This window comes from Asterias rubens, chromosome 15 (assembly GCF_902459465.1).
Source record: "Asterias rubens chromosome 15, eAstRub1.3, whole genome shotgun sequence".
NCBI lineage: Eukaryota > Metazoa > Echinodermata > Asteroidea > Forcipulatida > Asteriidae > Asterias > Asterias rubens.
In genome coordinates this window covers 3,875,679-3,997,574 of record NC_047076.1, presented here as the reverse complement: position 1 = coordinate 3,997,574, position 121,896 = coordinate 3,875,679, and the positions used below count along the sequence as shown (strand labels likewise).

The 121,896-nt window shown below is 38.6% G+C and overlaps 2 protein-coding genes, 1 long non-coding RNA gene and 1 pseudogene across 6 annotated transcripts; 2 read left to right on the top strand and 2 right to left on the bottom strand.

Annotated features, from left to right (window-relative positions):
• The first annotated feature begins 5,456 nt into the window (after window positions 1-5,456).
• On the top strand, window positions 5,457-28,428 carry LOC117300185 (autophagy-related protein 9A-like). 2 transcript variants are annotated; one of them, XM_033783908.1, is made up of 23 exons: window positions 5,457-5,517; window positions 7,674-7,848; window positions 8,208-8,251; window positions 8,845-8,909; window positions 9,952-10,095; window positions 10,327-10,462; window positions 11,046-11,148; window positions 11,442-11,541; window positions 12,225-12,274; window positions 13,024-13,108; window positions 13,404-13,544; window positions 13,795-13,857; window positions 15,217-15,291; window positions 16,159-16,268; window positions 17,199-17,239; window positions 17,544-17,678; window positions 19,838-20,014; window positions 22,381-22,464; window positions 23,584-23,650; window positions 25,136-25,227; window positions 26,323-26,519; window positions 26,907-27,051; window positions 27,350-28,428. In XM_033783908.1, the coding sequence occupies exons 2-23, from the start codon at window positions 7,746-7,748 to the stop codon at window positions 27,593-27,595; spliced, it is 2,403 nt and encodes an 800-aa protein (XP_033639799.1). In that variant the 5' UTR covers window positions 5,457-5,517; window positions 7,674-7,745; the 3' UTR covers window positions 27,596-28,428. The 2 variants fall into 2 exon arrangements, with proteins under 2 accessions (XP_033639799.1, XP_033639798.1); XM_033783907.1 differs by having other exon boundaries at window positions 7,671-7,848.
• On the top strand, window positions 14,867-14,966 carry LOC117300424 (annotated as a pseudogene).
• Window positions 28,429-34,758: 6,330 nt separating the features above from the next.
• Window positions 34,759-40,574, bottom strand: LOC117300416. The gene is made up of 3 exons (XR_004520173.1): window positions 40,435-40,574; window positions 38,404-38,478; window positions 34,759-35,081 (listed from the first exon to the last, which is right to left on the bottom strand). It is a non-coding gene; the product is annotated as an uncharacterized LOC117300416 (long non-coding RNA).
• A 1,738-nt stretch (window positions 40,575-42,312) lies between these two features.
• LOC117300368 (PDF receptor-like) lies at window positions 42,313-73,547 on the bottom strand. Of its 3 annotated transcripts, none has more exons than XM_033784142.1 (11): window positions 73,444-73,547; window positions 70,369-70,493; window positions 69,830-69,933; window positions 65,084-65,234; window positions 62,487-62,640; window positions 59,920-59,983; window positions 59,289-59,361; window positions 47,235-47,320; window positions 46,295-46,481; window positions 45,580-45,713; window positions 42,313-43,951 (listed from the first exon to the last, which is right to left on the bottom strand). In XM_033784142.1, the coding sequence occupies exons 1-10, from the start codon at window positions 73,520-73,522 to the stop codon at window positions 45,585-45,587; spliced, it is 1,152 nt and encodes a 383-aa protein (XP_033640033.1). In that variant the 5' UTR covers window positions 73,523-73,547; the 3' UTR covers window positions 42,313-43,951; window positions 45,580-45,584. The 3 variants fall into 3 exon arrangements, with proteins under 3 accessions (XP_033640033.1, XP_033640034.1, XP_033640032.1); XM_033784143.1 differs by having other exon boundaries at window positions 45,614-45,713; XM_033784141.1 differs by having other exon boundaries at window positions 45,618-45,713.
• Window positions 73,548-121,896: the final 48,349 nt, after the last annotated feature.

Here is a 121,896-nt window from a genome sequence, read left to right as displayed (position 1 = left end):
TGTGCAAGTTTTCCTGATACCCGAGCTGTGATCTGTGTGTATGAAAGCTGTGCTTACAACTAATAAAATTATTATCATAAATCTGACGATGCCTTGAGTTAGTTTTATTGATATTAATCCTTGATGGGTTGTTTGTCAAACAAAAACAAAAACTACTCCTTATGTATCACCCGGGAACCTAATAATATAGCAATTTACAGATGCATTGCCAGATTTTTAAAGACCATTTGAAGGCCAAAATATGTAACATTGCAATTTTCCAAGGATTATAGAGAGTTGTTGGCTTTTACTTTATCAAAAAATATTTCAACGATTAAAAGTTAAAAAAATATATAGTGATTGGCTGGATCAGCCTTTTCATTTTCATGTAGTATGACGTAAATTTCAATGAATGTCACAGCAGTCTGGTGCTTTAATAATTATGTACTTCTGTACACAAAGTGACAGCTAACACTTTCGTAGTGTGTGCACGAAATTAACAGTCATGAATACTCATTAAGTTGCACATTCTCTCCTGATTGACCGCAGTTTAACCAATCGGAATGAAACGGTCTGAATAAAAATCGTTGTACCTAAAGTTCCTGGTGTTAAAAATATGTAAAATATGTAAAAATCGGGACCCCTTACACTTAAACTTTACCACAACTCCGACAGACAACTCACAACTACGACGGACAACTCACAACTCCGACAGAAAACCCGCAACTCCGACGGCCCAACTCACAACTCCGACGGCCCAACTCACAACTCCGACGGACAATCCATAACTCAAATGGCCCAACTCACAACTCCGACGGACAACCCAAAACTCCGACGGCCCAACTCACAACTCCGACGGACAACCCACAACTCCGACGGCCCAACTCACAACTCCGACGGACAACCCACAACTCCGACGGCCCAACTCACAACTCCGACGGACAACCCAAAACTCCGACGGCCCAACTCACAACTCCGACGGACAACCCACAACTCCGACGTCCCAACTCACAACTCCGACGGACAACCCACAACTCCGACGGCCCAACCCACAACTCCGACGTCCCAACTCACAACTCCGACGGACAACCCACAACTCCGACGGCCCAACTCACAACTCCGACGGACAACCCAAAACTCCGACGGCCCAACTCACAACTCCGACGGACAACCCACAACTCCGACGTCCCAACTCACAACTCCGACGGAAAACCCACAACTCCGACGGCCCAACGCACAACTCCGACGGCCCAACTCATAACTCCGACGGCCCAACTCACAACTCCAACGGAGGCTGTCCTCTATGGAACACCATAGTCCTCTATGGGACATCATAACAACTAGTTAGTGAACAAATTTTTCAAGGTTCGTTATTTGAAGTGCCTATGGTATCAGTCTTCAAGATTCTGGTCTTAAAAATTAATTTTTTATCATAACGAAGGGTACAAATTCTTTTCAAATAGTTTTAAAGTCAACCGCTATGCATTGAATTGTGCGCATTTTCATTGAATAAAATAGCATACATTACTTAGGTTAATTAACAACTAATTAGTGGACAAATTTTTCACGCTTCGCTATTTTAAGTGCCTATGGTATCAGTCTTCAAGATTCTGGTCTAAAAAATGAATTTGTTTTCATAACGAAGGGTACAAATTCTTTTGAAATAAAGTCAACCGCTATGCGCATTTTTACTGAAAATAGCAAATATTACTGTGATTAATTAACAACTAATTAGTGCACCAATTTTTCACGCTTCGTTATTTTGAGTGCCTATGGTATCAGTATTCAAGATTCTGGTCTTAAAAATTAATTTGTTTTCATAACGAAGGGTACAAATTCTTTTGAAATAGTTTTAAAGTCAACCGCTATGCGCATTTTTACTGAAAATAGCAAATATTACTGTGATTAATTAACAACTAATTAGTGCACCAATTTTTCACGCTTCGTTATTTTGAGTGCCTATGGTATCAGTATTCAAGATTCTGGTCTTAAAAATTAATTTTTTATCATAACGAAGGGTACAAATTCTTTTCAAATAGTTTTAAAGTCAACCGTTGTGCGCATTTTCATTGAAAATAGCATATGCTAGTGTGGTTAATTAACAATCAATTAGTGGACCAATTTTTCACGCTTCGTTATTTTGAGTGCCTATGGTATCAGTCTTCAAGATTCTGGTCTAAAAAATTAATTTGTTTTCATAACGAAGGGTACAAATTCTTTTGAAATAGTTTTAAAGTCAACCGCTATGCGCATTTTTACTGAAAATAGCAAATATTACTGTGATTAATTAACAACTAATTAGTGCACCAATTTTTCACGCTTCGTTATTTTGAGTGCCTATGGTATCAGTATTCAAGATTCTGGTCTAAAAAATGAATTTGTTTTCATAACGAAGGGTACAAATTCTTTTGAAATAGTTTTAAAGTCAACCGCTATGCGCATTTTTACTGAAAATAGCAAATATTACTGTGATTAATTAACAACTAATTAGTGGACCAATTTTTGACGCTTCGTTATTTTGAGTGCCTATGGTATCAGTCTTTAAGATTCTGGTCTTTAAAATTAATTTTATATCATAACGAAGGGTACAAATTCTTTTCAAATAGTTTTAAAGTCAACCATTGTGCGCATTTTCATTGAAAGTAGCATATATTCCTGTGGTTAATTAACAACTAATTAGTGGACCAATTTTTGACGCTTCGTTATTTTGAGTGCCTTTGGTATCCGTCTTAAAGATTCTGGTTAAAAAAAATTATTTTATATCATAACGAAGGGTACAAATTCTTTTCAAATAGTTTTTAAGTCAACCGTTGTGCGCATTTTCATTGAAAATAGCATATAATACTGTGGTTAATTAACAATTAATTAGTGGACCAATTTTTCACGCTTCGTTATTTTGAGTGCCTTTGGTATCAGTCTTAAAGATTCTGGTTAAAAAAATTAAATTTATATCATAATGAAGGGTACAAATTCTTTTCAAATAGTTTTAAAGTCAACCATTGTGCGCATTTTCATTGAAAGTAGCATATATTCCTGTGGTTAATTAACAACTAATTAGTGGACCAATTTTTGACGCTTCGTTATTTTGAGTGCCTATGGTATCAGTCTTTAAGATTCTGGTCTTAAAAATAAATTTTATATCTTAACGAAGGGTACAAATTCTTTTCAAATAGTTTTTAAGTCAACCGTTATGCATTATATTGTGCGCATTTTCATTGAAAATAGCATATATTCCTGTGGTTAATTCACAACTAATTAGTGGACCAATTTTTGACGCTTCGTTATTTTGAGTGCCTATGGTATCAGTCTTTAAGATTCTGGTCTTAACAATTAATTTTATATCTTAACGAAGGGTACAAATTCTTTTCAAATAGTTTTAAAGTCAACCACTATGCATTATATTGTGCGCATTTTCATTGAAAATAGCATATATTACTGTGGTTAATTAACAATTAATTAGTGGACCAATTTTTGACGCTTCGTTATTTTGAGTGCCTATGGTATCAGTCTTTAAGATTCTGGTCTTTAAAATTAATTTTATATCATAACGAAGGGTACAAATTCTTTTCAAATAGTTTTAAAGTCAACCATTGTGCGCATTTTCATTGAAAGTAGCATATATTCCTGTGGTTAATTAACAACTAATTAGTGGACCAATTTTTGACGCTTCGTTATTTTGAGTGCCTTTGGTATCCGTCTTAAAGATTCTGGTTAAAAAAAATTATTTTATATCATAACGAAGGGTACAAATTCTTTTCAAATAGTTTTTAAGTCAACCGTTGTGCGCATTTTCATTGAAAATAGCATATAATACTGTGGTTAATTAACAATTAATTAGTGGACCAATTTTTCACGCTTCGTTATTTTTAGTGCCTTTGGTATCAGTCTTAAAGATTCTGGTTACAAAAATTAAATTTATATCATAATGAAGGGTACAAATTCTTTTCAAATAGTTTTAAAGTCAACCATTGTGCGCATTTTCATTGAAAGTAGCATATATTCCTGTGGTTAATTAACAACTAATTAGTGGACCAATTTTTGACGCTTCGTTATTTTGAGTGCCTATGGTATCAGTCTTTAAGATTCTGGTCTTAAAAATAAATTTTATATCTTAACGAAGGGTACAAATTCTTTTTAAATAGTTTTTAAGTCAACCGTTATGCATTATATTGTGCGCATTTTCATTGAAAATAGCATATATTCCTGTGGTTAATTCACAACTAATTAGTGGACCAATTTTTGACGCTTCGTTATTTTGAGTGCCTATGGTATCAGTCTTTAAGATTCTGGTCTTAACAATTAATTTTATATCTTAACGAAGGGTACAAATTCTTTTCAAATAGTTTTAAAGTCAACCACTATGCATTATATTGTGCGCATTTTCATTGAAAATAGCATATATTACTGTGGTTAATTAACAATTAATTAGTGGACCAATTTTTGACGCTTCGTTATTTTGAGTGCCTATGGTATCAGTCTTTAAGATTCTGGTCTTAAAAATTAATTTTATATCTTAACGAAGGGTACAAATTCTTTTCAAATAGTTTTATAAAAGTCAACCACTATGCATTATATTGTGCGCATTTTCATTGAAAATAGCATATATTACTGTGGTTAATTAACAATTAATTAGTGGACCAATTTTTGACGCTTCGTTATTTTGAGTGCCTATGGTATCAGTCTTTAAGATTCTGGTCTTAAAAATTAATTTTATATCTTTAACGAAGGGTACAAATTCTTTTCAAATAGTTTTTAAGTCAACCGTTGTTCGCATTTTCATTGAAAATAGCATACATTACTGTGGTTAATTAACAACTAATTAGTGGACCAATTTTTCATGCTTTGTTATTTTGAGTGCCTATGGAATCAGTCTTCAAGATTCTGGTCTTAAAAATTAATTTTATATTTTAACGAAGGGTACAAATTCTTTTCAAATAGTTTTTAAGTCAACCGTTGTGCGCATTTTCATTGAAAATAGCATACATTACTGTGGTTAATTAACAACTAATTAGTGAACCAATTTTTGACGCTTCGTTATTTTGAGTGCCTATGGTATCAGTCTTTAAGATTCTGGTCTAAAAAATTAATTTTATATCATAACGAAGGGTACAAATTCTTTTCAATCTATGATTTTGTACAAAACAGACGTAATGCAAACAAACTGACTCGGATTTGGCTCGATTGTTTGCGGCCCATTTTTTCATTTATTTTTCAATTGGTTAAATATAATGTTTTGCCTCAAAATAATTTATAGTTAATAAATAAAAATATTATCTATTAAAAAATTGTGTTGTATTGCTTGTACTGCAAAATTCGTTCGATTAAAATAACGGATTACAGTTTTGAATCGAGCAAAATGCGAAATCTTGTCACCTCCCTGTACTGTATGTGTTCTATTTCCCGAATACGCGGCTGGTTTTTCCGGGAATACGCGGCTGGCTATTTCGGGCCCAATAGTGTGCTAGCTTCCGTTCGGTAGAAATTGAGTTGATGTTTACTTCGCAATAATTCGTCATTTAATGGATTCAAGAAAGTCTTGTGAGTATAAAATTACTGTTTACGTGCTATAGGGTGTTTCGTGAATGTAAAATATATATTTTTTGCTGCCATATGACATCTGAAAGAGTGTTTAATTTTCATTTTTTTTAACGACTGTCAGACATTTCAGAAAAACAACAACCTTCATTGATTCATTGACATTTTTTGCATTGATTGCGCGGTCATTAGCACGAAATAGCAGTAGATGTATCTTTTTCAATTCAATTCAAAAATGGTTTATTAAAACATGACTCGCAGTCATATCTATCTGTTCCTTGATCTATGGTGTTACTTAGCTACTGTACAAACTCAATCTGTCCGTGAATTGTAGTGTAGATAGCACAGACAAAGTTAGTTGCGATAATCGTAACCCTCCATCCTCCCGACGGTCGGAGACCGGAGGGTTACGACACAAGACTGATATTATCGGTGTAACTAGCAGTTTTGACCAGTTTTTGCCAGACTCGTGATCAGATTCGTCCTTTTTTTTCCACTTTCCAAAATCATGACAGACATTCTAAACACATGGAGTTGATCTGTATTGTATGACAACGTCATCTGGAACCCTTAAAACAACATCATGAAAATATTTGGCAGAAAAAATGACAAAAACTTACCAAAAGACTGACCGAATATATCCATAATCCATAGCGGGACCAACTAGTGATTTTGAACGTCGCACTTGCTTGGCAACAACCAATCAGCGTGACCCAACGATCGATGTCGTATGCGTATCGGCCATTCCAGCTTGCAAACTCACCGCCTGTGTGTGTAAGCACCGATCCCCCGCACCGAGTGCGCAGCATGCAGGCATGTACATGTACATGTACTGTATGAACATCGTGCGTGCACAAACTATACAGCTCGTAAGTACCGTGTGCTGCTCCATACCCCCACATGGCCAAACACACCCTGACGTTGTGTGTGTGTGTGCAAGTGTACACAATACATGTACATGTACATGCCTGCATGCTGCGCACTCGGTGCGGGGGATCGGTGCTTACACACACAGTGCGGTGAGTTTGCAAGCTGGAATGGCCGATACGCATACGACATCGATGGTTGGGTCACGCTGATTGGTTGTTGCCAAGCAAGTGCGACATCAAAATCACTAGTTGGTCCCGCTATGGATTATGGATATATTCGGTCAGTCTTTTGGTAAGTTTTTGTCGTTTTTTCTGCCAAATATTTTCATGATGTAGTTTTAAGGGTTCCAGATGACGTTGTCATACAATAAAGATCAACTCCATGTGTTTAGAATGTCTGTCATGATTTTGGAAAGTGGAAAAAAAGGACGAATCTGATCACGAGTCTGGCAAAAACTGGTCAAAACTGCTAGTTACACCGATAATATCAGTCTTGTGTCGTAACCCTCCGGTCTCCGACCGTCGGGAGGATGGAGGGTTACGATTATCGCAACTAAGACAAAGTGCAGTACAAAACTACGAGTTTTTACTCGGTTTTTACAAACTATAAGTGTAAGTGTAACTGTTTGGTTGGAAAGTTTCGGTATCATGATGATCATGTACCACTTTTTCGTTCATTTTATCTTATTTTTATAATATGCGCATGCACCAATAAATAAAGTATGATTTGGAATAGAAAGTAAGTTGCAGGAATGACTTTTAATTTGATATGTAGCAAAAGCCGGTCCAAAAATGTTGTTGACGGCACAAAATTTGCGCAAGGCTTGACGTTTGCATGGAATGTCTGGTGAGCAGGCTTAAACTCGTGTGCACTTGTAAAATGTAAGATTAATTTGGGCCATAAAGATTGCACGCTCAGTTGAGGCTTAAGTTTGCAGAGGATTGAAATTTGCACCCAACAGGCATATTTGCAATTGACAATTTGTATCGCCACAAACTGACACAAAGGTATCTTATTACCAAATTGCAGCAAATGATGTGCACCAACATGACCACCCTGATCAAAAATGACCTCAACTTGACCTTTTTGTCTCAGTGAGACATTGACTCTTTGATTTCTCAAAACTTTGTGATTTATTGAAGCTGAAACTTCTACAGGTAAATTATATTACATGTACAACTTCATTCACAGTGAGTGGGGATTCATGGCACGGCCGAAAACTTGATCTACAAAAGATATATCAAAATCCTTAAAAAGATGCTTATAAATTAATTTTTTATTTTCAGCAGGAGGAACAATGATAGCTCAAAGAAACTGATATAGCAAAGGGAGACTTGGTGAGAGACATTGAAGCGGGAAAGATGGAAGGAATACAGACAGAGTACCAGCGACTGGAGTCGACAGATGATGTGGACCATGATGAGCGGAATGTGATGCTGCATGTTACCGACGATACTGGGAAAGGTGATGGATCATTTTCTATAATAAAGGCCTACTTGTAATAGGTCCAAAATTGCAAAATTTGTACTTAAACAAAAAAATTGAGGCACAGATTGTACCTCAGGCATTAAATTTCATCTTTTAGAGGGCACAGCAATTTTCATCTTGCAAAAGGCACTTAAAGCAATGGACCTCTTTCAGCCTGGTAGTTTTACATCACGGTCGCTGTAAGTTTACAAGGAGGTCAGTTCACAATGCATCCCCATTGGATCATGGTCATTTTCTTGAAACAAACCGGGGCGGTCATTGGCGATTGCCTGCACTGTCAACCAAGAGTTAATGTGTGAGAAAAATGACAATGTTTGTGTTCTCTTCTTTTACAGCTCGCTGGAATCACATTGAGAATCTAGATGAGTTCTTTGCAAGAATATCCTTTTAAAATAATAACAATTATAAAAACAACTAGTTGTTGTATAGCGCATTTTACAATAACAATTAGTGCCCTGTGGCCTAATAAAGTGCCTTTAATCTTCATTGCAATGAACAAGTTACTAACTTCTCTTTTTCCAAGGACCTAGTTAAATTGCCCTAATTAAAGTTTCTGTGAAGGAAAATTAACAACAAAGTTTAGATTTATGCATTGAATGTCAAGATTCAGGCGGTATTTTCTATGCAAGAACCTCCACTTCCGTTACAATTGTCGGACTGAGATTGTTTTTCGGACTATGTCCGTTTCTCTTAAAATACTTCAGTTCAAAATGCTCCCTTACTTGAAAAAAATTATTTCCTTTGTATAATACATGCAAAGTTTACAAAGATGTGTCACCTACAATTTAAGGTACTGCAGAGGAAGTCGTTTCTCACTATATTTTATACTATCAACAGCTCTCCATTGATCGTACCGAGTAAGTTTTTATGCTAACAACTATTTTGAGTAGTTACCACTAACAGCCAGTGCCTTTAAGGACTTGTTTTAATTTGTATTTAGTGTTAAACAAGTTCTCCTTAGCGTTTGTGCACATCTATCACTATCATCAGAAACACGGATACCTATGTATGATGGCAGCCCAAATTTTTGAACTAGTGTAAGTAGATTTTCTTTTAACTATTTTTTTAAATGTAGACAATTTTAACTTCCAATTTGGTGACAAGTTGTTAGTCAGTGCCCAGGCCTATTTGTCTGATGCCCAGTGCTGCCTAAACAAGCGCCACACAACTCCTAAACACACCTCCTGCCGTTCATGCAATCCAGTCAATGTGCGATTATACAAACATTCATTGCCTAAACAAGCGCCACACATCTCCTAAGAAAAACCTCCTGCCGTTCATGCAATCCAGTCAATGTGCGATTATACAAACATTCATTGCCTAAACAAGCGCCACACATCTCCTAAACACACCTCCTGCCCTTCATGCAATCCAGTCAATGTGCGATTATACAAACATTCATTGCCTAAACAAGCGCCACACATCTCCTAAACACACCTCCTGCCCTTCATGCAATCCAGTCAATGTGCGATTATACAAACATTCATTGCATAAACAAGCGCCACACATCTCCTAAACACACCTCCTGCCCTTCATGCAATCCAGTCAATGTGCGATTATACAAACATTCATTGCCTAAACAAGCGCTACACATCTCCTAAACACACCTCCTGCCCTTCATGCAATCCAGTCAATGTGCGATTATACAAACATTCATTGCCTAAACAAGCGCCACACATCTCCTAAACACACCTCCTGCCGTTCATGCAATCCAGTCAATGTGCGATTATACAAACATTCATTGCCTAAACAAGCGCCACACATCTCCTAAACACACCTTCTGCCCTTCATGCAATCCAGTCAATGTGCGATTATACAAACACTCATAAAACCATTGTAGGTAGCGCTCCAATTGCGACTGACCCCCCCCCCCCCCACACATATCGGGATCGAGGATGTGTGTACCGTCCCCGCAACTACAGTTACAGCGGCACAACAATTACTGACTTGATTTTAAGACTCGATTTTATGTTTGCACTTTTTGTAATCACAATAATCTAGTACATTTGACCATCTGAGCATTGTTTTTACAGTTTGCTTTTCATATATACTCACTATTTGATAATTTTCTTTCTGCAGGCAATTTATATTCATAGTTTTGTTCTCGATGTTCCTTCTTCGATGTGTGGACTACAGCTTGCTGTTTGGCGACACTAGGCCACCAGGAGTGACCAAGGTTTCTCTGTCGGACGCTTTCATGCCGTTAAACGAGTGCTCCAGAAAGTAAGGACTAAATTTGTTCACCCCTTGTTGCAAAATTTCATCTGTTTTCTTTCCTGTTCATACTTTGAAAGTGTCTTAATTATTGTATCTAGCAGGCCTGTATGCTTCAGTTTAGAAAGGGCAAGGGCACCAAGGCATTCTTCTGGTTAAAGGGCACTCTATGGGGAAATTGTAGTAGTGTGTGACAGTCTGTGAGTGTTTTTTCTTTTCTCATTCCAAATGACACTACAGTCCTCCGACAGTGCTGGTGGTCTGTGTAATTATAGCTGGTGTATTCTGGATCCATCGAGTCGTCAGAGTCATCTACAACGCTCTTCACTACTGGGAGATAAGATCCTTCTATAGGCTTGCCCTCAAGATCTCGTCGGTGAGTAACCATAGGAAAATAAATCAGTTGTTGTTTATTTTTAAATTATGTATAATAACTAGTTCTTATATAGTGCATTTCACAATAACTGTCTCAATGCACTTATTATTAGTGCCCTGTGTATTGGGCCAAAGGCATTCTTTTAATCTTTCTCAGCTACTTCCCTGGGATGTATACAAACTGGGCATTCGTAGCTCTCCGAAGGCTTTTCCATACACAATATTAACCTCTACCCTCGCAGGTATCCATTTATACTCCTAGGTGAAGAGAAGCAATTATAGTAAATTATCTTGCTCAAGGGCACAAGTGTCACGGCCGGGATTCGAACCCACACTCCGATGACGTTACCACCAGAGCTCCAATGCTCAAATTATACTACTCCCCAGGGAACTGAGAAAGATTAAAGGAATGTTATTGGCCCAATGACCAGGGCACTAATGTAAAGCACATTGATACCGTTATTGTGATTTGCGCTTTAAAAACAACTAGCTATGATTACTGTTTAAACAGCTTGCCTTATCTGATGCTTGACTCAAATGAAACCGAGTACTGAATGTTTCTCGTTTGACTTTCATTTGTGAAGGAGGACTTGCTGAACCTGACTTGGCACGATGTCTTGAAGAGATTGCAAGAAGTCCAGAAAGACCAGAGGATGTGTATACACAAAGCAGAGCTCACCGAGCTTGGTAAGAACATGTTGGTTTGCTCATTAGCAGAAGGAAAATGGAGCATAGCAACTGTTTCTGCTGAGCACAAATTGGCATGGAACCAGCTACAATTAATATACATTACTAGGTATTTTGGCTGGTAACCTGTTTATAAACGAATTATCTACAAGTATATGCTTAGTACTTGCAAGAAAAAACAATTATAAAATATTGTCCTTTTTAGATGATTCTTGTTTTTTTGTTCAGAAACAGATACAAAAATAAATGTAACAGCTGAAATTAGTTTTATTTTTTGTGTCTTTTTTTCGTAGACATCTACCATCGTATCCTGAGATTTAAGAACTATTCCATCGCCATGGTAAACAAATCACTAATACCGCTACATCACAGAGTGCCACTTCTTGGGGACATGTAAGTTTTCTCTCTATTTATATGAAGATTTGTATTTTGATTGCGTTGAAAAAATGAACTGGCATGTTTTTCAAAGATCAGAACTTTATACCCAAAATGATTGCATTTTGTAATTTAAAGCATCTATTTAAAGAAACATTACAGAATTGGTAAGAAAAAAACTTGTCTAAGATCACAGATTTACATAAAAAACGGACACAGGCTAATGCTGATGATAGTAGAAAACATCCCTTGAAATATTTCTGTCTGAAATGTTATATTTGATGAGAAATTAGTACAACAAAACTTTGGTTTTGCTCAGTGATTTATTCATTATTTTTGCCTTGATGTCATGCAAAAATGTGTAATTTGTTTTTCCACTATTTTCTCGTGACCCAGATGGCTGAACGATCCCAAACTTTTACAGGTTTGACAGTTTATGTAAATGGTGGATTACAAAAAGTGCTTACACTGCCAGCAACTGTTTTCTTAGCAAAAGCCAATTTTTAAATGTTCCTTTGAATGTTCTTACTTAGATAATTTCATTCTGTTTAGTTTTTCTCAATTTAGAAAATGTTTTGGACTTTTAATACTTGAATGATGGCTGTCTTTGAAAGAATAACCTTTTTCCCCTTCACTTTATTATATTTTTGATTACTTTAATTTATATTTTGATTATTGTCTGTTTCTCGATTTGGTTGCAGAGTTATTTTAACAAATGGACTGAAATACAACTTAGAAATGATTTTGTTCTGTAAGTATACGTCCTGATTTGTTTTTAATTTTCGAACTATTAACCCTCCTACTATGTGACCAATCAATATCATCAACTGGTCTTGACTGACAGCCTTCAATAGGAGACTTTCTGGGACGATAGGTGGCAGCAAACTTACCAGGTAAATCCATTGTTCTCATCAGAATTGTGTGCAGATTCAGAACTTCGTAAACAATGGAAATTTACCGGGTAAGTTTGCTGCCACCTAGCGTTGGAAAGTCTCCCACATGGTATGCTGAATGCATTTTCACAGTATAAAATTGCTGCCCTGTTTTTCGTAAAACAATTAAAGAAATTCTTCTGATATTTTGAGATAAAGCCATTTCCAAGTAAGTGAGTTTTTTTCTTCTTTTTTTCTGAAAAACTCAACATCAGTCGATGGAAGATACACTCTATTTACACTTAACCACATTACTTCGAAGTGAAATGTTGCTCAAAAGCTGCTGTACGCTGCTTCAAACCAACGTTTTTTTTATTGCCTTTTGTTTTAAAGATTGAGTGATAGATTACCAAGCGCATACATTCCCTTTAAGAATGAGTGAAAATTTCAACGCTTATACCTAATACCAAAAGCCTTTGGAGCGCTACAGTTGCCGAGGTTGTTTACGCCTCGGGGAGCTGAGAAAGATTAAAGGAATGTTATTGGCCCAATGACTAGGGTACTTATGTAAAGCGCATTGTGAAAAGAACTATTTATTATTAAACCATCTCCTTGTTTTTTTGTTCAGGGGGTCCTTGGGCTCCATTCCAGAATTATTGGCATCTCAAGGAGGAATATAAACGTGCCTCAAACAGAGAAGAACTAGCTAGACAGTAAGTCATCTCAAAGAGTTAGATTTAGAATAACATGTAGTGCTTTCTGTTATACCAGCCAGGCTTCGGACTGATGATACCCAAGCCTACTTCCGTATGGACTGTAAAAGGGGCAACCCTGTTTAAGCCCTAGGAGTAGGTGGCAACGGCCTCTGGAAAAAAATGATTGTAGCCCACACCTTGAAGTGGCCTTTAGGCCTTGTGTGTCTGGCGACGTGCATAAAAAAAACATGTAGCTCTTACAAACTGCCTACCTGTTTTTGTGTAATTTGTTAGTCGTCTTTTGTTTTTACAGACTTTCCAAGCACATAGCCTGGATAGCTCTTGCCAACATCCTGCTTTGTCCATTCATCCTCCTATGGCAGCTACTCTACACATTCTTCAACTACATGGATCTCATCAAACGCGATCCTTCAACATTAGGAACACGTAGATGGTGAGAATTACCTTTTAAATTTCTGTTGAGATAAGGCTTGCGGTGACACAATGTTCTATACTATCAAAAGCTCTCCATTGCTCATTACCAAGTAAGTTTCTATGCAAACAATCATTTTGAGTAATTACCAGTAATGCCTTTAAGGTAAAGGTTGTAACTTTGTGTTTTTGTGGTTGGTTAGAATTGAGCATGTGATGAAGATTGCCTGTGCTGATTGGCTGTAATTTGAGGTGTTTACCCTTGTTCTCAGGTCACTGTATGCTCGGCTTTATCTGAGGCACTTCAATGAGATGGATCATGAGTTTCAAGCCAGGTAAAGTTTTGTTTTATAACACACCTCTTGCTTGTTCTGTATTCTGGTTGGCTGAAACACGGTCACGTGGGGTGAACTAATATACACATTGACTTGCAATGAGGTAACTAGTGTACGTCTATTCCCCCGAGGGACTTTGTGTGACCAGAAGAGCGAGCTATTTCACGAGGCCCAAGGACGAGGGAAATAGGCCCCTCTTCTGGTCGTTCACAGGCCCGAGGGGAATAGACATACACTAGTTACCGAATTATGCCAGTCAATAATTTGTTTTATTACACAGCTCGGTCTTAAATGTGAAATAAGAGCAGAAATCTGGAAAAGAAAGGAAGTTTTGTAGTTGCTGTTCACGATTCAAGTCAAGAGAGGGCGCTGTAAACGGGCACTATTTTCAAAGACTAGTGCCCGCTCAGGAACTAGTTCCTGCAAACACGCACATGCGATCACTAGACTATATTAGTTCATCCCACGTGACCGTGTTTCAGCCAACCAGAATACAGATCAAGCAAGAGGTGTGTTATAATATACTCTAGTGATCGCGTGCGCGCGTTTTGTGGGAATAGTGCCAGGCAGGTATTACCGCATGTTAGAATATGAGGTCCTTCCTAAAGTGCCCTCACTTGACGTGAACTGTAAACTGCAACTAAAAAACTTCTGTTCTTTTCCAAGTTTCTTTTCTTATTTCACATTTAAGACGGAGGTGTGTTTTTAAACGCATATTAACTGGCGTCATGCGGTAACTAGTGCACGTCTATTTCCCCTCAGGCCTACGAGTAACCAGTAGAGGGACCTATTTCCTTCGTCCTCGGGGAAATAGGTCCCTCTTCTGGTCACTCAAATCCCTTGGGGGAATAGACGGACACTAGTTACCTCATTGCCAGTCAATATGTGTATATTATTTTACAGTGTAGTTTTGCAAGAAATCCTTTGTTGGTGGCATTCGATTAGCTTCCCCGGGTCGCCTGAGGTGTACATAATACACAGTTTACGATCCTACTGTCTGACATTCAGTAAGATCGTACTTTTAGGGATCATTTCTATAGTATGTTTCTTCTCTCACGGATGCACATTTGACCATCATTCATGAGATTAACTACTTAGTTTTGAATGATTTGAAAATAATGCAAGTCTGCAATATGATATCATGTTGTGAATGTGAACGCAATGTACACAGTTAGTTGTATTAATTTTTGTTTGACCAATATACATGTAGACTGATATGTGTTAGCACAACCCTGCCAATGAATGGTTTCAACTGGTTGGGCAACTCCCTTGAAAAGGGTTACCATGAGCATACAGGCCGATCCAATCTAATAGATTGTAAACTTTTGCCAGTGTCACTTTTTTGTTTCCTCTCCATAGATTAAACAGAGGCTACCGTCCAGCTAAGAAATACATGAATTCCTTCACTTCCAACATACTTGCCATAATTTGCCAGTAAGTATTCACACATTTTGGGATGTATTTTATTAATTTGTGATTTTTCCGTTTTTAACCGGAAATTGGTCTTTTAACCCCCCCCCCCACAAAAAAAGGAAATAAATAAATTATGTTACATTTTTTTTAAAACTATATATAACTAAGATCAAATTCATAAGAAAATGAAGATAAAACATATGGAAAACCCTTGATTGCAGTGCAGTTCTTTCAAAACAAAAGATAAATATATGTACACATGTGTAGCACCCTTCAGACTCTCAAGCTTTCGCGCTCACAAACTTTCACGTTTTTCGCTCGCAAGCTTTCACACCTTTCACTCGTACATGTAGTTCATTTTTTTCCTTCTTTTTTTCAACAGCCTATCACATCCCTGTACCATTCTTTTGAGGTGTCCTTCTTCCCCCATGGGCTAGAAACCCCCCTAGACACGGATCTTCCAACAAAGAGCAAGTTTTGAGTGCGCGCATTTAGCCGACTACTGACCATCATTGTACATGCGCAGTGACATACTCACTCGCACGACTCGTTTGGAAGCCTAGTCAACCATGGTATTTAACACTCCATTGCCTACCGCGTTTTTGCTATACTGTCCCCCTCTGTGCTTCACACATGTTAGCATGGAAAAGGCTATTGGGACCATGGAAGAAACCATGGGCTCGAGGGTAATTCCAAATGGTCGACCACAGTAGTCAACCAACAGTCGACCAACCTTGGGTTCAAGTCAAAATAGTCAACCTTTAGTTAACCATGGTGCGCACTCCGGCTTGCTCAAAGTGTTCCTCTCTAGAAATTGTTTTGTAAAGATATTTTTGATCGATGGGTTTTTGATGTACATGTATTCATCTGTTTTGACAACTTTTTTAGGAACATAGCATTCTTTGCTGGATCCATTCTCGCCGTGCTGGTCATCCTAGTGGTGTATGATGAAGACGTGCTGACGGTTGAACACGTCCTGACAACCACCACCATCCTTGGTAAATATTGACTTATTTTTTTCATTTTAAAGGCAGTGGACACTATTGGTAATTGCTCAAAATAATTATTAGCATAAAACCTTACTTGGTATCGAGTAATGGGGAGAGGTTGATAGTACAAAACATTGTGAGAAACGGCTCCCCTGAAGTAACGTAGTTTTCGAGAAAGAAGTAATTTTCCACGAATTTAATTTCTTGACCTCAGATTTGGAATTTGAGGTCTTGAAATCAAGCATCTGAAAGCACACAACTTCGTGTGACAAGGGTGTATTTTTCTTTCATTTTTATCTCGCAACTTCGATGACCGATTGAGCTCAAATTTTCACAGGTTTATTATTTCATGCATATGATGAGATACAGCAAGTGAGAAGACTGGTCTTTGAAAATGACCAATAGTGTCTACTGTCTTTAAATCTTTGGACAGATAATACACATTTAAAATTGTATGGGTCAATAAATCCTCTACTATCAAGATTTCCCAAACTACCAAAATGCAGTTTGTATTATACTGCATGTATTTAACATTGTAACCAACTGACTAGAAAAAGTTAGATTAAACTAGACTCGTCCAAAAATCCAAAAATGAGTTGTGACAGATTCAGCAAGAAAATTATGTGAAACTTTCAGAGATGAGAAATTTCAGTGCAAAACGCTTGATGCGCAGAATTCCTTGCTTCCACAGGCACCTATTCTTTGCTCATGGCTAGCAGAGCCATGTAATTGGGTCCTGCAGTCTTTGATTGGGTATTTAAATCTCTCAAAGGGCATTTCTGTATAAAACTTTAACATCATAAGAAGCATTGGAGGGGCACCATGGCGAAGATCAGGATGCAATGGCCTCCCTGGCAGCCTTTAAATTTTAAGCTGATCTGGATTAACATGTAAGTGGACGGAAACAAAATTAACTTTTTTCAAACTTTTTTTTGACAGGTGTCATTATCACCATCTGCAGGACTTTTATTCCGGACGAGGTAATTAAGATTTTTCCTTCGGTGCACCCCCCCACGCCATGCTTTGAAGATTCAATGAGATTTTTTTTTTGCGCCTGGTACAAAAATATACAAATAAAAGGATAAAGGATAAAGTATTTGGAAAACAACTTCAGAGGAAAATCGATATCAAAGAAAAAAGAGATGGTTTCTAAGTATGAACTTCATAATCAGTAAGCTCTCTGACTATAAAAAATAAACCACAGTCCTGAATACTACCTCTAACTTTTGAAATGTCCCAGTACACCTGTCTCACCAATTAGTTATCTCCCTCTCTCTCCACTAGAATCTGATCTTCTGTCCAGAGACGTTGATGCAGAGTATCCTAGCCCAGATCCACTATATCCCAGATTCATGGAAGGGATGCGCTCATTCCTACAGGGTCAGAGATGAGTTCTCACAAATCTTCCAGTTCAAGGCGGTGAGTGGTCAACCTTTTGCAACTTCTGAGTCTGCCTTTAATCAATTAATGTTTGTGGTGTGTTGTGGTCGATTAAAATACTTTATATAACACCCAAGCAGATCCTTGCCATTTGATTGGAGAATTGTCCGCCACGTGATAGCAAATAAAAGTACTATTGCACGCTACGTCACTCACCGTGCATCTTCGTTCCAATCACCGTGCATTTTTCAATCCATCTGAAAAGTACTATTGCACGCTAAGTATAAACATCACTGCGTGCGCATGTCTTTGGTAACACAGTAGTGTTACTGCAAGGCACATACTACATTCTCCAATCAAAATGACAAAGAGCTAATTGGATGTTATATAAAACAGATAATGAATGTTTTTCATTCGTGCAATAGTGCAAATCTTTTTCATTCGTTGAAAGATGGAATGTTCCATTCAACTTGGCTCCGCCTCGTTGAATAGAACATTCCATCTTTCAACTCATGTAAATATTCGCACCATTGCAATCATAAACATTCATTATTTGTATATTATCCTTACTGCTTTGTCCTTCGGATAGGACATTAAGCTGTGTAAAAGAAATACCTGCACAGCACCACTACGCGTCACTGCTCACCAAGACGCACAACTATTCACCGGTTTCGTTGCTGCGCGTCCTGCTTCAACCATGTACAAGTAAGAAGCAGAGTCAACACGGCCCCGTTCCGGATAAGTTTCTACATGGATCGACAGTCAAAAGTGTGAAAAGGTCTCAAGTGGTAACTTTTGTACGCATTGAAAACAAAAGTCAGGCATGAGAATCTTCCGGTTTAAACCGGAATTCCGTTTTTTTTCCTTTCAAAATTGTGGTCTCCGAGTTCGATGTGAATTTGCTATAAAATTCGGGGGGTAGGTTTTTGGGGGTATACATTTGGATTTCTCTAATCCCTCTTCTCTAGTCAGACAATGTAAGTTTACCTTTATATTGTTATTATCGCGGATCCCCACACGTCGTTCATGAAATACCGGCACCTAAACAATAAATTGCCGTCCAGCAGCTGGCCCAATTTACGGCTTGTTGTCTTCCTGGCATCGCGCATGCATGCAGCAGCAGCGACAGATGTATAAACTTGCCTCATTCCTTGCTTCGTTTATAGTGGTACGGTTCAATAATTTTTGCGTGTAATGCGCTTGCTGGTGCAGCAAAGATAACACGTGTGGAGACTTTTGAAAGTCTACTGAAAAAACAATGCACGTGTTTGCACCATGTGTACTGTGTACTGTGTACTGTGTACTGTGTACTGTGTACGTGCAGGTTTGCACACGAACCAATGAGCGGCGCGGCACGAATCTGAGATCGCCGGCAGGCCATGGTAAACTGGTACCTGTTATTGCCTCACAACCAGCGAAAGATATATTGGGAACCAGCGAACACACTGTACGTCCGGACGACGTGCTTTCTTCATTGGTTCTATTTCTATGTTGGGGTCTAATCTCAACCTCGTTCCAGTTATACCCTATGCTGAATAACAACCTCTTTCACAAAAACACATCGCTCTCGCCAAATATATAGGCCTATATATATTTTAAAATGTGCGTCGCCGACGGATCGTTAAAATCACAAACATTTAATTGCAAAAGAATTTCTTTTACACAACCGAATTTCAAATCAAGAACCTATAAAAATGGTTTTTGGTGAGAAAAAAAAGCATTTTCAAGGGCAGAAATAAGGGATAAGATCGTCAAAAAAATAAATAAAAATATTATTACTATTATTTTTTCCCCCTTTCTTTTTCCGTAACTGTAACAAAATCGCAGGCGAACCTAAAATTGTTTGAGCTTTACATTCCTTATTTTCCCTTAAACCTATTATAAAAAAAAAAGAAGGAAAAATCACACAAAAGTAGCTCACTTCTACCTGGAAACATAGGTGTCAGAAATGCATCAGAGACTACCACAGAGCTTCTAAAGTACCCAGAGCTCCCAGGGCCCTGAAGCGGGCCCTGGACCCCGGCCATAAGGGACTTCGCGCTGCGCGCTCGTATTGTGTGCTTCGCACACAAAAATGATGGAATATTGACATTTCCAATCAACTGAATTTTTTCCTGTTTTTTTATCATCACCCATTCTCATGCCTGAAAAGTACAAAATATAAATTTAATGCGCCTTTTTCCTTTTTCATTTGACAGACCTATTTCTTAGAGGAGCTACTGAGCCCTCTCATCACTCCCATTGTCCTACTTATGCTACGAGGCAAGGCGCTAGACATCGTTGACTTCTATCGTAACTTCTCCGTGGATGTCGTAGGAGTCGGTGACGTGTGCTCATTCGCGCAGATGAACATCCGGAATCACGGCAATCCAAAGGTAAACTATTGCCAGAATTTCACTCTCCACTCTAAGGGCCCGACAGCCGATTTCACGAAACGCTAGGATTAATCCTGTCTCGATAGGATGGGTTCAATGCGTGATAACGGCTATGCATACAGAACCTCATCTGTTTTAAGTCCTAAGATTAATCCTAAGTTAGGAAGAGTTTGGTGAAATCGACGGCTGACACACGGGGCAATTTACAGGCAACCAGTTACAGGCAATCTCAAAGAAGACAATCCATTCGGGCAATTCCATTGTCAGCCGCATTACACTTTTCTGTGTCATTTCTTGATCTTGGTGCTAGAAGTTCTATGTGAGATATTCTTTCCACTAAGTTTATAGACTGATTTGTTCTTGACACCCAAGGCTTTGAATTGATGATATTAGAAATGTTGTAGGCTTTGTGCTCTGGATGTTATAATGTTGTAAAAAGCGGTCAGTCGCATTACACAAAAAGGACATGGTAAAAAACACATTTTTAATAATTCAAAAATGTCCTCGACCTATATGGAGCCCAAGCCGTGTTCTTGTTTGGGAATATTGGGTTCATTCCTTGTCAACAACTAAAAATAAATTGGTTTCAAATGTTAGCTATAACTTCTAAGTGGAAAGAAAGTTGTGACAAAAACAAGATTTTTTGGTGTGATGTCCATGTTTGCTTGAAATTGCCCGCTTTCATAATTTTATTTGGAATCATTAGACATAATGTTTTAAAATATTACTCATCTACCAAAGTGGTCCTGTAGCATTCACTGCAGTTGGTTGCCTCCAATTGCCTGTAAAAGTTGCCTCATGTGTCAAGGCCTTATCAATCAATGTGCCACCCAAAAATCCTTCTCAAGCACTTGTCTGATTTTGAAGGATTTAGTCCAGTAGGTCTACCTCCAAGGGATCTAACCTTTGCCTGTGGGTTTTAGTGATGGATGCACCTTAGCACCTTGTAAACCCTTATAAGGTGCGACATAATTGGGTCTCAGAATTCATCATTGCAATAACCTATCTTTCTAAAAGTTTGTATATACTCGACGCATTGAGTGCCTTGTTTGGTAGATACGTGTGCTATATGAGACTTACATGATATATACCTCTAAAATTTTGAATCAAATTATCCCCTTTACAACATATTTATAAACGATCAGCCCTTAAAGGAATACGTTGCCTTAGATCGGTCGAGTTGGTCTTTGAAAAGCGTTTGTAACTGTTTTTAATAAAATGCATATGGGTAGAAAGATGTTGTAAAAGAAGAATACAATGATCCACACAAACACGCCTGGAAATTGCACGGTTTTCCTTTTACCTCGTCGACTAACACGATCGGCCATTTATGGGAGTCAAGTTTTTGACTCCCATAAATTGCGTGTTAGTTCGCAAAGTAAAAGGAAAACCACTCAATTTCGAGGCAAATTTGTGTGGATCATAGTATTCTACTTTTACAACATCTTTTGAACCATATGCATTTTATAACAAACGGGTTATAAACACTTTTTATAGACCAACTCGTCTGATCCAAGGCAACGTGTTCCTTTAACTTGTTGCTCATTTCTTTTTCGGCAGCTAAAAATGTCACACAGAGTTAGAAATCAGTGATAAAAATTTTTTTTCTAAAAGCTTTCTTCTGTAATGTTCCTTTAAAAGCACTGGACACCTGGGTGTATTCTCAACATATGCATAAATTAACAAACCTGTGAAAATTTGAACTCAATTGGTCTTCGAAGTTGTGAGAAAATAATGGAAGAAAAAACACCCTTGAAGCACAAGGTGTGTGCTTTTGGATGCTTGAATTTGGGACCTCAGCTGAGTTCTCAAATTCAATTCAAATATTTTAGTGAGAAATTTCTTCTTTCGCAAAAACGTCATTCCTTCAGAGGGAGCTGTTTCTCACAATGTTTTATTTTATCTATCAGCTCTCCACTACTCGAATACCAAGAAAGTTTTTATTCCAACAATTATTTTTGAGTAATTACCATTAGTGTCCAGTGCCTTTAATATTCGGATCTTGACAAATTAATTAATATGAAAGCGTATATCATGTAATTTGTGCCTATTTTGAACTTGGTAAGGGCTCCGGCTTTGGCTCGTTATCAAGAATCCTTGGTAATAAGTAAACTTGCTTTTATGTTTACAATTATTTTGAGTAATTACCAATAGTGAACAGCCCTTTACACATTTGGATTTTGACAAATTTAATTAATATGAAAGCATATAATATGTAAACTTGAGCCTATTTTAAACTTGGTAAGGGCTCCGGCTTGTGTTCGTTATCAAGTTTATTTTTATGCTTAACAATTATTTTGAGTATTTACCAATAGTGTCCTGTGGCTTTAAACAACCTTGCTCTCTCTTTTCCTCTCTTGGCACAGTGGATGACAGAAGGTAAATCAGACGCCACTCAGTACCAGCAGGCTGAAGACGGCAAAACGGAGTTATCCCTCGTGCATTTCACGGTAAGCTGATCCCCTAGCCATTTTATTTTAATTAACCTAGATTCGGGTGGCAATCTCATTACCTGTAACTCGGTCGTCCGACCTACAACACCCCTCGATCTTCACTTTAGAGGAGACTAATTAAATAATTCAAGCTATTTATAGCCAGGAAATGTTGGTTTTTGCAAAAGAGCGAAAGTCAAGAGAAAATGAAGTACATTCAACAGCTCGTGTAGTTCATCGGACCCAAGCTCTGGTGTTTTTAAGCAGCAGAGTTTTGATTTGATACCCGGTCATGACACTTGTGCTCTTCAGTTAGGCCCTATGCCATAATTGCTTGTGGCCGAGCAATGTAGTTTACCGGACCCAAGCTCTGGTGTTGTTAGCAGCAGAGTGTGGGTTCAATACCTAGTCATGACACTTCCCGCCCTTGAGCAAGGCCCTTAACCATAATTGCTTCGTAAGAAAGTAGGGTTCAAAATTAACACTCGACCTCTTCTGGTGCTGGGTATTTGCCATTTATTGAATTAACATCCACAGTCGGGGAATTTTACCATCACCCCTAGAGTCATTGTGAAGTCTCATGTGAACTAAACGCACTGTCAGGATGACTGTACAGTACGGATTTGTTGTAATATCAACAGTGATTCTAACAGAGTCAACATTGAGCTTGTGGGGTTTTGTCCTCCCCTGCGCTTAGTTCACATGAGAGCGACCAGGGTTAATTATGTAAGATGTGCTTTCAGATTCCCTTCGGGTGTATAAAAGTGCTACATAGAAAAACGTTCATTATTAGTGTTCGGAGGATTTCCTACTGGAACATTCCCTTTTCAAATCCGTCTCTCACTGACACTTTTGGCGTTTAAGCATTCTTATGATCTAGCCTGCAAGGGATGTTGAGCTTTGTTTTGAAGTATGATCTATTCTGCCTTTACATAGTTTAAAATATGGAAAAATTGACATACACCCTCTTGCCCCCCCCCCGCCAAAAAAAAAATGAAATGATCTGCTTTGAATTGAAATTACTGTACTTTTGACAAAGCAAGAACAACATGACATTTAAATGTTCATTTAATCTACTTTATCCCCAACTAAAAAATAGAAAAATAACCAGTTACTGTGTTTCTTTTTACCATCCAGATGACCAATCCAAAATGGAAACCCCCACAGGAGAGTAAAGTATTCATCAATGCTCTTAAAGAACAAGGTAATTATGTCACAAACTAAAACTCCCCCCCCTCCTCAAAATCTGTGCGAGGATTCCCTACCCTTTATCCTCTCTGGAAGTAACGTTCCTGCCTCAGAGCTGATTAACTTTCTGGGTCACAAGCTTCCTAAACACGTCGTTAGAGACTATTGTTTACACCATCAGACGCCTAGACACATGCGGCAGAGAAGGCGTCGCACCAATTTCAAAGCCCGGGGGAAAGTTGTTCATTAGCTGATAACGGCTCGGAGTGTTGAAAAACGTTATAAAGACCCGGGTCAAGATGAAGATGGGTTCATTACGAGAGAAGTAATTTCCCCGAAGGAGGAGATGACCTGTAAGTGGTAGTTTTAACACCTGGGAAGCAATTAGGCAGCCATAGGAAGAAACTATATAAATATATAGTAACCTTGCGGGTACAACTATTTGTATTTCTGTTTTGTGCGAGTGTTGGCCCTGAGAAGAGCCAGTTAGGCTCAATTATGTAGCTTATGTTCCCACAAGCTCGTTAGTGGCTAACACCATTATGGTTTGAGCAGGTGGCTTATGCACCGATAGGGATTATTGTTATGCGGTTAATGATGATCTGTCTCTTAGAGAGTCTTTTGTCTTGATGATGTCATTGACTTGGTCACTTAAAACACCTGCCTTAAAGGGTTTGGGTACTTTTTGTACCACACAAAACATAATGTGATTCCCCGACTAATAACTCTTTCAAAAATAGATTGAAAATAACCTTGGCTACATGTATGTAACTCCACTTAGTTATTATAGTAACCGCTTTGCTTTTGTTGTTCAGGTATACGCAACAATTCAGCTAATTGGCAGATTTTCTCTCTCTTTTGTTTACTTTGAAAATATTACCGCAGAAATTTTGAAAGAACACTCAGTGTTGATGGAAATGGAGCATTCTATGCCTGTGGTTTTCTATACAACTTTCAAAAACCCTAACTCCAAAAACAGAACAGCTCAAGTAGCTGCTGGTCCCTTTGCGCTTACTTGCAACGGCGATAGCTGTTCTCCATCTGTGGCCCCAAACACTGGAACAATCACCCCAACCTCATAGCGTGATTCCCCGTCTCTGATTATTTTCAAACTACCGGTAGATATTAACCTACTTAACACAAACACGAGTACCACTCCACTTCATTACCATGAGTACCCTTGTTTATGCTAATTCATGATTTTGTAATTATTTCCAAGCGCTTAGAAACACTACGTATAAAGCTCTTGATTGTTATGATTATTTTGTGATATTTAATATTTTATTTATGCTGATTGGTTTATTTATTTCAGTTTTGCCCATAAACACTGATGTGTGTTAGCACTGTATACTCAGTATTTTCCCCAAGCTCTTGAAAAGTACGGAGTATACTGTGCTAACACATATCGGTATTTATTGGTAAAATCAAAATTAATATTATTTGTCCCCGATGCAAATTTCCATCTAGCTGATTGTTTTGTTGTTTCTGGTTTGATCTTTAGCACACAAGGACGCACATCTGTTGAACACGGTAGAGGCCGAGAACACAGCCCTGATGACATCTCTAAGGTCGCTGTCGTCTCTGGAGGGCGGAGTAAGTCCAATTTAATTGAGATGAAAATTATTCCCTGATCATCACTTGACATTTGAAATAAAAAAAAAGGTCAAATCCCGTGAAGGGTGACCCTTCTCCTGCTGCTTGTATCATAAGCGTCGGCGTGATCCTGGGCTAGAGACCTTTATCACGGTGTGGCCATCTTGATTTGACTTCATTAATTCCAACTCATTGTAACCAAACTGAGGCTGGACGAAATAATAATCTGGTGCCATGTTTGTGCAATGAATGTTAGCATTCATTACTGTTACGGAAACAGGGAACATGACTGAGATGGTGACCGCATGATAAAGGTCTATACAGCAGTTACTGGTAATAGGTTGTATGGCCTCTGACGCACCATTGAATAAAGATATTGACAAAATAGGGAGACTGACAGCATTAGGGCAAGATAGCTCAGTTTGAAGAGAGCCGGCACATTAATCTCTGTCACTCTCACAGGTTCAAATTGTATACAATGTAGATGTATACAGTGTAGATAATAATAAAAACTAGTTCTTGTTGACCTCTTGCACGCACGTCACATGCGGCGACTGTGCCACACTCACCACTTTGGTGGTCAATAGGTTAACGTGTAAACGCCAGGTTGCCTAAAATGCGCACTTCAATGAATAACGCACAGTGACACTGCCCACCAGTATGGCGGTTCCAAGACTATTCTGATGATGGCGTCAGGTCAATAGAATATTTGTATAATAACCTGGTCATTAGGTTAATACCATTCCTTCTCAGCTCCTTGGGGGGTATATATGAAATAACATCATATTACAGGCTGGCATCGTTATCTATCAAGCGAAACGGAAGTAGATGATATTAAATGGTCAGACAGAAGAAGGGTTGACTGTGTACTGTGTAGATGCATTCGCCATGATACAGGCTGGTATAGTCTATAGTTATATATTTACAAACCATATTGGAAGATATTAAAATTTAGTCAACTAAGATGGGTCATTGTAGGGTTTAAATGGCATTGTAAAACACTGCTTCATTGAAGGTTAATTTAAATTTCATTTAAACTTAAATACTTGTTAACATCCTGATAATTACCAAGTACTTTTCCTTTGTGTTGTACAGTACAGCAGCATTATGGGCAGTCTGGCTGTCCAGCACGGTATGAACAGCTTACCCCTGTCCTTCATGCCACCCTTGGGTACCCCTAGAGGTATGGAGAGCATGATGGGGAAGGTTTCCACCCCGGGCTCTAAGGTCCGAGGGGCTATCTGCAGCACGGAGGGGCCGTTGCAGGGAGAGGCCTCTGGGCTACTTGGAAGGTAAGGAATGATAGACGTTTCTTGTTGTTTGACTTGGGGCCGTTTTCACAAAGAAATAAGACTAGTCTTATCTGAAGTTAGAACCAGTAATCTCTTGGCATTGCCTAGGACTAGTTCTAAGTTAGGAAGAGTTTTGTGAAATCTACTCCAGGAATAACCCCAAATCTAATAAAAAAATGTACTTTAACTCTGATTGTTTTGACCTTGACAAATTCCAAAAAACTAAACAGCCTGAAAGTCTAATAAAACCTAGACCAAGTGCTCAAGTAGGTCAGCTCTTAGGTTTAAAAGCCTATGGGATTGTGTATTTGTGCCCAAAACATGCCCAACTTTTGAGACGCTCCCTTAGTAGTCCCATTGTGAAGCCACTTGTCTTTCCCGTTTCAGCGTAACAAGTTCTGGTCCACTTCAGACGAGTCTAGGGCCGCTGACTGAGGAAAACACTGAACTATCGATGGTTTCAACGGTCGTAACGCCATCGACTGTGGACAGCACCAACGATATGAACTTTAGTGCACTCTACATGCATCAGGTAAGGGTGTAGTCTTTGTTCAATACTCTCCTGTCATTATTATATCACTCTATGATCTCAAGTCTTTCTAGCCCAATTGGCTGCATTAAGTTTTCGCTTTAGCACCTTGTAAATCAATGTATAAAAATACATGTGAAAATGAGGTTTATAATTCCCAAAATAGCTCAGCACAACTAAATAGCCTCCCTAAAAGGTTATTGCGCATTAATCAAAGGTGTGTTCCGCATTGTGTAGGAGGTCATTTCATGTGGAGTTTCAACCTAGCTAATATAGCAATCCCCGTTTTATAATTCCGTAGCTTCATGATCGTGGGGTCCTCCTCCAGGAGATGCCATCAGCTTCTCAACACACTCCTGACGATGACAACAACGAGGACATAGCGAGGGGTCACTGGGCTCTATCAGACGATCAACAGCCACTCTCAAGCCTCTCCGGTCCTAGGGGTACCCCTGAGGAATTCCACTCTTTACCTGGACTCTCAAGTCTACCGGTAGTACAAGAGGGTAGCCTTGTGGATACTGGAGGCACGGATGTTAATGTTTAATCAGAAGGGTAGACTCGTCCAGGCTTAACCCTCCTACACCCTGGACTCTCAAGGCTATCCGTCGTACAAGAGCCTTGTGGACACTGGAGGCATCATGGAGGACATCAATGTTTAGTCACAAGGGTACACTCGTCCAGGCTTAACCCTCCTTCACCCTGGACTCTCGAGCCTGCCGGTCGTCGTACAAGAGCCTTGTGGATACTGGAGGCACGGATGTCAATGTTTAGTCGGAGAAGTATGCTCGTCCAGGCTTAACCCTGCTACACTCTCAGTAAGTTGGCCAACCATTTGAACTTTTTCAACTGATATGGGTTGTCATCTAGCAACTGTGCACAGAACTGTGTTGATGCATTCGTTATATATGATGTCTTATTGCAGGTATGCAAAATTGATCCATTATTCAAGACTAGCGTGGCAATATTGAATGGTCAGAGAGTAGGAGGGTTGACCGTGTACTGTGTAGATGCATTCAACATTCATGATATATTGTAGGCTGCGGTGGTTTTATCTCTCATGACGTTTATGGTGTATGCGTTCACTACATTATATCATATTGTACATGTAGGTTGGCATAGTGCTTCTATAATTCAAAGAAAAGAGTCTTTTCTTTGGATGATACTGAAAGGTCAGACAGTAAGAGGGTTGACCGTGTGTTGCTTTAACCACATATTGCAAGCTGGCATAGTATAACTAACATTCAAAATAAAATTGGCGATATCGAATGGTCGGACAGTATGAGTTGATCCTAAGATTCTTTGAACTTAAAGGCAGTGGACACTATTGGTAATTACTCTAAATAATTATTAGCATGAAACCTGACTTGATTACGAGTAATGGGGAGAGGTTGGTAGTATACAAGATTGTGAGAAACGGCTCCCTCTGAAGTATCGTAGTTTTTGAGAAAGAAGTAATTTTCCGCGAATTTGATTTTGAGACCTCAGATTTAGAATTTGAGGTCTCGAAATCAACCATCTAAACGCACACAACTTCGCCTGACAAGGTTTTTTTTCTTCTTTTTTCTTTCATTATTATCTCGCAACTTCGACGACCAATTGAGCTCAAATTTTCACAGGTTTGTTATTTTATGCATATTGTTGAGAAGGCTGGTCTTTGACAATAACCAATAGTGTCAAGACCATAGGTCAAAATATTGAAGCCAACACTACTGAACAGAAAGGTACATGCACCTCTGATTCAAGCACACTTTGTTGTTAATTTCGTTATTTTGGGAGGTATTCCAGTGAGTTGTGTTGAGGTAAACACATTTTTAGCAAGCAAGAATTATTCAAGAAAAAATGCACATGGTTAAATGTATGTAACCATGTAGAGTAACCATGTAGAGTGTTATAGTCTCTGGCAAAATTTACTTAAAGTTTAGTATTTAAAGTGGCTGTAATCGTTCGGCAAATGACTGTGAAAAATTAATGGCAATAAAAAATTAACTGGCAAGAAGTACAGCAGCTTTGAATTAGCATATTTTGAGAAACTTTTCACTTTGGTTATGGAAAGGAAAACCACTTTCATCCTCCCCCAAATATTGAATCTGAGAAGTAATCCGACAGTAATGTTTCTCGGGCTGTGTTCCTATTGCAGATTACTCTTCCTGCATGGACATGTAACCCATATCCGAACTTTGCCAATATCTCAAACACTATAACACCCTTTGAAATGAAAATTTCCAAGGTTATTTTGGTTGTATACATGTAGTTTCTATAAAGTAGGATTAAAACAATCACATGGTTCGAAAACCTAAGGTGTACGGTCCCTTTCAACTAATATTCTATGTACATGTAAATTACTAAAAGGTAAAACGCTACAAAGTATTACTCAGTATTTTACTCTTGATCAAAATATACTTTGAAGTTTTAGTATTAAAGCTTCATTATTTTTAAGACATTGAACGATGAACGACTTAGTATATAATGCAAACTTACAATGCAGTGTGTAAATATGTTGGAACAAGTTGCAGCAAACCTTGGCAGTGTACATATCATCGCATAATTTTTTAGCTAATGTTAAAGCTTCTAATTTATTGGTGTACATGTGTGCTTTATAACAAAAGTCATTGCTAGCTCCAAGACCTCTGGTCTTGGCATTTGGCACACCTTCAAAAGTTCCACATAGACTGTACATTCAAATGGTAGTGCCCGCTGCCGCATGAAAATGGCCTTGCCACCCTGAAAGATGAAATTCCAAGTGTAATATAAATACATAACAATGTACGTGTACGTAGTTGCAAGCATTTTAGGAACAGATTCACAAGGAACATACAGTTTTAACGCAACTCCTTTTGTCAATATTCTTACAGTATTATGGAACTCTCTTCCCAACAATCTCAAAGACTGTGCGCCACTAGAACAATTTAAATCACGACTTAAAACCCATCTCTTCAATCACAGAAGCGCTTAGAGACTTTATTCTGTATTATGCGCTATATAAGAACTGTTTATTATTATTATTATTATTAATAACACCTAGGATGGCTGAACAGTCAACTACATGTAAATCACTGGAGGCCACATGCTTTTATGACACCTGTAAACAAGAATGCTTGCTATGTGAACTAGAAACACTAGGGTTAAATACTCTTCCACTATAAGTGTTCTGGGGTGGATTTCACAAAGGTAGTCCTATCTTAGGACTAGTCCTAGGCAATGCTAAGAGATAGGACCGGTCCTAAGTTCGGATGAGTAACTACTCCTAACTTAGGACCAGTCCTATCTCTTAGCATTGCTTAGGACTAGTCCTAAGTTAGGACTACCTGTGTGAAATCGACCCCAGGGTTCTTTGCTGTGCTCTACCAATCCTAGGACACCGGACCAAAGTGCTATGACCGCCACTAAACTGTGCCCAACTTCATGCATGGCGCTGCTTACCGCCGAGTTCTCCGTTTACGATCTCCTCTCTCCAATGGCACGAAAAGTGTTGAGTTTCTGCGCTAGCTGTGTAAGCTTAGAATGTCTACATATGTATTAGTGTGGAGTACGCATGTGCACAAGTGAAAAGTTCCTGCTTACTGTACCTGTGAAATCGCATGAGATACAATGTAAGCGCAGAATTCCCTGCCTCTGCAAGCGCTGACCATTTCTTTATGGTAAGCATAGCCATGGAGTTTGGGCCCTGCTTGGCCAGAGCACGTCATGTTTGTCAATAATACTTTGTTAATAAATGGTGCTATATATTCGCTGATTGTTAGTTAAGGTATTCCTGCTCTCTTCCTCTCTTGTACAATGTGTAGTTTGGAATTAGCGGACATGTACATTTTCAAAGCAACTCATTTAATTTCTTGCTATTATAATTCAGAAGATTTGAAATGTTATTGATTTACTAAACGTTGTTCTGTAATCTTGAAGGCAGAAATGAGTAAGTATTTATTATTCAAGATTCACCAACTATTCTTAACTGTATTGCTAAACTTTTTATCAAAATTCACTGTAACTTGGTTGCCTTGCAGTGTCTGTGTAAAAATTAGAGCTTTAAATGTGAAAATGGAGATGTAAAAATTGCATGATTTTATGTAGGTTGTTGAGACATTACCTTACATCACGTGAACAGTGTATTGGAAGAAGGTGATCAGAGCTGACCTGTGTTCTCCAAGTTCACGACCTTTGAACTGTGGGGTCATGACTCTTACTGTACATTATTATACAGGTTATTTATGCATTATTACTAACTCAAGTTTGGAAAATGTAAATTTGGTTTGTAAAACAGGGTGCGTTCGTTTAGCTTCCCAGGGTCGTCCCCGTTGTGTGGCTGGGTTTTTTCTCAGGACGAACGTGTGCAGATAATAACCAACGTTTGTCCTGAAAAAATAAACTGCCACACACCGGGGTCGACCCAGGGAAGCTAAACGAACGCACCCACAGTTTCATTGGAAATTTATTTGCTGAAATTTTGTTTTTATTTCTGTGATATAAAGATGGGTGATTAACTGGTACATGTGTAATCTATTTGTTAAAATACTAATTAAATCTTAATATGTGTTGGGTTTAATGAGTCTCAGTGCAAAACTACTACAAAACATTTTGTATTTCAAATATATATTATACATGTACAATGGTAGGGTCATCAGGTGGTTTTTGTCATTAGTCCGCATTTTTGTCAAATTTTTGCCAAAATTTAAAAAAATGCTTGACTTACCCCTTGTGATTTTTTTCAATTTTAGTCCCAAATTGAACAAAAATGCTGGACTTACCCCTTGTGATTTTTTTTAATTTTATGCCAGAATTGGACAAAAATGCTGCAGCATTTTCGTTGAATTTTGGCCTTAAATTAAAAAAATCACAAGAGGTTAAGTCCAGCATTTTTATCCATTTTGGGCCTAAAATTGAAAAAATCACAAGGGATAAGTCCAGCATTTTTATTCATTTTGGGCCTAAAATTGAAAAAATCACAAGGGGTAAGTCCAGCATTTTTATCCGTTTTGGGCTTAAAATTGAAAAAAATCACAAGGGGTAAGTCCAGCATTTTTAACTCATTTGGGCCTAATATTTAAAAAATCACAAGGGGTAAGTCCAGCATTTTTATCCGTTTTGGGCTTAAAATTGAAAAAATCACAAGGGGTAAGTCCAGCATTTTTAACTAATTTGGGCCTAATATTTAAAAAATCACAAGGGGTAAGTCCAGCATTTTTATCAATTTTGGGCCTAAATTTGAAAAAATCACAAGGGGTAAGTCCAGCATTTTTATTCATTTTGGGCTTAAAATTGAAAAAATCACAAGGGGTAAGTCCAGCATTTTTAACTAATTTGGGCCTAATATTTAAAAAATCACAAGGGGTAAGTCCAGCATTTTTATCAATTTTGGGCCTAAATTTGAAAAAATCACAAGGGGTAAGTCCAGCATTTTCGTTGAATTTTGGCCTTAAATTAAAAAAATCACAAGGGGTAAGTCCAGCATTTTTATCCGTTTTGGGCTTAAAATTGAAAAAATCACAAGGGGCAAGTCCAGCATTTTCATTGAATTTTGGCCTAAAATTGAAAAGATCACAAGGGGTAAGTCCAGCATTTTTAACTAATTTGGGCCTAATATTTAAAAAATCACAAGGGGTAAGTCCAGCATTTTTATCAATTTTGGGCCTAAATTTGAAAAAATCACAAGGGGTAAGTCCAGCATTTTCGTTGAATTTTGGCCTTAAATTAAAAAAATCACAAGGGGTAAGTCCAGCATTTTTATTCATTTTGGGCCTAAAATTGAAAAAATCACAAGGGGTAAGTCCAGCATTTTTATCCGTTTTGGGCTTAAAATTGAAAAAAATCACAAGGGGAAAGTCCAGCATTTTCATTGAATTTTGGCCTTAAATTTAAAAAATCACAAGAGATTAAGTCCAGCATTTTTATCCATTTTGGGCCTAAAATTGAAAAAATCACAAGGGGTAAGTCCAACATTTTCGTTGAATTTTGGCCTAAAATTAAAAAAATCACAAGGGGTAAGTCCAGCATTTTTATTAATTTTGGGCCTTAAATTAAAAAAATCACAAGGGGTAAGTCCAGCATTTTTATTCATTTTGGGCTTAAAATTGAAAAAATCACAAGGGGTAAGTCCAGCATTTTTAACTTATTTGGGCCTAATATTTAAAAAATCACAAGAGGTAAGTCCAGCATTTTTATCAATTTTGGGCCTAAATTTGAAAAAATCACAAGGGGTAAGTCCAGCATTTTCGTTGAATTTTGGCCTTAAATTAAAAAAATCACAAGGGGTAAGTCCAGCATTTTTATCCGTTTTGGGCTTAAAATTGAAAAAATCACAAGGGGCAAGTCCAGCATTTTCATTGAATTTTGGCCTAAAATTGAAAAGATCACAAGGGGTAAGTCCAGCATTTTTAACTAATTTGGGCCTAATATTTAAAAAATCACAAGGGGTAAGTCCAGCATTTTTATCAAATTTGGGCCTAAATTTGAAAAAATCACAAGGGGTAAGTCCAGCATTTTCGTTGAATTTTGGCCTTAAATTAAAAAAATCACAAGGGGTAAGTCCAGCATTTTTATTCATTTTGGGCCTAAAATTGAAAAAATCACAAGGGGTAAGTCCAGCATTTTTATCCGTTTTGGGCTTAAAATTGAAAAAATCACAAGGGGAAAGTCCAGCATTTTCATTGAATTTTGGCCTTAAATTTAAAAAATCACAAGAGATTAAGTCCAGCATTTTTATCCATTTTGGGCCTAAAATTGAAAAAATCACAAGGGGCAAGTCCAGCATTTTCGTTGAATTTTGGCCTAAAATTAAAAAAATCACAAGGGGTAAGTCCAGCATTTTTATTAATTTTGGGCCTAAAATTGAAAAAATCACAAGGGTTTTGTAAGTCAAGCATTTCTATCAATTTTGGGCCTAAAATTGAAAAAATCACAAGGGGTAAGTCCAGCATTTTCGTTGAATTTTGGCCTTAAATTAAAAAAATCACAAGGGGTAAGTCCAGCATTTTCGATGAATTTTGGCCTAAAATTAAAAAATCACAAGGGGTAAGTCCAGCATTTTTTATCTATTTTGGGCGTAAAATTGAAAAAATCACAAGGGTTTTGTAAGTCAAGCATTTCTATCAATTTTGGGCCTAAAATTGAAAAAATCACAAGGGGTAAGTCCAGCATTTTAGTTGAATTTTGGCCTTAAATTAAAAAAATCACAAGGGGTAAGTCCAGCATTTTCGATGAATTTTGGCCTAAAATTGAAAAATCACAAGGGGTAAGTCCAGCATTTTTATAAATTTTGGGCCTAAAATTGAAAAAATCACAAGGGGTTAGTCCAGCATTTTTATCCATTTTGGGCCTAATATTGAAAAATCACAAGGGGTAAGTCCAGCATTTTCGATGAGTTTTGGCCTAAAATTGCAAAAAATCACAAGGGGCAAGTCCAGCATTTTCATCCATTTTGGGCCTAAAACTGACAAAAATCACGAGGGGTAAGTCCAACATTTTTATCCATCTTGGGCCTAAATTTTAAAAAATCACAAGGGGTAAGACTAGCATTTTTATCCATTTTGGGCCTAAAATTGAAAAAATCACAAGAGCGTTCTATCCATTTTGGGCCTAAAATTGAAAAAATCACAAGGGGTAAGTCCAGCATTTTTGTCCATCTTGGGCCTAAAATTGAAAAAAAAAACAGAAGGGGTAAGTCCAGCATTTTTATCCATTTTGGGTCAAAATTGAAAAAATCACAAGGGGGTAAGTCCAGCATTTTTTTTCAAAATTGGGCCTCGAATTGAAAAAACCCGATAAGCCCTTTCTCACTAATTCCTGTCCACCACTATTGTTTGTAAAAATCTTGCCGGTATACCTCTGTTAAGTGAGAATACTACATGGCTTTACCTGAAGACACTGGGAGCATACTGATCAAACGGTAGAGTCTTTATGCTAACGGGTCTTTTAGGAACCATAATAAATCTCATTGGAAGAAGAGAAACCATGTAGCTGTAGATGTTGTCATGGCACCCACACCACAGAGAAGTTTCACATCCTGACCGCAAGTCTTCTTTACATTTTTGTACAGTTGTCTGTGAATAGATAGAGATAAGACTCATTGATTTATTATTCATGTCATGAGATATACAACAAATATTGCTTCTGTTGGCTTATAAATTCTCTAGGTATGCAAAATACTGAAAGAAAAAACACCCTTGTCACACAATTTTGTGTTGCTTTCAGATGCCAAAATAAAAGGCTTCAGGCCTGAAGTATTCTATTATTTGAGTGAGAAATTAGCCCCTTTCTCAAAAACTATGTCACTTCAGAGGGCTAGCAACTTCTTACAATGTTTAACACCAGCAACAGCTCTCCACTGCTCATTACCAAGTAACTTTTTATGCTTTCAACAATTTTGTATAAACACTCAACTGCCTTTAAAGACACTGGACACTATTGGTTATTGTCAAAGAGTAGTCTTCCCACTTGATGTATCTCAACATATGCATAAAATAACAAACCTGTGAAAATTTGAGCTCAATTGGTTGTCAAAGTTGCGAGATAATAATGAAAGAAAAAACACCATTGTCACACGAATTTGTGTGCTTCCAGATGCTTGATTTTGACGCCTCAAATTCTTAATCTGATTTCTCGAAATCAAATTCGTGGAAAATTACTTCTTTCTCGAAAACTACATTACTTCAGAGAGAGCCGTTTTTCACAATGTTTTATACTATCAACCTCTCCCCATTACTCGTAGCCGAGTAAGGTTTTATGCTAACAAATATTTTGAGTAATTACCACTACAGCCAACGGCCTTTAACTAAGTACAATAGTCTAAAATGGTCAAACAATAATTCAAGTTCTGTGTGTTACAATCAGTGAATCCATGTTTGTAAAGCAACACAACCATTTCACCTTTCAGATTCTAATACTGTATTTAAATGAGCTGAATGTTGAGCAGGTGTGTGTGGTTGGGATTGGAAGGAGGGGGGGGGCACATGACCATTGACAGAAGCAGGAGAGAGCAATCGGATGTATCCAGCCTGTCCGTTTGACTCATCCGCTGCTCAAGGGAGTTAGTCGGGAATTAATATTCACAGGGTCTGAATGCACAGTTGGGTGAGAGGGTAATCGTGCCCCCCTTAAGCGCCAAAAGAAACCCTCCTTGCATTGCAGCTGCTCAGTGTAGCAGGCAAAGCATATCGTATTTTACATTTTAATTGCGACTATTTGATCTGTTGATGCATAGGCTCTGGCATTGGGGATGAGCCTGAATATTTTAGCATACTTTTACTTTCTTGAAGGGGGATTCGTCATTTTTCAAAAAGTTAAATGTTTCTTTTTAAGAGTGACCATAGGGTCGTCGATAGGCCTGGGCCCAATTTCATAAAGCAGTTAAAAAGCAGCAAATCAGGCATGCAACTGCCCGATGAAAAAAAAAGAGGAAACTTTTCGAGACCCACAATGGTACCCTAAAAAGTGTTGAGCTTTTTTATGCTCTTAGGATCAATCTTAGCATGTATGACAAAGACAAAGTGAAGTGTTTTATACAACTAAAATAACATGGAAAAACACTTTGCCTATGTATGCACCGTAATTCTAAGGTGGCAAAGCATCGGGAGTTGATTAAGTTGAGGAAAACTAACTATTGTTTCCCAGGTAATTATGAAATTTGCATAAAATTATTATTCCCCCCCCCCAAAAAAAAAAAAAAAAAAAAAATCAGATTTTTTTTTTCTTTTTTTTTTTTTTTTGGGGGGGGGGGAATAATAATTTTATGCAAATTTCATAACTACCTGGGAAACAATAGTTAGTTTTCCTCAACTTAATCAACTCCCGATGCTTTGCCGCCTTACAATGTTCGGTGAGAGCCACTTGTTCCCGCTTGCCGTCTTGCACATCACACAATATGCCATTCCTGGCTTGTCCACTTTCCGGACGGTTTCGGAGAGCAGTTTACCGTCTACGTCTTATTTTTCCAACCAGAACCACTTCCAGGTATTTTTTACTCTTTTATCTATGGCTTTAATTTGGCCAGGTACCACTCGGTCCCGCCCTAAATATCTTTTCTTTTGGATGTCATTTTGACGGACGTTTGAAGATGCTACTGTTTCGTAGCGCAATGTGAGACTCGCACACAGCAGCAGTACACATGTATGTTTGGTAACTAACTCACACACACATACATACATGTACAATACGTGTATACTATTGCAAAATAGCGGGACCAGACGAAGACATGACCTTAGACTCATTTCAAGGCTGTATAATAACTTGGTTTAGCACACAACTCGCCTGCGCCACGGGGTGCGTTCCACTGTTCCAGATTTTTCGACCGTACACACGGCTATTAATGACCGCACGCAGTGTGTAAACGTATGCATTGCTTACTGTGGGCTTTAGATTGACCATGCAGTAGAATGGATTGCGTGCCGCGGCAGAGGCCAGACCATGCGTTACTATGCATTGTTGTAAATTGTCTTAAGATCGCGCTAACCGCGGAATGTTTTTCTTAGCGCTAATCAGTTTTTTAAAAACGCGGAATTCCGCGGAAACGCGGAAGAGTTGCATGCCTGGCAAATACTGCTCGAGAAATTTCTATGATAAGCAAAATATTGGTGGGGAACCTGTCACAACAATGCAAACTTAATGTAATTTTGGCTGGTACCTGATTCTGTTGAGCAATAATTTTCTGTGCTTAGCAAGTTTTTGGCTACAGGCTTATGAAACTAGGCCCTGGTACTTTCGAAATATGCAAAAGCAAGCTTCTTTATGTCCCCAAGTTAATCCCCCCCCCCCCCCCCCCCCCGGTGCTTCTTATGTTCCTGTACAATTTCAAATTCCCTTCTCGTTTCTGGGCAGAGACTGCCCTGCCCTGCCCTCACCAGAGTTAAGTATCAAGCCTGGGGTTTCTTGTCACAGGCATCCATGGTATTCTTCCCATACTTTATTCTGAAGTTTGGGAAATCTGTGAAAAATCCTGACAAACCTTAAGTCACTACCGGGCTTCGAACCTCAAATTTGATGACTCAGCCTTCAGAATCTGCGTTTAAAGCTCTCTCCACTGTTAAGTCATTGTAAACACAAGTGTTACTACCAGGATTCGAACCTACAATTTGATGAATCAGCCTTCAGAACTCGAACTCAAAGCTCTCAACTGCTCAGCCGTAAACACGAGTGTCACCACCGAGATTCAAACCCATAATCCGATGACTCAGCCATCTGACCTTGGGTTGGAATATCTCGACTGCTCGCCCGTAAACACAAGTGATACTACCAGGATTCGAACCCACAGTCTGTTGACCTACCCTTGAGAACTTGAGTTTGTAGCTCTTGACTGCTCGGCATGACATAGTTGGATTTGTAAACAAAGATTTTCAGTTAATTTGAAGGAATCAAATATTGACTAACTTGAACTGTAGATAGTTCTCCTCTCTTTGAGATATCCCTCCTTGAGATGACAGCTGGAATAGAACCAAGGACCCCCTGAAGAAAAAAAGTAAGACATTATACAAAATGGAGAAGGTCCAAATGATACAAAATTTGCTCATGAATATAGGCCTATAATAACAGTTTCAATTGTTGTTACATTTGTTTACTAGATTGGAACTTCATATATAAAACTGGCATACAATAGTCGCTCATCTTTTTTCAACCCAAGTGCAATTCAAACCCTAACCCTGTCATATCTAGCAAAATGCACCAATTTGGGTGAAATCTGTTGAAAGACAAACTTCAGCAGCCATCTCAACTCCCCACTCTGTTGCACCATGGAGGAATCAGACCACCTTTTCTTATTCCTCCATGGTTGCACTTTGCTTAAACTAGCAGGATTCCACATGACCTTGACGTTCTCCTGGCATTAAGTCTCGTTTCACAATGCAACAGAAACCTGTGCTGCACTTTACTTCATTTTTATGATTCATTTTTTTGGACTTTGGTGCATTTTGCAAGATGCCCAACAATTGTGTCATAATTGGCTACCTTGACTAAAAAACAGGCATAGTTAACACAAATCTGGTATGGCTTTTCTTTTAGCCACTAAAGTCAAGCGCTTTGTACAATCTATAGGCTAAAGTCCAGAGTGGCACTTAAATCACTTTGCAATTTTAGACCACCAGATCACAAAAGTACAGATACTTTTGAGCAACTCACTCTTAAAAGCATGCGTTGCCAAGTGCTTCCAACGTAGCATCCAGTAGACCAATCAAAAGAACCATCTTGTCTGCACCCACAGGTAGCCCAACCTGTGTACTTCTGGCTGATGTACAGTCACTGTTTGATCCCACTGTACTTTTATGCTTAGCCAATTCCTTTTCTTATGAAACACAGCCAATACTGTATCAACTAGTATCACCAGTCATCTTCAGAACGAGGCACCACCAGTCGGTTGGTGGCGCTGTTTCCTGCTGCGGCCACTGGATGCTGGTTTGGCCGATTGTGTCCTCCCCCGGGGTGGAACTAAGGGTATGTGGGGGGTCCCATGTGTGTCTTTTGAAGATTATGCCACCAGAACTTGAGTCTATGCTGTAGAGCTAAACATATGTCACAAATTCGTTTGAACAAATCTGCTGAAAAAGAGATTTGTTTCACACCAAAGTGAAATGTTTGACTCAACAAAGATTGTTATCATTTTATATGGTGTATTTAAACCACTAGACTACCCTTTTCAGCATTTCTTGAGTGCTGGACTAGAGCACCTTCTTGTTTTTACCACAACACTCAACAGTAGAGCATACTATTTGTTTTTGTTCGTACAATACAATATTTTACCTACTGCACCCCAACAGTATGGCTCCCTTCTCTATATTTCTTTTAAATCAATCTGTCTGTTTTGTAGATAATAATTTGTGCTTTTGTCTAACTGTACTGTATGAATTTAAGGCCAGTTTTAATTGGCCAGGGTGTGACAATAAATTTGTTATCTTATCTTTTCAACTTCCAGTGCCAAACTGGAATTACACCCAGGTCACGGAGGCAATGGGGAAAAGTTTCCGTATGGCGCCACCACTTTTTCATTCGATATGAAATAATGTAGTATCTAATTTACCTCATTGAGATATCCTTTTTTGTAAAAATTAGTGAAAAAGTGGTGGCGCCATACGGAATGTTATCCAAAGATTGTCCAATTTGGAAGTGCCCTTATCAAAATAAATTGTCTTACCCTTTCAAAGATGAAATTCCAGACCGACAGTGCAGTGCCAAACATGCCCAATAATGTGAAAAATTGGGAAAACATGTGCACCTACTGAGCAAGGCACTCCCTGTTCCTCACCTCCGTGGAAAAATTATTTGTTACGCCGCTGATGATTGGACTAGCCCGATCTCGGTGCATCGAATATAATGCACTCCTTCGAAGCACTATCAATCAGTATCATAAAACATGTCAACAAGCTGGGCCGGCTGCGCAAACTAGGAAACAGAACAGCAAACACCACATACCTATAGAGCATTTGCCAATACTCAAACATTCGGTGACAAATTAGGTAAGCGTTGAATGATTTTGGAGGCGACACTCAGTGTATGAAGAAACTGGATGCAACTCTGATATAAAAAGCAGCAGTGTGTTAAGTTAACATGAAAACTCCCGGGTGCCATGTTGTTTCGAAACTGTCCTCAAAATGAACTAGAGAGGGCGCGCCAAATAATTATCGCTTCAATAATAAGGTGAATGGCATAGGGGAATGGCATTATTTGCCATAGGCATACAAGGTATTGGTATTTTGTTTAAACATCTCAACAGCCAATTTTGCCCTGCAATCCTATACCGACAAGCAGACACAGATAGATAAAGAACTTATTGGTTAAAAAAGGGGGCAGGGTGTAGAGCCCTACAGTGGGGGAATCATTAAACCGATCACGTATACAATAAAATAAGGATATCCATGACAAGTTTGTTTACTAAATCTCATACAATATAATTTTATTACATACACGCCAAAACCGAATCGGGTACTAGCTGTAAACTTTTGGGTGCTGAATCCTCGATGACATTGAGTGAAACCCAGTGGGGCTTATTGGGTATTGGGTTAAATTTGAAGTTGGTGAACACCCGCCGGCCCAGACTCAAGCTTTCTATAAAAGTTATAAAGCATTATGACCATTGATTTCAACAGCCTGAGTTTTTTGAAAACTATGGACAGCCAAAAAATGCACGAAAAACAACAACCAAAAAAACAAAAAAGTGACTGACAGTTTTTAACAATGTCCACCACAACTATTCAAAACTAATGTTATTTGTTGGAATGGGAGATATTTGACTCAATATTGAAAGTATAAAAGAAAATGTTGAACCTGGTCAGAACATCTGTTACCACATTAAATGGCATGGACGGCTGAATGTTTAGTAAAACACTCAATCGTATTAACAGATGTTTCAACCAAATTCACGATTTCTGCAAACTTTCAATCCACACAATAGTTATATATTGTTGTAGCTTTGTTACAAAGAGATAAACTTTTTCGACTGACATAACTGGCCCCCTGTGTGCGCATATGCAGTTTTTTTTTTATTTTATCGAAACTGACTTCTAGCTAACTGTCACAACCCTCTCAATACAGCTCTAGGAATGTTGTGTTACAGGCTTCTAACAGGGCAACTGGGGACGAGTTTTCTTTGGGTACGGGAAAGAAACTTGACAACCTCTTTCCCATTATCAAGCCTCAATCCAGAGGGAAATTACACAGTTTATTGATATAAAACCACTTCCACTGCAATTCTCTGGCGAGGATGTTGACATGTAATGTATATAATATAATCATATTATGTGTTATTACAATGATACATGCATATTCATTAGATACTATGAATATTCAGTGCAATAGTCAATGCGTCTTGCTATGATACATGTTGAACTCAAAATCAACGTTAAATGTGTACCTACATTCAGTTCAAAGGAAACAAAACCAACTGATCAAAAAGATTTTTTTTTTAAATTATAGTACTGTACAATATTGACACATTTTGGACAGAATCAATTTAAAAACGCTACTTGATTAAATAGTCATGCCTTTTATAAAACGCAATTTGGTCATCAAAAAGTGCAATGATTATCCTCGAAGAATAGTGGACGAAAGGTAATGCATGGTGAAATGTAATGCATAAACAAATAAATTAAAGAACAGTAATAAAATAAAAATAAAATAAAAATCAACTATCCAATAGTTGATTTTGAATTTCCCTTGTCATTAGGGAAGCGCGCGCGCGAAAAAATACATAAATAAAATAAAACACTATTAAAAAAAAAACCACGACCCCCCCCCCCCCCAAAAGACAAAAAAACCAACCTTAAATGCTATTTTTTGTTTTTACTTTTTCCATGGCTAAACAATTTAGGAACAAAATAATGCCAGTCTCACAACCGGTAAGATTGAACTTTAAACACGTTTCCCCTACAAAGGAAACAATCTCGACGTTGCGCACTGTGTAGGCCCCCCTAACACTCATCAGCCCCAGTTTCTTAGAACAAGCTGACAAGCGAATTATAAAAGAAAAATCACTCAGTTGTTTTTATAATATAACACAACACACGACGTCTGAAAATATTATGTACATGAGTTTAGGGTTTCAGCTTCACAAGTTGAACAGTAGACTACAATTATTTCAAACAGATTTTGGGCCCAAGCACAAACCCCCGTTGTTGATGAAGGGGTTTGATCCAAAGCACCGGTCTAAAATTAGTCAAAATTACAATTCACAAGACATTTCGAAAAAAGGGTCAATTATAACTTTAAATGGCGAGTTAAGATTCATGAACATAGATACAAATATCTGTTTTCATATGGACCAAAAGAAACTGGTCATTATTTGAGTCGCTTGAAGAACACAAGAAAATATGTCTGCTTTAAATTTCCTTTTATCGAAGTTACATGATCATTGATTTTCCGAAAAGTTGCAAATTCCACCTTAATATCGTGAACACGAAACACAAAACGGGCCAATTCACCCAATGGTAAAGGGAGAAAGGGAGGATTCCTTGTAAAAGTATATCCAAAGTCGGGTACCCCGTATACTACCGTGAAAACAATATCATTGGTACATCGTGGAGACTGACTATTTTGACCTCCAACCTCGGTTTGATCTACACTACGGTTAAAGTGCTATAGATAACACCATACCTTTGCATCCTCTATTTTTAAATAGCCACTTAACAACCATTACGCTATTTCGTTTTTCGTACGGAACTCTATTTCGTGCATGCTCAACATCTTGAGCGTGTAATTTTAGACTGCGACGATTGAAATAATCCATTCCAAATTTGCAGCTTCTTAAAAAAATTACCAGTATTTCAGATAAAAACATTTGCTATGCACTCTTAAAAACATAGTCACTGACATCCGGGTTCCGGGTTCTCAGGGGCCTGATCAATTTCTGGGTTTAGAATGACCCATAATCAATGTCCCAGAAATTAGTCAAACTGACGCATAATCTGAGTTACGATTCTTTTGGTAAAACCAGTTCCGGGTCAAACTGACACACGCATTGGTCAGGTCTACCATGGGACCCGGTCTCCGGGAAAGTTTGACCCGTGAGTTCTTAGAATGTAAAACATTAATACTGTTTAAATTTTACAATCAGTGAGTTAAGTTTGAGACATTATTCTCACTATTATTCCACTTACCATGGTTTCAGGATTAAGATTAGACTATCATTATAATACTATAATAGGTATCTACATTTGATTATAAGGCAAGTTTCATACTACACTTTGACAATAATATCATATTATACACATCTTTTTTCAATAAATAATTATTTTTGAACGAATTTCGTTTCAGGTATCATTCACTTTTACTCCAAAATATAAAACATTGGTAACAGCTATAACGTGAAAATGTTGCTAGTCTCACGTGACGCACTGGCAAACCGGAAGAGATGGGTCAGGGGGTTGATGGGAGGTCACGCTGAAAATCACGTTTCCGACTTGCAGTGTCCATCGTCAATAACTGTTAAGCGGATCTGAACAGACAACAACAACAATTAAAAATAAATGATAAAAATAAATTGTAGTACAAAAAGAAGAAGTCCTTAGTTTTTTTGGGCGTGATATTTTGGTGTGAAAAGATATTTTTTATAAACGTACTGTAATCGATCGATTAAGATAATGATCGAAAGTATATAACCATTTCTTTTGTTTGTTCATTTGTTTGTTTGTTTGTTTATTCGTTTGTTTGTTTACTTTGTTTGAAAGAGTTCTCGACTGGTATCATCCAGAGATGTAAAACTAAATAAAATGTATCTTCTGTGTGAAATTTCGTGTGTGAAATAATCCAACTTGTCCTGTACGTTATGACATCGCTTCTACAACGAAACTATGTGCCGATTCCCAGGAATACCGCAGGTTAGTGTCATGGTGAATATTTCTTTACAACCGGACGTCTCAATATTGATATTAAGTGCAGTTAAAAAGCTAGAGTGGACTGTTTCAAAAACGGTAAATGCCAATTAAAATCGTCAATCACAGCTATCTCTTTCCCCGTCAAACAACTATCAGCTACTTCTTCGATGAAAACATGATGCAAACACGATGAAGTGACGGACAGGGCGAATGTGAGTCTTGTGAAAGAGTTAGTTCTATGTCCACCGTCACTTGGTAGGATGTGTTTAATTTCCATATGAAACAGCCGATTTCTTTTTAAAACTGATCATGGAACAGTAGTTTGTTAGCTCAATAAATACGAGTTGATGATAAAATCAAATGAGTCAGATAAGTCGTGTGTTCTATTGATGTGGCTTGCAAGTTGATACACGTCTCTGAAAACAATTTTAGGTTGACAGCATTCATTTAAATAAAAAAACAAAAACAGATACGCAACTTTTATAATCAATTGCCAAGACTACCACAGACATACAACATTAGGACAGAAAACGGCGGTACGAACGGTAACGAAGCTACATGGAGACAAACAAGTCACTTTTTTTCTAGTTTGTTGGGAAAGGCGGGCGGTTCATCACAAGATAACTTTCACTTGCTGCCATTATAGTAGTACACTGCACTGACGCCATTGGCACCACTTCGTGCACTGACGTCATAATCGTCACACGCGGCAACTCTCTGCTTATCTGACTGCCATTTAGGAATTCATAATGCATGACAACATTATGGGGCTTATCTACGACATTAACCAAACACGTAGGCTTTCTTTCAGCGAACAAAATGGCGAACGTAGTATTTATTGTGTGTGACCTCAGGTGAATGAACCTTGTTCACTGACGTACATGTCACACATAACACCCACACATTTTTTCTTGGACGCAACTGCATGCAAATGGAACACTTATTGCAGTACAACTTTGTTGCCTGTAAATTGCCTTGCGTGACAAGGATTTAGATGTGATGCGATGATTGGTTAAACAACTGAAATCGCGCCAATCATCAACCTTAATTTTAACCTCTTGCCGAGGGAGGGCGCCCTATACGCAAATCGCAACGAAAAGTAACGAAAAACAGTATACCACATATAAATCAAAGACCAGTTAATACGTATAGAACATTGAACAGCCTGAGTTGGACCGAGGTCAGGGTGTCACATGCAACCACATAATGACAGGAGCATGCAGAAATGTAGGAAAGAAACTCAGCTAACTTGGGTTAAGAGAACTGAGCATGCTCTGTCGTACATACGTCCGTAGCCGTGGTAACTACCATGTTTTGTCCCCGACGATTGGGATTGTGGTACGTCCGCCATGTTGACCACTTGCGCCGGAGGACACTGCCAACCTGTGTTCAGTGATTGGACAGAAATGTGCTTGGTTATGAAAACACTGTGCAACGATTGGTTGATCACTATAATTTTGATCACCAGTTAACCCATTTGATACCTTTTGTAGATCAAGTTTTTTTGCCATGACATGAATCCCTATTCACTGTTAATGATATAATTTTGTAGGGCCTAATAGACTTTACCTGTAGAAGCTTCAGCTTCCTTAGTGGTCAAGTTTTCAACTACAAAAAGTGAAAATCACAGAGCATATTCTCAGTTGCGTAGTACCTTGTTCATGCTAAACAACGGTCTCCCATGAGACGAAAACTATTTTCGTGACATTGTTTTACCCCCGGGTTTCTCAAAAACTACGCACCTCAGCGAGTCAATATTTTGGAGGAAGCTTTCTACCATCATTGTCTTCAAACCGTGTAAGTTTGATGTAAATCGGTGGACGTTGTGTATTGTGTCATACAAAGAGTACCCAAATCCTTTAACTCGAAACGAATTTATATTTCATAAGGAGATGGGCTTCCACAACTAACCAATACCACCCCACGGTCTGAATGGATCGACCTGTAAACAATCAGCAACCCACCTCTGCATTCATAAAGCAATACAGGACTGCAACGAAGAATCCCTGGTAGGCGTCCAAGAACAAGATGCCGTAATAGTAGATGATTAACCAGGCACGACTGTCAGACGCCTCTGCTTGGGGTATCAGCCAAATTAAGTTGGCCACGCCCAGAAGAGGCAGCAGAACGAAAGTGGCCTTGATCGCTTTTCTAAAAAGTAGATCAAAAGCGCCGAAAAAAGGGTGATTATTTGTCTCTTTTGTTTGTTTACATTTGACGCATAAAATAATGAACAAGTGTACATGTTGTCCTTAACATAGAGCTGCTTAAAGGAACACGTTGCCTTGGATCGGTCGAGTTGGTCTTTGAAAAGTAGAATATAATGATCCACACAAGTATCACTCGAAATTGTGTGGTTTTCTTTTTACCTCGTCGACTAACACGATCGGCCATTAATTTTTGACTCCCATAACTGGCCGACCGTGTTAGTTCGCGACGTAAAAGGAAAACCGTGCATTTTTGAGTGATACTTGTGTGGATCATTATATTCTACTTTTAAAACATCTTTCTAACCATAATGCATTTCATAACAAACGGTTTGAATATTTATATACCAACTCGTCCGATCCCAGGTAACGTGTTCCTTTAAGCAAAAGAATTAGCTAAGCACAACAACATTATGCCTACCAGAATAAGATTACCAGCCAGAATAATGTCACAATATTTGGCTGGTTTCCTGCTTATTTCTGCTTAGCAGAGAGGTGCTAAGCATAATTCTCTACTTAAGCAGCTGGGCCTAGAGCTTGAGTCCGGCGCCCTTAAACCTTTCGGCAACAACACGCAAGCTGTGAGGGACTACCTTCTAAACTTGTACCCATGTTTGTTATCTTATCCCAAATTCTGTATTTCCCTTGCCTACTCAAAAGACTGTTTATTCACACTTCAGTCCCCCTTCATCCATACCTGACTTGTTTTGTTTCACTCGTGTTGCTCTCTCGCAGTTTCGTGACCAAGACCCTCAAGATGTTTATAAGGAAAAGCAAATTCATCTACAAGATACAAAGAAAAAAGAAAGCACAAACAAAAGATGGTAAAGCTGACATAAAATACCCAGTCCGAAGGGAGGAAAGGAAACGAATTCACATCAGTATAATGACACTCATCCCCCTCGCGAGATTGCAATTTATTAGCCAGAGTGTAGGTAGAAGCACCAACTTCGTTGACAGAGAAGTGGAATTTTCATTGGAGATGTTAAAGGCACGGTACACTAGTGGTAACTACCCAAACACTTTCGATCTTGGCTGTGCTCCGTGGTTATAATGGGTTGATGTGGCTTGCAGCCAAAGTCGCCCTTGCTTCTCGAACACGTTGTAGCCGCGTCCTTCGCAATTCAGCTCTAGCTGCGAGTAAGGACGATTAGGCCCCCCCCCCAAAAAAAAAAAAACAAAAAAAAAAAACGTTAGCATATCACTTACTTGGTAACGAGTAATGGAGAGCTGTTGATAGTATAAATCTTTGTGAGAAACGGCTCCCTCTGAAGGAATGTAGTTTTTTAGAGAGAGGTAATTTCTCACTCTAAATAATAAAGACTTCAGCTGAAGCCTTTGATCAAGTATGGAAGAGTACAAAGTATTGCAAAAAGGGCGTTTTTGCTTTCATTATTCTTTTGAAAATTTGAAGACCAATTAAGTCAAACTTTTCACAGATTTGTTTTTGTATGCATAATTATGTTAGGGCACAAGTGAGAAAAGTTGTCTGTCTTTGATAATTACCGAAGATGTCCAGCGCCTTTAACGAATGATGGCGGGGGGGGGGGGGGTGAATATCTCCAACCATGCAAAACATTTTCCCGCTCAATTTTATTTTACGAGAAAACACCTGTAGCCATCGAGCGGCGGTTGCAATATCATCCAAACTGGTTTGTTATAGAGCCACACGTCCTTTCATAAATGCATGCTTTGAAGTGTTGTGTCTATATGTGTCAGATTTAAACGTATCACGGAGGGTTTCTACAAGGTATAAACGAATGCTCTCATGCATAAAAAGGCGCCCACAAAATCAACATCTTCAAAATGTGTTGTCTTTTTAATTTTTTTTGCAGCCGTGTTTTTTTGTTGCTTGCAAGGGTATTATGCGAAATAGTCTCGTCGATACACCAGCGCCCTCAAAATCAACTTCTTCAAAAAGTGTATTTTTTTGCTAGCTCTTGTGTGAATGACTTTGCAGTTTAGGGAGTTCAATATGGTATATAGACCTTTCTTTTGCAACGTCACAGCCCGAGTTTTTGCCAACCCAGATTGGAAAACTATGGAAAGCCGTAAGTGCAAATCAAGAAAAGATCGCTATTTTTGGTAACAATGTAACCAAATTTGTTGATTTTGTTTAAAATAAAACAACTAATTATAAGAGATATTTTGTTTAATTAAAAGTTAGCAGAAATGGTTGAATTTTGTTAAAACATCTGTTAATACGATTGAATGCTTTACTAACATTCGGCCGACCATGCCAACCAAGGCGGTTTGTTTATCAACAAAAGAAAGGTATATAGTATGCGAACATCTCGCCCACAGCGCCCTCAATACTTATTTTTCTCAGCCGTTTGTTTTTGGTTGCAGAGTGTGAATGATTTTGCAGTTTTAGGGAGTTGCAGCCCCTCCCCTAATTGCTGTATCTCGCGGCATGTCACGCAGAATCTACCATGAGCGGGGACAGCCGAGCAGGGGGAGATCGATCAGAAACCCTGGGGTCTCCGCCCCTCCCTCTTCCGTCCCTCGATCGAAGATTCCATCCCTCAAGGAAGTCACTGAGTAATCCCAGAGACTAGAAAACTAAAACTCCAGGGAGATGGAGAGAGAAAGCGACACTGATGACTCCATCCTCCCAGAGGGATGTCGGCAGGCGGTCTGAACCCGTAATACCGTGTCATTGCTTTGCAATTGGGATTGCTCGGCATCAAACAAAAAAGATAATCCTCCATTTTCAATTCATCATCAGCTGAGACTCACTCTTTTTGTCAGTCGTCTCTAAAAACAAATATTAATGGAGACGAAACAGGTTTTTTTCCCCCTTTTTTTTTTTGCAATTTGAGGACCTGACAGGAATAATTCCCTGTTCGGTTTGGACAAAAATTGCTGTGACCTCGAAAAATGTTTGAAGAGGAGAGAATGTAAGGAAAGTGTTATTGACCCCGAGTGTATTAGTCTTCGAAAAGTTGAGAGTTCGGATCACATGTTGGGAATTACCTAAAATCTAAAGCTTGCATTGCGTATTCTTTGAATTATTAATAGAGCTGGCAACTTTACTAGTCAAGGCTTTGAGTAAATCTCTTTTCCACACAAAATGTCAGCCCAGAAAACAAATAATTTACCAAAGTTGAACCATTTATATTAACTGGATACGGTGATATTTGAATATCAGAATGCCTTCGGGCAATCCCTTTGTATAATTTTGAAGAAGTTATCACCAATTTGGTTCTAGATATAAACCTCATAATCAAACAATAAAACAATCATGTATATTAACTTTAAAGGTTGGTTGAATAGGATTTACTGAGTTTCAGAACGCCCTCAAGCGAGCCCTTCGTATCGTTTTGAAGAAGTTATCACAACATACAAACTCGATATCCCCCTTTCACATTATCTTCAGACATGAACGTCATATACAATTTCATAACAAGTTCGATAGACCGTCCTCATTCGACCGACACCAAGTGCACCTTTGGGGCAGAGGCCTATATCAAATTGGTAAATAATCTGGCGGGAAGAAAACATCTTATGAAATTGGCTTTCATCTCCGGAAAGGGAAAGTGAACTGATTTTGTGGTGTCAACTTCCCCAGATAGAGTGGCCGCGCTCCGTTTAATGAACTTGTACTTGACTTTGTCTTACAAGACTGCAGTCTCACTCATCACATCGAAGCGAGAAAACCGGAACGCAAACTAGGCCCCCTATTATAAGTTCTATAAAATCAAATTTTCTTAAACACTGATACAAAATTCTTGAAAATACAAATACAAATAATACACACATAGCAATTTGTTAGAAATAAAAATATTAAAATTTCTTAGTATATAATGCCGAATAATTTGTTAAAATTAACAGTGGAATAAAATATAAACTTGGGACGAGGATGCTTTTGTTTGTTTTCAACCAAGCCCAAATTTGTTAGACATGATATAAAAGGTTTAATATTAAAGTTACTTGAAATTATAAGCATGATTTATTACAAACAACATTACTGAAGAAAGTAATGATATAACGTCTGGTATTTAGCTTGTTCTCAACTGAAGGCTGCTAACTAAAGTTATAATCCGGGTATCCGAATCGCAAAAAATATCAATCCGGCACATATATATATATTTTTTTTAAAGAATGTTATAGTTAATTTGTTCTTATTTTCCAATTTTCGTATGACGTTTCTGGAGACAAATCAGTGAAGCAACTCTGCATGTTACAGCAATGATTTTTTTGCCAAGAGTATACCATGAAATCCACACCCAATCAAAGACAGCGATACCTGACTGGGTAGACAATTACTAGAGTCTTTATATAAATTGGCTATGTAGACATTACATCCGGCGTAGGCGGTATCAATTTTCCAATGAAAAAAATTGAAAGAAAATGTATAGAAATAAGTTGCATGTTGCAAAGGATTGGATTAAAAAAAAAGGGTATTCGGAGCCATTGTTGGTATTTTTTTCAGGAGAAAAACCCTTAGTTTTGTAGTATGAAGTAATAACCATGCAGAGAAGTTAAATTGTTGGATGTCGAGAAGATCACCAACTGAAATTTGGAAATAATAAACTGGCAACTTAGTTTTGTATAATAAAGTTATAACCATGATTGTCAGTAAATACAGTGGATACAACAAAGATGGCGGTTTGTGGACTGAAACGTCAATTGAAGAACACCAAGTGCCTATAGACGACAGTGCAAAAACAAGTCCGATGGTTTATCCGTTTAGTTAATGCAAAGATCAGATGCGATAAAATGATTTGTCTCAGAGTACGATATATTTAACATTGAATGTATTTTTCAATCTTCTTTCATCGAAATAATAAAGAGGGAAATCAGGGGAAAAACAAAAAAACTCAACAATGTCCCAAACCTGACAGGGAAATTAAACACACGAAGCAGACCAAACACCCCTGCTTCACCAGAAAGCACATTACGCGTGTCTTTTTTTAAGTACGTTTTTCTAACATCACGTCAGAATGTAATTTCTTTTAATCCAGTTTCAGGATTTAGGCACAAACTTCATTCCCCAAAAAACAGACCTGTTTTTCTTCCCACGTGCAAAACAAAAAAACGAGATACGAATTACTTGTTGGCAATACAGGATGACAGGATGGGATTGGTTTGATAGCAGCCCGTAACTTGATTTGACGTAAGTGGCACAACAGTTACAAATGGTATACCCGTGATTCGTCAACATTGTATAACTCAAGAATTTATTTGCCTTCGTGTGGTTTCTTTTTCCAACTAGAAATCGCAAGAGATCTACAAGATTTGGTGAATAGCGATGGAAGTATCTGTGAAGAGATAACATGAGCTGTATTTACACAGTGTGTGTGCATTAATTGTATAATTGCAATGGTAGGAATTCCATTGGTGTAACACTGTAGTGTTCTCTTTGCTACTTTCCACTAAGGTGAGTTTATTTATAGAGGTCCAAAAAGCAATAATTTTGCAAGAACGGGTTTAACATGAAAATAGCGAAAGTTAACGAGTTACGGCTCAAATTACATAATGCCTAAGGAAAACACCCCAACACAAAACAAACAAAACGAAGAAGAAGAAGAAAAAAGAAAAACATACAAACAAACGAACACCCCAACAAACAAAATGCAGAAGCCTACCGTAGGAGAAACCAAATACTTTCATTATGCAAATGTGGTTTCCTTTCACGAAATCTCGCGAAACGAAATCAACCTTTGAATACAAAATAACTCTGGACTTCTATGTAAATTTTGCGCCAATTTCACGAATCCCTTCGGAAATGCACGAAACGAAAACGATCTTCATACAGAATAACTCTGGACTTCTATATGCAAATGTTGCTCCCATTTCACGAATCCCTATTCAAGAAACGAAAACGATCTTTGCATACAGAATACCCCGGACTTCTATATGCAAATTTGCCACCCATTTCGTGAATCCTTTTCACGTAACACACGAAACGAAAACAATCATCGTATACACGAAATAACTCCGGGGTGGATTAGCCTTATCCCGAACTGTCCTACGTTAGGACGAGCCATACGTTTTTAAAGGCAGTGGACACTATTGGTAATTACTCAAAACAATTATTAGCATAAAACCTTTCTTGGTGACGAGTAATGGGGAGAGGTTGATGGTATAAAACATTGTGAGAAACGGCTCCCTCTGAAGTGCCTTTGTTTTCGAGAAAGAAGTCATTTTCCACGAATTTGATTTCGAGACCTCAGATTTAGAACTTGAGGTCTTAAAATCAACCATCCAAACGCCCACAACTTCGTGTGACAAGGGTGTTTTCTTCTTTAATTATCTCGCAACTTTGATGACCGATTGAGCTCAAATTTTCACAGGTTAGTTATTTTATGCATATGTTGAGATACACAAAGTGAGAAGACTGATCTTTGACAATTACCAATAGTGTCCACTGCCTTTAATATCTCTATATAGTACTATTCTAAGTTGGAATTTACTAGTCCTAACTTTTTGTGAAATCGACCCCTGGACTTCTACACGCAAATTTGCGCCCATTTCATAAATCACTTCTCACGAAGAAACGAAAACGATATTTGCATACAAAATACTCCTGGACTTCTCTATGCAAATTTGCGCCCATTTCATGAATGCCAAAATAGTGAATGCATTCCAATAAGAATTTAGTGTTTCTCTCGTCAAGGCGAATCTGAGACCTGAATCTGCCAGGGATTTGGCACGGCGAAGCCCGATATCTCACGCAGATGGTTCGATATCACGACGCCGGAAATTAACATGGTCCCGTTAGTTCGCACTCAGATTTTTACAAGGAGTGGTAACCTAAGACGGAGTTCCACCTGAAATGATTGGCATGGTTCGGCGACCTTCCAATAACATAACATTAAGATGGTGAATGCGGTGGGTGACCCATATAGGTTAAAGTGATTTTTGTTTTGGAGCAGATATTGAAAATGTTTATATATTTTGTTAGAGTGAAATGTACACATTGATTTTTTTTAAGGAAAGCGTCAGGTTGTTGGCAAAACTATCTCAGGTCATTGGTAACTGGAGCACATCAATCAAATCTTATTGTCAATGAGTCAAGCACAACACAAAAAAACCCGCCACAAGATAACGCAGACATGCAAACGCGCCATGCTCACCATCAGCAACCAACATTATTAAGTTGAACTGTTTTGACATAGGCGGGGCTAGCACCCGTTCACATTTTATGTAGTCGTGCTTGAAACCGTGTCATACTGAATATTCATTGAATAAAATAATATGATGTGACGTCATCGATAATGACATGAATATTCATGATTTGAAATGAACCAGCGGATTTTTGGACGCCAGCCTTCATTCCTATTAACTGTATTTTCAAAACTTTTTTTTCAAGTATCACTTCTGGACGTCTGCCATTTTGAGTTTAATATTGTCTACCTAAAGAGCTTCAAAAAGCGCCCTCTGTAGTTCACAGGTAGCAAATTTTTCATGAAACTGTTTACAGACTCCACAACATACTAAGCCCAGATGAAAATAACTTAGTTGAAACAGATCACTATGTAACAATATTATTGTGTATTACTGATTACTTTTATAGGTTTTCTCGGTCAATTTCGGAAAATGAGCAGCCAATTTAACCACCAGCCTATTCTATTTCGCATGAAATCGAATGCTACTGAAAAGGATCATTCGATTTCGTTTTATGATTAGTCAAATGTAATGTTGCTCATTCAACTTAACAAAATAATCATTCAATTTAACCATCCATCAAAGCAGCATTCAAATTCGCAGACACTTCTTGGGGCGTATGTGTCACGAAAAAGAATGACGGTATGCTAAATTGAACAGAGTGCTAAAGGAATTTGACTCGACTCAAAACGAAATTGAATGACCGAATTCTGAATTTGAAACGCAGTAACAACTGGAGAGGCAAAATAGCTTTAATTCGAACGCATGAAAATGTAATTGGCTGCTCATTTGTCGAATTTGACCGAGAAAACCTATAAATGCTCTGGACACGTTTGGTAATTGCGAAGACCGGCATTCCCACTTAATGTATCCCAACATATTCATACATTAATACAATAACAAACCATTCTCACAATGTTGTATACACTTAACAGCTCTCCATTGCTCGTTACCAAGTAAGATGTTATGCTAACAATTACTTTGAGTGATTACCAATAGTGACCAGTGCCTTTAAGCTCGGCTACTGAGCAAAACCCCGGCACCTTGGTCATTTTTTAGAGAATAAATATTATACCGCAAGTATTCTCGACAGTAGAATTCAGCAACTATTTATCCAAAGTTTATTCAAATGTTATCTTTTCCTTTTTCATGTAACCAGATCGCACTATTTCAATCGCTTTCTATCTAATTTGCAAACACCGGCTGATTGTTATCAATCCCTTCTTACAACTATAACCATCTCACGGAGTCGGATAGCCTGGTAGCCTGGTATTTCTTTAATAAAAGATTACTCCATTCCATAGGTAATCTTCCCCTTCTTGATGTTGCCTCCCGACGAGCCAAAGGCCGGGAAAGTCGACCACAACACACAGAAGAGAAGAAAAGGAGATACCCGCCCCAAGGGCTTTGTTATCAATCTTTAGATAGCCTAGTTTGGATCTCGTATGGCGCTGTGTTTTGATGGAATGATAGGGATCGGCCAGTTACGGATCCGTTTCCCAATTACAGTGATATGAGCCATGCACCTGTTGACCATCACCTGGGCACATTTTCATATAGCTGCTTTTTTAAGCACAAAGAGTAGCTAAGCACACAAAAACATGCCTACCCAACTAACTAATATAAGTCAAAATACCATGTCCTTGTTGTAACCAGATTGTGACATTTACTATTGGTAATTACTCACAATACCATACTTGGCTCCCTCTGGAGTAACGTAGTTTTTGAGAAAGATGTATCACACCCCCCCCCCCCCCCCAAAACAAAAAAAAACACAAAAAAAAAACACACGTCATACTTCTTTCATTATTCTCTTGCAAATTCGATGACCATAAGAATTTCCACAGACTTGTTATTTTATGCATATTATGTTGGGATACACCAAGTGAGAAGACTGGTCTTTGACAATTACCAAACGTGTCCAGTGCCTTTAATCTATAGCCGACTTTTTCTTTCAGAGCATCATCTCCTTCACATGAACTCTTAAAAAAAAATTACCTGGTCAAAATCGAGCCGTACTCGGATACCAAGGGTCAGATCCCCTATCTGCCTTCATCTTAAAAGTACACGGGATTATAATAAGAAGACATTGTTTTTACAACAGTATGACGTACGGTAACCCCCTTTCTGTGGACCTATCGTATTCTTATGATATGACAGCAGATCCATACTCTAAAAATTGCTATAAAATGCAAAGCTAGTTGTTAAGATGGTTGCGTTTCTCCCAGCACTAAACCTTTTTATCTGCGGATTAAATCCCATCTATCTGACCTCATTTTCACGGCCCACGTAACCCTTTTTACGAAACGAGGTTACGCTCCTGAAACATCCGTACATCCTGCTTATTTCAACCCCTTCTCAGGAGGGCATGGCACAAGAATATATAACAAGGGGGCATGCTGAGAAGTAGTTTAATGATGTTTGACAGCAGAGTAAAACCATCGTAACGTAGAAGCATTATTTTTTGTTTTGAGAGGAAAGCATGCATCAAGGTCTATATACTAAAATTAGCAAATAAGAATCACCCATGTGCATTTATGATCTCTAATGGCAAGACAAACCAGCCGGAAGAATCAATATGAAGATCTTAAAATACGTCTTAATGGCCAGGACTTTTCTTCAAATACTGCGTGAGTAAAATGCATTCTCGTTTCCAAGGCTTTTTAACACGATCGGATGGATACCACTTTAAGACGGGAAAAACTACCGTGGCCCCGAAAGGGCCGTTGTCTGAGATCGAAGTATCCTCCTGTCCTCACGGCCCGCGTCTCTGTTTAACAGTCGACCAGATGGCACTAGGTCTACCTCGGCCGTCGGCCTCTCAAAAATATACTTGGATTTTTTTTTCAAAAGAGAGCTTCTATCGATCACTGTCCTTCTTATCTAAAAAACACAACAAAAAAAACCCCAAAAACCTTCGGGGTGAAAAGTACCCGATAAAGAGGTATGGATTTGCAGTGAAAAATTCACGAGTAATAGGGATCTGACATGAATGGTTGGTTTTACCCGACGTTTCGAGTAGGCGCATGAATGGTCTTCGTGAAATATGATGTCGATGTAAGGGTTAAATATAAAACATATTATTCCCATCCCCAAAGTATAGCGTGTTTACCACTTCCATAACGAGCACTAAAAAATGTACGGATCTAATAAAGACCAACCTGTCTTTGTTTTCAAGAAAACGTTTGGGTTTGAACAGAGGAAAATTGACTGGAGCGGGACTTGAATTAACGACCTCTGGTTAACGTGTCGGCGCTCTACCAACTGAGCTATCTAGCCCTACATGTATGTTGGCAGTCTCCCTATTGTCAATTTCTTTGTTCGGGTGTACCAGTCAGAAGCCGTACAACCGTTATAGCTGCCGTGAAGTCATGGATACAGCTTAAAGACACTGGACACTATACTACTGATAACTGTCAAAGACTAGTCTTCACAGATGGTGTATCTCAACATTAAGCATAAAATAACAAACCTGTGAAAAGTTTTGCTCAATCGGTCGTCGAAGTTGCGAGATAGTAATGAACAAAAAAACCCAAAACAACAACACCCTTGTCACACGAAGTTGTGTGCTTTCAGATGCTTGAATTCGAGACCTCAAAATTATAAATCTGAGGCCTTGAAATCGAATTCGTAGAAAATTACTTCTTTCTCGAAAACTACATTACTTCAGAGGGACCCGTTTCTCACAATGTTGTATTCTATCAACCTCTCCCCATTACTCGTAATCAAAAAAGTTTTATGCTAATAATTAATTTGAGTAATCACCAATAGTGTCCACTGCCTTTAAGGTACAGCTTGAGAAGCGGTAGCCATGGGATCACTTGAAGGGCATTTTACTTTTAATACGAAACGTCAATAATAAACCACAAGGGGAACTGATTGGATAAGTTTGGATTTTAACAAAGACAAATTGACAGTTAAAACAGTTAAAAGGAAAAAAAGGAAAAGAGAGAATACAATTTACCCCATCTCTCTCTCTCTGATGTCAGAAGAAAATACCGACTTAACAAACATCCTAGATGTCATTTTTTGGAAATCAATAAAGTGATATGTCAAGACATGGATGAGATAAATCCCATGGGGAGGTTCAATTGAAAGTCCAACTGTTGACAGAAGATTAAAATGTTTGTCTCCCAGTTCATTGCCGTCTTAAGCCGCATATAAATAGCTGACCCATGAAGCAATTATGATTGATGATGCAAGTTGTCAAGGAATTTCTTGACCCAGAATTGAAGACACAGTAGTTCTGTGGTTGTTAAGCAGCAGTTGTTCCGAGTTTTGTATAGAACGACAGTTTCCCTTACAACGATTGTTTCTGCATATAGCGATTGTTATCCTTATTACAGCGGTCTAGCCATTACAACGACGGTTTACCGCATAATTATGGCTGACCCACGAAGCAATTACGGTTGATGATGCAGTTGTCAATTAATTTTTTGAGCCAGAACTGAAGAGACAGTATTCGTGGTTGTTGAGAAGCAGTGTTACACCAGGGTTTGTTTAGAACGACATTTCCCCTTACAACAATTGGTTATGCATACAGCGATTGTTATCCTTTTTACAACGGTCTTGCCGTTACAACGACGGTCTCTCCACAGTCAAGTAAAATCAGACCGGTAATAATTCCCAGTTTCCTTGGCATTGACTGGGAATATTATTTTAAGTTTCTATCCTTGAATGGATGCCAGTCCATCGCGGAGTACAAACCAACAAATAACTACATAACAGAAATTGTTGTCCCAGATCACGTAGCAAAAGTCAATCTTGAATGTCTAAAGATATCATTTGAACCTGAACAAATGGAAGTGCCTGGCTTACAATAATAGGCAGGCGTTAACTTCCCATGTGTTTTCATATTGGCCAACCGAGGGGGAAAACATCCGAAAGGCTATGAAAAGAGGAAATAACACACAAAGCTACAAATTGAAAGAAGAAATTGCCTTAAACGCACCCTCACAAAATATTTGACCTTAAACGCACCCTCAAAAAATATTTGGTATATTTATTCCCGGGGTCAATTTCATAGAGCTGCTTAAAGACGCTAGACACTATTGGTAATTGTCAAAGACCAGTCTTCTCACTTGGTGTGTTTCAACATAGGCCTATGCATAAAATAACAAACCTGTGAAAATTTGAGCTCAATTGGTCGTCGAAGTTGCGAGATAATAGTGACAGAAAAAAACACCTTGTCACACGAAGTTGTGTGCTTTCGGATGCTTGATTTCGAGACCTCAAATTGTAAATCTGAGGTCTCGAAATCAAATTCGCGGAAAAATACTTCTTTCTAGAAAACTACGTCACTTCAGAGGGAGCCGTTTCCCAAAATGTTTTATACTATCAACCTCTCCCCATTACTCGTTACCAAGTAAGGTTTTATGCTAATAATTATTGTGAGTTATTACCAATAGTGTCCACTGCCTTTAAGCACAAACATTAGCTAAGCACTACAAGTTAATGTTTTAAACCGTGTGGGGACCAGCCAAAATGTCATTTTCTCAAATACAATCTGTGACCGGTATCCTGGGGGTTCAGCATCTCTATGAAATTGGACCCAGGTCTGTAGTTTAGGTATGAATAGATAACAAAATACAAAAAGAAGAAGAGAAAAAAAAATGGAAAAGATCTGATTTGAACTTACAGCAAGGAACGCATTGCGTGGAATCTCTATGATAAGTAAGCAGTTACCTGAAGTGATGTTATCATACCAGCATCTGACCGTTAAAGAGAAGACAAAACAGATATTTTATTTGTCTTTGTTATTATAAAATACAGACATTGCTTCTATTTAGAATACCAATACTGGTAAATACGCTGTACATGCTAAAATAATGTTCGTCCCCTGAGACGAATTTTTGTGTGTGACATTGTTTTACTAATTTATCCAAAGGCATACAGCACCCCAGCAAGTAATATTTGAAGGGAATATTTCTAATACCATTATCTTCAAACAGTGTAAGTTTAATGTAAATCTGTGGACACTGTGTTTTGTGTCCTACAAAAGGTATATACCCAAAACTGTTTAACTTGCTTGTTTTTAGCCAAATATTGAAGTAAAAACGGTTCTTAACTAAATAGTAAGCTGGGGTCGATTTCACAAAGAGTTAGGACTCGTCTTATCTCGAGTTAGGACGAGTAACTCGTCTTAACTTAGGATTAATCTTAAGGTCTGCATGCAACAGTGCAGGGTTGGGACTCGTCCTAAGTCATAAGATTAGTCTCAAGTTAGGAAGAGTTTTGTGAAATCGACGGCTGGTAATTAAAGAACTTACCTATCGGATCCATTTATGAAGTGCATAACCAAACCCCATGTTATGGTCAACGGGATGCCAACAACTGAAAATAATCATAAATATATCCAATAAATAATAACAAAATAGCAATAGTACAAGAATAACTAATGGGTTTGTTCATTTTGTTCTTATAACTTTTTTGTTGTGATGACGTGGTGGATTCACGATAAAATCGTGCATTATTCAAATCATACAATAGGGTTAAAAGCAAAGCATACCTTTCGACGTTTTAATCTTAGATATATGCAATAGAACCAATCTGTGAAAATTTAATTTCAAATGATTAGAGCATCTTTTGAGATGTCGCCGAATGTCTTAGCAGTTATGTCCATGCATCCCTATGAAATACACACTCGCCTGATGCTTGAACGTTTCTCAAATTTACGTTGTTTTAATCCCTCTCTTATTAAAACCACATTCCTGAAAAGGGAATTGTTTCTCAACGATAAGTTGTTGTGGCCATAGTAATTACCAAAGTTCTCCCTTAAAAAATTGATAGAGAAGTACTACTTGTGCGTTTTTGCTATGTAATAGCAGTAGTTATTGTGCTTCTTTATTAATGTGGATTATGTGATGTATGTTGTCGTTTGTGGAATACACGGAGAAGAATAACTCCACTCGAAAGAAAAAAAGCAAAAAGAAAAAAAACCCGTCAAAATAGTTACCTTCATATAGCAGCGCCTTCGTAAAGGTTAATTCATAGTATTATTCTAGTATGATTTATTTATTTATAACTCCATACTAAGTGTAGATTACAGATGAATGTTACATTCAATTGCCATGCAAAGAAATTACCTTTCACGTGTACAAAGTCACTTATTTTGTTGAAATGTAATACAAATGGTAATCTACCGATAGACCATACTGCGGCTTACAAATAGTTTCATAGAAAATGCTACTCTTAGAATAGCCGCAGACGGTGGTCATGTTTTGCGTGATCAAAGCATAAAGTAACCTGCAAAAAAAAAGTCAGTGGCATAATCAAACTTGAGGTACGTTTAGCTTTCGAGAAAGACTCTGCTACTGCTAGGGTTGATACATCAGGCTGTTAAAGGCAGTGGACACTATTGGTAATTACTCAAAATAATAATCAGCAAAAAAAACCTCACTTCGCAAATTTGATTTCGAGACCTCAAGTTTAGAATTTGAGGGTCTCGAAATCAAGCATCTGAAAGCACACAACTTTGTGTGACATGGGTGTTTTTTTCGTTCATAGTTATCTCGCAACTCCGACGACCAATCGAGCTCAAATTTTCACAGGTTTGTTATTTTATGCATATGTTGAGATACACCAAGTGAGAAAACTGGTCTTTGACATTTTACCAATAGTGTCCATTGTCTTTAACTATTTTCTGCATTTATACCATGATAGTCTTTTTGGTTGGTAAGGAGCAGTTTCCAACAACTGATTATAAAATTAATTTTTCATAAAGTAAACCTGTTAAAACTAGGGCTTACTCTGTAGTGTGCGTCAGGATAGAGTAGCGAACACCCATGCACAATGTTTATCATGTAAACACACCGTTATAACAACCAAAATCAACCGTTGTGCTGTTGTTGTTGTTGTAGTAGGATTTTAGATACAGTTTTGTTAACTATATGATTTCATCATAATTATCAGCTTCAAATATTTCACAATTTTTTTTTCAAGAATGAACTTCAAAGCTTGTAAGCTCTCAGACTAAAATTAAACAGTGATGTATGTTATTCTCACCAATCCTGTTTAATACATTTACCAAGACAACTGTCGAACAATATTGTTTGTTCAATCTCAAAGACTAAAGCTGTCCACAATGCACTGCTTGCTTGACTCCATCACCAAAGTCATTACCACACAGGATTATACGATCCTTACACCTGTTTTGAAAGTATGTACTTTGATTAGACAACATCCAACTGTTACATATTGAAAACTACCCCTGAGGGGCATCGGCCTATTTCATGACAGAAACAGTTTGTCCTAAATAAACCAAGCGCTGCTAGACTTGTTTAAAGGTATTATACAGGATAAGTAGATCTGACAGAATAGTCACATAGGTTATTTATATTGTATGATACAACCATAGAATATCAAACATGTAAAAGTAGGGGCAACCGCTTTGACTCGGGAGAAGGTTATTAAAAAAAAAATCACAGCGTGTATGTAACAACCGAAATCAACTGTTGCGTTTTTCAGATTGAGTATAGTTTTCTCGAAACTGACTTTATTAAAGGGTGAATTTGACTCACAGAATTTTTTTTTGTTCTAGTATGAACTTCATAAACATAATTTTTTAGACTAAAACTGAACAATTTTTTTTTATCATCACCAATCCGGTTTTATACCCTTACCGTTAGATAGTACATAATTGCACAAAACTAATGTTTTGTGCAGTTATGTATATAACAATATTGCTGTCAGCAGAGGAACACAATCACACTGCGCCTTGAACACCCAGCAGGGTGAATATGTGCGCATTACAAGTCTTATTATTATTATTATTGTTATTATTATTATTATTACTGAACGTCAATGTTATATCTTTATGCACAGCAACATTACCTACCCCAGCCAACGATGTAAAAAACGAGGAACTTCGGCTTTCCGAAGACAGCCGAAGATAGCAAACTGTTGAGGTACATTCCCTCAATGAACATCCAGGCGAACGTACATAGTCTCGTGTATTCTCGCAAGACCTCGAGGATGACGCACAGGGCCGGCTGAGAGAAAACAAAAAAAGCAAAAGTACTTCAAAATAACGTTGTAGGAAAATAGTAGATTTTACAAATGACAATTTGAGATAAAGAGCTACTCTTAAATGGAAGGTACACGTTGGGTAATATTGTCAAAGACCAGTCTTCTCACTTGGTGTATCCCATCACATGCATAAAATAACAAGCCTGTGAACATTTGGGCACAATCGGTCATCGAAGTTGCGAGAAAATGATGAAAGAAAAAAACACCCTTGTTGGACGAATTTGTGTGTTTTCAGATAGGAATAAAAGACCTCTAGCTGGAAGTCTTTTATTATTTTGGTGAGAAATTACCTCTTTATCAAAAACTACATTATTTCCGAGGGAGTCGGTTTCCCACAATGTTTTATACTATCAACAGCTCTCCAAAGCTAGTTACTAAGTCAGTTTTTGAGTTAACATTTGTTTTGAGTAATTACCAAACGTATACTTTCCCTTTCAGAACCTTTAATGTGAAAAAAAAAAATTGAAATTTGTACAACATGAGCACTGTTTGTTTGAGATAAATGCAGACAGAAACTTCAATTTGGAAAGAGTAACTATAAATATATGAATATGAATATTAAACTTGCGGGTACAACCATGAGTAAAATCTCTTTTGAATGAGTGGTGGCTCTGAAAAGAGCCGGTTTGGTCTCGACGTTTCGAGCAGTATACTCAGCTCGTCTTCAGTTTGGATGTTATGGTGTTACCCATACACCAATAGCATCGCAATACTCAGTATTGTTCCCAAGCTCTGTGCACAAAATCACAGGCATGTTACTCTGGTGGGATTCGAACCCACGACCTTTGCAATTTTAGAGCAGTGTCTAACCAACTACTGAGTTTAGAGTGATAAAAGTCCCCTTCTAGATGCACACATATCTGCCCGTTACATTGGGTGCGTTCGTTTAGCTTCCCTGGGTAGACCCAGTGTGGCGGTTTTAGACTTCCGCCGTGTTCAGTTTTCCGGGTGACGTAGCCGAAAATTTCGACACGTTGCTCAAACGGTTTTAGCTTTCCGGCGTGTTCAGTTTTCCGGGTGACCTGTCAGATACCGCCGCGAGTACCCTGGCGAGTACTGTAGTTCTCTCAGCAGTGACCCCCAAATTGTTTATATTACAATTCTTTTCTGTGTAGTCACATAATCTCTTGCCCCATCTTTACATGTATTCATGGGTACAACTTTAGGCAGGTCACACTCTGCTTGCATAAAAAAACAACTCATACGATCCACGCGTTTGCCGCTAGTTGTACTCGACTCGTGGACGCCGCCATGACAGCTACCGGAGGGTAATGGATGACTCAATACGGCACTAAAAACGGACTACTTTCGCTTGCTGTGCGCAGGCATCGCATGACGTAATGCTACCGTATTTGGTCATTCGGAAAACTGAACACAGCGGAAAGTTGAAACCGCCACACCGGTCTGCCCCGATACGTTCGATTAGCTCTTGTCAGGGGGCTTACCCTAGCGAGCATTACGGGGTCGACACAGGGAAGCCAAACGAACGCACCCATTATAACCTTAGTTTCGTCGCTGGGTTTACAGGGTTCAAATTTGCAATTGTGTTTATTGATTGTTTTGTAGGGGGCAGGACCCCTTTTATTTCCACATCGATTCGATCTATAGCTTCATCCGTCTGGGTGCCTGAGTTCCATGCCTTTAAGTACCATACTGACATGCACGCGGGGCCAGGCTAAATGTACCAGACAGCAGCTGCGCAGCAACATGGAATGTTTATTGCAAGAAACGTGACCCTAGAAACCTTGATCACACTGCCACAAGTTTGGTCATGTTCCATTGTCAAAGAACAGTAATGAATGATAAACTTCCTTGTGAAAAAAAGAACAACACTGCTTCTCCTTCCATGAGGGTGGATAGTGCGTTCTGCTCTACCAGCCTGGCTTCGGATTGATGACACCCAAGCCTATCTGTGGGTGCGTTCGTTTAGCTTCCCTGGGTCGACCCCGGCGTGTGGCGATTTTTTTTTTCAGGACGAACGTGGGTAATTATTTGCCCACGTTCGTCCTTGAAAAAATAACCCCGCCACACACCGGGGTCGACCCAGGGAAGCTAAACGAACGCACCCTATATTGGACTGTAAAGGGGGTAACCCTGTTTCAGCCCTATGAGTAGGTGGCAACGGCCCATGGAAGAACAACAATTCGTAGCCTACACATTGAAGTGGCCTTCAGGGCTTGTGTGTCTGGCGACTTGCTTAAAACAACAACATTGATGTGAAATGGAACAAAATCAAGATGGCCGCCCCATGATAAAAGTAAATTTTTCGAAACCGCGACAGAGTACTTACGCACAGCGACGTACGTCTCCTACACAGGAATTCTAATCCCCTTTCGCTAAATAAATATTCCTCCAGTGTTTTAGGTGTAATAATTTATTAAAAGGATTATTAATTGTGCTAATTACCGCACTGGAGATGACCGATGGAGCGAAACCAACGTCTGCCTGGGTAAGCTTGTAAATTTGATTGACGCCTAAGATGATTTCAATGAAGAGACGAGCGATGTAGGCAGCGAATAGATGCTTGTGGATCTTCGTACGGTGACACTGCAAACTCCTACAATTTAAACATACAGAAATCCAATCATTCCAGAGGGGAGGGGGTTTGTTTGAAGGCACTGGACACCTTTGGTAATAATTATCAAAGACCAGTATTCTCACTTGGTGTATCTCAACATATGCATAAAATAACAAGCCTGTGTGTAAATTTTAAATCAATTGGTTGTAGAAGTTGCTAGAGAACAATGGAAGAAAAAACACCCTTGTCGCACAAGTTGTGTGCTTTTAGATGGTTGAATTCGAGACATCAGCTGAGCTGTCGAATTCAAGTCAAATATCTGACGTTACTTCATAGGGAGCTAATTCTTACGATGTTTTATACTCCATTGCTCATTACTAAGTTTTTATGCTAGTAACATAAAAATTGATAACAAATAATAATGTTGAATATGACCTGTTCATCATGTCTGTCAATGATGGCACCCCTGGCGCAAAAAACACCAAGAATCCTGCTAATACACAAGACAACCAAAAGTTAAACTTAGGGTATGGTTTCCGAAATATATATGCTTTGAAATAGGTTTCATCACAATGTAAAGATCCACAGATTTATGATAGCATAATACTGGACTTAAATAAACAATGGCCTAAAAGATTATGATAAAAAAAACAGCAAAAAACAAACAAACAAACGAACAAACAAACGTATCTTTCGTTTGTATAGACCTGCCGTAAGCAGATGAATGATGTATCTAGCAATGTGAACGAAGCTTAGCAGAAACGGGTATTATACCAGCTACAATGTCATTTGACCTGTTGTTTTTGACTAGTTACCCGCTTTAAGCTGTGCTAAACAGATACATTAGTATCAGACACTGCTAAGCCAACTTAACGACCCACCACAGAATCATGTTTAGGGCCATTGGCTCAATTTCAAGATCGCAAATTAAAAATTGATTTCTCAAGAGCTCTATTGATTCAGACTCGAGAGCAAAACACAAATACAACAATTCCGCGGCCAGACTAGTCAGTGTCTGGTCCCAAGCCCCCAGGCATTCATAAAGACAGATATAACAGGCAATACGGCGTTCCTTTAAGAGCGGTCGCCCCCCTAGACAACAGTTCGCCTCCCTTGCCAGCGAAACCATAACTGCAATAATTAATCACTGTATCCAGGCCATGGAATGCTTTCGGCATACCACAGAGCAAACCTACATGAATTTTGCAAAGTAGGATTAGGTCCAGCCCCCCCCCCTCCGCCATCCCTCTCCCCACACCTATGTATAATATATATAAAATACCGGTAGAATTGATGAGTCTTTCATTACTTATGGATGCCCAGATGGAACAATTGCATGCCTTTGCCGCTGGGGCTTCTTTGCTTATTAATTATATAGGATTGCAAATCTACTGGGAATTTCACACAGTTCAGGCTGGTTGTGCATGACATTAATATGGCCGCCGCCATCTTGAAAGTCTTGTTTTGCAGACCTGAATTGACACTTCGCAGGTCTGGTTTACATTTTCCTTTTTAATATGGGTTATTACAGAGATATGCTTTTTAGAGATTTACTTTCGATCAAGGGGAATACACCCTATACTGAATGACATCCCTTTAGAATGATTCCCTCGGCAATCATTTGAACTAATAACAGAACATTAATAGCGGTCTATTTGTCGTGAGAATTTAAAAATGAATAAAACCAATTTAAACTTAAGAGTCAACGATCTCTTTTTCTAGTCTTCGGGACTGGGATGGTTTAGCTGGATATTCCCCCCGGATATCTAGTTGCTTGTGATGCATGCTTTCTGTTGTCCTAGTTCTGACTACACTGTACGCGAAAAAAAAAAATAACTGTTGCAAACTGCTTACCAACCAAAAGGACCTATGGCATTAAATGCAAACAAAAGTTATTGGTCCGGCGTTTCAATGTCAGCAGAGTCTTTCTCGAAGACTAGGGTCGAAACGTCAGGCTATTTTGTTTTACTACTTTTGTTTTTACAATGTTTGAGTTCTGACTGAAGCATACACTAGAACGGATTTCAAAGGGTCAAAGATCTGAGACGAGATGATACATATCATTCCAATAGCTGTAGCCATCGGTTGCCATCTTGACTAATCAAAACGAGGCTTAAAGACACTGGACACTACTGGTAATTGTCAAAGACCAGTTACAAGTTGTGTGCTTTCAGATGCTTGATTTCTCAAAATCTAATTCTGAGGTCTCGAAATCCGTCTCACCCAAATACATTACTGTTAAACAACAGCCAGCTGATGTACACCTCGCCAAAGGCCGTAGGCCTCAAGACGAATCGGGAAGATTTTTTTCCCCAAATCCCAAAAGACCAGAAAGTACCGAACACCAATTTGAAAACCAAAAGCTTCTGTTGCCATACATTATCAATGATATATTTTCTAAGGATCTGTTTGTTTTATTTGAAATGCAATAGCCGTGCTCCGATCTCCCGGTATTGCCTAAGGGAGGTTCACTGTGTGTGCACAATATATACTGCCCTCGATCATTAACTTCACTTTGACATCCAAGCTAATAAAAATACCTAAATTTGTCACACGAAATTAAAAACAACAGAAGATTGATACTGCCAAAAATACTCATCGAAACACAGAGTATTTCATCTGCTCAAAACATAGCAACAAACGACAACGTGACAATCTATCTATTTAATTGCAAATAAATAAATCGACAATTTAATGAGAACCAATGGCTTTTTGTTTTCTTCACACTTAATTGGGACTGCATTTATTTCAATGTCACAGCGACCGATTTTCACTTAGAAGCTATTACGGATGATTAACAACAAAGGACCTTCAGGTTATTCGAGTTGGATGTTGGACACAAATCAAATGATAAAATGTTCTAGTTGAGTGGTTTACACACGACAACAAGACTCCATGCCTCAACGTGTAAAAGGAAACCAAAATCCCACAAACAGACAGTCGCAAGAGACAAGCTTTAAGATATTTGCGTTGGTTGTTGACATTAATCGAACAAAGTTCTTGTAGGAAGTTGTGTATACACGACAACACGACTTCAAGCCCGACGTATATAGCCAAACACAACCTACAAACATGAGACAACCCAAAATAGACAAGCAAACAGGTCCAGTACATGACAGCCTGACAGACAAACACACATTGCCAACAATTGTTAGCGCAAGTGGAAAAACCATTAGCCAAATGATGCAGGTTGTGAAAAGATCAAGTCAGGGCCAAGGTTTAAGCTGTCAAGCACAACATCTAGGCTAAAAGTGACTTAGGCCACACCACTCTCATCAAAAAATCCGAGCAGGGACTTGAAGGACAACATGAAGACTTTTGGACGGTTTGCGTCATCACAACTCGCTCGAAATCGAAAATGGAAAGTTTCTTGCAATTGCATGCAGTCAACCACCACATCGGAGTTGACAAATCATGAAAGCAGCACTTAAATATTGTAAAGGTACACATTGGTTTACTTTATACCAAGACGTATGGACATCGGTCCTTCACACACTCATCACCTGCTCTCTGGAACTCTCTCCCACAACACATCAAGACTGCTATTAACTGAACTTGAATTCAAAACTGTACTGAAAGTCCTACCTGTTTAACATTTAACTCTTTGTTATTGTATGTAAAGCGCATCGAGACACTGTTTGATGCGCTATATAAGAACTGTTATATTATTATTATTATTATTATTATAGTGTTGACATTCTGGTCACAACTCAGGAAGCAATCTTGAAGACGAGCAGATTATACTGTTCAAAACATCGAGACCAGCCGGCTCCTTTCAGAGCCAACACTCCCTCAAAAACAGAGATCTGGTTGTATAGTTTTATAGTTTATTCAAAGAAACTAATGTATTGTTAGCCAATCACATCCAGTCAATACGCAATAAAACAATTTCACAATATTGAAGGTAAATACATGAGTTCTAAGGATTAAAAACAAAGTCCATGGTCAGATTATACTGTTCAAAACATCGAGACCAGCCGGCTCCTTTCAGAGCCAACACTCCCTCAAAAACAGAGATCTGGTTGTATAGTTTTATAGTTTATTCAAAGAAACTAATGTATTGTTAGCCAATCACATCCAGTCAATACGCAATAAAACAATTTCACAATATTGAAGGTAAATACATGAGTTCTAAGGATTAAAAACAAAGTCCATGGTCTTTAAAAGATCACAACCTTCGTACTGATCACAAAACGTCAAGGGAAACACCAGGTTTCGAACTTAGTTGTAGGGGAACGAAACTACGGCGTCATCGTGAGCTCCGGCTAATGCCGTGTTCGAATTAGCGGCTAGAGCTACGGCTACGGCTAGATTTCCGCGTCATCATGCGTTGAAGTATAGTACGTCCTTAGCAACACCCTTAGCAACAGTCGTAGCCGTAGCTGTACGCAGCCAATTCGGATAAGCCCTTAAGCTCCGTGTGATTTTGGTAGGGGCTTCAAACAGCAGACATAGCTTAAGCTGAAGCCGTTGCCTATACTAAGCCAAAGCCGTACGTATATCTAAAATTACCATTATGATTATTCAACATCATCTCCGAAATAAATAACCCTCTCCGAGGAAAACCTCTTGGTGGCGTGTTATATTCTCGTATTCCCGTTTGCAAACAGTACAATATAAAACATGGCGCCTACCTGAAGCAGCTGAATACACAGAGAGCAAACACGAGGCAGAAGAATGAAAGGAAGAGGCCGGCAATTTCCATAGCCTTGGCTCCGTATATCACATCCTTTGTAAACTGAAAAGAAAGAACGTTGGTAGTAAAAACATACATTAAAGGCACTGCCACTATTTACTCAAAATAATTGTTATCGCAAAGACTTACTTGGTAACGAGCAATGGATAGCTGTTGACAGCATACCAAATTGGGAAAAACGGCTCCCTCTGAAGTAACGTAGTTTTAAAGAAAGAGGTAATTTCTATCTCAATAGCATTTTTTATAGGCATCTGAAAGCACAACACTTTGTGTTACAAGGATCATTTTCCTTTCATTATTCTCTTGCAACTTTGATGACCACTTGAGTCAAAATTGAGCTGAGAAAGATTAAAGGAACGTTATTGGCCCAATGACCAGGGCACACTTGTAAAGTGCATTGTAATGGTTATTGTGAACAACGCTTTATAAGAATAATGTATTACTTTTGTTTATTATTATTTGTTTCTTATTGATTACCTCCAACTTCTCATCTGAAATATTGAGCCGAAGTTCATCCAGCTCCTCCGTCTCTTTCCTGAAGCAAGGCAGGTAGTCGAAGAGACCCCATGTACCGTCTTCCCTACAAAACGCCTGGGCAAACTCTGGCGGTTGGGAAACAAACAAAAAGGTCAGAGGGTTTGGGTACTCCTTGTACAACACAAAACACAAATGCCACAGATTTACATAAAAGGAACATTACTGAATTGGTTTTTCTAGCGGAAAAGTTGCTGGCAGTACTGTAAGCACTTTATGTAATCCACCATATACATAAACTGACAAACCTGTAGAAGTTTGAGATCGATTGGCCATCTAGGTCGGCGAGAAAATAGTGAAAACGGTTTACAAATGTTGCATTGCATCGATGCTAAAACAAAAATGAATAAAACGCTCACTGAGCGGAAAACGCGAAATTAGATTATTTGTTTCTCATAAATTTTGAAGTTTCAGACAGAAATATTGCAAGCGATGTTTTATACTACCATCATCATTAGGCCGTGCAGTTTATATGTAAATCTGTGATCTTCACGATTTCTGTTTCTTACCAATTCGGTAACGTTCCTTTAAACTTACACGGTTTAATAATAGTGATGGTAGAAAGCTTCCCTTGGAACTATTACTTAATGAGAAATGCGTAAAAAAAATCGTGAAATTTATTTTTGTCTCAGTGAGACGAAAATTAATTTAGAATGCACAACGAAGTGATGCGACTATAATGAAAACTTTTGACTGGTTTCGACAACTGGTATTGATTGGTGCGGGCAAAAACAGAACAACAAGACATAACATAAACTCGCGTCAGAGTTCAATATGCTATGGAATCGACTTTATTTTATGATATCGTCTATAATGCCACAATACGATATTAACTGAACATTGGCGTAATACACTTTTACTACATACGCAAGTACACCTGAGAGTATGAAATTTTGTTCATCTTATCTCTCAAGATATAAGACTGTTTTGAGTACCAGCTTTACTCTGAGAGCTATTAGTCTTCTTCAACCGTAACTTGTACAAATACACCCGAGAGATTACCAAAGACAGAAGATAAGAGCCACTTGAACGGGTGAATTCATGATGTTTAAAGAACAGCTTCAGCAGAGACTAAGCCACACGGTGTCACAAACCCTCGCTTTTTTGTTTAAAGTCTTCACTTTCAAGTCTTTTTTTTTATTCTGGGGAATACAATTTTTTGTTTGGATCTTCATCCTGTATCGATCAATCATAAGCCAACTGCGCTATGGAGGTTTCACCATTAATCTTCGGATTCAGTGATGATGAGTTTACTTGTTCAAATAACGGGGGGGGGGGGAAATCTAGCAGTGGGCAAAGTTCAGTCTATGCAGAAATCAACGTCACATTCTCAGGCGGAGAATAATTTATGCACTCGTCCTTCTTTCTGGGGCAGAACGATATCACTCGCTTTTACCCGGGGTCGACTCTCCGAACTTTAGTAAAAAGATCTTAATCTAATTCTGAAGCAAAGATCTTGGACGGGTGGATAAAGATATGCACACCTCGGAAACGAAACACCGCGAAAACGGGGAAGAGCGATGTCATGACAAAATCAGCGCGTGGATGGAAATATCAAAAGTATCACACGCACGACTGGGAAGTACACTGACTGCACGTAGAATATTGTAATTAAAGGTACTGTAAACTATTGGTAATTACTCAAAATAACTGTTAGCATAAATACTTTTGAGAAAGAAGTCATTTCTCACTAAAATATTTGATTTGAATAAGAGATCTCAGCTGAGGTCTCGAATTCAAGGCATCTGAAAGCACACAACTAATACGTCTGGTCTGTTTTTTCGTCCATTATGTTTTTTCCAACTGCGACGAACAAATTGGTCGTGACCAATTGAGTCAAAATGTTTACAGGTTTGCTATTTTATGCATAATATGTTGGGATACACCAAATGATGAGAAGACTGGTCTTTGATATTTACCAAAGGTGTCCAGGGGCCGACTTAGGACTAGTTCTATATGAGATATACAAAACGTGTGGCTAGCCCTAAGTTAGGAGGAGTAACTCGAGATAAGACTAGTCTTAACTCTTTGTGAAATCCACTGTCTTTAATCGAAGACGCCACAACATATTTCTGTTTAACATACAGGTGATTTCATTTGAGAAGATGTATATACCCTATTGCAGTCGCAATCAATGCATGCCTCCCTCTAATACACACGTATAATTAGATAGAATCATGGCACCTGAATCTGAACTCCTTATCTTTGCAGAGTATCGAATAATTTAAAAGCTTACACCTTGCATGCACAGGATCCCGCGGTACCAATTGGCGTAATCTATGTTTACCTTCAACACGAGAGACTGTCGAGGAATGTCACTAGGTGGCAGCAGACTTATTTTTAAAGACACTTGACACCTTTGGTAATTGTCAAAGACCAGTCGTCTCACTTGATGTATCTCAACATATGCGTAATGCGTAAATCTGTTGAAAATTTGAACTCAATTGGTCGTCGAAGTTGCGAGAGAATAATTGAAGAACAAACACCCCTGTCGCACAACTTGCGTGCTTTTAAATGCTTGAAGTCTCGAATTCAGTTAAAATATTTTAGTGAGAAATTACTCCTTTCTGAAAGACTACGTAACTTCAGAGGGAACCGTTGCTCACAACGTTTTATACTATCAAGAGCTCTCCATTACTCGTTCAAGTAAGTTTTTATGGTAGGAATTATTTCGAGTAATTACCAACAGTGTCTATAGTGCCTTTAACTTATTGTTTTCCGCCAAACAAAGGGAACGATGTAGGAGTCGATAAAAAAATGCCAATAAAGATAGTTAATTGACTGACATTGGGAATGTTTCTCTGCTAAAAATGATATCCAGTTTTGAATCTATTTTATGGTGCGCGTGGGTGGGTTATATGAATGTTTATTCCATTTACGTCCTCATACAAGACCTATTGTGTGATCTAGTTTATACTCAATCGTAGATGCGAAACCCCTTTCTGCTAATTATTTGTTTTCTTATTCACTCGTGGAAGCAAAACCCACCTTTCTGTTACTGACTTAGTCTATACTCACTTGTAGGATCGAGTTGAGGAAAGATGTCTGGACATAGTTGATAAGCTGTCGTGTTAAGAGGCGTCTCGGGCCAACACATTGTCTTGTCGTATTCAATCGGGCAAGCATCTGAAAGAGAGAAAATTAACACACAATAACTTGATGTCAATATCAAGTTTCCAAAAAGAACATGACAACGGACAACTAACACCTTTTGCGATCTTTTCGTTCACAAAGAGAATTCAAAAGTATTATTCACATAATTCATCATTTTCAAATTCGACAGAAAAATAACTTTCAAAGAAACTTGAAATAAGTTGTGGGAACCATAAAAGCGTTTTCACACATGGCACACTGCTCTGTGCCAGTCAGTCAGTATGTGGACGTTTCCTCTGCTCTGGAAGGAAAATTATATTCTGTAAAGACAGAATGTTTCGACATGACTGTGTAAGTTCACACAGTGTTTCAAGTCCTGAAATATGTGGAATTTCTTTTGTTCTTATGACCATACTTCAAATCGTTAACGGAAAATAGTGTCACTGATAATAATTAATCCGTATCTGAATCTGTCTGACCCCAAGTTTGACTCGGAATGGCACTATATTGACCCGTGTGCTAGTCCAATTGACCCTGAAAACAGTTTATATTGACCCGTTTCTACAGTATCAGAATCCTAATTTCCAAAAGGATAGCTGGAAATGAGTATAAACAAAAATTACTCAACCTTCGATAAGAGCCCACACAATCTGTGTGTCGGTCATAAAATCAACTAACACACGAATGCCTTGGCGGGACTCTTCAAAGTTTGCACTAAATCGTCCAATGTTTGACAGCCCGATCGAATGGCAACCTTTACAAAGCTCTCTCAAAAATTCCAAACAAATCATGATAAAAAGGTTCTAACCAAGCCGTTGCCTCACGAGGAATGACGGCGAAAACCATATAAAAATATACAAAATGACAATCAAGATGTTCAAGTGGGTGGCAATATCTTTTTATAGTTTATTGAAGAGAAATTGTTGAGAATGTCCAACACAAACAGAACCCAGAGCTGCCTCTGTTTATTTTCTTCACTTTAGAGGAGCTGTTATCATGTTTTTGCCTCTCTGTTTTCATCATCAGAAACCTCTTGCTTTTACAGTTACTTATTTCAAACAGAAACTGATTTCAAACAAAACATTTTATCAATAAGAAACATGCTGCCTCCACCCCAACCCAAACAAAGACACGCATAGAGGGTTTGGTCAAGATACTAACAGCTCATTAAAGACAGTGAACACTATTGGTATTTACTCAAAATAATTATTAGCATAAAACCTTACTTGTGGAGAGCTGCTGATAGTATTAAACATTGTGTGAAACGGCTCCCTCTGAAGTAACGTAGTTTTCGAGAAAGAAGTTTTTCACTTAAACATTTTGATTTGATTTCGAGACCTAGATATTAGATTTTGAGGTCTCGAAATCAAGCATCTCAAAAAAACAACTTCGTGTGACAAGGGTGTTTTTTCTTTCATTATTATCTCGCAACTTCGACGACCAACAGATTTGTTATTTTATGCATACGTTGGGATACACCAAGTGAGAAGACTGGTCTTTGACAATTATTACCAAAGGTGTCCAGTGTCTTCAAAGTATAGTTTTTCAGACGAGAACCATTACGTGACTTTAAGGGATTTTGGGGCGACTTTTCACAGTCGATTGATTTAATTGTAAACAACACCAAAAGATCTTTACCAAATGCTCAGATCTTCCCGGCGAAATAAAAAATAATAATATCGTCTGCACCAGCAGCTTGAACTCGCCGTAAGGAAGCTGTTTCTTGCGGTGTAGCGTCTCGCCTCTCACGCCCGGGTCTTTCCGTTGTTTTAACACGATCGCTGGCATAATTTTAAGCTCGAGTCGTGCTCAAGCATGTTGAACGACGGTCAAAGAGGAAATAGTTTGTCCAGGATAGGTAATGACGAGTTGAAAACCCAAATTTTCAAGAAGAAAAACCAATTTTATAAGGGTTATTAAGACTCATGAAGTGTCCTTAACAAAATTTATCGGTTCCTCAAAAGTATTGAAAATAATTCTTAACTGAAAACGAAAACCGCACAAAAAATAAATAATTAAAACCACGCCGAAGGGCACAACGCGAGCTCTGCACCCGTAGCCGCGCTAGTGCGTATGAGACTTGATAGAGCAACCGACCAATTCCATCATCCCTGGTTTAAAGCGGCAAGAATTTGGCGCCCAAAAACAATTTCAGGCGGGCTTTTAGCAAACATTCCCACAAACCATCGTCTGCATCAGTTTTTTGAAACCGTCTGTCCAACACGTAGTCACGCCATGGCATAAACATGCCGCGCAAGTTTGATTTTTACTCTGAAGGCTGAACTTTGGAATCATGTTTACCTAGCCAAACCAGAAATGAGAGGAAAAGTAAGAGACAAATCAAAGGTTGAGGAAAAACGAGGTTGCTTGACTAAGTGGTTTTTTCCAACTTGATGAGAAGTTATTAGGAATTACGAAACACTAGACGGGACCATTAGCTCTATAATGTTTAAGTGTTTGAATAAAGAAATCATGCACTCGTACGATTTTCCAAATCCAATTTAATGGTTAAAGAACTCGACTTCAACAGCTCTGCAAATGAGCTGCAATACAGTGGTCCTAATGGATTTCAATGTTTGGTAATTATTTTTACTTACATGTAGGCCTACGTTATAGGGGATTGGTTGGAGGTGGGATGGCAAAACGAATGAAAACGCGGCCTGTGTTCAATGAGGGTAAAAGTGGTTGACTAAAAACGTAGGCTATAATAAAATGGTGAACGGGAGCACAGGTAGCTAGCTTGTACGCTTTATTTTTAACATCCTCGATTCATGCAACCTTCACAATTGCCCAGAATCCGGATGCTGCTCACACCGAAGAGGGATTTAATATCATCAATAAAGTTCCCCGCTATTAATGCGCAACATGTGCAATTGTCAATGCATGCGTGACAGTAGCGATTTTTTTCAGTGACGCATGGAGTGTCCACTACCTGTATGCGTAACCGTTCTAATGCGGCTGTGTGCATTTCGTTAACGACCCGGTTACATTAAAGGTAGTGGACACTATTGGTAATTACTCAAAATAATTATTAGCATAAAACCTTTCTTGGTGACAAGTAATGGGGAGAGGTTGGTGGTATAAAACATTGTGAGAAACAGCTCCCTCTGAAGTGCCATAGTTTTGGAGAAAGAAGTAATTTTCCACGAATTTGATTTCGAGACCTCAAGCATCTAAACGCACACAACTTCGTGTGACAAGGGTGTTTTCTTCTTTCATTATTATCTCGCAACTTTGATGATCGATTGAGCTCAAATTTTCACAGTTTTGTTATTTTATGCATATGTTGAGATAAACCAACTGTGAAGGCTAGTCTTTGACAATTACCAATAGTGTCAACAAGAAGAACAAAATATTAAAAATGGCAAAACAGACAAACGAAACTAACAAATCACCAAAGGAGTCTAACCTCAAATGAATTATGAAATACCATACAGTTTGTGTCTTTTGGTAATTCTGTTTCCAAATACATCAGAGGAAATTGCAGACTGTGTTGGTAAGTTTTACTATTCGTTTTCACCTACGCGTAGTCCACTGATTGTATGTCAAGATAGCATTATACTTTACCCGATTGTGTTAAATGTTATAAATGTGCAAGGAGTGCTGGGGTAGATTTCACAAAGGTTGTCCTAACTTAGGACTAGTCCTAGTCAATGCTAAGAGATAGGACTGGTCAGTCCTATGCAATGCGAAGAGATAGGACTGGTCCTATATATATAGGACCAGTCCAGGACTGGTCCTATTAGGACTAGGACTAGTCCTAAGTTAGGACTACCTTTGTGAAATCCACCCCTGACGTCTCAGTCACTAAACGCCGTCGTTGCGATAACCGTACCCCACCGGAGCCTGTATTTATATTCTTATTCTTTATTTGGCCATTACAACAATTTCAAAACAAGCAGTTACTATGTAAAATAAATAATATAAATACGAAAGTAAAAACATTAATACAAAACAAGACAAACAGTTAGGGCAAAGGGCATAGGAAATTACAAAACAACCCTAATGTGATGGCCAGGATCAACACAAAGTATAATTAAACACTGTTGCTGGAAAGCCTGTTAATGTATACAACGTCAAACTATTTTATAAAGTGTAAATCACAGTCGGAACTTCTCAATTAATTGTACATTGCTTACTCCCCCCATAGAAAAACCTCGCACACAAAGCCTTCATACAAACCTGTGGTAAATTGATAGTAGAGAGAGATGAACAAACAAAAATGGCTCTAAAATAGATTGAAATCGGTCCATCAGTTCAATGCCCGTTTATAATATCAACACAGACAGCAGGGCCCGGTCTGCTCTTCGTCACTTTACAGACCCCCCTGCGATTTGCAATCTGGCTTTTTGTGCGAGCTAGTAGCGATAAAACAGAATTCTGCACCGCCTCGAAACATTTTGAGGGTTCGAGTTTCATGACTACTGAGGTGAATGAAAACAAGTAGAACACTTTCAAAGACTTTATGTTTTGATGGTATAATTTGCCGTACGATGAAGGCTAATCTTCGAATGTATAATAATTATATTTTGTCTGGTCTTAAAGTAACAATCAGTGTATTCAGTACTGGGACCGAAATTGATGTAACTGATGTTTTTTTTCATGATCACATTAACTTCAAAGTGAAAAGATTCTCAAAATGCTTTAAAATATCAAAAGCGGCAGTGTACTTCTCATCATTAGTAAGTTTATGTTGCTATGATATTTGAAAGTGATTATCAAACGTATAGGACATTGGTAGGATTTGAAACTTTGCATGGTGGAAGTAAGATATAGAAAAGTTTGCGGTAACACCATGTAATAACAATCTCTAAATGAGTTGGGGTGGTTCTGAAAAGAACCGTTGGGTTAACTCGACGTTTCGATCAGTATGCTCTGATCGTCTTCTGGAGAATGCTGGACTCTGATGCTGCATGCTGCTTAAGTACTGGGCGGCGGATCAGCGGTGATGCATGAAGGCGGGAAATAGAGGCGGGAAGTGAACTCGATGATGCGTGGTGAAACCTGTTGTGGAGCCTTGGGTGGTGTGTGGGGGGTGTGTGCTCACTGAACCGTGTCAGTAGGAACAAGCACAGGGGATAGTGAGGGTGTGGGGGCCTAGGTGACTGAGGGTATAGATGACCCAAAGCAGTCTAATGGTTGGGGCCTAGGGGGTGGATGGATACAACGCCAAGCAAGTCAAGACAAGCAAGCCCGTCCCCCCCGACCAAAGGGTCTCCTATACCCAAGGTCAAACACACACACACCCACAGTTAGTTTACCATACCTAGGTCCCCCCTCTCATCGCCTCCAACGCATCTTCAAGGAAGCAGGAATCAAGGTGTACCACTCCGCCCCGAAGAAACTCCATGGCTCTCTCCAATCGCACAAGGACAAGAAGGACCCCTCCACCCGTGCCGGAGTCTATCGCATTCCATGCGAATGTGGTAAGGTTTATGTCGGGGAAACCGGGCGTAACCTTCCCACTAGACTTAAGGAACACCGAGCACACGGAAGGAGGGGGGACTTCGATAAATCCGCCATCGTCAAGCATTCCCACATCACTGACCACCGAGTGAACTGGGAAGCAGCAGAAATCATCGCTCCAATCCAGGCGTGGCACCCTAGACGCATCAGAGAGGCCATAGAGATCCACAAGCATGACACCGTACCCCAAGACATCGGCTTCCACATCAGCGACATCTGGCTCCCCCCTTCTCCCGACCAATGGATCTTCTATATCCACGCAGCATACTGATCGAAACGTCGAGTTAATCCAACGGTTCTTTTCAGAACCGCCCCAACTCATTTAGAGATTGTTGTTACATGGTGTTACCGCAAACTTTTCTATATGTATAGGACATTCATTTCCTTTAATGTTGGCCTTTTTACTATCTTGTTAAGAGATCTATACAGCTTGGAACCACTTGGTAATGCTCCGCGAGGTGAGAAAAGAGAGTCATATACAAAAAATATCTGAAGATAAACATATGGGTGCACTGGCTGAAAGAGTATAGTGCGGATTGAAAAGGACTCTAAGCGGAAGAGGTCTTCAGACAGCGTGAACCAGATACATCGAGAGGCCACAGAAAGCAGAAAGAAATATGAGAAGGGGCTACATAGTGATGGTCTAAGATGGACCGAACATAACGAAGGCGATAGGAATTTCGCTATCATAGCGCGGCTTTTACAAATCGTAAATCTCGTCCACGTGATGACGTAAAGAACGGTTGGCCTACCCCAAAACCAAACACTCTTTGTAAATTGAACACTTTCTCATCATTTGGGATGGGGGGGGGGGGGGGGGGGGGGTGTATAAACCACCGTCTTAAACAAGTCCAAATCAGTGGCGAACTTGACTATTGCCTCAGGGACCGTATTCACCCAAGATCTAACACAAGTGGCGTTCCCTATCTGTGTTCCCGTATACGTCTCTGCTATAGGTCATCTTTGAAGCACGCGCACGGGTTTACCTCCGGGGAGAGAGGATGTACAAGACAACCTAAGCCAATGGCCTTGCGGGGTACACACGGCCTTGTGGGGTACACGCCTGTCTAAAAGGTCGAGAGAATAGCCAAGGTGACCGTTTAGCTTGTCCCCGGGTCCCTCGCTCTAAAAGGCTTCGCTACAGTAGCAGTCGATCGGGTGTAAATGTCTCCTAAGAGCATAGCTAGCGATCTGCAAGACGTTGACATGTTGACGCCTTCAAGTCCGCGGTTAATCAATGGTGATATAAGGTGCGTGTGTGCTTCGCACAGTCAACCTTTGAGGGTAGGGTATACACTTTTGTTTCTCTCGCTTAATTCCCAAAATCCTCATCGGTTTGAGATCCTCCAGCTTAAACCTCGGAGAAATAAAGTGTCTATAGAGCTAAAGTGTTAAAGACAGGCTAGAGTGCTTTTTGAGTCATGGGGGTATATAGTCTAGAATTCGCCCATCCATAACCTCGGAGAGAGTGCCTGTATTGCTGAACGTTTTGGGGCATCGACATGAGGCCATAGTCTTAAAAAGTTCTCGACTTTTTCACGCTTGATGAACAAAAGTATGATGACTTGTACACAAGTTCAAAGTCGCTCTAAAAACTCACCTATGTATTTCGTTAGTACATAGTTTTGCTGCTTTCCATTGTTTATTATTGTATGTTTTCCCAAAGTTTTGTTTTGCTTTCGTTTCAATGTTTGGAGTTTACTAATTAATTAAGGTGTTGCATCAAACAGCCAGGTTCCTCGATGACACATTTCTTTTTGGACTATAAAGGGGGTAGCTATAAAGGAGTGTACTAGGTGCCAACGTGCCCCTGGTGACAGTTGATTTGGGTCAACAGCTCAATATATCACTCACCTTGAAGTGGCCTTCCTGCCTTGGGAATTTAGAAAATATCTCATCAAAAAGGAGAGAAACAAAAAACAAAGGGAGATTTAAATTAAATTTTTACCCGTTTGCAGTTCGAGTGGTTCAAATATTTGTTTCTCTGACCAGAAAAAAAAAACCCATATTCCTCCTCCTCCTCCCACTTAAAAAAAAGAAGCAATTCAAGAAAACCGACTTCATGGGAAAGTATAGCTCACACCCCACATCCCTGATAGATCGCCATCTCGATTATTGCACGTGCGAGAATGCAACCGCGATGTCCTAACTTGACAGTGACAAATCAGTGCAAGCTTAAAGGCGCAGTGTGAAACTCGAGTCTGTGCCCAATTTCTAAGAGCTGCTTAAGCAGAAAATATTGCTGAAAAATTTTCTGCTAAGCAGAATTGTGCAGGATAACAGTCACATATTGTACATGTGACATAGTAGTGTGAAACTCGCTCGCTTATACAAGTCTGGACTAAATTTGATATAGAGCTGCCGAAGCAGGGACAGTATTGCTATTAAAGCAGAAGTGTGCAGGATTCCAGTCACAAGCTTTACATGTGAGATGGTAGTTTGGCTGGTAACCCTATTTTAGTTAGCTACTTTTTTATTCTTAAAGGCAGTGGACACTATTGGTAATTGTCAAAGACCAGTCTTCTCACTTGGTGTATCTCAACATATGCATAAAATAACAAACCTGCGAAAATTTGAGCTCAATCGGTCATCGAACTTGCGAGATAATAATGAAAGAAAAAACACCCTTGTCACACGAAGTTGTGTGTGTTTAGATGGTTGATTGTGAGACCTCAAGTTCTAAACTTGAGATCTCGAAATCAAATGCATGGAAAATTACTTCTTTCTCGAAAACTATGGCACTTCAGATGGAGCCGTTTCTCACAGTGTTTTTTACCATCAACCTCTCCCCATTACTTGTCACCAAGAAAGGTTTTATGCTAATAATTATTTTGAGTAATTACCAATAGTGTACACTGCCTTTAAGCAGCGCTATAATAATGTGCCCAGGATTTTGTAAAAAAGTATCACTGTTTTTTCAAAACAGCTTTTTCCTTCTTTACAAAGTAAGCCTAAGTATACTTTCTGTATGCTGAATTTGATTAATGAGCACATGGAAGAGCTGTTGCATGTTTCAGTTTATTTGCGTAAGAACATGTTTGCTTTTGCTTATGTTGCGTCAGTTGAAACATACACTTTTTTGCAAAGAGCTTTTTGTTGATGAGTTAACTGCATTTGCTTTAATTTCTTATGTTAAAAGTGACGACAGATTACAGCAAGGAACGCTATAGTACATAATCAGTGTGTTTGACCCCCATGTATCACTCACATTATCAATTCATACTTTATGTTGCCTGAAACATCAATGCACTCAATTTAATAAGGATTTTATAAAACATCAACGCGCTAAATTTAATAAAGGTTTTGATAAAATATGCATAAACTCAATTAATAAAACTTGAAGGGTTTGCCAAAACGCAATGTGACAAACTCTTTAAAGCAAAAGCGTACCAGCTTTTTTTTTTGAAACGGTCAAACGGTTTTAAAGTCGGTATAAATGTAATACCAAACTGAGTAACGTTTCATGCAAAACGTTCTTTAGAAAAAAAACGTTTCTCAACATGTTATACATTATCAAGCAAGTTTTTATGGTCGTGAATTTTTTTAATTTTGTGGGAAGAAATAATATACCCGCCCTTTAAAGAGCTGCGGCGGTTCCACACACAGTCGCAGCTGCAACAATTCAACGTTTCGATTATTCATGAGTATAGGCATCGGTCTTCTCCAGTTGAAAGTTTCAGCTGCTTTCCCCGTTTTTAATCACAAATACTTTTGAAACAACGTTTTGTTTTGTGTATCTCTTGTGAAAAGAAGGGAAACAAACTGACCTTTAAAAGCACTGTGAAAATTTGGTATAAGTTATGTCAAAGACTAGTATTTCACTCGGTGTATCCCAACAGAGAATAATGAAAAGTAAGTCTTTTAATATTTGAGTGAGAAATTAAATTTTTCTAAAAAACTACGTTACTTCAGAAGCAGCTGTTTCTCTCTATATATTTTATATATATATTTTTTATTATATATAATGAATAGGGTAGATGGCCTTAGCTTTCAATCCAATTATATATTATATTTTTAGCTGTTTCCCCCTTTTTTTTAATCATTTACTATTAACATCTTTCATTGCTCGTTTTTTTAACAATTATTTTGAAGAGTGTGCGGTGCCTTTAAATCCCAAAATGCTGTTGAAACAACTTTTGTTGTGTGTCTCTCTTTTGCCACAGTGAGAGAAACAAATTGATTCAAACTCTCTGCTCTCGAAGGTGCTGGAATACAACATATAAACAGCCCCAGGGTGTTAGCTCGGTGACACATTTATACCACAGTGGTCCGTACAGGCTTGAAGTCGAGAATGCATCACTTCATACTACAATTCAATCACTAGAATTAATTCACACAACCATCTGTAAACATAAATTACACAATGGGTGACATTTTGAGACACTCGACTTCAGGGCCCAATTTCATAGAGCTGCTGAAGCACAAAATGTTGCTTAAGCAAAAAATTCCTTGCTTAGTAAAATCAGATTACCGGCCAAGACTCCACTCAATTTTTTATGCTAAGTAAACAACAGCCAAATACCAGTCACAAGCAATGTGTATGGCATGAAATTTGGGCTAGTAACATGTGTAAAATAAGCGAGCTATTTTTGTGCTTAAGCAATTTCTTTGCTTAAGCAGCTCTAGGAAGTTGGCCCCAGGTCTGACGTATTTTTTTAAGGCAATCTGAAAACACAAAATTTTAGCAACAAGGGTGTTCTTTCTGACAATATTCTCTTGCAATGTTCTCTATTTTATGCATAAATGTTGCTATACACCAAGTGAGAATACTGGTCTTTGACAATTGCCAAAGGTGACAAGTGCCTTTAACAATAATTTGTCTTATTCTAATTTAATTCAGATCTCTGTCAGTAGGGTACATGATAAAGGAGTCAATTTGTTACCCATACTTTTTTTAGTCAAAAGGTAAACGTTTCTCGGAGTCTCCTTTTTTTTATTTCTAGGCTCTATGATTTTGATTGATAAGTGGCCATTCATACCAAAGAGACATACGTTTACAAACTCCATAAACAATAATAAATAGCAGCAACTGACTCGTGAAATTAACCCGAGCTAAATCTACCACCAATCGTGCATACATTATATGTCTGGTTATGATTGGTCTGTTGTCGTTTCCTAGGATCTGTTTAGCCAATAACATTTCATTTGTCATTCGTTGTTGCACTTTCTCTTCATTTGAAAACATTAAGTATAACAACAATGGTGAGTCTTAGTGTGTTTAAACCATGTAGCAAGGGGAAGTAACATAAAATGATCTGTGGACGGTTTTGAAGTAAAAATTAAAATAAGTCAACTTATTGATTGAATAAATGTTTGTTGTATTGGTTTTCAAAATAATTCTAGTGAGGTTACAAACCACACCCTTTTGAAAAAATGTAGGGTTAATGTTTACATTCAATTTGAATCTAGAAAGGCTCCAGGCATGAATAATTTCTTAAGCATTTTCTATGCAACGTACCGTACCGTTACATATAAGATTACCAACATGTATTATTACAAAAATTACTATTTGCAGGAGGTGCAGACGAGCACACCCAGCCGATATTAGACCAACGCTCGACAGCTCATTCTGTTAATGACTCCACATACTAAAACAAAGCTATGTCCAAACATCCCTCAAAGTGCGATGTATACAACGGGGATACCAAACTAAACACCCAGACCGGGTAAATGACACGTTCGGTCTACCCGGAGGGCGATGGCATATCAGCTACCCGCACGGCCCTCCGGAGTATGATTACTAAAGGCACTGGACACGTTTGGTAACATGTCAAAGACCAGTATTCTCACTTGGTGTTTCCACAAGTATAATAACAAACCTGTTGAATTTTTTGCTCAATATTGGTCATCGAATCTCTAAGAGAACGATGACAGAAAAACACCTGAAAAGTTTTAATATTTGAGTGAGAAATTATATCTTTCTCAAAAAAATATGTTACTTCTGAGGGAGCCGTTGCTCACAAAATGTGTTATACTATCAACATCTCTCCATTGCCCGCACCATGTTGTTAATGCTAACAATTATTGAGAGTAATAAATACCAACAGTGTCCAAAGATCCAATCTTGTGTTTCTTCTGAGGGATCCGTTTCTCACAATGTGTTATACTGTCAACATCTCACATTGCCCATCACAAAGTAAGTTGTCATGCTAACAATTATTTTGAGTAATTGTCAATAGTGTCCAGTGCCTTGAAGCTATTTTGTTTATATCCAGTCTCACTTCAAAATTCGAAAACAAAATATATGTCTTCGTAATACACGAAGACTACATGCCTCTCCTTTTTCCCGCGCGCGCGCTCCAAATCCTAACCATCGGTCGTTACCGGCGTATAGTTTTCAGGCTAATTTCACGGCTGCATGAAGTCTAATGTATTACATGCACATATAATCACTTGCCCAAGTTACCTTGGTATGGACTAGCTGCGTGCCCAGCATGTACTCTGCATACTGACTGCTACTTCACATAAATTAATCACAGATTTCAGCCACATTTTGTTTACAAAGCAAAGCAAAGCAAAGCAAAGCAAAGCAAAGCAAAGCAAAGCAAAGCAAAGCAAAGCAAAGCAAAGCAAAGCAAATCAAATCAAAGCAAAGCCCGCCTTATTCACCTTTCCCTCGTATTATAGCAATGACCTGTCAGGCACACACAGCAGTAAAGTGCAGATGAAATTCATCGAGTGTTGATGAAACATGAAAAAAAGTGGAAAGAAAAACACCCGGTTTTTATATTTGGGTCAGGAGTTCTGAATTAATAAGCCTGGACATAAATTGTATGCCTATGACGCCATAGAGACCAATGCCTACTTGAGTTTTATGGTAAGTGCTGCCTTGAATAACAGCTATCCTTAGATTACGCCATCAGATACCAAAGGGGATCATGAAGTCGTCTTTGCATTAATAAGATGTGGGGCTCGTTAAAGGGTCGTTAGTACACTGGGTTCCACTCTCCCGCCTTCCGTATAAAGTTAAGCAGTAGCAATAGTCACATTCAATTAGGTAACATTACGATAAATTGAATAAAGGAAAAGAGAAACTATACAACGTGTGTCTAAGGCGGGTGATAAAAGTCAATTTCTGCTTCCGCGAGAGGTTATTACCTTTAAACAAAACACCACATTTGATCATACGGGTAAATCTACACCTGAACAAGGTGAGCGACCTGTGTAAAAGTTTTCTTATGCAAGCAATTCATGAGATAAACAGGCAGCAATATAAATATCAAAACATGTTTTACCTGTGAGCAACGAAGTAAAAATGGACACAGCATAAAGCCCTGGGGCTTCATGGAAGATAAACAGTTCGCTTTTGTACACGATCAATGACATTAAACAACATGAGTTTGGAAAGAATTTCCTTTCTGTGGTTATATCTTAATCTTATTTAAATAACATCAATAAAAACGGGCCTTTCCATTCAGTATCGACCAAGGAATCATAGTTGCGAATAACCTTTTTATCCATGGCTGACGTTTGCTCAAGCCGTGTATACATGTTTCATCAACTATTGCACCTTTTGCAGAATACCTTACTAGATTAGGCCCCCCCCTACAGGTAAGCGATTTTTATTCTTGCGATCGCTTTCTCGTTGTCTCAAACCGTCTATTACGACTGAAAACATATTGCCATCTATCTAAGCGACTTTTTTTTGCCAGTTCAAACTTAATGAATTTTTTTTTAACAATTTTGTTTGTGTGTGTGATTATGATCACGTCCGCGTTCCCTGTATCACGTACGCAACCGTCAAAAGCCACCAACGCTGATTCACGCATGGCCGACCAGCAACCCTCTTTACACCTTCGTCCGTTTAACATCCGCGCGGGAACTAGTGGGAACTTAAAACAACACGAGGTCCGTACATCCCCCATGAGGCTCGTTCATCCTTGACCCTCAAACAGTGTCTTTGGTTATTGAAAACGGGACCAAGAGACCCTCTAGTTTTTTCCTCAAGCAGTTGTAGCGACACACATATAATCTTAATGCATAAATTGTCTCCTGGCCGTAGCCCGGAGTAGTAGAATCATCAGCGTCATCTCGTGTGCACATTTTGCCCGCGGTGTAAATCGATGGCGAGGATAAAAAGAAAGATTGTATCAAAACGCCCTTGGTTTTTTTTTAGGGTTGATGTTTTGCTTTTATAAAGGCGACGGATTAAACGTCATTCGTGGTGATTTTTTTGTAGCGTGGCGGAAGTGCCCAAGGTTTTGATATAGGAGCCGTGGTGCAAGCGACTTGTAAAGAGAATACAAGCAGATAACGTTATCAGTGTTGTTCAAAGCCATCTTTAACGTTGTTTTAAACTTGGAACATGTTTTTTTCTGCCGCGCATCCGTAGGTTGAATTGATAAGACATTCACATTTACCGGCATTGGTTAAAGCAACTCATCTTAAAAAAGAGCTGGATATTTAGTTTCAAGGTCGGTCGAGTGGAATGAGCACGGCTTTGGAGAGCTAAGATGGGGTAGTGCTTTAGCCAGAATATGGAGTAGGGCTTAGGCAAAGACTAGTAAGGGCTTAAGCCAGAATATGGAGCAGGACAAGAGATTGGGCAGGGGCTTGGCCAACATATGGGACATGATTTTGCAGAGCGAAGAGGGCAGGGCTTGACATTAGAGATTGGGCAGGGCTTATGCCAAGAGAGCTTAATATAATTAATAGATTGAACAGGGCTTAGATCGAGAGATGGGGGTTATCCTATGCCAAGAGATGGGACTAGGGCTTGGCCAATAGATTGGACATGAATTTTCCAAGCGAAGGGGGCAAGGTTTAGGAAAAAAGATGGGGTAAGGATTTGGACAATTTATGGGGCTTGGCTTTGCCTTGAGATGGGGCAACGCTTAGGCCATAAGATGAAACAGGGCTTATCTGAGCAAAGGGGCTTGGCTGAGGACAAAAGAACGGCCAGAGCTAAGGCAAAGAGATTGGGTATGGCTTCGGACAAGAAAAGGGAGCCGGGCTTAGGCCACTGGATAGGGCCGGGCTTAGACCAAGAGATGGGCCAGGGGCCAAGAGATGAGACATGGGTTTAGGCAAATGATTGGGCACACCTTTGAACAAGGGGAGCGGCAATGTGTGAACCTACTGTCAGTGTGTTTCAACTTAAACACTCAACGAAGAAGACTCAAATTAGTTACACCTCACAGCTTTTCGGCACCTGTTTAGGTCGCGAACTCATTTTGCACGCTCGGTTCCAGTCAGAGTTCACTTTAAATTCGCATTGGACTGTTGGGATTGTTGTATTGCCGTGCTACATCAGAACGCTCCTATACCACGAACGCAACACGAACGCTCAAAAGAAACAGGTGCGTTCTAAATCATCTAAGAATTGCTACAGAGGGATCGCGATTCGCGGCTTTGCTTTCACCTTGAAACAAAATCAGTGACGTGAAAGAAAGGGAAAAAAAATAGAAGAAGAATAAAGACAAAGATGATCTCCCTAGGGAGTACATGCGGCTCATAGCAGGACCCCTTCTCCAATTTCCTTTCCTCTTTGCCGACGGTGCAAATCTATCCCATTCATTGCATATCGGTTCTTGAATTCATCCATCTCACTCACGGATGATGAAGAGGAAAACATTATTATACGCCAAGATGTTTGTACACCTGTACTCCTTTCTTTTCTTCTTCTGATATTTCAAGTCCCCGGAGAGCAGTTTGTATCCACGGGGGGAGATTACGAGGGGTGTGAGACATGGCGTGTTTAATCCAGCATGCTGTTAAGTGTACTTCAAGGTTACCAGGTACATCCATTCAAGACACCATAGACATAATCAAGCGGGACAAAGTTACCTGCTGGAAACCAGTCTACCAGCATTTTCAGATCGTTCTCTCGAGGACGATTTGTTATTTCACCTTGACATGCTTAGGCAAGGTTGAGCTATGTCTCTCCTTGTTGCACACCTGAGCTGACCGGACCCATGGCAGCCACTTTGTTTGGTCTAGTTTTTTCGCCTAATGACTTCACGTGGCTATAGACCGAGATTCCAAAATGAGGCTGGTTCCTATTTGTCCAAGAGATGGAGCAGGGCTTAGGTCAAGGGATGGGGAATAGCTTTGGCCAAGTGATTGGGCAGGTCTTGACCAATTGGGCAGTGCTATGCATACAGGTTGTACATGCTTTGGTTACGAGATGAATGGCAGGGATTCACTTCATTAAATTGAGGTTTCAAAATTAGTCTGGTGCCTTTTTGTCATAGAGATAGAGCAGGGCTTAGACCAAGAACGGGAAGAGGGAAGCAATCTCGGTGGTCTAATTCGTAAGACACTGCTCTAGCATTACAAAGGTTTTGGGTTCGAATCCCACCGAGTAATATGCCTGTGATTTCTTTTCACCGAGCTCGGGAAAGTACTGAGCTTAGACGATGTGACCTGTGACATCACTGTCATGTTTACAAAAGAGCCACTGGACTTCCTGCAGGCATGATTTGTACACAGCTCAATGGAAGAACACCTAAAATCTTATATTTTATGGAGATTGCACTGTCTAATTCTTATCAACGTTGATATGATGAAAGGGGCACATCTCAAAACTTGACCCGCTTTTACTTTGAATCATAACTCTTGGTTTAATGTGGAAATTATGACACAAAATATCAACTTTCCCATAGGACCAGTGTAGTATGTGACCTGCCAGAATACTAAAAGAATGTACAAGGTCACACTTATTGTAAACAAGGTTCACATGGTCTATACAGTTGCTGACACATCGGTGTGTTAGGGTAAAACACAAATTAATGTAACGGTTCTTGTTTAAAATACTACATCCAAACAAAGAATAGATTCAATTCAAAGATCGCTTTAAAGACACATTTTCATCGGATCATAACAGCCGTGGATGTGATTACAAAATCCGTTCCTGATCCGATAAATCCGGCTCAGCGTGATTAGTAATCCGGATCTTGTTCCTCGTCTTTTAAAACCCTGTCACATTTCGTTTGTACCGGCGGTATCTTCCAGTCATGCAGACACACATTTCTTTAACACGGTCAATAAAGCAGGCCAGGTGTCTCGTCACGGAAAGATATTCGCTCCTGGACAGACAAAAATATCCGAATACCGCCTAAAATATTGTCTTCAATCATAATGTCTTTTTATTGAGCGTGCAAATAACTCTTTTTCCTTTCGGCATAATTCTGAACCAATATTGAGAGGATTTTCTCAAGATGACACTTCGTGCCTCGGCGGATCGTTCATGTCTTCCGGACAAAGTTGGCGCCGGGAACAAATAGATTCGCGATCCCTTCATGGTATGTATCCCGCGGTCTTATATGGAGTTACGATGATTATTCGTATTTAGGTATTGAAGTTCCCTTTCTCCAGAGAGCGGTCTAAGAGTCATATAATTGTGTTTTATTCTATTCTGATGTTAGAACAAACCCTAGAACCCTGAGGAGAGTAACATCAGTACATTAATAAGCAACAACTAATGAGGAAGTCGTGCGAAAAGATACATGTAGGAGAGTAAACTTTAATAGAACAACAAACTTTTGTAAAGCCTTATCACAAAGTTTGATTTCCTTTTAAAACGGTAATTTAAAAAAAGTATTATTTTGCAACACAATTAAATTTATGCGTCATCTGGATGATTTATCCACAAACCTAATATTCCCTACCAAGAATTTCAAAGTCGTTGTATTGATTTGATAATTATTAGCATAAAACCTTTCTTGGTTACGAGTAATGGGGAGAGGTTGATGGTATAAAACATTGTGAGAAGCGGCTCCCTCTGAAGTGCCATAATTTTTGAGAAAGAAGTAATTTTCTACGATTTTGATTTCGAGATGACCTCAGATTTAGAACTTGAGGTCTCAAAATCAACCATCTTAACGCACACAACTTCTCGTGACTTGGGCGACCAATTGAGCTCAACTTTCACAGGTTTGCTATTTTATGTAGTTGTTGAAATACACCAACTGTTAAGGCTAGACTTTGACAATTACCAATAGTGTCCAGTGTCTTTAAAATATGAATGCCCTTTTCTTCTTTGTGATTGCCTGGAACTAATTGTCTGTACATCGCTTCGTGTGATAAGGCTCTTACACCTGAATGTCTGCAACATAACCACATGATTGTTTCTTCTTCCAAAAAGTGTTTATTTTAATACTACTACGTCGAAGCACAGTTTTAATGTGTCCTCTAGTCAATTATCTTTAAATTGTCTAGTCGTCAACAGATGCTCCAGTCTCTATATTGAACTTGTTAAAAGGGCACCATGAGTTACGTCTATAGCCTGGAGCATTTGCATATATATACCCGCGTCATAAACAACTAGAAAACATTTTTTCATATGCACATTGTTCGTTAATTTTGGTGCTGAAACAACTGATTGAGTTCTTTAATAATAATAATAATAATAATAATAATAATAATAATAAGACTTGTAATGCGCACATATCCACCCTGCCGGGTGTTCAAGGCGCAGTAAAACCAAAAACAAAACAAAAACAAAACACAACACAAAGAAAAAAACAGACACAACAAAATTAGTCATTGAAAACCTGTGACATAAGATAAGTTTTGAGAAGAGACTTGAATTTTGCGGTACAAACAAAAGATCGAAGATTAAGTGGTAGAGAGTTCCAGATGCGTGGCGCGGCTGAAGAAAAAGACCTGTCACCCCAAGAGTGTCGAGACTTGGGTTCAATGAGGAGAAGCATGGAACTTGATCGAAGATTCCTTGATGGAGTGTAAACTTGAAGCAGTTCAGAAACATAGTGGGGAGCCTTGCCATTTAGAGCTTTGTGGACAATGAGCATCAGCTTGAAGATGATTCGTTGAGAGATAGGGAGCCAGTGTAGTTGTTTCAGAATGGGGGTAATAGAACAGGATTTTCTAGACAGTGTCACAATGCGGGCAGCAGTATTTTGGAGCCGTTGAAGTCGGGAAATCTGGTTGTTAGGAAGACTGTAGAGAAGAGCATTGCCGTTGTCAAGACGAGAAGTAACAAATGCGTGAATGACCGTTTCAGTGGCACTTTTGTCCAAGTACTTGCGAATCTTACCTATATTCCTGATGTGATATGATGATAAACGAACAATATTGTTGATGTGTGGCTGAAGTGTCATCGATGAATCAAAAATAACCCCCAAGTTCCGAGCTTTCAGCGAGGGAGCTATCCGAGCATCACCGATGGAGATGTATGGCACTGTAACCTTAGTTAACTGTTGACGTGACCCAAATAAAAGGAACTCTGTCTTATCATCATTTAACTTCAGGAAGTTTTGTTGTGTCCAACGTCGAATCTCTTGGATGCATTTCTCAAGTCTTGCAATAGATGCATTGGCGTTTTCTTGAGAAGATTTAAACGTGATGTATAGCTGAGTGTCGTCTGCGTACACATGGTAATTCAGATTAAATTTGAGGATGATATCACAAATCGGTAAAGTGTACAGCGTAAACCACTGCGGGCCGAGTACCTCTTTAAAGGCACTGGACACTATTGGTAACTACTAAAAATAATTGTTAGCATAACAACTTGCTTGGTACGAGTAATAGGGAGCTGTTGGTAGTATAAAACATTGTGATAAACGACTCCCTCTGAAGTGACGTAGTTTTTGACAAAGAAGTAATTTCTCACTAAAAATATTTGAATTAATTTCGAGACCTCAGCAGCCTGAGGTCTGGAATTCAAACATCTGAAACCACACAACTAGTACGAGCAAGGGTGTTTTTTTCCATTCTCTCTCAACTTCGAAGACCAATAACTATTGAGCTCAAAATTTCACAGCTTTATTATTGTATGCATAACGAAGAGATACACCAAGTGAGAAGACTGGTCTTTGACAATTACCAAAGGTGTCAAGTGCTTTAATCAGTAAGTGTGTGGCAAAAGAACCTCAAATTGGTTTCCAGTGTTGTTCTATTAGCTATAACCGAAATATTGGTGTTGTTTCAAAGCATTGAGTAGCTTCACTGGAAACAAACAGTAAATTGCGTTTTAAGGATTGCAATAAAATAGACAAACTCATCAGCGGATATGGCTTGCGTGTAACACAATGTAAGTTGAGATGCTTTGTGTAATTTATCAGCAGTGTCTGGTCGAATATAGATTAAATTCTTCAAGGGATTCTGCAAATTGAAAGGTCTAGAATAAGTTCAGAGGAATAATTCGAATGATGTTATTTATAGTCATAATTGATACTGGGTTTTTGCAATGCTCGGAATAATAGTTTATACAAAAAATAATAATAGAATTGCAGCATTCGAGATTGACTCTGCTTGCGTGGAAACATCAGACCAATTACAATTTTTTTGCATAGATATAACTATCAAAATAGAAATATATAGTGTAAATTTATGTTGCACCATGTTTGTCATTATGACACTCTCGGCTACAAACTATTTAGTCTGGTGTAGACGGTTTAGAACGATGTTATGAGACCAAGCAAGCACAACACTTACATTGAAAATGATACCAGACTAGGTGGTTCACTGCTCCCAGACCAGTTTGAAACATAGATAGCAACAATTTGTATTAATAGAAATTTTGTTTTCTTCCAAAATTGTAACTTCATATAGTTTTCTATTATCACTCACATTACGACACATCTGTAAAAATTGTAACTAAAATGTGGTTACTAGTTTGAGTGGCAGTAATTTGAAAAACAGTTTTGTGCACGTTTAGAATGCGCGCTGATTTATTTGAATGGTTGCAATTCACCTTATCCAATTGTTTTATCGACAGATTTGTTTTCTTTAGATATAAGCTTTATAATCAATACGGTTTACGGTCTGGATAGTAAAATAAGGATGTTCGTTTTCTGTCTAATATATGAAAAGAAAGAACTTCATGAAAGCATAAGAGATGTTAAATTTGCATCGGGGATAAAGCACCTAAAAGAAAGCACTTAAAATACTAGCTGTCTTTAATTTCAAGAAAAAGTGAGTATCTTTTTTGTTGAACTTTCCACAAGAGCCCAGAGATGTCAAGTCAGTATTTCATCATCTTCCATAAAGGTCTGGAGAATTAAACTTTATGATCAATTAGGTTTACGGTCTGGGTCATGCCAGTATCTTAACTTTGTATTTGATTTCAAGAAAAATTATTTTTTTGGTTTAAACTTTCACAAGAGCCCAGAGATATCACGACAGTATATCATTTTCTTCAAAAAAGGTCTGGAAATTAAAATGTATTATCGATGAGGTGGATCATTGTAGAATACCTTACCTTTGTCTTTAATATCAAGAAAAAGTTAATACACTTTTATTCGAAAATTTCACAAGAGCCCAACGGTTTTCACGCCAGTATTTCATAATCTTACAAAGGTAGCACGTTATAATTTGATATCCAAGCTTGACCTGTATCCATCCACCATCTGCCCAATTATCCATACATGATCGCGTAGAGGGACCTTCCTAAGCGAGATGATCATTTCTCTTCACCCTTTATTTCACTCCAAGCCCGGCGTGAATTTCCACTGGGGCAAACAAATGCTGTCGATTATTAAAGAGCTCAGCGGGATCGCATTAAGCAGTTATTACTGCAGCCATTATTAACAAAAAAGGAGATGAGGGAAAACAGGTTAGTTTTTTTTTACAGACATGCCCCAATTATCCCACAAGTTTAAGGAGAAGCTTTCGAAATCGGGCAGTTCCTCGAATACACACCGAGCTAAATTTCAAAAAGCTTGTAAGCACAAACAAGTCTTGCTTATTAACAGATACAGGTTTACCAGCCCAAATTATATCAAGCTTACACTGTTGTGATTGGAACCAGACTGATTTGCACCCCACTCAACTTTTGCTTAATAGCAAAGAAATTTCGGGGCTCAATTTCATAAAGCCTGCAGTAAGCACACAAACTTTCTAAGCAAAGACAAGTATTGCTTAACAGATACAGGTTACCAGCTAAAATTAAATTAAGTTTGCTTTGTTGTGGTTGGTACTCCAGTCCATTTCTGCTAAGCAAAGAGTTTTGTCCGTCAGCTTCTTGCAACTGGGCCATGGTATCAACCAAAAGCACCGGCGCGCTGCCATTTTAGGGGTTTCCCATTCTAGCACCAATAAACAGAGAGAGAGAGAGAGAGCAATCCGCCATTTGATTGGACTAGCACTATAACGAAATTTCAGCCGACACTTCATACCCTTAGGGTAGGGGGGAGGGGACAGTATAAAGGGCAATCTCATATTTCACTTTGCCATAGAATGGAAACGGCAAAAGAAACAAAATTGAAAAATAAAACAATGCGAGGACTCGAGACACCTGTGCAAATAATATGATTGGTTATTACAAGCAGAGGCGCTGCACTTTTATAATTCAAAATTCTAATTTTAGACAAATATTTTCAGAGTTAAATGGTTTGTTTCTGCCTCTGCGGTTCTGAACCCCATCATGCATAATCTTGCTCTTTAATAAAAAATATAATGTAATTCGAAATAGGTTGCCTTTATCGGCTTGTACATTTTAAAATTTTAAGACGTTTGAAGGCACGGGGAAAGAGAATGAACAGTTGAGAGTTACAGTGCGTTTCTTTCTGTCAGTTATCTCGCAACTTCTATGACCAATTGAGTCCTAATTTTCACAGATTTATTAACTTATGCATGTGTTGGGGTATACACCAAGTGCGAAAACTGATTTTTGACAATCACCAAAGGTGTCCAGTGCCTTTAAAGCATTTTTTATTTAACGTTGATGAACCTCGAAAGGTGTCGTTATGTGGGATTAATCAAGGACCAAGAACTACTACGATGTGTGATATGCGGAGTTGTGTTTAGATTAACAACACGCTACCCAACCATGAGCTGACATCATGAATCTGAATTCTCGATCAATTACTTAATCAAGAACCCGAGGGACGGGGGCGTGTATAAAAGTAGAGAGACAACTGTTTAATTAATTAAGGCCCTGTTTTAACTCGGGATAGTCTAATATGGTTGACCTTACGCTTGTTTCACAACGAAGAGCCCATCTTAAAGACAGTGGACACTGTTGGTAATTGTCAAAGACTAGTCTTCTCACTTGGTGTATTTCAACATATGCAAAAAGTAACAAACCTTTGAACATTTGAGCTCAATTGGTCGTCAAAGTTGCGAGATAATAATGAAACCAAAAACACCCTTGTCACACGAAGTTGTTTGCTTTCAGATGCTTGATTTCTAGACATAAAATTAACTCTAAATCTGAGGTCTTGAAATCAAATTCGTGGAAAATTACTTCTTTCTCGAAAAGTAAGTTACTTCAGAGGGAGCCGTTTCTCACAATGTTGTATACTATCAACCTCTCCCCATTACTCGTTACCGAGTAAAGTTTTATGCTAGTAATTACTTTGAGTAATTACAAATAATTTGTGAGTAATGTTTTTGTTCTTACTTTTTTCCCCGAACTCATTTTTATATCAAAACAAAGCATTCAATAAACGAGCGCTTCGTCATAAATCCCCATTACCTAAAAAAATGAAGGATGTCTCTAAAAAAAAAAAAAACACTTATTTTTTAACCCGGTCCATTTTGTTCCACCCTTAAACAAAGCATTCAATAAAACGAGTGCTCCATCATATATCTCCCCATTACCTACAAAAATAAAACAATGGATGCCCCTAAAAAGACAAAATAATTTCCCGAAGGTCGTTTTCACTTTGAGATTTCCACCAATGTTGGAATCCATTCATCATGACTCCTTGCATCTCGATGCGTAGCGAAACAAACTGTGAAGGTGCCCGGGGGTGTACTCGTGTACCGTGTTAGCGCACCCCAAGAATGTGCCGTCGTGTCCCTAATTTGTTGTTCATAGACGGGGGCTTTGAAAAGAGCAACTGGTACCTCTATATACTATAGAGGGAGGCAAATCATCTGGAGTAATTGTCCTCCTCTTTTTGCCCAGAGGGTGTTTAAAGTAGGCCAGGGTCGAATAAAATTTGGATCAAACTCCGCACGTGGAGTCGTTATCAGTCACGGTAAGGTATACACTATGGCAATGTCAAGACCGTATCTCGTTTGACCTCCCCCCCCACTCCCCCACAGACATACATCCGTAATTTAAGAGCTTGCGCATCAAATTTGACATCAGCAGAGTTTAAGGCGAGAGTTGTATGGCTTGTCTTTGCGAGTAGGGTGAAATCAAACGAGATGGACCCATGAACAAAGACAGCACCACGCGCAACTGCTCCCCACTCCCTCGCTCTCTTTGGAGATATCCTGTCAATGCTCGTCAAAAAAACCCGGGTAAGAATTCACCGAGGCACGGTAGGGACATAATAATATTGCAAAGTAGCTTCATGTAATGTTTGCTCGGTATATAGTATCGACCAGGCAACCCTCTTCGCCCCAGTAATGTGTATAATACAAATATAAGGGGTTGCAAATAATGTGTTGCAGGAGGTACATCTGAGAGAAGTCGTTGAGTAAGTGCGGCCGTAGTCTGGTTTGCCTGTATTGACTCGGTAATTGCGGCAGGAACCAAAACGCGTCAAGGGCCATTAGAATGAGAGCGAGGGACGCAGAACATTACATGTCTCCGAGCGAGTCCATTGCCGATGGCGATTCCCTTAGTCCTGACATAACAGCTCAAGAGTTTGAATTATCCAACGTTGAGGGCAGAACAAACGTGGATGTATGACGTCACGCGTGGGGAACTGTGCAGTGTTTTGATCACACTCCAGTTGAGCATATGGTTACCCCAATTGTCCACATGTTCTACTTCTCATTGCCTAGACAACCGCTAGATACGTCAGAGAGAAAAAAAGGGGTAGGATACAGAATGATGCCTCAAAATTAATTTCTGCAATCTTCAAAGACATCTGTGCGACTGAGCATTGCTTATTACTGCCTTAGGTCACCTTTAAGGTTATGTTTTTCAACATATTAATTACATTTTGTCTCAATAGAAGCTTTTATGATATCACTGATATATCATCGTGGTGATTGAATGTTTGAATGTTATCATTTTCCAAGTGTTCTTTTCTTCATTTGTATCCTTCTGTCTTCTCTTAATTTTAACCTTTTTTTAGTGCGTTTTACAATCGCAACGGGCTCGACCAAAATTAGGCATGTTTTACTTACTATGCGAAGACATATAGGAATAAGTTCAAATCCCATTTCCCCCGACTTCCACGAGAATACGCATGTGAAACTTTAGTTATAAAGTTAGAGTGGCAAGGGCAAGGTTGTTGATCCGCTGGGTGTTTTTACAACAAAGACTGATCCGCTGTAATGAGAGTCTTTTAGGGTGCGTTCGGTTAGCTTCCCTGGGTCGACCCCGGTCTGCCCGGTGCTTTCGAATAGCTTTGAGGTCATTCCAGGGGCTAACCCGGGTCATCCCCAAGTGACCTGCTTGTGGAGTGGGTCACTTGGGGGCTGGCCCCAGGTGCATGACGTCACCACGTTAGGGTGAGTGAACGTTCGATTAGCCTGTCAGGGGCTCACGGGGAAGCTAATCGACCTCGAACGCACCCTTAGATGCATAGTAAAAGACTTCAGTATTATTTGAGTGAGAACTTACCTCTTTCTAAAAAAACTTCAGAGGGAGCCGTTTCTCATAATGTTGTACACTATCAATATCTCTCCATTGCTCGTTACCAAGTAAGTTTTTATGGTAACAAGTGTTCAGAGTAAAACAAACAATAAATAGTGTCCACTGTCTTTAAAACATTTGAGTCTGACCACAAATGTCGTCCTGCTCGATTCTTCTTTACTCACCATGCTTAAAATTCAGGTGCAAATGATTGATACGGCCGTGCGTAGAATTAGATTTGTTCTCCTCATACAATATAGTTAAAACCGGTTTAGGCGTTGACAGTACAAGGCAATTAGAAACGCGTGTGGAACACATATCGATCGGTGTATACCTTTACTATGTACGCTTTCAAGTACACTCATTAAAGCGGTAACACTTTTGTTTAATGTACTGCCGAAAATCTGGAGCGATTATGTCCACCCATGGAGATTAATCTGCAACTGGAATGCACAATCCGAGAAATGTTTTTGTCAGTAAACGCTTGTCAGATTCAAACTTTGGGGAATGAAAAAGGGAAACAGATTTGGGGTAAAAATCGTTTCCTTAAACCGCATGGGGGCCTATTTTGAAGTGAACGGTTTCTGAAAAAGCATTATCATCCGAATCCCATTAATTTTCAGATTCCTTACCAAAAATCACCTACAGACCCTTTAAGATTCACAATCCAACAGGACATCGGACGGATTAACAAACAAAAATATATCTGATTTACACTTCTTAAGAGTGATACCAATCAATCAAAAATATTTCCAAACACTCTTGCAGAGGACTGTGGTTTTTAGGGGGAATGCATTTTGGTTGAACCCCATACTCGGGTTGCGAGTACTTTCTCCAATGTTTGTTCCCTACGTGGGGCTTGTGTAAATCATGCCAGGCAGCCGAACAGCTGGTAAGCCTTGTGGTGCTTATATTATGAAGTACCAATGACTTTAAATAATGGGATAGTGAACTTCTGAAACACAATATCATGATATAGTGGAGTGTATTAAAGGCAGTGGTCACTATTGGTAAGTGTCAAAGACTACCCTCCACAGTTGTTGCATCTCAACATAATACATAAAATAACAAACCTGTGAAAATTTGAGCTCATTCGGTCATCAAAGTTACGAGATAATAATGGAAGAAAAATAACCATTGTCACACAAAACTGTGTGCGTTTAGATGGTTGATTTCAAGACCTCAAGTTCTAAATCTGAGGTATCGAAATCAAAATCGTGGAAAACTACTTCTTTCTCGGAAACTGGCACTTCAGAGGGAGGCGTTTCTCACAATGTTTTATACCATCAACCTCTCCCTATTACTCGTCACCAAGAAAGGTTTTATGCCAACAATTATTTTGAATCATTACCAGTAGTGTTCACTGCCTTTAATGGACGTAGAAGTGTTACAGAAGCTATTTGAAATAAGACATTGAACCTTACGGAATGACACGGCAGGAAACGATTTTTTTCTGTACACCAACATTGCCACTGTCGTAGTGTTTTTCATGGGGATTTTTCTTTTTAAAAAGTTGATTCAAAAAGGGAATCCCTTGAAACAAATCATTAACTTTTTTTTCGGATGTCAATTCTATTTAAAACAAAAGAACAACATTTGTGACCCATGCGCAATTTCAGGGCTCTGCTAACCGCCGAATTTTGCACTTCCGATCACCATTCTCCGCTTACCGTCCAAGCGCCAAATTTCTATGCTACCTGTGTACTAGCAAAAAATGCCTACGTACAGTGGAGTACGCACTCGCACAAGCCAACATGCCCCGATTCGACTAGTAAAAGCAAACACGCCATCACGACAGTGCACGGTCTGAAGTCTTCTATTATTTAAGTGAGAAGGTACCTCGTTCTCAAAAACTACGTTTATACTTAGGCAACCGTTTCTCACAATTCTCACAATGTTTGATACTATCAACAGCTCTCCATTGCTCGTTCACCAAGTAAGTAACTATTATTTTGAAAATTACTTCTTTCTCGAAAACTATGGCACTTCAGAGGGAGCCGTTTCTCACAATGTTTTATACTATCAACCCCTCCCCGTTACTTGTTATATTACCAATTTAGGTTTTACCAATAGTATCCAGTGCCTTTAAACCAGTACTGCCCAACCTCCCTTTAATAATAGCCGTGACAAGAAACTCACTTGTACTTTAGCAGTAGGAGAAACATACATGAAGCAGCGACATCGAACTGTCACTCAATACTCGAAGTCTTATATCATTACACCCTTAACTTTTTTAATGAAGGAATTTGTGTCCAACTCAAGGGCCATTTAGTGAGGAATGAAAGCTACTCTCATCTTCAGAGAAAAAAAAACAAGCAAGCTGAATTGGTGACAATTTCAGCTCCTGTTCCATACTCAATAACAATTACTGGCCATTTCCAGCTCCCGTTCTCAAACCCAAAACAACCTAACTAATTGAAACCGAAATAGCTTAATTAAAGACAATTTCAACCGGACAATTTGCCGGACCCTTTCCATTTGGAGGGTTCCGTCCCAGTTCCATCAATTGTTTCAGCGGTTTTTTGGGGGCGGACATCGACAGCTAGCGGCAATTGAGCTCAAGCATGCCGTCACTTTAGCCGCGATCGTCCCGGCGCCGCGGCCATTTTCGCGTCCAAGTGTCGTCTCTTTGCCGAGTGCCCGTAATCACGTAAGGTGTTTGAGACTCTCGCCAGAGAATCTGAGAGCGGTGAGTTTATGGTTTCAATAACCGCAGGTCACTCTCTGGGAGTTCCAGGTATCAAAATACCGATTGTACAGGATGTTTTTTGTTTGGGATATCACAGTATTTTGTTGGCGAGTTGGTATATCATGGCACCGGCATACTTAACACTGCACTTGTTGTTACCCCCTAAGCTTTATCAATTATTGTGATAAATGTAGACCTCTGCTGTGTTTCAATCAATAGGTGGTGTTTATATATAATCATTGTATTTATTTATTTTACTACAAAAAACTACATTCACAGTCAGTAGGGGTATGTCATGCCCAAAAATTTGAGCCACAAAATGTCTCCAAACCCTTTTAAAAATATTTCTGATAAAGATCAACTTTAATCTGTGAGAATTGTATGAAGTGTATTTTCACCGGCATTATGACGCGGCGCACCATGCAAGTGTTTTGGAGACTACGATTTGACCTAGCGGTGCTCCGAGCTTACCGTAAGACATAAGATGAAAGTGGGAGCCGACTATCCCTTGGAGGCAAGATGGGGTGAAAGAAACTAAAAGGCAGTGGACACTATTGGTAATTACTCAAAATAATTTGTAGCATAAAAAACTTACTTGGTAACGGGTAAAGGGGAGAGGTTGAAAACATTTTGAGAAACGGCTCCCTCTGAAGTGACGTAGTTTTCGAGACGGAAGTAATTTTCCACGAATTTGATTTCGAGACCTCAAGTTTAGAATTTGAGGTCTCGAAATCAAGCATCTGAAAGCACACAGCTTCGTGTGACATTGGTGTTTTTTTTTCTTTCATTATTATCTCGCGACCGATTGAGCTTAAATTTTCACAGGTTTGTTATTTTATGCATATGTTAAGATACACCGAGTGAGAAGACTGGTCTTTGACAATGGGAGACTTTCTGGGACGATAGAGGGCAGCAGACTTACCGGGTAAATCCATTGTTCTCAGAATTATGCGCATGTTCAGAACTACGTAAACAATGGAAATTTACCCGGTATGTCTGCTGCCACCTAGCGTTGGAAAGTCTCCTTTTACCAATAGTGTCCAGTGTCTTCAATGTATCCCAATACTGTGATGCATCTGGTGTCAGTAAACAACTAGTGCGTCCACTCGGACGACATGGGTTTGAACACCTCCCCAAATAAATACAAAGAATTTAATTGCAAGACAATGATGACATAATAAAAAACCCACCCCTGTTGCACAAATTTGCATAAAAAGGGATTCGGGCCCGAGATAAGTCTATTATTATTTAAATGAGAAATTACTTCTGTCTCAAAAACTACGTTCAGAGAGAACCGTTTCCCACAATGATGAATCAACAGCTCTCCACTGCTCGTTATCGAGATAGTTTTACTGGTAACAATTATTTTGAGTAAATATCATAAGTGTTGTACGTATGCGAACGGTGCGGGAAATGTTTACGGTCTAGTGCACTTGCTAAAACGCCTGCTGGCTGAGCCGTCATAATGTTGGTTCGAATCCCAGCCACGTCCCTTGTATCCCTGACAATACTTTTTCACTAACTGCTTCTCACCCTCCGGTTTTAAATGGTACACAACTAGTTATCATTCATTCAATTGATTAGCATACTGCTCAAAATTCGGAATCCGGCGCTGCATCTCCTCAGGGAATTCTGTTAAGAGTTTGAGGAATGCCGTTGGGCCAGATAAGATTTAAAAGTCACATTGATACCCAAATTCCCAAAGAGCTTATTCAAAATGCCTGTTCTATTTTTAAAAATATACTATGTCAATTTGAGATCATTGCAGAACACTGCACTCTGTCCACCATACTTAAAAACGTGTCTATTCGCAGTCAAGTACAAAGTCTACCAGTATGAGGAACGTTTATATTTGCATTGGCTCTCTTAAATAAAAGAAATAAAAAATACCTAACGGATACCGTAGGCGCTCGGGCACGTCATCTTATGCAGTAGGCATCAGTAGCGGTCGGGGTTTTAATGGGCACTCAACGGCTCATTGCATCGCGCCAGTCGGAGCCTGGAAAAACTCGGTACAGTTTCGATTGCGGCCAATCTCGTAGGTGAAGGGCTTCGAATTTTGATTGAGGGGGGAAGTATGTTTGCTATGTGATGTACATCATAGTTTATAATATCAATTACTGGATAAATCGATATTTACCGGGGATTGTAAGAGAGAACATCCTGATTAAAATGTAAACCACAAGTAGCAAGTACATACATAGTAAAAAAATAAAAAATAAAAAATAGACAATAAAATAAAAATAAAATGAAAACAATCCCATACGTAACCACTTTATGCAGACATAACTATTTACTTCATGTTGGTATAAGCTCTCATCTTTATTAAGATAAAGTCATTTGAAATACAATTCTTCACGATACTGTAGTAGAATAGTGATCGGTAATGCAATTACTGAGTTACAGTCGGACCGTTCTTCAGAAATAGAAAACGAAAGGGAACTTTATACTTTTGGCCAACAGTTAAAAAAAAAAGTGAATAGTGAAGAAAATAAAAAAAATGTTGAGATTGTGTTGGAGATGCAAGCGTCGATCATTTGCCCGTCTTTTACAAACCATGATCTCTAGAGCCGTAACCTATCTCTCCTCATCTGCCACCGAAATAGGCTCAACACCTCACTAATCCCCTTGGAATTATCAAAATATCAAGGCGGAAGCGTTTGTCTGTCTCGCCACACAACAGAAGGGACTGTGTCCAAACAGAACGTCATTTGCCTCAAGTGAAAGATCTTCTTCTCGGTGTAATATTACGGAATCGGACACACCTTTTTGTCCACAATTCCCTCCTTTGTATTACTCGTTATTAAGCCTTTGGGCGACCTGGGGGAGTACGGACTTATTCTCGGACAACGAAAGCAAAATATGAGGGGAATTCTTACGGTTGAGCGCCCGGGAAATATAAGCTACCGTTTTGGAAAATTGAGCTTTCTGGAGCTACTTCTGTCTGAGAGTAAATGAAATTGTATATAATGGTTTCTTTGATTTCATTTTGAATACCCTTTGATGAGCTGCAAATCATTGCGGAACTGTGTCATACCATGTATCGACTACTATGCTCAAAAAAATTGATAATTTGATAATTCTTGGGAGACAATCAGGGAGAACTGTCCATGTGATTTGGCCAAATGATTAGCAAATATTGTCAAGTTATTATAACATGCAATAACACATCCGCTTAAACAAGGTAAATGTCACGAGCTGTATATTGCTCCATATTGTTAGGTGTTAATTCACAACAACTGTTTGACTATTAGACCAGAATATAGCAATACTGGACGGGTGTGCCTTTGGCACGTAACACTGTTTGCTTATCAGAGTAGAATAATTATCAAGAGAGGTACAACAAAAGTCACATTTGAAAACAAAATCTGAAATAATTATAGAGAAAACAGAAAGACGAAACCGTCCAAACCAACACTGTCGCGAAAGGTTTGAAAAGAACTTCCAGTCCCTCCACTTTCAAACTCGGCAAATAACAATCCAAATTATCGAAAGCTTCAAGGGCCCAATTTCATAAAGCTGGTAAGCAGATATATCTATATCATAGTCGGGTCATTGCCTTCAATGATGGGTTAAATTGATTGAGGACGTCTGGATGCTCTTAACTCACGATCAAATAGTACCCCCTCAGGGCTGCCCTCGCACGGTGAACCCTCTTCAGTTATCAGTATTGATAAATGGCACACAAAAGGAGCAATGAACAGAAGTTAAAGGCACTGGACACCTTTGGTAAAATGTCAAAGACCAGTATTCTCACTTGGTGTATTTCCAGCATATGCCAAATAACAAGATTTGACTAAATTGGTCATCGAAGTTGCACAGGAATAATACAAAGAAACAAAACCCTCTTCGCACAAATTTCTGTGCTTTCAGATGTCTACAAGAGCCTTTCAGTCCCAAAGTATTTTTTAAGAAAGTGAGAAGGGTAGGTATTTTCTCACAATGTTTTATATTATCAACAGCTAGCTCTCCATTGCTCGTTAACGAGTAAGTTTGTTTGCTATCAATTAATTTAAGCAACTACTAACTCTATCCAGCTAGTCTATTTAACCAAACTCTTTCTAATTTAGGATTAATCTTAGGACTTAGGACGAGTTAAGTTCCAATAACCTTAGCAGTTATGACACAATGAACCCAGTCTAAAACAGGACGAGTTTAACTCGTCCTAACTCGATATATGATGCATCCTACCGTTTCTTGAAATCGGCAGCAGTGCCTTTAACAAGTTCTTTAAATTGTTGCGGAGGAATCGGCCGATATCTCCTGTGTACATATGCTCCGGGGAAATCCGTGGATGCTGCAGACGAATAAAGCGGCCGGTTTTTCTGGAACCGGAGCGTGGGTTGTGGCTGAGCATACGGTCTGTGAATTAATGACCCGAATGCCCCGGGGGGCCTACTGTGTGAATGCAGGGTAAAGCGGTGGAGGATGGCAGGTGGGTTTGAGGTTTGAGACAATGATCGCATGGATTGTCATACAAAAACCTCGATGTCAATTAAAAGGTTAAGAGAACGATTCAGGTCGAGAGAGTAGTATTATGTTTTGATTTTTAGTGATTTTCAACAGACATAAAAAAACTGGAGAGCGACACCATAAATATATGGTCTAGAATACTTTATTATAAAATAACAGAGGTACATTGCTTCTGAAATAAATTAAACCGCGATAGCCGATAGATGTTGACGGCACCACGCCAAAGACCCGACTGTCCCGAATAATGGCAAGCTGATCTCTTAAGTTGAGAACAGTCATTGCTTACGTAATAGTCGTTCAAATTGTCAGCAAAGCAAACGTGGTGAGGCGCAGTACAAAAAGTAATTTAAGGAATTTAAAACGCTTCACACAATGCACCACAACAGTAGTACAGTATCTTATTTATGTTTTATGCTTTTTGTGTATTTTTGTTTGTTTGCTGCATTAATTTATCGGTCTGCTGGTATTTTGCTGTAATTTTTTGTGGAATTTATGTGTAATTTGCGCCTTCGAATATCCTCGAATGAGTGGCCCACAAGAAATGCAATAAATTATTATTATTTATTTTTTATTTGTATTATTATTAGCCTGAGATGTTTAAAAAGAAATTATTTGGATTGGGTGTGTGGTTGTAAATAGTTTATTTTCAACAACATATGGAGCACATTTTTTTCATCTCTTCTCTTCACCCATCTTGCCACTCTAGTACATTGTCTTTTATTTGTGTGTTGCATGGCTTTGTTTGCCTGTGTTATCTGCCCTCTTGCCATGTGCGTGTTTTTATGTTTTGTTTATTTCCTATAATTATTTGTTACATATTACTGTTTTATATTGTTGAATACATGTGTCCATCATGTTATTTGCGCTTGTCCGCTTTGAAAAAATTTTTTTTTTAATAATAATATTATTTTTTTCTATCACAAGAAATTTATACATGATACAAATATCCGGCAGTTTTAAATATGGTTATGTGCCTTAAAATTTAGAAAAATGAAAAACATTACTAATGAAAAAGAATGATTGTATAATTTATCTAATTCATTTTTCACTGACCAGATTAAATAAAGTTTTCATAATTTTTAAACCATATTCTATTGTATTGACTGATTTTAATTATTGGAATTCATCTGAACTGTACATTGAAGCTTCAAAATCGTAATAACTTGTGTGTTTAAACAAACACTGCACTGTCATCTGTTTTTGTGCTTGTTCTAACGACGACGGTTTCGGAATTACGCCTAAATTAGACGCAAAACTTCCAAATGGCAAATCTTCACTTTAAGAAGGGAAAACAAAACATCTTGGAAAGACAAGTTGAAGTGGTGGTTTAAGAAAACAGGCTCATTGAATACGCAATGGCACGCGAAGCTAATTGACTAAAAAGGGGGGTGAAAAACACTACGGCTGTTTCGTGTGCGAAACATCTTTCAATGCAGTCGAAACAGTTGCAAATTAATGAAAGAAGAGACAAATTTTGTAATTATTCAACAACTAATTTGGGCCGAGAGTGCAGTAATATCGCCACAATAGCAGATGTTACGTCAGTGGTGACGTCACTTAAGTCTTGCACACAATCTTATGGATACATCATTTTTAAGACGATTATTATTGTGTGTATTTTTTTTTTTAATTCTCGACATGGAGCGAACATAAATTTGTCAACATTGTTGTATCAATAATCTCCCTTCGTTTAAAGGCACTGGGCAGCATCGGCAATCAAGGACCAGTATTCTCACTTATCCCAACGTATGCACATCATCATAAACCTGGGCTCAATTGATCACCGAAATTTGCAGGCCTGAAGTATTTTTATTTATTTATTTGAGTGAGAAACTACCTCTTTCTCAACAACTACGTGACTTCAGAGGGAGCCGTTTCATACAATGTTTTATACTATCAACAGCTCTCCATTGCTCGTTTATCAAGTAGGGAACAAAGCTTTTCCACTATAACAATTATTTTATTTGGAGAAATTACCAATAGTGCCCATTGTCTTTAGGTACTCAATTAGTGATTGTTATACCGTTTGGCATATGATCGTAAAAAGGGAAAATTTTGTAAACGTTCCGTTAGTCCTTTAAACTAAACGACTACGTTCTTCTCCAATTTTATTTACAAACGACCACACACCAGCTCTCCATTGCTCGTTATCCAGTACATTTTTATGCTAATAATTTTTTTGAGTAATTACTAATAGTGTCACAGTGCCTTTAACTACACGCTTCTGTTCACAAGCCACGCACTGTCTGGGCGTTTATTGCTTCCCCTTACAGCCAATACGTTATTTTCTTCCTCTGTCGAATTGCTCTGGGTGGGTCATGCACTATTCTATCAAACATTCACTTGAACGTTTAATCTAAAGAGAGCCTGTAAATCATGCTGAACTAACACATAAACGTATTCGTTTGCAGCTGAGCATTATTTTTTCTATTTCCAACTCGTTTTGTCATAAGCCGAGAATGAAGCCAATACACAGTGGATCAGTTGGCTTTTAATAAGATCCTTAGTGAAGTTGTTTTCCGAACAAATTATTTTTATTAATTATTTTATTTTTCGAAAGTCTCTCGCACCTTTTTCTTGTTTCTTTAAAGGCACTGGACACTATTGGTAATTGCTCAAAATATTTTAAAACTTTACTTGGTAACGAGCAACGGAGAGCTGTTAAAAGTATAAAACATTGCGAGAAACAACTTTCTCTGGAGTTCTGTTTTTGAGGAAGAGGTTATTGTTTTCAACTAAAATAATTGGAAGGCTTCAGGTCTGAGTCTTTTAATATTCTTTGTACGCATCGCACACAAACTTGTGCAACAAGGGTGTTTTTTCAATACTCACTTGAAACTCCGATGACCAATTGAGTTAATACTGTTATTATTATTATTAAAATGTCAACAAGTTTGTCATCTTGAGATACACCAAGTGAGAAGACGGGTCTTTGACAATTACCAAAGGTGTCCAGTGTCTTTAAGGAGATGGTGGGAGAGTGGAATTAAGGGTGAGCCTACTCACGTTAATGCAGGTATAGTCTCACGTCCAAGTACTGACAATGGAACGTACCTAATAGACTAGCCATCTAATCGTGCCACTTACAAATGTTTCCCGTCTGTGCGGCACCTAAATGTAGCCCGAGCCCTAAAGTACATGTTTGGGGCTACATTTAGATCCAGGCTTCATTTAGGGCTCGGGCTACATTTAGGTGCCGCACACCCGTCCAAGTATTGCACATGGGCAACGGTGCTTTAACTGTTCTCTAGACTAGCCAACTAACCATGCCAATGCAATAAATATCCGCTCAATATAACTACTGACGGGCGTTCTAGGTAGTTCTGAGCATGCGCACATTTACTGAAACAATGGAATGTCTGCTGCCACCTAGCGTCCAATAAGCCTCCAACTGAGACAATAAACATATATCAATATAAACATATATCAATATAACTACTGACGGGCGTTCTAGGTAGTTCTGAGCATGCGCACATTTACTGAAACAATGGAATGTCTGCTGCCACCTAGCGTCCAATAAGACTCCAACTGGCGACAATAAACATATATCATTTATTGCCTCTAAAAAGACCACACTGCGCCTTGAATGGAAGACAAAATAGCTCCCAACCGTTCTATTTAACTTTTTAAACACTATGAAAGCGAACCCAGGGGAAAATACAATTTAACTTGAATGAATGAAGAAAGTGCAAGAATAAAATGGCAAGATGCAAAGGGAGAACTGCGGAAAGTACAGGTTTGTTTGCACGCAGCCGTCCGCCTGCCAGGGAGCAAGATTGAATGAGGCTACCGTGCGCATTGACGCCTTCACGGGTACATCTGAGGGGAAATTCGTAGTGAACGCACTATTTGTTTTGTAAAATATTGTTATTAATATCATGGATCTGGGGGATTATGGACTACAGCTTTCGGTGTATAGCTCAAACATTGACTATTGTCAAGTTGACATCACTGCACGTCTATTAAGACATTATTTCTGCATTCTCTTTAATTAAAAATTATCGGCTCTAGTTTGTGTGTATTTGATGGCGTCACGATGCAAAATAGGTCACCTTTGAAGTACCGTAATATTTAGGACGAATTGATGCGCGTTGTTGCAAACTATTAAGTAATTATATTCACACAGCGCCGCGGCGTAGGCTACGCAGAGTACAATATTGTCAACAGAAAATGGAGCACAGAAAAAAGGTGCATACATATATCCGAGAAGTAAATTTGGTTAACACATACTTAACAGTTCTGATGTAGAAACACTGTTTAACCTTGACGTTTAGATCAGTGTCTTATATCTGACGTCATTACTACTCAAACCCCTATAACTGTTTTATCAAAAAAATGTAAAGAAACTTCCGTCCTTCGCATTCCCAGGACAACCCAGTTGTGGAACCGCGCCCTTTATATCCCAATTCACCTTAAGGTCTGGGCTCAATTTCACAGAGCTGCTTACAAGCACAGACAGTAACCAAGCACATCAAAATGATGCTTACTATCCACAATAACGTTACCAGCCAACGTTACATGTCATGTGTACAATTTGTGTCTGGTGTCCTGCTCATTTCAGCTAAGCAAAAAATAACTGTTACTCAATGTTTGTTTGCATAAGTAGCACTTTGAAATTGGGCACTGATGGGGCAGACTTCACAAAGAGCTTAGATAGCTCTTAACTGCAAATCAATCGTAGTTGCTAAGTATATAGTGTGATGTCACAATGCAAATCACTGTGGTAATACTGCGAATTGTCTTGCAATGAATTTCATTGCTTTGTGAAATCGGCCTCACGACTCGTTTAATAATTCCCCTCAGAAGCCATCTTCAAACTTCACTTAAAACGTACTATATTTGCTTATTATAAGCCGCCATGGGCATCGAGCGCTGGATTGGCGCCTAACAAATGTACGACTGACTGGATTATTTATTGACATATAAATATATATACACAAAACAAACCACAATATCTTTCACAATATTTACACAAAGGAGAGGACAACAATTCCAATTACCTCTTCATTTAGACAAATCTGGATAATGGCAGAGTCAGACCAAAATTGGCGCATTAACTGAGATGCAGCTTATTTTGTATACATTTACTCAAAGGCTTAGTTGATAGTTACTAGAATTATTGTTAGTACAACAAATTACTTGATAACAAGGAATGGAGAGTTGTTGAGAGTACATAACATTGTGAGAAACGGCTTCCCTGAAATAACGAACTTTTTGGGGAAAAGGTAACTTCTCACTAAAATAATAAAAGACTTCAGGCTTGAAGCCTTTTATTAGGCATCTGAAAGCACACAAATTAATTTGCAGTAAGGGTGTTTTTCTGTCATTGTTCTCTTGCAATTTCGGTGACCAATTGAGTCCAAATTTTCACAGGTTTGTTATGTCATGCCTATGTTGGGATACACCAAGTGAGAATACTGGTCTTTTACCAAAGGTGTCCTGTGCCTTTAAGTGCATCTTTTGAACCGCAGCCTACCTCCTTCGAGGCAGTGTGTAATACTGGAGCGATCCTCCCGAACGCCCCACAGTACAGTTGGTTAAAAGAACAGTACGGGCAGTTACGGATATGGTACAAGAAATACCTCGTCCAAGATCACAGATTTACATAAAATTTACATGGTCTAATGATGATGATAAACATAGACGAAAACATCCCTTGAAATATTTCTGTCTTAAATATCATATTTTATGATGAATAAGTAAAACTAATTTCCTGTTTTGAGTTGATCGCTCAGTGAGCGTTTGATTGTGTTTTGTTTTTAAATCGATGTCATGCAGCAATAAGGTTTGTCAGCTTATGTTTATGGTGGATTACATGAAGTGCTTACATTGCCATCAACTGTGTTGTTAGAAAAAAAGGAACAATTCTGTAATGGCCTTTAAAGGATTTGGGTATCTTTTCAAAATGTCCATAGATTTACATTAAACTTACAGGGTTTGAAGAAAATGATAGTGAAAGCTTCCCTTCAAATATTACTTACTGAGAGGTGCTGTAGTTTTTGAGAAATGAGTAAAACAATATCATGAAAATACGTCTGTAAAATGCTTAAAATAATGTTCGTCTCATGAGACGAAAATTATTTCAATGACACTGTTTTACTCATTTCCCAAAAACTACAGCACCTCAGCACGTAATACTTTCAGGGAAGCTTTCTACTATCATTATCTTCAAACTGTGTAAGTTTAGTGTAAGTCTAGTGTACATTGTGGTGTTTTTGTCCAACAAAAAGTAACACCCTTTAAGGATGACGCATCCATGAAGACACAAGATGAATGTACGTAAGCACCTCAGGAGCTCAGGATTGTACCACCCAAAGGGATTGGTTTCCACCCTCTACTTTACCCGCAAGCCTCACTAAACGCCCGGATCAATTTGACATCGATTACAATGAAGAATCGTCATCCCATGGGCTTATACCCGTGAAGGAAATGCAGCAAATTACTCAATTGATGTCTTTACTCAATTGATGTATATTAATCATTAACAATAGTGGTTGATGGCGTGTCAGAAGGGTGGCGGGATTTCGGTTGGGCTTGTTCTTCGCCTCGGGAGAAACTCGTTTACAAAACGTTTCTTTTACAAGCTTTATGTGTGATGTTAAAGGCAGTGGACACTATTGGTATTTACTCAAAATAATTATTAGCATGAAACCTTACCTGGTGAGGAGTTACGGGGAGACGTTGATAGTATAAAACATTGTGCGAAACGGCTCCCTCTGAAGTGAAATAGTTTTCGAGAAAGAAGTAATTTTCCACGAATTTGATTTCGAGACCTCAGATTTAGAATTTGAGGTCTCGAAATCAAGCATCTATAAGCACACAACTTCGTGTGACAAGGGTGTTTTTCCTTTCATTATTATCTCGCAACTTCGACGACCAATTGAGCTCAAACTTTGACAGGTGTTATTTCATGCATATGTTGAGATACACCAAGTGAGAGGACTGGTCTTTGACAATTACCAATAGTGTCCAGTGCCTTTAAAGCTTTGCTTGGTGTGGATCCTAAAAGAAACCACGTTCTTAAACTTGAAGGCACAATTCAACCAAGTATGAAACTCTTTTGGGAGATTATGGTAATTAATGTTGGCGCTTTTTACCATACCTTTTAAGCTATATAAGAATGTGTTACTATTATTATTGTTTTTAGTTGGGAAAAAAAATCTGCAAGTTTTGAAGGCTACGTTGGGACTCTTGTCTTGGTTGCAAGACGCTCCTGTTGAAAAAAAAACCCTCATTGAATACATAAGTGTTGATTCTGATTTAAAAGAACCGGTGTGGTCTTAACGTTTCTAACTGTACTTTACTCGCTCATGCATGAGTCTAATGAATCTACAATGCTAAAAATCTTTAAGGACATAAATAATTTAAATACATCAAGTTTTGAGAACTGACTTGCCTGATGCATGGTTTATAATTCATTGCAATTAACCACGAAACGAGAACATTTAATTACAGGTAAATAACTGCTGATCACTTATGCTAATAAGTTGTCAGCAAACACAAACTGTCTTAACACGGAAACAAAAAGGCGCCTTTTTTTTTTAAATGGGTACATTAAATCAGCCCAAGGTTCAATGGCATCTTAACGAAAAGTACAAAAGGATCAAGAAGAAATAAACCTAACAAACCCCATTAATAACCAAAGGATAAACGTAACGGATTGACCAAGGCGCGGATATATTCTCTGTAAATCTTTTGAATTATTCAAACTTAAAACCAATGCATTTGTAATTTCAAAACAAATGAATAATCAGCCCTTGCCCTATATTCCTTAAGTTCCTCAGACCGCACTTTTGGTTTTAAAGACACTAGACTTTGTTGGTAACTGTCAAAGACCGTTCTTCTCACTTGGTGTATCCCAACTTATGCACAAAATAACAAACCTTTGAAAATTTGTCAAACGGTCGTCGAATTCGCGAGAGAATTATGGAAAACAAAACACATTTGAAGGTCGCAAAAGTTTTATGTCAAATATTTAAGTGGGAAATTACTTCTTTCTCAAAAACTGCGCTGCTTTGAGGGAGACGTTTCTCAAAATGTTTTTAACTATCAACAGCTCTCCATTGCTCATAACCAAGTAAGTTTGTCTACTAACAATTATTTTGAGTAATTACCAATAGTGTCCAGAGCCTTTAATGAGTCCTCAATCAAAAGTGTCAATCAACTTTAAACTTTTGAGGTATTATGAGATGATACTTTAGGGGTGTTGGTAAAGGTGTCGAGATGAATTTATTTATTATTTCCGAATACTAATTAATTCAATCTAATTTAAATATAAATCGATGTTTGTGGTGTCATTTTTAATGGAGCAAATACAATAAATAATGACACTGCATTAATTCAAGTGGGTATAGATAAAGCTTTCTTGAAACAATGTGATCTAAATAAAAATAAAAAAAAGTAGATCTGTCCTATAGATTGTGCTGCTAAAAATTCTCGTTCTCTAATCATTCGTTTTGTGGTTCGGAAATTAGTTACCGTCGACAAACAAAAACGGCTTAGGCAGTGGGATTGGAGGACTTCAGGTCCTGATCCACTGAAATGTCAAAAGGTTGTTTTTTGAGATTTGGAGCTGATTGCCAATCAAAGTTTGCTAATTTGATCTACTTGAGGTGAAAAGTATTTTGTAAACGCCCCGAGAAAGTTATGAAGGAGAATAACAATCAAGAAGGAGAGAGGGAGGGTGGGCGGAGGCCTTGCGTGGAAGTCTGGATAGCTTGGGCTGGATATTGATTTATGTATAGAGGCGTTATCGTTCATTTAAGAGATTTTTTTATTGATGTAGTCAAAGAACAGTTCATAGGTTATTAGTAGGATAGCTAGGGTGGAGAAATTGTTTACAACAGGCGCGACCGTTTAAAGGCAGTGGACACTATATACCCAAAATATTGTTTAGCATAAAACCTTGGTAACGAGTAATGGGGAGAGGTTGATAGTATAAAACATTGTGAGAAACTGCTACCTCTGAAGTAATGTAGTTTTCGAGAAAGAAGTAATTTTCCACGATTTTGATTTTGAGACCTCAGATTTAGAATTTGAAGTCTCGAAATCGAGCATGTGAAAGCACACAACTTCGTGTGACAAGGGTGTTTTTTATGTCATTATTATCTCGCAATTACCACGACCGATTGTGCTCAAACTTTCACAGGTTTGTTATATTATGCAGTTGAGATACACCAACAGTGAAGGCTAGTCTTTGACAATTACCAATAGTGTCCAGAATCTTTACAAAGACAAGTTTATTATACGTTAAGTAGGATAGCTAGGGGTGGAGACATTTTTTTTACAACAGGCGCGACCGTTTAAAGAACTATTTATTTATGAAGCTAGCCAAAGTGCAGGTCATAGGTTAAATTGGATAGCTAGGGTGGATACACTTTTACTACAGGCGTGACCATTTAAAGAGCTCATTGTTTATACAGCTAGTGAATATTCCATGCATGAAATCATTTCTTAGGAAATCTCGACGCGACTGCACCTTTAATCAATTATAAATGAAGACACCCCCTTTTTCATCCCTCAGTAAACCCAAATTTATGGTGCAGCAACTTAAGAAAAACAAATAGAGATCGTATGGTTTTATTACAGAGTCTCTAAGATGGGATTGGTTGACCCAAGTCTTCGACAACCCCCCTTCCTCTTTCAAAGACCGTAGATCTAATAAAGGGAATCACACTCATCCAATAATTACGGGTAACCTTATCTAACCTCATTCCATTAATGTATTTAGGTCACAAAAAATGTTTAATTTGCCGCGTCATTCCGAAACTGTGTCGCAATGAAAGAGAGAGGGTTTAAAACAGTACCACGGTCCGCGTCTTAGCTCGGAAGCATTTTCGTTTATTTTCTTCTGCGAAGTAATCACATGTTTTGATCAAGATGTCTTGTGACATTTACGGATAATATTGCAATTCTATTACCGGCAGAATAGAACTCTTCACATACAAAATACAAAACGCTGCTGACCTAGGCCTCTTACCGGATCAAAGGTCAAAGGAAAAGTGTGTCGCAATGAAAGATAGGGTTGAAACACTACTTTACGTTCCGCATCAGGCTCCCAAGCAATTAACTCTTTTTTTATTTTCGTCTGCGAAGTAATCGACATGTTTTTATTGAGATGTTTTGTGACGTTTGCGGTTAACATTGCTATTCTATTATCGGCAAAATAGAACTCTTCACATACAAAATACAAAACGCTGCTGACCTAGGCCTGTTAATAATTTCGGGTAATGACTGATGCTGAATTGAAGAAGTGAGTGTTACTGTCATCTAACTTGAATGGTTATATGTCTTTCACTACACAAATAAAGCATCCAAAATGTAGCGAATTTGTGTTTATCTCTTCTTGAAATCATAGAATAAGACTCCCTCTCGCCCCACCCCCCCCCCACAAAAAAAAAAAAAAGTGTCAAAAACGAAAACGATCTACTGCAACGCAGCAATATAAAATAGGCTAAAATCGGCCACGCAGAAAAAAACGGTATCGTTGTCACGGCAACTTGATAATTTCATTGGCAACGTTAGTCCCAAACACCCTTAGATGCTTTAAAAGCGCAGGTGCTGCCAAAATCGATTTATCAGCCAAATCAACGGCCTGCAATATTTTTTTTTCTTTTTTTTCGGCGCGGCTTTAAGTTGATGACCGCACAGAACTATAGATCTAATCATTATTTAAGACAGAGCGTTAATCCAGCATTACATATGATTTTAACAGCTTGGCGGCTGCGAATACAAATTATTTGTTTGTGGGCGAGATGCTAGAAAGAAAACGATGATGATAACGACTATACGTTTGACAGTTTGTGTTTTATGACAGTTTATCTCCAGTGTTTGTGTATTAAGGGCAATGGACACTATTGGCAATTACTCAAAATAGTTATCAGCATAAAACCTCACTTGGAAATGAGTAATGTAGTGATGGGGAGAGGTTGATAGTATAAAACATTGTGAGAAACGGCTCCCTCTGAAGTAACGTAGTTTTCGAGAAAAAAGTGATTTTCCATGAATTTGATTTCGAGACCTCAAGTTTATAATTTGAGGTCTAGAAATCAAGCATCTGAAAGCACACAACTCGTGTGACAAGTTTGTTTTTCTTATTTCATTAATATCTCGCAACTCCGACGACCAATCAAGCTAAAATTTTAACAGGTTTGTATTTTATGCGTATGTCGAGATACACCAAGTGAGAAGACTAGTCTTTGACAATTACCAATAATGTCCAGTGTCTTTAAGACTATTTATATATCTGAGGGGAGAGGGGTTTTGATACTTTTTGGACATGAAGTTTTCAGCCACGACGTGAACCCCTCACAGGGAGTGAATATATTTAATAATATAGGCTATAAATAGATAGTTGTTTTTGAGATACAAGCTAACGAAATTATTTGGTTTAGATCTTGCTAAAAAAGGTGCCAAAGTCAACTATAGCCAAAGTCTTTGGCTTCCATAATGCCTAAACAAAACACCCCCAAACACACAAACACGTTGCTGAGTTCACTTTACAGCCTTATTGGTCGACTGCGATCACTTGAGCACTTTTTTTAACACAATAAAGGCAGAATTTGAAATATTACGAAGTGGAGCTATTTATTTACATTTTTTTCACACGGCAAAATTTGAATATGTTTAAAAAAAACGACCCTCGCTGTCTTGAAATGATCGGTAATTTTATTTAATTTAGTGGACGGAGTAAATTGAATTCGGTATCCATTTTTAAGAGCCGATAGTTTGTCCCAAAAAATAGCCGGACACTTTTCAAAGAGACAAGCGTCCCAGGCAGGGAAATCTAAATTCCACTTAGATTTATTCCGATTTGTTTTAACTTATTTATTATAATTTTGATGAGGGGGTGGATAAAAGTGCATTCCTTATCTTAATCACAACTGGGGCCATCTGCACTTTTTGTGCAAATTAATAAATGATCAAAATTCAACACTCTCCTTGATATGTACATTTCCGTAGGATCCCCATTAATTTACAACCACCTTAGTTCAGGCTGGTTGGTTTTACATCTTCCTTTAGTTTCGGTAGATAAACAAGAGCGATAAAATGCTGGTATCGTATCCAGATCACTTCCATTAACGGTGGTCGATGTAATCGCGGAAAAGAAACTGGTACCCTGTAGATCAGATGGTAACTGATGAACAAATGAACACTCTTGAAGGCAGTGGACACTATTGGTAATTACTCAAAACAATTATTAGCAGAAAACCTAACTCGGTAAGTATGGGGAGAGGTTGATAGTATAAAACATCTGAAGTGACATAGTTTTCGAGAAAGAAGTAATTTCCACGAATTTGATTTCGAGACCTCAGGATTAGAATTTGAGGTCTCGAAATCAACCATCTTAAAGCACACAACTTCGTGTTATAATAGGGTAGTTTTTTTCTTTCATTATTATCTCGCAACTTCGACGACCAATTCGGTTCAAATTTTCACAGGTTTGTTATGTATGTTATGCACATGTTGAGATACACCAAGTGAGAAGACGACACTTACCAATAGTGTCCAGTGCATGTCGTTAATGAAGTTGCACAGCACTGGGGTATCCGGCGTTACAGGGACGCTATCGGCAATCACTAAGATTAATTGTTAACATAAAAACATACTTGTTAATTATTCAACGGAGAGCTGTTGCTGGTATAAAACATTGTGAGAAACGGCTCCCTCTTAAGTAACGTAGTTTCTGTGAAATAAGTATTTTCTCACTAAAGGGTTTGAATTGTGCTACGATGCGTTTTTCTACCATACTCTCTCCAAACTTCGACGACCAAATGAGCTAAAACTTTTACTTGTTTGTTGTTTTATGCAAATGTTGAGATACACAAAGTGAGGAGACTAGTCTTTGACAATTAGCATAAGTGTCCAGTGTCTTTAAGGTTTGACGAAAATTTCCTCCGGGGAAAAAAAAGAGGAAAAAGAAGAAGGAATGCACGTGCTCTGATGTCTTTGTCAAGTAAATTTACTTGAAGCACTATCTTTATATCCACAGGGTTGCTGATCATAAAGTCGATTAGGCGCGAAGAGTGTTCTGTATATTTAATGTATTTTCCAACATACATGTAGGGTCCAGTGCCTTTAAGTGTGTATAAGCGCCTAAAGTGACCATACAAGCATTTCCCCCGTCCCTTCTTCTTACCCTTTACACAAAATGGAGTATTCCGCTTAAAATGCATGCACTAAAAGGTCTATAGCTAAATAAAGTCAAATTAATTGAACCAGCAGCTTGTCAATGAGTGTTTATACGAAGCAAAAACGTGTCGTTTAAAATGACTATTTTTATACCTCTTGAATTTAAAAATAAATTGTTGTTGTTCTATTCACTGCATGGCTAATCACGTCAGCCAAGTCAAATAAGCCACTTTGTATTAATTACGGCTATCATCTGCTTGATGAATTGAAACTGAATGGTTCAAAACAAATTGTAAAACATACAACTCTGAAAATAAATACGCAGGAATATACTGAAATTACAGAGAATAATTTATGTTGAATGTTATTATTGTTCTATATCGGTTTTCATGACAGAACTAATTATGTCCTAGTCTTGGGCAAGTTTCACGGCCCTCGTACTGCGGATTTCTTCGCAAAAACTGGGGTGTTTATTAACTTCGTCCTGGTATCTTTTTGTGACAACACCAACATGGTGTTATTTATCCCCATTACTATATCGTAGGTGAATTTAACACCGTGTCGGTGTTGTCACATATGTATTCCAAGAGAACAAATTTAACACTCCAACTATTGCAGTGTATATGTAGGTGCTCCTGGTATTGTGAGCTCCGAATTACACGGTCATGAAATGTGATCCAAAAGGAAAAGCTATCGTGAACAATAGTGGTTGATAACGCAAGCAATACGATTGCGTATAGGGCGATGTTTTAATGCATATTCTGCTCTAAATAAAAGATGGTGAGTAGTATGGCACACACAAACGTAGAGCCAAGATACAGAACATACACTCAAGGCATCCCACATCTCCATAATTATATTACAAACGTACCCCTTCATTGAATCGGGGCGCACGCATTGTTAGAACGGTTACACAAATAATATCTCCCCAAACGAAGCCAATGAAGTTAATTTCAGGGGAGCATTTTCTTTAACGAGTATCATCCTGTTTCCACGTCAGTCTCAACAAAGCCACCGAGAGTTCCATTCAACAAATCAAGCACAAACATAACCCCAAACTACCACAAATATAACCAAAAAGAGAAGCTAATGAAACTTTTTACAAACAAAACATTTTATCAATAAGAAACATGCTGCCTCCACCCCAACCCAAACAAAGACATGCATAGAGGGTTTGGTCAAGATACATAATAGCACCTTAAAGGCAGTGGGCACTATTGGTAATTACTCAAAATAATTATTAGAGTAAAACCTTACTTGGTGACGAGTAATGGGGAGAGATTGATAGCATAAAACATTGTGAAAAACGGCTCCCTTTGAAGTAACGTAGTTTTCGAGAAAGAAGTAATTTTCCACGAGTTTGATTTCGAGACCTCAGATTTAGAATGTGAGTTCTCGAAATCAAGCATCTGAAAGCACACAACTTCGTGTGACAAGGGTGTTTTTTCTCTCATTATTATTTCGCAACTTCGACGACCGATTGAGCTCAAATTTGTACAAGCAACATCCTGCCTCCACCCCCAGCGTAAACAAAATCACGAAACTTCAATTCCATAATTCAAATACAAATGTAACCCAAAACGAACACAAATATAACCCAAAACGAACGCAATAGTAACAAAAAATGAAGCTAATGAAACTAATTTCAGACGAGCATTTTCATCGACTAAAAACATCCTGCCCCAACGCCCCAACCTCAACAAAGACATCTCGAGCTCCATTTCAACAATTTGAGCTATTTTCGATGGACGTCTAAGTACCCACCCTTTATGACAGCATCTAACTGATATAGACAATTACCCCAATTCGACCTTATCCAATACGTCGTCACATACTCGCTATAACTTAATTACATCAACAAAAGCCGAGCAGACGACAGACTTCTCCGTTTGATGGCTTCCCGCCGAAAACGCACGGCATTTTCTTTTCAACCTGACCCCGGTATGATGACAAGTTGAAGCGGTATCAATGTTTTACATCAATATCAATTAATACGCACCCATCACTGTCCCTGATATTTCCATCGGGCCACCATTACGCAGTTGCTAATTGCAATGTCACGACACACAAAAGTAAACATTCTTATTTGTGAAATTTGCCGCGCACTACAAATTGTTGTCTATGATTTTTGAGGACATGTCTTTTTCTAGGTCTGATGTATAAAGAAGAAGACACAGGCAGGATCGTATATCACGCCATATTTGGAGCTCTCAGGTCAAAGGCAGACCGATAAACTTCTATATGCAGTTGAGTAACAATTACAAAGTTGTATACAGCATGAAATACAGAATGGCATACAGAATGGCATAGAGAATGGCATACAGAATGGCATACAGAATGGTATACAGAATGGCGTAGAGAATGGCATACAGAATGGCATACATAATGGCATACAGAATGGCATACAGAATGGCATACAGAATGGCGTAGAGAATGGCATACAGAATGGTGTACAGAATGGTGTACATCATGGCATAGAGAATGGCATACAGAATGGCATACAGAATGGCATAGAGAATGGCATACAGAATGGCACAGAGAATGGCGTACAGACTATAATGACTAGACATTTAAGCCTATTTTCTATTTATGTGATGCTTCTTTCACTGCTTGTTGGTTGCATTGTTTGTACAGCAGCGCCATGAGCGCCGCTTGCGTAGGAGACAGGCGCTTTAAAAAGTTAGAAAATATCAAGTCAGCGAGCAGCTGCTTGGGTAACATCTTATATGGTTCGTGTGAAAAGCTGGTAACGCAATGATCGGCAATGATGCTGTGACGCCATCATACTTCGTTTAACATCGGTTAGGTATCATATTGTGGGGTTGAATTACATCATAGGCCAATGAGTCCGACAAATGGGCTGAATATCGTTATCATTATGAGCTTAATTGCACATTAGTCAACAGGGAATCGGATGGTTTGCATTACGAGTATGGGGTTACATTGTGGGTTGATATTACTAAAGAGAATGGCTAAAGATACTGGTTGAGTTTTGGAGGTATATTATGGTTCAGATTACATTTTAAAATGGATAACTATGTTGCAGTTCATTAAGATCGGAGTTAAGGGTACTGTATAGTGCTCGACACTATTGGTAATTACTCAAAATATTTGTTCGCATACAAAATTACTTGGCAACGAGCAGAGGAGAGCTGTTGATGGTATACATACAAAA

What these genes read in the sequence shown, in the direction of transcription:
- LOC117300368 (XM_033784141.1), bottom strand. Translation starts at nt 73,522, where the DNA reads ATGTGTTGGCCCGAGACGCCTCTTAACACGACAGCTTATCAACTATGT. An exon ending in TTCATAAATGGATCCGATAG is followed by an intron (nt 59,362 to 59,919) that starts GTAAGTTCTTTA and finishes TTTAACGGTCAG; the next exon opens with ATGCTGGTATGATAACATCA. An exon ending in CACGCAATGCGTTCCTTGCT is followed by an intron (nt 47,321 to 59,288) that starts GTAAGTTCAAAT and finishes TGTATCTTGTAG; the next exon opens with ATGAATTTGCTTTTCCTTAT.
- LOC117300185 (XM_033783908.1), top strand. Translation starts at nt 7,746, where the DNA reads ATGGAAGGAATACAGACAGAGTACCAGCGACTGGAGTCGACAGATGAT. An exon ending in AGAGAAGAACTAGCTAGACA is followed by an intron (nt 13,109 to 13,403) that starts GTAAGTCATCTC and finishes TTGTTTTTACAG; the next exon opens with ACTTTCCAAGCACATAGCCT. An exon ending in GACAACCACCACCATCCTTG is followed by an intron (nt 16,269 to 17,198) that starts GTAAATATTGAC and finishes TTTTTTTGACAG; the next exon opens with GTGTCATTATCACCATCTGC.